At 40.6% G+C, this 144,179-nt stretch overlaps 2 protein-coding genes across 5 annotated transcripts in view; one reads left to right on the forward strand and one right to left on the reverse strand.

Annotated features, from left to right (window-relative positions):
• The window catches only part of LOC309407560 (BEN domain-containing protein 5), a gene marked incomplete at its 5' end in the record, with an annotated part of 952,618 nt that extends 941,942 nt beyond the window's left edge, over nt 1–10,676 (reverse strand). For both annotated transcript variants that reach the window (XM_082003109.1, XM_082003108.1), the window contains one exon: nt 10,630–10,676. In XM_082003109.1, coding sequence (XP_081859235.1) covers nt 10,630–10,676 — 47 coding nt within the window. The remainder of the gene's footprint in view (nt 1–10,629) is intronic.
• Nucleotides 10,677–49,118: 38,442 nt separating this feature from the next.
• ELAVL4 (ELAV like RNA binding protein 4) lies at nt 49,119–111,898 on the forward strand (the record flags this gene model as incomplete). Of its 3 annotated transcripts, none has more annotated exons than XM_082002862.1 (7): nt 49,119–49,235; nt 70,913–71,153; nt 93,953–94,056; nt 104,541–104,694; nt 105,085–105,310; nt 106,691–106,729; nt 111,096–111,898. In XM_082002862.1, the coding sequence occupies 7 exons, from the start codon at nt 49,119–49,121 to the stop codon at nt 111,442–111,444; spliced, it is 1,230 nt and encodes a 409-aa protein (XP_081858988.1). In that variant the 3' UTR covers nt 111,445–111,898. The 3 variants fall into 3 exon arrangements, with proteins under 3 accessions (XP_081858988.1, XP_081858989.1, XP_081858990.1); XM_082002863.1 differs by having other exon boundaries at nt 111,117–111,898; XM_082002864.1 differs by lacking the exons at nt 49,119–49,235; nt 106,691–106,729 and having other exon boundaries at nt 70,919–71,153; nt 111,117–111,898.
• Nucleotides 111,899–144,179: the final 32,281 nt, after the last annotated feature.

Raw genomic sequence — 144,179 nt, forward strand, 5'->3', positions numbered from 1 at the left:
TCAGCTTTTATACACCTGGTTTTGTATTATATATGGGGGAGGATGGAGAAAGTCAGAGGAAAGGAATAGAAAGGTTCATGGATATATGCTATGTATACATCCATATATACGTATGTATGCTAGGTACATATCCATGTTTCAACAGCTGCTCCAGGAGCATTGATTTAACAACAGCAGGATATCTAGCTTAAACTTTCAGGTACATTAATGAGACACATGTATCTACTATGTATTTTCAAAAACCTTTCTTTGACAAGGTTTTTAAATGCAGAATGATTACCTGCAAAATGCTTACTAAAAGATATTTCTGAACAACCTCAAGAAATAGCAGCAGCCAAAGGATATTGATTCAGTTAGTTCTAGTTGGTTCAGATCAAACTTACTTTCCCTGTATAATACTTCGGGTTTCATACAGAAGGTATGAAACAGATGGGCTTAATCCATACTTACACTGATAAAGCAACAGCAGATCTGTCCTACAGATTACATTGACCATTTCCCTCCTATGCAATAAAATCATGTTTTATTGCAAAAACTGTTTTCAGTATAAGAGCATTATGTCCTCTATGGCTTTTTTTATCTGCACGGTGTAGTCTAAAATATACAGGGTTTTTCTGATTTAAGAGCACAAGAAAGCCATATGATTAAGCAACAACCAGATCATGATATCCTAACCAGCAGTGAGCACTATGCCAATCAGGTGATCTTTATCCTACAAGACCATAATTAAAACTGTTTTAATGACAGCATAACAGAAAGAAGTCATGACAAAATAAACTTCTGAACTAAAAATAACTCAATTGTGGCACGGTAAATGCAACTAAAACATCTGACGTAGCAACCAATGCAATGACCCTGACCCATGACTATGTAGGATTCAATGACTACTAAAGTTGAAATCTCTGTAAGTTAACAACTTTGTGTGCCTCTCTTCTTTAGGATAGACCAATTCTGGGCTGGGAAACTAAAGCAGATTCAATAGGCAATAATTATTCCTGATATAACAGAGAAGTAGTTTTATTTCAGCTTTCTCAATAGGCCAAGGCTTTATTTTATTTTCATCTCCTAGGTTTCATACCCCTCAGTCCTGACTATCACTTTCAAAATGCTTGCCCACAAAAAGCACCTCCTAAAAGAACTAGGTATGAAGTACCACGTAAGTTTATCAAGAGTATTAGCAAGGTCAAGTGAGAAACATATAAGCAATGCTTTTTCTGTTTATGAAAATTACACCTTTCATGTCAAATTCCTAGCACTTTTAATGTCTTAATACGTTTGCTAATTGAACAAGAGCTTTCCAGACCTGTATTTAAAGAGATGTCTATGCCATATTTTGGAAGACATGAGTTTATCTGCTGTAATCGCAGCAAGGACAAAGGATGACAGCTATAGCTGTGATGCTGCACCTGAGCTAATAAGCTGTATCAGGGACATTATTCCAGGTTCAGCAGTGAGGTAATACAGCTATGCCTTCTAATTTGGATCAGGCTTTTATCTCATTCTCAAGTATTCTTCAAAAGCAATCAGCCTGCTTACACAGGCCAGCTGTGGTACTACACCAAACCTATCATTCAGAGATATTTTTTCAGTATCTAAAGTGTGACTACTGTAAATTTGTTGTAGATGCACCTGTCCAAAGAAAAAAATGTATTTGATCATCACTGAGTAAGTTCAGGACACTTGAATTCAGTTCCTGACTCAATCACTAACATCTTTATGCTGGTAATGAATCCTTATCCAGGGGAAACTAGGCCTTCTATGAGGGCTCCACAGAGCACAGAATCCTGTGGAGAAACACATCAGCAGCTTTGCATAGCACATCTTTCTCCTCAAGATCCTGTATTGCCCAAATGACTGGAAGAGAAGTAATTGCACACTGCTACAACTGCACGGGTTATCGTTATGAGTGTGGTAAGCGAAAACTGGGTGGTGTTCAGTTCACTGACAATTTCCAACCTGTGTATTAAGCACCATAATCCATGCATCCTTATTTGGGTTGAACTTCTATTTTTCCTTGGCTCTTGAATACATTTAATTTAAAGATAGGCTTTTACCCTTCCTCCCTATTTACTTTTTGTTTAGAGGTAAGCATGTCTTCTGTCAGTCAATTTAAGTCCACAGTAGTTTCAGACAAAGTTAATTTCTTCACATTGGAGTTAAAATCTTCTTGATTACTATATATTTTTAAAAAATTGGGGATTTTAGTACTACTTCTGGAATAATTTGTTCCCCAAAGTTGCTGAAATCAATTACACTATTGATTACTGCCACAATTGTAATTATTCACTGAAACAACAACTTTAACTTCTTTCTTCAGAATAGCATCTTTCCCCTACTTTCCAAAACAGTCCATTACAAAAAGTAGTATTTTAAGCCACCTAATTTTTTCCCCCCAAGCATTGCCCACTCACATTGCTGCAATTAGTCTTTAGTTAAGAAACAATCTAGTATTTCATATCAAATAATTGCAGTGTTTTGTTTTATTCACAAAGTACTGTATAGCAAAAGATTTAAATATTGTTTCAGAATTCCTGTTTTCTAACATTAAAATATTAGCAAAAAAATCTTGATCTATTAACTCCCTTGCATCAGCAACCTAACAACAGGAATTTAACTACAGAGAACACTACTAACTAATACACCATATTCAGCAGGTTTTTTACGAAGCAAATGTTGATACAAAATTTATAGGAATATGAAATGCATACAAAGTATTTCAAATATTCAGAACACAAGCCAAAATTCTACCTACAAGAAGGCTCTGAAATCAAATTGCTGATTATTTGTACTGCTTAGAAATAAAATAACTAGCAGATTTACTGGTCTTCTGTGAGGTTACAAAACATCTGTTATTCTGCAGTACTACAGACCTCAAGTATAGGTAGGTAGTGTAGAGGCAAGTTTATCTCACAATCCTATTTCACATGGACAGTTCCCCTCAAATAATGCCACTGCCTTTGGATTTGCATAGGTTATTTGCAGAATTTTTCATTAATCAGGTGCATCATAGTATCTCATCTGCATTATATATGCATGAAAACATGATAGTCATTTGATAGGTGTTATCCACCTCTAAAGTTTACTGTAATCACACAGTAACTTTGCTGCTTATTGCAAATGAAAACACATCAGTAGACCTGTAATGAATCCAGCTGGGCTTTCTTTGGAATGGATTCCTGCTGCTCTGCTCTGGTGATTCACAGGAGCTGCTGTTCCACTTGCTTTCATGGAGATTGAAATTCAACACATTTTTCAAGGTGGTTATGGAACAATATGTAAAAGCAAAATCTTGCCAGTTTTCACTTGTGATTGTGAGATCCACTGCTAAGTAAATAGCTTTATGAATTAGCAAGTAAATGAAATACAGTTAGATAGCTTATTTATTAAATAATAATAGCTTAAGACAACTACTTTCTCCTCCTGCCCCCTTCTCTATGCTCGATTTTTGCCACAGTGAATCTATAAAATCAGCCAGTTAACCACACAGAGAGAACAGGGATACATATGTATATTAGAAAACATATCTACCGGACTGTATAAGTTTTAGTCTCTAATCTTAATACATTACTTATCCTAAAACAGAACCAGTCATGAAAATACTATACAGGCATATATATCAAACTCAATGCCAAACATTTGCAGGACCAGAGCCCTAGATTTAATACTAAAGTCCACATCTCTGAATTTGCACAGCCTGTAACAAAATGACATTGAAGTCATTATTATTATTTTGGTGGAGCAGTTTTCCAAACCATTCCAACATACAAATAGTAAAATTACTTCAAAAAACATACCTAAAAATCTAAGGTTAAAAAATACAGCATTTCTTAAATGACAGGCTTGGCCTCTGTGGCAATGTCAAGAAAATGAGTTGTGGGGACAATGTGACAGGGAAGCTGGGATATGGGACACACAGATGTGTACCCACAACCAACACTCAATTACTTGTAAATTGGTTTACCTCTGTTATAGATTAATCGCAGACACAGCTTGAGCCTAGAAGAACTTATCTCAGGTACAATGCAATCTCTGCATCAAGGCTCTGCATGCCAACTACTTTTGGGGATTACTTAAGAAATCTAAGCTGGTTTCTATAGAATCACATAGTTCTGGAAAAGGGCAGCACAATCAAATCTCCAGAAAAGAGAGTGATGTAGCACAATGCATACACCTAGGTGGGACTGCTGGAGCCAGCCTGCATCCAGCAACACCACTGCTGAGCAGCAGGGCTGGATCTGGGTGACATTAGCAGTTAATATCTGTACCAAACTCCTCTCCACGTCCTGTAGCACCTCATTTACCCAGACAAATGGTATCAGGGTACCCTAGCTCTTCACTTAAAAAAAAAAAAAAAAAGTAAAGCTGACTATACAGGCATTTCACTCTACTAATTACTTTTGTCCCTAAACAGTTGTTGCTGGAGGATAGAGGAACAGGAGGAAGGAAAATGCCTGAGCATAGACAAGTTGTCCATTTCTCCTGTGAAAGGTAACAACTATTGTTATTAGGTGTCCCATTTGGAGAGTAGGCTTGTGCTGCAGCTCTGTTTCCCAGCCCTGTTACTGGCCCCATGTGGAGATCAAGCCAGTTACATTTAACACAGAAAGCTGACTTGAAAAACTATTTTAATGAGCATTGTATCTATAAAGCTCAACTTCAAAAAATAGAAATGCTATATAGGCCATATAAATCCATTCTGAGGTTGATCTGGTTTTTTGCATGAGACTTCTGCCTACTAAATACAGTGACAGCAATGCTAAAGAAACTTGCAGAAACTTCCGTTTTACAAATTCCAGTATAAAACCTATTAAAATTCTCAATATGTCTCATTTTACTTTTTACAAATTCAAAAACCTCCTCTCACAAGTGCTAATAATTAATAGGGTGCTTTGAACTTCACTGGAAGAAAAAAACATTGGGAGGCTTGAGGTAAGTAACTTTCAAAAGCTTTGATTATTTGTCAAAGAAAAGGAATGTTTGAAATATGGCTAGGAAATGGTAAACCATTAAGAAGTGGCAATTGGAATACCAAACACATTCCTGTTTCTTTCTTTTTTTGAAATTATATCTTTTGGCTGTATAAAGCCTTCATTAGTATTTCTCAGGTCTCCTTATATGGCAAATTATGTAATAGAAATATGATCAAAGCTGTAAGTACCAAAAATATATTAGCAGCTCTTCTTCAGTGAATTCTTCTAGTGGGGATTGTTTCCACTGGGTAACTGAAGAAGGTGGAAATTAGTTGAATGTCAGTCTACTGGCAACAGTATAATGATTATTACAATATTTTTCTGTAGCGACTATACTTAAATTCCATATATCACTTTTCAATTAATATTTCAACTTAAGCACTAAATACTGAAGTAGTTAATGGTCTTACAGAGTGCTTCAAATTTACGAACAAACCCTTCTCCAATATCCCCTGGACTTCGAACTGCTTAAGCTAAAATGTACCAATGCTATCAGTAAGTTCTGGCAAACGTGTTTGTTGAACAAAAAGCATTTTAGATTTGTTTACAAATACATCCTGCAGCATTTTATAAACAACTGTAAATAGCTCTTTGTGGTGTGTGAACATCTGCAAGTCTGGGCCTAGTACCCTTACAGTTTTCCACTGACTTTTGAAATCTCTTCATGTTGACAGGAGGGTATAGTGAGCAGATCCCTTTCAGCATGAAGGCAGCAATGTCTTTTCCCAAACACTGGAATTCAGCTATGTTCACAGGCTAGTAATGTATATTAGGAAATAAGCTATATTGTTTATATACACTTGAAAATTCAGAAACAATTTAAGAAAGGACAATTCAGTTGAAGAAATTAGATTTGCCTGGAAGACCAGAAGTACCGCTGATGTATGGTGTTATTTTAAAGACTAAGATTAAATAATATTGTTAAATTAGCTGATTTCTCCTGTTTTAAATTTCCTCATGATAAAGCCAGTGAATGAGAAGTTCCAGTTATCAAAAAGGCCTATATTTGAAGACAAATAAATTGGGTTGTCTTTCTTAGTTCAGCTTCTTATTTAATAATTAAGGCCACCCAAAACAAAGCAGTATATTCTTGATACTAGAATGTGTTCATACCATATGTGATTAAATATTTTAAAAGAATAACCATTCTTTTTTGAAAGAATAATCAAAAGCTATCTTTCAAAATACTCCAACTCAGCACTATCATATTTAAATCAATTAGAAAACACTGCAGAAACTACACAGCTATTCTATTGGGCCCTCCACATGCAGATCTCTGAAATAATGATCTCATTATTATCTCATTTTTAAAATGTTAATTACTATGCAAACTTTGAGTGGGGGTTCAGCATTCAGCAGTGGTTTGAAGCTCTCCTCCCTGAAGCCATGTCAGCCCAGCTATGAATGCTTTCAAAAATTCTAACCATTCTTAATATGAAACGTGACTGAACATGAGTCTGCAAGGTATCTATTATGACATGTAAATAAACATGAAAAACTATACATTCAGCTGGGAAATCTGTTTGTTTTGATAACAAAGATGTTTGGTCTAAAGACATATATTTATATCCTGTCCAGTACTGTAAGTAAATGCCGTTTTTCACTTTCACTATGATTTCAGTGACTATGACTCAATGAAATTATCCACAAAATGACTAGCAACTGTGGTATAACACATATTAGAAGTGTCAATCCAGGCTAATATTCAGCTGCCTCAGATAAAAAACTATTACAGAACTCGGAGATAACCTGCACCCTTTGATCATTCAGGTCTCTGGAAGCAAGTCTTCTGAAGGTAATACAGAAGCCTAGAAGAATAAGAGTAACCTGGGGAGAATGAGATAACTAGTGAAATTTTAGCTGGATACATGTCTGAAAAGTTAAATACTTTCATCTGGTTCATGGGTCAAAACATTAGCAAATACAGGCATTCTGTACACACTTTGACCTACTCCTAAACCTTCCTTAGAGAAGTTAATAAAGTCCTCTTTGCTACAGAATTGGAAAAATAACATTGATCTGTCTTTGAAGAAACTAACTAAACTTGCTATATCCTGTATCTTCCAAAGGTTTGAGACATCAAGGTCAGTTAAGCAGAAAAACTGGAAGACAAACCAAGAAGCTCCTGAAAGTAACTACCTAGTATTAACCACTTTCATTCTCCTGCAGACTTCATTTGTGAAGATTTAAGTTGCTTTTAATTTGGATTCCCACCCTGAGAGACGAACGCTTCAGCCTGGAAATCCAAACACGGAAGCATACACAGTTTATTGCAGAAAGCTGATTTGAGCAGTTCCAAGAAACCAGCTAGGACTAAGGAGCCAACTGCAATGGGAAGATGATTGATTAATCCAGGGTAAAACAAGTTGATTTGCAGCACTCTAACCAAACATCAGAACACAGAAACTATTTTAATGGATTAGACCAGATGTCTGCCTAGTCCAGAGAGGATAGCACCAGAATATGAACTCCATAGTAGACAGATGTGAGATAATCTACCTTCCATATTAAGTCTCAATCTCATTTGAAACACACAGATTGAATTAAACCATGATACAGAAAATAATGCTGAGTGCAACAGTATAATAAAAGCTGATGGTAGTCCCTCTTCTGAAGCACCTTGCGCAATTCTGTGTTTCTTAATCCCCCCCCAATTAAAAAAAGTTTAAAAATTTGCAAAAACTACTACATAAACAAAAATCTTCTATATGAAAAAAGAATGGAAATATGAAAAGATTTGTATATGCAGAAACAGTTAAGTATAATTACCAGTGTAAGAAAGATTAACAGATTTACTTTCCTGTAACAGAAGAATAAGGAGATAATAAAACTGAAGTGAAAAATTCTTACATTATAAAACGGTATGTTTTCCATAAAGTATAGTTAATATACAAAACCTCTTGACACAGTACATTTTCAAAGCTAAAAGTTTAGAGGGGTTGTAAGCATCTTAGATGTATATAATTCAGTATCAGATAATATTTAAGAAGAAACTTAATTTTTAGAATCACCTTTCTGTAAGTGCACATTATATTGTTTCTGACATCTTTCCCTGACACTGACTCTCGTCAAACATGGGTTACTTACTTAAACCACCAAAGAATGATCCATAACAGTAATCTGTGTTGCTGTAACGCATGGACAAGTTACGTTTAATTTCTCTGTAACTCAATTTTCTCATTTGAACATTACAAATAACAATCAATATTTCAAGATGGGAAGATACGGCTTAGTTATTACTTGTGTTTTCTGATCCAGGAATAAAAACATGATATTGTTGTAAAAACAAAACAGCAAGTATAATATAGTCATACTGACTAAATCAATTTATATGCTTTGAACAATGTTCAGTCCTTCTGTAATGGCTTTATTCTCCTTGCATCCATACATAAAAATTTAAATTTGTGCAAAATGCAGGTTCCAGAACTAGATTCCTATATCTCCTAAAGACTGGTCAGATCTGACATATCAAGAAGACATACCAAGCAGTCAGGATGCACCAAGAACAGGAACATTCCTCAATTGTGTTATGTGCACATCAACAGCGTCAGTGTCACCCGGCACTAAAAGGACAAACAGGTTCTTTTGGGGATCTGCCAAGGATCCCTAGAAGAACCTGTCTGTCCCCTCAGTGCCAGGTGAGTCAGAAACCAAAGTTTAGGGGGGAAAAGGCAAAAAAAATCCATAACCACCCCACTTCTTTTTTCAATGGCCTACTTTCCATGTCCTTTCTTAAAAATGGGCCAAGATCACAATTTTGCTTGCCAAGGCCCACTGATCTCTGAAAGTTTTTGGTCTTTTTCCTATCTTTGTGGTTCTTTGCATTTTTAATTCCTCATCCAGTTTCTCAAAAAAAGGACCCACAAATTAAGACTTGCAAAATGGCCAAATAGGCATTGCAAAACTTAAGAGGGCATGTATCAGGAAACGCAACAAAACATGATTTCAGCACAAGCTGAAACACAACATTTATGAGAAAACCACTGATTAGTTAGCTGCAATGGTTAGATGTGGAAAAAGTTCTGGACAAGGTTAAAAATAAAAAGCAAATACTGTAAGGCTGCAGATTTAAATAATATAGCAGAGGACACAATATAGGAGTAAGTTTATGAGCTAATCTGGAAGTAGTAGGAAAGTTACATTGTATGTTAAAGAAAATTACTAATAAGGGCACAGGCATAGATAGATAAAGTAGGTAGGAAAGCTGACAAACTCAAACAGCCACTGGAGATATGTTTCCTGTTTCGCAGCGCAGTCAGAGTTGATCAGCTGTGTTTAGTAGTGTTGCACAAAACAATCACTTGCCTCATGGACAAGTTTAATGTACAATAAACTTTCCAGTGTGCGTTTATAAACAGCGTGGCTGAACACAGGGAATTCAAGAACCTTACAGCCAATCCATTTAGATGTAGCCTTCGTAGTATTGTTTCCCAGAGCACACCAGCATTTCACATATTTACCACTTTTTTTCAACTTCAGTCGCACAAAAATGCAATATCAGTTCTATGGATAATGCATCTTCATTTGGAGCCACTTCTGAGGCTGAGAAGCACATCCACAGCAGCTAACACGGCAGGCTAGGAAAATGAACTTTTGGTCCATGTACCCAGCTAATTTATGCATGATGCTGTGGGATACTAAATATTCAGAAAAACTGTCCTTATCTGTGTTTCACCCTCCAAATGTTAATATCTCTAACCTTCATAACTTATTTTTGGGGCTTTTGTTTTCACATGAGTTGGAAAAGACCTTAACTGTGTTTTGTTACAATAGGAAATAACCCTGTACCTAGAGAATCCTTATCTTTCATGAGGAAACACAAAACTTTAGTTTCACCAACAAACTTATCTTCACATACACAGTTAGAGCCGTCGTTAACACATCCTGAATAGGAAGAATAACATTTGGCAGCTTCCTTCACGAGACCCTCAGAGAGTAACACAGGTGAGGTATAAGGTGCACCCCATGTTGCCACTCTGCACCCACCGGTTACTTTACACCTCCCGGGAAAGGTCAAGCAGCACCTGGAGGTGAACCCCCAAGCTATCAGCCTTGTGGTGCAGTTTGAATTCCAACCCCGTGTCTTCACATATTATTTTTTGCATCCTAAATAAAGCAGGTAGTGGTTACTTGTGTGAGGGGAACTCCTGTGCACCACCATTTTGCTCTGCTCTTCACCACCGCCACCTTTGCCCCCTGCGAGGGGAGGATGATGCACAGTGCAGGCTACCCCACCATCAGCTTCTTCCTCTGCACAACCGGGGCTCTCCCCCACCTTCTGGTGAGCAGGGCTCTCACCCTCTCACCTCTCCCCGCAACGGGGCGACCCCCCCCAGGCACGTCTGGAGCGCCTAGGGGCTCTTCCCCCTCTCCCTGCCTGACGGGGCATTCCCCACGACCACCTCCCCCCGCAAGGTGCTCCTCACCCCCCAAGAGAAGGTGCCTTGCCCTCCTCCACGGCTCCCTGGGCAAGGGCCTCTGCCCCGGCCCCTTCTCCACCTCGGTGCCCTCGGCCAGGAGGGGCTTCCCTCCCTTTCCCCCGAGAGAAGGGCCCCGTCTCCTGCGCTCCGCTGCGACGCAGGCCCCCTCTGCTGCCAGAAGCCCCTGGAGAAGGGGGACTCTCCCCCTCTCCCCCCGCCCAGGAGACTGCGGCTGGCACTGACCCGTCTCTGCCGTCCTGCTCCTCTCCGCCATATTTGTTGTCATCCCCCCACCCCCCCACGGAGCGAGACGCTGCCTGGGCGTCGCCATGGCAACACACGTCACCGCCGGGGGAGCCCCGCGCCCCCCCGCCCGCAGGCCGCCATGGCGTCGCGGGGAGAGGGGGCGGTGGGGGCGCCGCGCTGAGGGGCGGCGCCCGGGGAGTGCCTTCCCGGCGCCCCGGGGAGCCTGGCCGGTCCCGGGACGAGGCGGCGGAGCGCAGAGCGCCCGCTCCTGCCGCCGCCCAGGCCGGCGGCCGGCCGGTGCTCGCGGGTGGGGCGGCCGTGCGTGCGGGGAGCCGGCGCTGCGTGAGGGGCGGGAACGGCCGTGCGTGAGGACAGCGCAGCCGGCCGCCTCCCCCGCGGCGGCTCTCGGTGCCGGTGTTATGAGCACTGTAATGCCTGCTGAGGGACGGGCGGGCTTGTAACCTTCTCCCTGGTGACGGCCTCTGCCTCGGCAATTACTGTAACAGCGCCCCGGGAGGGTGGGGGAGCAGTAGCCGGGTACCTAAGCCCCCACCCGTGCCTCGCTCTCCGCCCGCGAGGAGTCGGGTCTGGCCCTGTGGTAGTCGCAGGGCCCCAAGGAGGACGCTCCTTATCGTGGTGCTGCCCAGATCAGGGAGGAGCTACAGCCTTGCAGCCCGGAGGGGAATGGGGGGCAGAGGGGCCTGACGGCCCGTTGGCGTTAGGGGTCTCTGTCACCCCGGTGGGGAGGGAGCGCATCCCTCCCGCTCTGCTTGCCAGCCTAATGCTCTGAGGTGAAGTGCAGGCATTACGAGGAGGCACCCTTTGGGCAGAGGTGGCAAATTCGTGTGTGTGCGACCACCCCACCCTGCCCCAAAACTGAGCAGGTGAGTGTGATCGTGTGGCAGTTATGTCAAATTTTTTTCTTTTTTTTTAATTCCTTGAGGCAGCCCAGTGGGGAGCTTCATTATGTGTGTGAGTGTTGCCCGTCTGTCTCCTTCTCCCAGACCTAGCAGGTGAGCCTGAGCATATGGCAAATATAGTGATGTTTCCTGGGGACAGGAGGGTTTCTATGTATGTGTGTTCGCAGGCCCACTGGGTGACACTCACCATGTGGCAAATACAGCAATGAAGTCTTTGGTGCAAAGGGGCTAATTACGTGTGTGTTTCCCAAAAGATCCAGCCGGTTGGTTCTGATCATGCATGTCTCTCTAATGCAAGACTGAGATGGAAGCTTCTTTGTACATCCTGAACAGAGAACTCCAGGCTCTCAGAAGTGAGGCTAGCCATGGGACAAGCACAGTGTTACAAGCGCAAGCATCAATCGCGTATACTTGCATACATGGGCAGACATGTGGATGAACGCATCCCAAGCTGGGTGGCTGTTAAAACTGTGAAACAGGGAGTATGCATCCAATGCTAAGCAGCGGAAAACTGGCAGGACTGTGTTTATGGCTATGTACTCACTTACATGTTTGCTTCCTTATAGCTAGAAAATTAATTTCTAGCGATCAATAACTAGTCAGTGAAACACTCCAAGCCTAAAAATCAAGGCAGGTGAAATTTTCTCTTTCTCCATCCCAAGTTCTTTACCTCTTTATCTTCTTATCTGCCTTTTCTGCTCCAGTTCAACTCCTCTTAAAACAACTCACATGGGTACCACCTGCCAGGTTCTACACACCTAGATTTTTCTGTAGGGTCAGTTACTTCCTTTCTCCCTGGCTTTTGCAGCCTTGTCCATTCTTCTTTCAGTTCATAGTTCTCTAGTTACCTTTGCAGCATCTGTTTTTGTGGTTTCTCTTCCTTTTGCTGTTTCCTTTCTTTTTCAGTGGCACTTACACCCCTACTTCATTCTTGTCTCTTCACTCTCAATATCTTTAGTATTATATAAGCTAATTTACTATTACTTTAGCCACATTCCTGTGCCAGTGACTTGATGAAATACCTGTCTAAAGTGGTGTATCAAGAGGGCTTAGTGATGGGGTTAGCAGATACACCCTTGCACAGAAGAATACTGGAGTGTGGATACTGCTCTTTGCTTAGTGAGGGCCATCTAGATCCAAGCTCTGGAAAATATTGTCTACACTTTTCCCTTTGTAGTCTTTATAGATGGTCACTAGCATACTACAAAGGCTGATTTGTCTCGCTGGTGATAGTGAACTATGGTTAAGTACACACACATCACCACACACCCCCACCCCACATCTCTCTCTTCTGCTCTTTCTCCAGATTAGCAGATCATCCAGGCCCGGTGCTCTTCCTTGTTTATTGCTGGGCAAATGATCCTGGGACATCCCTCTTCAGAATATGCTGCGTGCACTCTGATCTTTTTCTCCTGTCCATTCAGATCTCATGGCTGTTTGTTTGTATTAAATGTTCTTGCACATCCGTTGGGAAACATCAGCACCAATTCAGGCTTAACATAGACAAAAACATTCTTTCCTAGAATCTCTCCATGCATGTATGTTACAGCACCTCCTGCCTCTCTGCCTGTCACAAAAACCTAACCTGATTGTTTCTTTTCCTCTTTACTTGTCTAGCCTGTTATCAAGTCTGTCTTTGTCTATGAAAAGGCTACCATATCTCTATCAGTAGCTAGGACACTTTTTGCTCCCGGTCATCCTTTATCCTGCTACAACCCCTTTCTCTTAAGTCCCCTGATAGCCATGTCCCATCCCAGCCCTCCTTCAGATAATTTCTCATATTACTCACCTCTTCATTCCTTTATCTAAATTTTCCTTTTTTGTTGTTTTCTTTTTTTTTTAGGCCTTAGACAGTTCTGTCCACATCTGCAGCTCTAGTCTGGTTTCTTATCATGTCCCCACGTCCCCTTATTCCCTTCATTCTACTTGCTATTCCAGCTTTAGTGTCCCCTCATCCATATTTCATTCCTATCTATTAATACTCATATAGCATTTTTCATCTGTAAATTTCTAAGAATTAAGTGCCTGTGGAGAAACCTTCCATATCAGTTCTTCAGATGACCTCTTTATTCACATTTCTCTGAGAGATTCACTTCTATGGTGCCCACAACTACTAATAGAAAGGCCTTTTGCATCTAACTGCCATTCTCTTAGCTCAACTCGGATACCTGCAAGAAGGTTTACTGAAATCCAAGGCATCTGGGAGAAAGCACTTTTTCCAGTCAAATTAGCTCTTCTGAGTTAACCCACTTGAAAAACCTAGAAATGCCACACTCACTTTTTTAGTATGAGTTGAATGCTATGTTATAGTCACCTCACCAAGCTGAAATGGTGTTAAATATAGATGATATGCAGTCTTTCTAAAAACAGTAAGATAATTTGATGAGAGAACTGGAAAGTTCATATAGTAAATTCTTTTGAAAATAGAAAGATAACTGAATAGTGTAACTTGAAGAATAAGGGCTGAAAAATGAAGGAAATAGTATTCAGGAGAAGCAGTTTCTCATTTTTATTTATGCATTTTTGGAGCACCTGAAAATATGTTAGGGTGCTCGTTAGTACAAAGACAACTTTGGTCCCTGCCCTTCCAAAGCTAGTCTAATTTTGGACATCACAAAACAACAAAGAATAACACCACCGTTGCAACACACTGCTGCCCTGGTTATCTTCATAATCATATGTTTCAGACGTATTCCTTACGTCAATATACCCCCCTCTCCTTCAGCATCTTAGCTGAAGGAGAGCAAAAGCTGCTTCACTTTTGTGGCTCTTTACAGCTTATTCCCACCCTATCATCTTTTAATATGCTAAAGAGAAATCAGCGTCTTCCCCCCACACATTTCATTCAGTAATAACTCTCTACTTGTTACATTTTCAAACCAGCACCTTCGTGCTTTCCCTCGCTGCTGCTTCTCACTCCCACTCACCTAATTTTCCTCCTTCAAATCCCTCCCTAAAAATCTCCTATGCTGTGATGTCTACTGAAGGAATGATAATGAAGTCAGCTGTGTGCCAAGATCACTGTCTGTCATGGTGACTACTGTTGTCTTATTCTGATCTGTCTCTTGCAGCCACTGCCGGTGTTGGACTGAAAGTCACCTGAAGCAAGCCTCGTCTTTCCTCTGTGTCAGTTATGGCTTCTGGAGTGGACTCTTAAAATCCATTTTACAAACAAATAAAAACAAATTGAGTCAATGGAAATGCTGGACAAAACCAGGAAGATTAGGCAATAATTCCAGTAATGATTCATCAGCTTAGTTAAATTTACATAAAAATCAATGTGACTGACAACTCCCGTTACAAATATTGAAAGAAATTATTTTTCTAAATACAGATTTGTGCCGTTTTTCTATTTATTTATAATCTATATGGACTTGAGGAGTATGTTTTTTATCTAGGCTTGTATTTGAAACATTAGATGTTCCATTTTTTGTTTGTTTATCTTTTGTCTGCAGCCGGCAAGACTGTTGTGGTGGCTAAAGAACATGAGAAAGCATAATACCACAAGAGCAAAGACTGAAAGGAAAAAAGATTTCTGATCAGGTTTTTTTTTAATTACTATTATTCAAATATGTTGAAGTTAGAATGATTTGCATTACACATTCAATACTTTTGATTCAACTAGAGGTGGCTGCTGTCAATACATATGTGTCAAAACCCCAAATATCTTCCCAGATAATCAATAAAAATCCAATTTTACAATCCCACTATTTTCAGAATGTTTAAAAAATTGGCAAAACCCACCCTTTTTTATACATACAAAAAAGCCAGTAAGGTACATTATTGATTTTTCACAAATTATTTTTAAGTGGCTGTTAGGGCTAGATGAGAATGAGAAGATAAGAGTATTAACACGAGTTTTACATGTGTTTCACACACTATATATATGGTATGCTGTATGGTAGAGTTCTTCAAAGTGGGAATTTAAAAATCCAGGTGTAATTGTGTAGAAATCATATAATTATTTTTTTTTTATCTTTCTCTGTGTAGAATAAAGTAGTGCATGCATTCAAGTATATATTCTATCGGTACTCAACTTTGACTACTGTCAGAGACAAGGTTTCTGCTACAAACAGGCCATCGATGTTGGCCATGCAAGCAGAGTAGGTACAATCCAAATTAAAAATTAAAACAAAAAAAGAAAGGAAAAAAAGAAAAAAAAGTCTGGTCAGAGTTTTTAGACAGGATGTTATGGTCTAGTGGATTCAGACAGAAAATTAAATCTGACAAAGAAAAAAAGAGAGCCAAAATGAAAAACCAAAGCCTAGACTGAGGTGGCAGTATTGAAAAGAATTTTAAAACATGCATACATCGCGAGGAATGCTATAATCTCATTGTTGTAACCTTGATCCACTCTTTCTCCCAGCATTTATTGCTCTCATTAGTTATATAGTATCTAACAAGCAGACTGTAAAGTTCTTGTGTCAGGACAGTATCTTTAATGTATTCTGAACATGCCTAGTATAACTTCAGATGTTCTATACAAAAATAATATTACCTCTTGGGTTTTTCTGTATTATTTCTAAGCATAGGAAAAATTAAAATGCAGCAAGTCTGGAAAGGTCAAACTGTGTCTCCCCTCATTCTGTGCATGACTTCAGAAATGATCAAAAAGTTACGCTGAGATAACTGTTATGAAACCTGAGACACCGTGATCACAAAACTTGGATCTATTTGTGCCCGTGCAAGCGAAGCATCATCTCATTTCACCCCTAAAAATATTAATTTTATGTTTTATGGATATTTTGAACTGTTTGTTCCTAACAATTGTCCTCACAGATGTGCATCAATATTGTGTAATTACACAGAAAAACTGTCAGCCTGAAGGAACCCCATCTGTAAATTACAGCCATACTGAGTACGGAAGGTGAGCAATTTGTGAATCCGGGATTTTGAACGCTACCTTGCTTTTCCACTCTTCCACAAGCACTTTTGAGCTTGTAAAAGCAGGGGACGGCCAACATGTAGTGCCTTCTCAGTCACACTTTCCTCCTCTTTAACTACGCCTCCTCTAAGCAGGGCAGAACTTTGACAAAGACCCAGTTGCTAGTGTGTGCTTACACCCTGCGCGTGCCTAGGAAAGGAAAGGAAAGGAAGGTCAGTGCCAGCCACCTGGGTGCAGAATGGAAAACGAAATGTTATCCAAGGACAGGAGTAAATGCTTGCTATTACAAAACCGGTATTTAAAAATTATTTTCAGGAAATAAAGAACTTTTATTTCAAGTTCCCATCAGAAAGGTATGGGACACACACGTACATGATAAAAATGCACTTTATCTAGGAACAATGAAGGACTAAGTCAGTTCTCCTGGGATTTGAACATGTGGATCAAGACAGCTTAGGAATTTCAAACCTGAAGTCTAATGCTAAGCTAGAATTCTGCACATCCAGAGGCAGGTAGAACACACCGGAACCCTGCACTTCCCTGGAAGCCCTCAGTGGTGAAAGCACTTTCACGTAGTTTCTAATCGTGTAGCTGCAAATATGCTCTGCTACTTTGCAGATGTTTCCAAGGGGTATACATGATCCTGATACAGTTCTGGTGGCAGTGATTACTACCCCTATGCTTAGAAATTAAAATATATGCTTGTGTGATGCTTTCATATATTTACTGAAAATTATTTAATATCTAAGTATTAGTTTTTCATTAATATTTCTGTATTATTATGGGTAATTTCCAGACTCTGTCCTGTATTTATATATACAGACACATTCTATGCATTGCATTTTAATAATCTACAAACTCTACAGTTCTCCTCTATCTTTTAATCCTTTTTAGCATCTACTCTGTTAAAATTCTTTTAATGTAGCTAGGGAACATCTGTAAAGATGAGTGAGGTAGATTCAGAACTTAATGTGGGATGAACTGGATAATTGTTTGCTTGAAACTGATTATTGGGCCCCCAACTAAAATTTAATTCTCTAGAGGAAAGGAGAGTTCATAATGGATTTAGGAACCATGTTAAGTTCCATACTTTTAAAATAAATTCATTATTTGGTTTTAGTTACAATTTCTCAAGGTTCCAGCAGCACAGAAAAAGGAGCAGCAAATCTCTGGGAGACAATCACTACACGAAGCAGCTGGGAGAGAGGAGGTAAACTGAAATTGCAGGAATTTACTTCAGACTGCAATAAGCTTCTGCAAGCTAACACATGGCAACTAATACACGATAAAATCCCAGTGCAGAAAGGCCATTTTTAGTTTTCACATTTGTTAGCAGATCATGGTAAACAGTTGGCTCACCCTAATATGCACTTGTCTTCCCTAGGATTTCTTTCACATGCTAAGTGGCAAGGAACTATCTTTTTCTCCTATCATATACAAGGACTACAAGTGCTCAACAGGAATGAAATAGATCTAAACCATGTGGATTAACAATGATCTTTTTTATTCCTTTTAAAAGAATCCAAAGAATGAATTCAGAGGCTGCAGTTAAGTAGTGAGGGTAGTTAAGTTCATGTAAAGTTCAATGCAGTAGATGGCTTGAGACTGCCAACCATCAGGGTCCTAGTTCACCTTACGCCTTTGGTGAATGTTTTCGCATTGTACTTGTGCAGGAACGCTGCTGGCTTGCCAGTTATTCCACAAACCATGCAGTGCCACCAAACAAAGACCTTGTAGAGCAAAGTATTATCAATATTGGCCTTTAATAATCACAGAATCAGAATCACAGAATCACTAGGTTGGAAAGGACCTTCAAGATCATCAAGTCCAACCATTAATCCAGCGCCACCATGTCCCCTAAACCACGTCCTGAAGTGCCACATCCACACGTTTTTTGAACACTTCCAGAGATGGCGACTCCACCACCTCCCTGGGCAGCCTGTTCCAATGTCTGACCACTCTCTCAGTAAAGAAGTTTTTCCTAATATCCAATCTAAACCTCCCCTGGCGCAAGTTGAGGCCAATGATAATACGATAAGGAAAACTCAATCCCATAGCAGCAGTCCAAACAGCTTAGAAAAGGGCTAATAGCAAGTCAGAGCCATTATCTGTGCAATGCAGGGTATAGGGTAAAGCAAAATATGGGGCCTACCAAGGCCAACCACTTTCCCTCAAGAGTACAGGAAATAGCATTGTTTGGTGAATCTAGTCCTAAATACTATCTGCTACAGCAAAATAATGTGAACTCCAGTGAATAAAGGTCATTATGCCTCCAAGGACAACGTTGTAACTAATGATGGATAGCAAGATGATCAGGGATTACTGCCAAATTAGTGCCAAGAGTGAGTGGTCCTATAGAAGAAAAAAAATCCTTTAAATTAAGATCTTAAGGAAATTAACAGGTATGTATGTATTTGATCAGAAACTGCAGAAATCATTTAATGTAATTACTACCTAATCCATCTTTAAATCAAGGACAAATTAAAAATTAAGACATTAATATGAAATTAGAATGACTTGAAGTTTGGATGAAGGAAGTACACAGGAAAAAATGTAGTTACATACCATGTTTATCTTCTAAATTAAGATATTTGGTGAAGCACAGATGGGCTACTGTATTTCTTAATCCTCTGACCCATAAGGGTTGGCAGTGAGACAGTATTCCCATTAATACATCTCTCATTCCTTCTATTTTTTTACCTGGCATTGAAATACTACATTTGGGAACTCATTGACTCACTTAGGATGGCGGCTGCTATACCAGAGAAAGGAAGCTTTCCATATTTTCATATTTTGAGCACACACAAAAGTGGTGGCAACTTAGGAATCAGCTCTTAGAAACAGCACCTGGAATACAAAAGCTCTCGAAACCTTACCTGCCAGAAAGTAATGTTCCATTATACAGGAGAACTGAAGTTCAAGTATACTGAGGGCTGGTGTAAGGAGTGGGCAGAGCACTGTTGAGGACAGCTAACCTTGACCATTCCTGAAACTGTGCCAAAATTAGAATGCGTGGCAGAGTTGCTCACAAACCAGACACAATATCTGCAACTTGACACTGTCTATAAAGGGCATTCAATTCTACCTTTGCTTAAAATGCTGTACTGGAAACTGCAGGATTGGACACTACAACGGTAACGCCATCAGGCACCTTAAGTTATGCTTATAAGCATACATGATTTAGCACCACTTGAGAAGCCCATTGTAGAGGAAGGAACTGATTTGATTTCCTAAGTCTCAAGCTCACCCATCAGGACCTTCCTCCCAGACAGTAAGCAAGAACTTTTAAAGGGAGCAGCTGCAACCAGCCAGTGAACCACACAGCGACAGAAATGTTGGTAAAGTGTCCCAGTATAGCAGTGCACTCTTACAGAGATTTACACAACAGGCAGGATTTAAAACAAACACAAGAATAGATGCTATTTAATTAGGACCTTCACAGAAAAACATCTGGTATAATTGGTTAAGGGGAAGTCTTTACTCAGGCAATGTTTATTGGGATATAAACAATGTCCAATTGTAAAAGCTAATTAAACAGCAGGGCTAAGGTAACAGAGCGCTTTGCCTGCATGACTAGCATATAAGGTTTATAATCCATGCTCTTATGGGACAACAGCAGCAAGAACAAATAATTGTGTATCCAAAAAGTCAATTATGCCCTTCTTTTAGTAATAACATGCTCCAGAGGTCAGAGAATACTTTTTCTTTAGGTAATATAGCCAGTTTTCTATAGAGATTGAAGCTTGATTACTGTTCAGTGTTTGTTAGGAAATGGAAGGCAGCAAAACCAGCCTGATGGATATTCCACCCTACCCAGCGGTACATTATCAGCCCATCACCGCGAAGCTCTGGGCACCCTCATGGCCTTTGCTTTCAAAGAGCAAATTTGCTGATTTTGAGCCATCTGGCCTATAGCAGTTTCCAGGGAACTCGTATCATTGACCATATATTATTTCAAAGAAATTATTTAAAGAAAGTTCATTTACAAGTAATAGGGATATTTACATAGATATTTTGTTGAACTAATGGAATTTAAACGGCAGGTACACACATCCATGTAGCTACAAATTCAGTGACAAATCCATCTTGTAGAGCTTCTTCAGTCATTTTGGTTAGGTGGCAGCCCGGGTTTACCTATCCCCCCCCAGAATGCCTCCAGTTACTCATAGGAAAGCCTCAAGGTTCTGCAGCACCTCCAGCATTGTTTCTACTTGGCAGCACCATACCTGCCATTACAATCCGTTCAAATGCAGTCTCAGTAACAAAGAAAATTCTGCTTTTTTAACTTTCTTCTTGCTTATCTTCTTTGTAATGGTGGAGTGACATACCTCTGCAAATTGTAGGGAAAATACAAGGTTTAGGGGCCAGGCATGTACAACCTCTTCTGTGAAGAGAGACATTGCCCTTGAATGTCACTCTGTACACTGGCATAATCCATGGGGGTTGAGAAGCACCATTTTTCATGTAACATGAACAATTAATACTAAAGAATCTCCCAAGAAGCCCTCTCCCAAACCAATGATGTCCATGAGAGCTTAACTGTCTTTCATGTGAACACTACTAAGGCATCTTTGTGGTTTTTTTTTTAAATAGTTATCTTGATACAGTATAGGCTAAAGTGCATTTGCTGTACTTTCCAACCAGGGCCATCAAACAACCGCAATTCTGTGAGAAGGCTGCATACCGAGCAGTGGTACACAAATGCACTGAAATCTTAAGCTAGTTAACGGCGTTTTAAAGTGCACATAATTTTCTCACAAACCAAGTATCTGCAGCAATCCAAGTGGAAAAACTAACTTTAAAAACTTTTAATGTTTTTTAAATTCATAGCCTTTTAAATTCAATGTAACAGTATAACAGCAGGTTATACTACACTCAAAACCTGAAATGTTTTCACAATAATTTTTACTTTTAATAATTTAATTTACTGCATTTCAGATTTGAAAGTAGCAAGGACAATTTCAAATGAAAACTTCAAAACCAAGATACAACAAAAGACTTTTTCAGGATGAAAGAATACATGTAAGGAGGATCAAGACCCTACAGTGAGATCAGCTATTAGCTAATTAAATATGTGACTAAAATTCATCATTTTAAATAGCAGCCGTATTGATGGTGAGCAATCTGGTAAGCAAACAAATGATAGTGGATTTTTTTTTTCGTATCTTCAGAGAGAAACATTTATCTTAATAAGATTCACTATGCCATAATACACGTGGAATAAGTCAATGTCTACTAATTAAAAGACACTGTCAACCTGATTTTCTAAACAACTAATTATTAAAACATGTAGCATCTAATACAGCACTTCTTGCAAAGTATGTTCTGTTTAAAAAATACACCCCCATAGAAGTTACTTGTTTTTCTATTCCCTTGTGTTTGCTTTTTTAATTGGTTTTTCAACAAAGGAGGATCTGCTGAACTAAGGTTCTATTTCTGTATCAAGTTCCAGTAACGCACACCCCAGTACTTATGCAGAAGCCCAATGATTTGTAGGTCTAAAAGGCTATACAAGAAAACAATGACACTAATCCTAAGGGTTTGCTGTTGTTGCTTTTTCAAGGATGACAAGATTTTCTCTTTCTGTTTTGGGGGGGAATTGAGATAATATAAGTGTTACTTGAAACTGTAAAATTTTCAAAAAAGAAATGTGCTTTTCATATTGATGAGGAATCTTTAACCTTCCATTTTATAGATTACATTAGTTTCTCAGAATAAGCAGGCTTCTCTATTTCTTATTCTGATTCTGTATGTAGCTTTTTCAAGAGAAAGAAGTTGTTGTAGATCTGTCAGCAAGGCTCTGGGAGTAGGAGGATGTTTGGATTTCCGGCATATTGCAACACAGTTCTTGGCCACCAGCAAAGCTATGTGTGTGAATCTCATTTTATATCCGTTGTTTGCAATACCACGTATTTTAAGAGACATTTGAAATAGTCTTTGTACTCCTAACCCTAAATAAGTAATCATAAATCATTCCCTAAAAGAAACTGAGAAGGCAAAACACATACCTTTACATAACTCACATCATGAAAGACTGTGGATGAAATGTTACTGCCACAGAAATAAAATAAAATAAAATCTGTTGTATCTTTAACAATTTAAGTCTGTATTCAAAGCTCTTAGCTCAAATCAGCCTATTGTTTGCTACGTTTGTTTCTCCTTTCCAGATTCAGATTTAACAGTATTTTCTATGACATGCTTTTTGCATGAAAACATTTTTAGCCAGCTAATCTTATTAGTCAATCTTCTAATCTTTCTTAAAATGTACATTTCTGCAGTGAATCAATCTGATACAGTAAAGTATGAACTCTGTGGCTGCTAATTAGTTTTATACCTGGAAGTATATTGAGCTCATCTTCAATTTATATTTGCATTATTTTTTTCTCAGAAGACCACCCGAGTCACCATGCCCACCTTTTCCCCTTCTTTTCTATCCTCAACCAATACATAGAAAACATCATTTTTCCAGACAAGGCATATGCAACATTCTCCAGAATGCATCAGAACAGCTCCTTCATCAGCTTGAGGAATAACTGTACATGAGGTCCTTCCTGCCCCAGGCAGTATAAAACAAGCTTGAGATTTCCAAACATTTGCCTTCTCCAGCAAAGAGGTGATTTTAGCATGTGATAACTAACACATTATAAACATACCTTTTCCTTTCACTTACACCTTCTGTAGGCAAGTGCCCAGCTCCTCCCAAATCATAATGTGTTGTGGTTTAACCCCAGCCGGCAACTAAGCCCCACACAGCCCCTCACTCACTCCCCCATGGTGGGACAAGGGAGAGCATTGGAAGAGAAAAGTGAGAAAACTCATGGTTTGAGATAAAGACAGTTCAATAGGCAAAGCAAAAGCCACACACGCAAGCAAAGCAAAACAGGGAATTCATTCACCACTCCCCATGGGCAGGCAGGTGTTCAGCTGTCTCTGGTCCCAGCCATCAGGGAAGCAGGACTCCATCACATGTAGTGGTTTCTTGGGAAGACAGATGCCATAACTCCGAACGTCCCTCTACCCTCTCCTTCTTCATCCCAGCTTTATATACCAAGCATGATGTCATATGGTAGGGAATATCCCTTTGGCCAGTTTGGGTCAGCTGTCCTGGCTGTGTCCCCTCCCAGCTCCCCGTGCACCCCCAGCCTTCTTGCTGGCAGGCCAGCACGAGAAGCTGGACTGTCCTTGACTGCTCAGCAACAACTCAAAACATCAGCCCGCTATCAACAGTTTCTCATCCCAAATCCAAAACACAGCCTCACACTAGCTTCTGTGAAGAAAAATAATTCTATCCTGGCTGAAACCAGGACATAATGAAAGTTCAGTGGCAGACCAGAGGCTTTGACAATCTCTACCCAGGACAGTGGCTGGAAACCGATCCTCTCCATTGTAAACAATTCCAGAGTAAAAAAATAACTGAAAGTTGTGTTGACAATGACTTGGGAGGGCAAAATATTTTTTACTCTTCCATAACTGTCTGCATTCCACAGTGTTAACAGGAGTTAAAACTTGGTTTAGTCATTAAAGTAATCAGGTATGAATCAAAGAAACCTCAGGAGATGCTATTGTTGAGAAAGCAGGTATTATTTTCATACAAACAAGCATTTTTCTCATGCTAATGTCATCTTAATGGGTATATATCTTTAATAAACAAAACCATTATTTTGAATTGTATCAAGAAATTTCCATTCTTAATACTGCTCAAACAAAAAATACTAAAATGCTAAAAGCATTTTGGTTTTTTATACACACATCTAGCATGTTCATTGCCACAATGCAATATTGTAAATGCCAAAAAAGTGAAGCAGTGATCTATAATTTTAAAATGCCAGTGATTTCCAAGCTGTTGCTGATCTTGGAAAATTTCCCCAGTAGCATGTGGAGATCAATAACTGTTTACAGACTTTTTAGTCACAATTTATAGGGAGCGTGTAACTATGGACTATGTCAAATCTCTTAATTGTCAAGTGAAAGACTGATTTCACACTTAAATCTAGACAAAAGCCCATAATGCTAAAGAAAGGCAAAAAGGATTATCCAGGGAGCTACCGGCCAGTCAGCATCTGCTTGTTCTCTAGGACAACAATGGTGCAAGTCCACGGGACCTGTTTCTAAAGAAGAAAGGTAGGTGATTAGGAACAGAAGCCAGCATGGATTTACCAAGGTTTGCCATGCTTGACCAAGCCTAATTGTGGCAAATTGTGACGGAATGGCAAGATGTGCAGACAAAAGGAGAGCGGTAGATGTTGTCTACCCTGACTTCAGCAAGGCTTTCAGCACACTCTCCCACAGCACCCTTGTATCCAAGTTGGAACACTATAGTGTGGATGGGTAGACTGCTAGATGGGTGAAAATCCAGCTTGACAGGCACAATGGGCTAACGATTCATACTCCACCTGACAGGGGGTTACAGGTGACATTCCTTGGGAGTCTACTCTTAGATCTTCGCCATTGAATATCTTTATCAGTGGCCTGGAGGGGAACACAGAGCACAGCTTTGTCAGGCTTGAAGAAGGCATCAAACTCGGGGATGCCACCAGCACTGTCAAGATTGGAACTGTCATTTAGAGAGATGTACACAGGCTGGAGGAATGGAGTGACAGCAACCTCATGAAACTCAACAAAGACACATGAAAAGTCTTGCACCTGGGACAGACTAACCCCCTACAATGGTACTGATCAGACTGACTGGTTGAGGAGCAGCTCTGCTGAAAACAACATGGGGGTCCTGGTGACATTGTACACCAAAACGTGAGCCAGCAGTGCGCTCTGGCAGCAATGAAGGCTAACAGCACATTGTGCTGTATCAACAGGTACATAGACAGTAGATTGAGAGATGCAATTATTCCCTTTTTCTCTGTATTCTTTAGGCTATTTTAGTATCTGGAATATTATGTGCAGTTTTGGGTGCCCCTGTACAAGAAAGATGCTGATAAACTTGAGAAAGTTGAGCAGACAAGCACTGAGGTGTTTAGAGGGCTGGAGCACTTGTTCTTTGAGGGAAGCTGAGAGATGAGGGCTTGTTTAGTCTGGAGAAGAGACAGCTTCCAAAGCACTTTAAAACAACCTGCCCATACTTAAGAAGAGGCTACCAAAAAGATGGAACTAAGCTCATTACTGAGGTGCAACTGGATATAAGGAAAAAAAATAAGGATATTTAAGCACTGCAACAGGTTGTCCAGAGAGGCTGGGGAATCTCCATCGTTGCAGGTTTTCAAAACTTCACTGCACCAAGTCCTAAACAAATTGATGTGATTTCAGTGTTGACCCTGATCTGAGCAGGCGTTTGCACTAGAAAGCCTCCTAAGGTCCCTTCCAACTGCATGATTCTATGATTCCAAGTACATGTAAGAGTCTTTTCAAAGTTAAGAATTTGACATCCACCCTATCCTTAGGGTTGTCACTTTACATGGGTGGTTCCGGGCTGAGGTCAAAAGAAAGTAATTTAATATGTCCTCTCTTGCATCTGATCTTCTGAGATCCTTCTATCTCAGAAGCAGGTTTAAGATCAATATCCTGTGCATGTTGATCCGAAATTCCACTGCAATGTTAAAGTAGCCCATTACCAGAAAATACCTTTTACTCACTATTTTTCCTTCCTTGCCCATGTACCCATGTGAAAGTGGCTAAAGAATTTCATTGTACCATGGAACCTTCTTCCTCTTCTGAATCCAGATGGTTTTCTGATATTTTACAGAAAAGGTACTGAAAAATAATTTTACCTTTGATTACGTCTCTTTACAGCTTATTCATCAATGTTTTTAGTTACAGTAATCAATGCTTTTCTATGCTCATCCATTTCTTAGTCTTCTGTTTTGTCTAATTTTTCATCAGATGAATCTCTTCCTTGCATAACTTGAAATATGAGCTGTGGCTTCACACACATTGCTGTGTCCATAAGTCCACAGCTCCTGCACATTAACTGGGTAAGATACTGTGATGCAGGTTGGTAACAAAGCATGCTATATCCCAACACTCTAAAGAAATGTGAATTTTGAAATGTTCTCATGAAAACCAAAATTTAATTACATTACTCCATTTAATGAAGTCAGACATACTGGAACTAGCATCCTCTTACAACCTTAGGTTTCATCTCTTTACAGTTACACGCATACTGTAAGTTCCCTGGCTAGCAGGTAAGACATTGCAGGCAATCCTCAAAATGAACAATAATACTGCAGTATAGTCATTTGGTACAATGATTGCACATTCTAAATGTGACAGTATCTATCAAATAGTAGAAATGTATACTGGAAATGAACCACGTACTTTCTTCTGAATTCCTTTAGTACAAGTGTGTAAACACAGTAAATTGTGCAGTCCCATATCTGAGGTCTTATTTCCAATATTACGAAAGACTGCCTTAAAATATTTAAACCTTCTTTGCGTTGTATCATCATGAAGGAAAAACCCAACCTGTAAGGAAAACTTACAAACATACAAAATTGAAGTGGCCACTGGAATTTGCTAACTTTTGCGCAATTAAAGTGGCACATAAAATGGGATTTCTAAGATATGATAAATATACAAAATTACTAAGCATGAAAATAGCTAGAAGCTTGTTTTGGAGCAACTATACCATACATTGACGGCTTTGCCACAAACTAAAGCCAAAGACCAACTTCATTAAATCACATGAGAAGTCTCATACACTTCCTGAGGTCCAGTACCATTTATATCAATTGAGGAAGCAGTTTAAACCTATTCAAACAAGAAAAAAAATCTTAGAAGTCCAGAAAGGTAATAAACAAACAATGTGTCCTTGTTCTTTATCCTTGTTCTTTTTTCCACTCCTGGCTGTGCAAATGAGAAAAAGTAGAAAGTTGGGGTAGCAGTGGAAGACTCACCAAAATACATTTCAAAAAGAAGGAGAGATATTTAAATTGGTATAAAAAAATCCATAATGTCATACTGACTGTTGAAGGCAGAGTGAATAGGAAGTCATGTGGCTCTGAGGCCTGATCTTTTAAGCTGCTCCTAATTAAATGCAGCTTTGCTCCTACTGGATGCTAAGGGTTTTCCAGGTTACTGCCCATATTAAATGAAAATTAGATACTTATCTGTATGAATGTCGCAAAGTTGATTGAAAAAAGATAACGTGTGAAGTCCATGGCAAAAAAGAGTATTGCTGATTCATGCAAATGTGCTTAGACATTCCTGAACTCCGATGGCTCATCAGTACCTCATAGCATAGGTCATAATCCTTAGCAGATAAATGCTTAATCCAAGATAAATCGTAATAAATCCAAATGAGATTAGACCTTTACTGAAATATTCAATGAGTGGTGTAAAAACATGTTTCAGTGACTGTGATACATCAGTGGGAGTCACTGACTAAATTACGTACAGAACTTCAGAGAAGGTGCAATAACAGTTAACAGAAAAGCAGAAATTTACTGATAAATGCCACTCGGGGGGCTGGTGCTGAGTGTTCTTCACCAGCCTCACTTCTTAACAATATTCTTCTGATCTGCGAGGCTTCATGGTTTAAATCAGTGCTCTGTCAAAGTCACCTACTTCCTGAAGCAAATGTTTTATTTATCTCCTCCTCCCCACTCCTGCTATTCTGAATCTGAATAAAACCTGCAGGAGCCTTAAGGCTAAATCATTCAGCGGGATCCACCGGCATTTTCATCCTCTCTGTATTTGGTAGCTTATGATAGCTGGATGACTTGTTAAGTATTTATAGTAAAGCACACCTTTGCATAGTATTTTAAAAAATTAACTAAAGTTAATAGTACTATGATTGGCTAAATGCATTATGGTTGGAGCTGGACCAAATGATAAAATCTGTTTGCTGTTAAAATCTGAGATTGCTACAGAAGTCTAGAATCTTCACCTAGAAGAAATTTTGGCCATCTTTACTTGTGACACAAGTATAACCTCTTAACCTGACAACTGTAAACAAAAAGCTGCTGTCTTGAAGCAGAAGCATTTCAGCTACACTTTTAAAGGTTTTTTATTCTGGAATAATAACGCTGCAAGATATCCTAGTCTAAAAACCTGTGCTGCCTTACATTACACAATTTACAAAAAAATCACTACAAGAAATCAGTACTTAATAAATTGTAACATGAATTAAATGAAAATTCTGAATGAAGCTGCCCATGTTCCATGACTGTTACAGAGCATACTCAGAGCTGCGATCCTGGGACATTGGCTTCATGGGAGTTTTGACTGTGTGAAGAATTAAAGTTCCTATCTGATGTCCTCAAAGCCTTTGATGTGTTTATAGCTTTTATAGGTCAGTTGCAGAGATAAGCTTTGCAATGGCTTTCTACTCTTACCTTGAAAAAGCATTTATATTCTCCTTCCATTGCTTAAAATACATACATATTTACTGCTGACAACATTTGCTATTAATTCTAAAAACAGTGGTATGCATTAACAATATATTGATTCAGAATGCTGAATAGGCAATTTCATCATTGTGCTCTAATAGCACCGTGAAGCTATCAGATCTTGTCACCATCTGACTTGAGCTAGTCCTGCTGTTTCATCATAAAGTAACACATGCAAAATTCTGCACTAGGTGTTATGATTTTAACAGTGAACTAAGTAAACCACTTCTCATTAGCAAATCACGCCCCCGCCATCCAGTCCAGGTTTCTAAACCGCTGTGGATCCTAATGTTGGTTGCTCAGATTAGACAAAGAAACAGGGCGGATTTGTGGGAGGAGTAAAGTGAATTAGATGCTCAGGTAGAGACAGATGCACATAGACAAAGCACAGGTGCTTTTCTAATTCGTATGTAGAATGAGCTCTCGCGTCCTTTGAGTTGAGACTTCACATCATTTTCATTGCCTACCACATACGACTCATTTTTCTGAAGGAGAAACGTAAGTTCTTATTTTAGAAGGCATTTTTGTTGTTGGTTTTGTCATGTAACTAAGATATGAAGTAACATGAAAATGAACTAAATCTTTTACTTTATGTAGTACATGTCTAAATCATGCATTAGCAGCATTCAGTTGTAAGAAACATTCACATTTCTTCATATTTGAGCAGATCTACCTAGAATTCTCTTTTCAGAATAACAGTATCAGGCTTTACTCTTCTCAAGAGAACAGAATATGAAACAGAATATCTTCTGTTATATTTTTAAATGGCAGTTAGGTATAGCACCTGAATCTAAACTTGCATCATCAAGCAAATGCACATAATGATCATTAGTACATCAGTACAACAATGTAGACCTTTTGCTATGCCTGTGGAGAAATATTTGCACTGTAACCAGATCCAGTAGGAACTATAAAATGGTAGATGCAAGTCTTTGGAGTATTAAGTAGAATTTTTAATTTTTTTTTTCCCAGAGACTTAAGAAAAATCTAGGCAAATAACTGAAATACTGACTAGTGCAGACTCAGTATACTGCAAATAAAAAAGCTGTGTAAGAGATGTCATTTTCTTTAGGTATACGGGGTTTCAAAGTGAACCGCTTTTAGAAAAGCTGTTGTCTAATGGGTTGATACCTTATCATTTAATGGATTGATGCCCTTTTCTTGACCGTTGTTTGGAGACAGACTTCTCAATTTTTAAGAATATCAATACCTCTTCAAAAGAAAGTTGTAGAGGCTATAAGTCAGGAAGGATTTCCATAATTCTCTCAAATACACAGAAAGAAAAGATACAGCGCACCTACAAGTACAGCAACACGACTTCTACTTTGGTTCAGAAAGAAGTATTTTGATATCAGCACACTGTTTAGGGGTAGATGATTTTTAATGTAAGATAGACTGCATTGAGAAAGTCAAACTTGTTTCCAGGAAAAAAAAACCAACTTAAAAGTGTTGTTGTTTTATGCCTGCACAGAGTATATCACAGGTCCTTTGTGTATGTGATAGTGTGTCTCTAAAAGAATAGGATTTTGACCAAACTAATAGGCAGATGAAGCCAAACAAACAAATTGCTGCTATGCTAATTTCTGAAACAGATGGCTCTGATCCAGTATTTGCCAGCAAATTTAGTTCATTGTCAGTCTAACACAGAATCATGTATGTCTTTCTGTCATTCTGTATGTATAGCATATAGGGAGAAATCTGGCTCAGGCTACTCCACCCACAGCTAAATTCATAAACGAACTGAAAATCAAAGTGCATAAACAAGTACGAATTCTGCCATCCTTAGTGGACGCGGAGATTAGACCACTGTTTTGAAGTTTCAGGTACAGATCTTCAAAAGGCCTGAGATGTTAGGGCTATAGTCCTTCCTCACTTTGTGGTACAAATACCCTTGAAATTAATGCAAGTTGTATGCATGGCTTGCAGCACAAGAGTATACCAGGCAGAACAACCTATGAACTTTTAATTCACGTAAGACACAAAATATTTTATTTAAATGGATTAGATTTTGTTACCTTTAACCAAGCTCCCTGAAAAAAAAGTCAATGAAAATGTATATAGTTTTGCATCCAGCCTCTTGACCAGGGCATGCAGTTGAGACTGTGGGTCTAATTCAGCTTTCTGAGACAGTCTGTCTTTGCTGTTAATGCATCTTCAGCTAAATTTAGCCTAATGTTAAGAATGACCTACACAGCAAGGAAATAAACTGTTTGAAAAAATATAGGACAAAGCTTATGTTTAAGGGAAAGCTTCCCACAATGTTCTATTTGTGGCACACGATCATACATTTGTGTCACATCATCTTATCCTTTCCTTGAGCATTGATTGAAAAAGAGGCTTTTTAACCTCCTCAGAATTCCTCTTTGTACATCTTTATTGGCGAGGGTCACGGACCTGATCAAAAACTGGGGAAGCATCTCCAAGCAGGAGATCAGATCAAACCCCATCCTGCCTGCTGCACTTTATTTATTGTCCTTTCCAAATCTTGAGGCACCCACGGCCCTGGGAGGGAGCAGAGCTGTGTAGACCCGCTGGGTACGTTACCCTGGCTCTGGTGCTTGCCTTCATGCACCCATCCAGGGGGGTCACCCCTCCGTGGGTATCACCGACCCACATGGGTGCCCTCCCACCCACCCCTGCTGTCCCACGAACTTCCCCAGCTGCTGCTGACTTCGCAGCGCGCCCGTGTGAGATAAAAACCCCCTCCCTAATTAACTTATCCCTCTCCACCCGGGCGCTGCTACTACCAAGATGGCGGCCCCGCCTCACGCCGCTCTGTAGTGCCGCGCCCCGCCTGGCTGCGCGGGAGACCCCGTGGCTGCCGCCGCCACGTGCTTGCCGTCGCGCGCTGCCCAGCCGCGCGTGTCTTGTGCTTCGCCAGCGGCAGAAGATGCGCGTCCAAGGCGCGGTGAGGAAACACCACCCCCCACCCCACCCCCGGCCCCCGCTTGGGCCCTCAGCGTGCTACCGGGCGTGGGGGGGCGCACGGGAGCGAGGTCCCCGTTGCACCGGCAGCTGCGGAAAGGAGGGGGAGAACGGGGTTTTCCGGGATCGCGGCGGGGAGGGGGCACCGGTGCCTTTTGCCCCCCCTCTCCCCCCGGGTGTAGAGGCTCCGGGACGCGGAGGGAAGGGCGGCCGCGGGCGGCGGAGCCCCGTGCTCACCCCCCCTTCAGGCAGCTTCTCCCTCGGGGCGTCGAGTGGCGCCGTCCCGGGGCCGGGCGCGGCGGCGGGCCGGGTCTGCCGGGGTCCAGGCCGCACTTCGGGCCGGCCCGCGGGGGCGGTGCTGCCCGGTGGGGCTGGGGGGCGGCCGAGCCGCCTGCGCCGCACCTCCCCAGCTGCGATTCTTGCGTTCCTAAAGAAATGTGGCGTGTTTTTTGGTTTTTGTTTTTTTTTAAAGAAGAGGTAATCTATGCATGGTGTTTCCTAAGCCATCTTTTTTTTTTATTTCTGAAGGAAAAAAGCTATTCCCGGGACTCCTCTTGTGCTCCCAGGTCGGTAGCTTCCCCTCTGCCAGAGCGCGGGCCGGGCTTCCCGGCGCTGCCTGCAGGCAGCAGCCGCCGGGGCGCAGGCAGCAGCGCGGGGGCAGCGGTGCGGCGCTGCCTCAGTCGCCTGCGGCCTTCAGCGAGGGAGTGGGTTTAGAGGCTCGATTGCGTCGAACGTGCAAGAAAAGGTTCGACTCCGCGCAAATGGTTCCGCTTTTTTTCAATACGTGTATACGTGATAGCAGATTTAAGAATTTAAGGCTCAATCTAGTTTACTGTTGATGAGCACAATTAAGGTGTGTTTAATTAAATTTTTTACCCATGACAGTATAGTTTTAATTGCATAATACTTACTGTGGCAGTTAGCACTGGTTTTGTGCCGGTAGCATTTTTTCCTGCAGTTGACTGGTAATACTAAGTATTCCAAGCCTTTAAAAGGGTAAATTTGATGTACTTTTCTATTTGATTTGTACTTCCATATAATATAAAAAAATGGTATTGCTAAAGTAAGTGTTATCAGTGAACACGTGTGTTAGAAGAATATATTTCTTTACTTTCTTTGAGTGCTTTTTAAGCGGGATGGCATATCTTGAATAAGAGGTGTGGACTCATACTGGCTTTGGAGACTTGGAAGTAGGGCTGCCTACGGTGATAACCCGTCTTCTAAATTTCACCAAAGCAAGAGTGGGATAATTCACATTGCATTACTTGTTCAATTTGTTTATCGGTTCTTAAGCAGTTCTCCCACTGTCTTCCTTGGAAGGTCATTGTACACAATGGCACCCTCAGCACCATTTAAGGCTTCTATTGTGTTTTTGTATTGGTAGAAGGCCACATAATACTATTTACAGACACGTTGGAGGTTTAGTTTTGTGCCGACACTTGGCCTTTTCTTGTAAAAAGGGCCAGGGAGAGCAGTTGAGAATTTTTCTAATAAAATTAAAGCAGTTCCCATTTCTTTTTCTATTTAAAAGCTCCGGAACAATATTAGAAACCTTAAACAAGAATGCTGTTGTAGTGGTTGAAAAGCAGAACCCGCAATGTATTCAAAGCAAAAATGAAATTGATAGTCTAATTTTACTATCCACACTGAGTGACATACAAAATAGTAAGGTAGCCTAAATGATGAAAAGTAAATTAGATTTTTAAATTAGCTAATGTTTGAAGATGTTAGAGTATTACATTTATTTCGTTGTTAATATTCTGAGATGTTTTAGGAAAAAGTAAGGAAAGACATCATACCAAAATAATTTAAATTACATTTTTTTAAAAAATCAATTACAAAGTGAGGCTTCTTGCTATGCAGAAAAAGAAGCCTTTGAACTGCAATAAGCCTTTTAATTTACTCCACCTATTTAACAGAAAAATGTAGACCGAAGGAGAAGGTGTATGCCTAGTTTTGGTGGTAGAGAAGCCTGGGAATGGTCTGAGGAAGTGGAGGCTCCTGCACCATTCTAGTTCAGCATTCCTAGTAAGATACATGGCACAGGCATGTGTGGCTTTATCTTAATTTTAAAGGGGTTTTGAAATGCAGTTGACTTTTCTTAGCCATACAGGAAGGACTTCTAATATATTTTTTCTCTCAGTACAAAGAAAGAAATGCCTCAAATTTAGAAGTTTAAAATTAATTGCTTTTAAGATGTGTGCTGTGACATGAGTTGAGACAAGACTGCTTTAGAGATTCACACGGTTTTGTGGAGGGAAAAAAGGTGATACCCCACAGCCATAATCGTCTGAAAGCTACAGGCAGGACAGCAATCCAGTGGTGGCTGTGCAGCCTCTAACTTTAAAGATGGGCATGGGAAAAACATTGCTGCAGGCAGCAACTCTTCATGAATAGTTTAAGGGTTAGGTTGGGCTAATGTGTAGTGATATAGCAGAACAGAATTTCTTTAAAAGCCTGTCAATTTCTATTAAATGTAAGAGCATATTTTTAAAAGTAGAATTGTGGTTCCACATAGCTGCAGAAATAGTGTTCTGGAAGATGGTTGCTGCTAAGATTTTGCTAAGCAGAAATAGTTGACGTGTCTCAATGGGGCGTTGGGTTTCATGCCAAAACTGTCCTGGGGAGAGGCAGAAGTTGTTCGTTGCAAATCATTTTGCTGTTTGTGTTTGGGGGTTGTGGGTGGGAATTTCTTTTTTACCTATTTTTATTTTGCCTAGGTGTACCTGGGGTGGTTATAGCTGGGAGTCAGTAACTTTTTATTAATTTTCTAGAAATAGATGTGTAGCAAATAAGTCCTTAAATAACTCTAGGTTGTGTCAGCATTTTTCTTTGCTTGTTTCTATCAGCATTAACTAACTGTTACTGTTCAAATCAGCCCAGTAACAGTTTTGAAGAATGGCAAAAGTAATGAGAATGGATGTATTTTCATGGAAGGGTAGTATATAAGAGGAAAGACGTAAAACCTTAATATTGCCAGTTAGATTCCTATTATCTGCTTTTTGGCCTTAAGGGAAGTTCATACCTAACAGTGAAATCTGTATGAAATCGCATCATATTTTTATACTGGTCTGACTGCCTGGATAAAAGAAAAACTCACGGAATATAGCATCATTGATGTAGCAGTGTATCCAGATCCATTTGTAGTTAACTGTGGGTTTGTTCAGGGTGAATGGGGGAATGTATAATTATAATCCTGACCCTTTAAGATTAATACTGTCCTAGGCAGAAAAGAGACTCTCAAAACGACTGACAAAATACGCCTGTCATACAAAGTTAAATCTCTAGTATTTTCTTCACTTTTGCTCAGTCTGAAGAATTTGGGTGGAAAAATCCTGCATTCAAACAACAAAGGAGTGCAAACAAGATGTAGGATTAAAGAGCAAGCTGAAAAATCATGACTAAACTAGGTAACAGTGACAAAGTAATTGTGGTCACTTCCAATTAGCCTGTTTACTTCACAGTACCAATTCAGATTTTTCTAAGAAAGTATATACCCTGATGTTTTTCTTAATTAGCTCTCCTTGATTTTTCTTACATATCTTAATTAAAAGTTTGGTTGTAGTCGTTAATTATGATGTACTTGTTTAGCCTTTTGTTTAGTCTTTGTTCTGTTTATGAATGCTGCCTTCAAACAGCATTGCTCTTACTCAAACATCTTGCATGATAGTTTTCCTTGGGGGTTACAGAAATGATAATCAGCCTTATGCTTGCTCTGTTTCCAGGTGCCAGTAAGAGACTCTTTGGAAACGATAGCTCAACAAACAGACATTTCGTGTTCTTTTGTGACCTAGTCAAATTTGTCAAAGATTGAATTTTAAAGCATTAAATTCCCTATCAGTTGGACTTCCGAGTTCTGGTTTCAGTGATTATTTTTTTTTTTTTGGTGTGGAAAGAGGGTTATAGTGGAGGATCTAAATGTGTGATGTTGTACTTTGAGCCTTTTAAATGTTTTCAGTTTGGTTTTTCTCCCCAAACTGTTTGCAGCAAGTATAGCATGGAAGCACCGAAAATTCTTAACCTCTCGTGAAAAGAAATAACATGTCAAATATTACAGTATATTACTGAATTAAAAAAGCAATTGACTTGTGAACCAGGCTTGGTGAACAATTTTATTCCCAGTGTCTTTTCATTACTTATTCAGATAATTGATGCAATGTTTGAAGTCCCTGAAGTGTACAGAAGCATCTGCGATTTCATTGACATAGTAAACTATTTTTTTAAAAAAGTAAGGTAATTCTGTATCCTCACAACAGAGAAAATATGCAGCCTTTGTTTCCATAATGATTTAGAGTTAAGGCATGGGAGATTGGGTTTGGGATTTCCATAAATTAAGGATTTTTCCCCTACCTTGCAACAGTTGGGTTTTAGTACGGAAAACTAAGTGTAATTTCTATGTGGGTTTTATATTACTTCAGTAAAAATAAGTGTTTTGATGCTTTCCCCTAATTATAAAATAATAATAATAGATGGTATTATTTGTAAAACTGCTGATAACTTCTCCACTTTAAGAATACATTGAACAGATGCCTCCTATTGCCATCCACTTCAGTATGTTTACTGGTGCTTCATACAGCCTGGGTCATATTCTTGTTTTCCTGTTTCTAAGTGCTCCTTTAGCCTCTTCCTTCTGAATGCAGTCAGCTGCTCCCTGATTTGGTTTACATGCTCTTAGTGTCTCCCTTGGGTTCTCTCCATTCACCCGTCTTTCACAACAGTCTCTGCAAGCTTTGTTTAATCAGCTCATCCATTTGCATTATAAGGTTTTTTCCAGTGCAAGAAAAATTGTTTGCACCCCTCACTGCTTTCTGTCATTCCTTAGTTTGGAGCAAATCTGTCCCCACTTCCCAGTTTATCAAATTTGTCACTTGCTGTACTTCTAGATAAAGCTACACTTTTCTGTGGGTTTTCTGGCATGTGTGTCCATCTATGTTATCTGGCCCCTTGCCTGCCTTTATTAAAAAAGCTTATTTTTTCCTTCTTGATCGATTTCTTCCACTTGGCTCCTTTCATTTTCTTCACTGACTAGTAGTTTTGTCACTTCTGGGATTTCATGCACTATTTCCAACACAGCTGACTTTATTTGAACCATTGTCCTCCATACTTCCATGGGATGGATAGCTAAAGAGTCTTTGCATCATGTTGTTGTTCAAGTTTGTCTGCCCATCTTTCTTAGTTCTTTTTCAGTTCAGCTCACTGGCTTACTATAAAATAAGTATCTACATGCTGATGCTTTCTTATGGGTAATATGTAAGCAGTGGATTTCCTGACCTTCCTGGTAAGCATGTTTGCCGTATATCATTTTGTGTTTACTTTTTCTTATGAATGTGTAATTCCAAACTTCTTTTAGTATTTTTACACCCTATTTCGTGCATTTTGACATCCTTGCCAGTTTCTTCAGTTGCAGTAACCTGTGTGAAGCTACCTTTGGCTAAGCTGTTGCTTGTTGCTTATGTAGAAACCCAAATTCTCTTAAGTTATATAAAAGTGGTTATTGTTTAATAGAAGTACTTTTATTGGAGGAGCTCTGTAGGTCAAATGAGAAGGCCTGGCACCTGTGGGGCAATTAAAAATTGACAGTCTCTTGTGTGCATTGCCCACTAAAATTTCAAACCTCATCATCTTAGAAGGACTCTCCTACCAGATACAGGATCCTAAAGCCCAGCCTCTGCTGTAGACCTAGCTGTAGGTTAACGATTTACCTCACCTCCTTGTGCATGCCAATTTATGGTAGTAATAATACCCCAGCTAATCTGCATCAGCTTGTTAAGGGATATGATGAGTTACCCGGTGCTTGGCTGTGTGCAGTTTCCTGTGGGTTTGCATAAGGACTGCTATGCTGCTTAGGGGGATGTACAAACAGGGTTTGGTTGCTCCGGTTCAGGTTGTGCTGTAGAGCTGCATTAAGCAGACATGACTTCGCTGGAGAGGTTATTACTGTTTCTAGATCCTGAGATTAGCAAGCTTCATTTACAGAAGTTTTGATATAAAGTTGATGGGATACAAAGTTGGTCTGATATTCAGACATCATTCTGATATGTTTCCAGGTCTGTCACTTGCCAACAGTGGGTTTTTTCTTTTTAATCATTGTTCCACATTCAAGTAGCTGTATTTTTGAATAGCTTTTGTTTGGTTTTGTTCCTAGTTTTCTGAGAAAAGTCCTTATCCTATCCCGCTTGTCTGTTGGTCATGTATTCCCTGCTTAATAGCTTTCTAACCCACTGGCAAGTCTTGAATGGATGACAGGTGGAAGTTCCAAAGATGCTAAACTACTACAAGCTTTGCAAAATGAAACTTCTGAGAAGCCTTAATTTGAGCTCATCCCTTAGAAGGGAGTTGCACAGCAGCAAAACTGAATGCTGAAACCATAGAGAAGCATTGTTTCAATGGGACAAGGTTCCCGCTAGCAGCCTTGAAATGTGGGAGATTATTTCTCCCATGCTATGATGAGAAGAGATAAAGCACTTTGTATATGCTTATTGACATCCTAGGTAGCATTTCATAATCCAGGCAATTTACTTTTTGGTTGAATTGAGATGCCTGTTGTCTGTTGATGTTTGCAATACTAGCCTTTTCGTTTATGTACTCATTGCTGAATTTAACTGCTTTAAGGAAAACATCAGCTTTAATTATGTCTTGGAAGAGTCATTCAAATCCCTCAGCTTGTGAATTCTCTCTTGTTCAGTGCTCCATGCTATGGTTTGCGCTTGGCTCACTAGCGCTCTTCTGAGGCTCTCGCATAGACAGAGAGCTTACAGCAGCGCAAAGACTGCTCTCTGCATCTTTGCTTTGACATGGCAGCAGCCAGTTGAAACTGGTCAAGGAATCAAAGATGAAAAGAGATTGGTAGAGAAGGAAAAAATGGCATTTCCTGACATTAGGTAGCACACGGAGCAGATTGTTTTGGGTGGTTTGTTATGCAATTTTCCATCCTCAGGAGGAAGTGTGGTATTTGACCAGAAAAGCAGCTTCTAGAAGAATGGCGTGCCTAGAAAGTGAGGGCTAAACCTGAACTTGCAGGAAGATGTCTTGGACGTGACTGCATGTTTCACTCAGTGCTGGGATGTATCCTTACTGTCTAGTAGTCTCTCTGACCTGCATAAATCTGTGTAGGTTGCTCCTGCAGTAGTCGGATAAGGGATCTGAGAGTCCTGAAGAGGACTTATGTGTAGGTAGGAAGAACCTGCAGGAACGTTCACCAGGCACTGTATAGTAGGCTGTCTTAGCAGGTGTGTGATACAGAGGAAGGAGCAAGAAGATCAAAAGCAACAAATACTGTATATTTGCAGTGCAGTTCTGTGTCATGCTGGGCACTTTCCAGTCCATCAAGTAATTTACACTGGCTGCGAATAATGTCAGGAGGTTTTAATCTTTCACATGATTTGTGAAGCTGCTTCCTGGTAAGTCAGAGTGTTGTGATATCTTAACACTAGCAGGACAGCCAAATTTCCCACTTCACCAGTGGGACCTTAGGAGGAAGAGAAGTTGCCACTCCACATTTCTTGCAGCTGCCAATGTGACTGGAGGGATAAGAAGCTTGCTTCCAGCCCAGATATCTTCCTTTGGCAGCAGAAAGGAAAGAAACTGATGCCAGACTTCTCTCCTCTTGTCCTCTGCTGGTATGTGGGGGAAGATATTAAGGTCAGCCCCAGGCTCCATGTGCTTTGACAACATGGGTTGTTCCCTTTACACAGATGGTCTAGCTAATGAGAGTACATTGCTGAACAGAGTTCTGAATTGGGGTTATTAACACCAAGAACTACCCTTTATGGAACCACGTAGTTGAAAGAAATCATCTGTAATACTAAGATGCTGCATGTAGTACAGACATGCTTTTTGGATCTGTGTGCATGTCAGTGCATCTGACTGGTCTTACCCTACAAGTTCTGACAGTTTATAACTGTCAAAAATCCCAACCCTATACTCAAGAGACATCTATTATTGGAGATTATAGATGGAGGTATGCAGCCTATTGTCTGTTTTCCCATCCACTTTCTCAAGGGTAAAGTGGTCTCCTTACAAAGTGATAGGCTAGGTTTTTTCCCCCCCTCTATGCCACAGCCCTGAGTTTTGGTGGTGGAGGCTGCAGGTGGGACACATCAAGGCACTCAAGATGCAGGAGCACACCTGGCAGTAACATGGCCCCTGGTCTCACTCTTTCCTTGACCACCTGAATCTCATGCTACTCTCTGCAGATCATTCTACTGGAAACCTGTTTGAAATTTTGCCAGCTTATGTTGCTTATGTAGTGTTGAACAATGCGTTTGGGATCCTCTTGTGGTATGGGACTGTCATTGGCTGGTGTGCTTTTTTCTCTTTTCTGTTAACCCATCAGCTCTGGTGCTCAGCAGTCATGCTTTAACACAGTGGTTAGGCTGAGCTTGTGGACAGGATAGGAAAGTGCTGATGAGCAAAGTGGGTACACCAGAGCATCTGGCCTGTCCATCTTAATCTGAACCTTACAAGCAGTCTCTTGTGTAGAAATGGTGAAGTTTTTTCTGGCTTCTTAAATAGCTGAATAAAGTAAAGCCTTCATTAGACTTGATTGCAGTGTTTTTTTAAATTACTTCTATCAGGGTCTTGTGGAAGCATTTGGAGCAAGGTATTACTATGTACACTTCAACACATTGGATTTTTTCCAACATTCATTTTTAGCACTTGGTCTTATTTTTATTTGCATAGTTGATATGACTGTATCTGCAAGATAGTTTTTTTTCCTTTATTCATTACTTAAAAGTTTATGAAACATGTGCAATAGCATCTAGTTTTGACAGATTTTTTTTTAATACATTACTGTTATCGAGAAGGAAAGGTTGGCCCTGCTTTCCACCTGGAACAGCAAGTGATGAGGTTCAGGGAGTTTGTTATTTGAGGAAATTTTGCATCTGTCAGCAACATGTGCAGAGCTGCAGTCTTTATCATGGAAGTTTTAATTGTCTCTGGTGTCATAAGCACAGGCCATGTGTATGGAGGCTTGTGATGACGGAGGCTGGAGCCTTGAACTTATTAAGGCCTGGCTGATACCAGTGGAAACAGCAAAAGAAAATATTTGGTGTGTGTAAAGTAATCTGGGTTGCTGAGGAGTGTTCTGTGCTAGTAGGAGTTTCCTAAGCCTCAAAGTCTTCATGGCCTAGCATATGGCAGCTGAGAAGTTACCAAGGCAGCAATAGATAATGACAGGTCACCATGCACCAGCCTGCGGTAGTCTCCGAACCAGGAGAGGGTGGCTTCCTGGACAGATGATGGCACCTAAATAATTGGCCTCATTCTCAGTGTTGACCATCTTCCAGTTAGCAGTGAGGTCAGTGGGAGTAACTGGTTAATAGTTTAATTGTGTCTTAACGAATGCCATTAGCCTAAAAGGTCATGAGCTGAAATGTCCGCTACCAAACCACATCATTTTGTGGTGTGCACCTACACTATCTGATATTTTGACAGAAAGCAAAAGATCATCTGGGTGATAGAAACTGAAGGAAATAGTCTGGGGAAAGAGAAAATACAGACATGCTGTAGGGATTTTGCCAATTGTTGACAGCAGTTGAAATTCTGTTTGTAGAATGTTCATCACTTTCATCAGTGCTGATCTCTGGTTTTCCTTCACCCACAGAAGTAGGAACTCTACTGCAGTAGAATAAAAGCTAGTATCTTATTTGACACTATTTAAAAAAGTAAAAATGTTTTTTGCTTACTAGGTGTATGTGGGTTATCTGTACTTTCTTGAAACATTTTAAAGTTAATTTTTTACCTGAAATGTGTTCCTGTAGGCATTTGGGCTATGGAAAATGTTAAGAATAGAGGCCAGTTCCGTTTATTAGGTGAGTTTAAAGTTCCTTCGTTGTTCGATGTAAGAAGAACAATTAAGTTTTATCTGAGCAGAGCAGGATGTCCCTAGATGCTGGTTACAACGCATCCAGTGATACTATTAAAAGAAAGATCGTTTGTTGTTGCATTGGGGAATCCTTATAAAACATCAGGAAAACTGCCTGGAAGAATATAAATGTGTTCAAGCAACGGAGTGCAATACTCTTAAACTGCAGGGTGATGGCCTGTAGCTGGATAGGTTTTCTGAGTAGCTGTTTTGACGTGATTGTTGCTTTTCCCAACAGTCATGAATTGGATGTACCGGAACCCTTTTTTCTTGAGGCTTCTGTTGTTCGGAGTTACAGTCCAGAATCACAGCTGCTGTTAAAGAGAGAGCGTCTAGCCTAGAGTTCATTAAATAGACTTTGGGTCTTTTGATAAGATGCATATGTGGCTTACATGCTTCCAGATACATTGGATTTTTCCCACACACAGACTAATGTAGTCGTGCGAGACTTTGTGTAGCTCTTACAGGTGCGTTTAGTGTTGGCCTTGTGTCTCAGTCTGGAATCTGGTTCACTGGACTGTCTGAAGCTTGCCTTCCTTGAATTGCCACTTGTACTTAAGAATGGCTATGCTGAGTTACACCAAAGACTGCACTGTGGTGGTAAGAGCCCTGAGGGTGGCCAAAGTTCAGGTAAGCTTGCATCTAGGTGAGCATCAACTGGAGGCCATCTGCCTTGGTCACCTGATCAACCCATGGTGGGATTGGTCTGAGCAAGGATGGACTTCCTACCTGAGCTAGGCTCCCTTGGTTGTCACTGGAGATATGCTTAATGTATAGCCAGTGAAGTAAAAAGTATGATTTATCTTGCTCTAGAAGAGATTTCTAGAGCAGGACAGATGAATTGTGCCTTGGAAGTGACCACTGCTGCTGCCTGCCTATTACAAGGGGCTTTGGAGAGGCTAGCTCCCCTGCAGATGTGTAACTTAAGGTGAGGTAAAATTTATACATGCTGCCGCAGGACTGGTAGAGCTTATGCTGTCATGTACAGTTTTTGTCCACAGGAAGAAACAAAAGCAGCGTGGCTACTGCTTCACCTTCTCTTACCTGCCTATTGAGTTAAGTCAGTCTGGAGTAGTGAAAAAAAACCTTATTGCCTGTGGCTGTGGAAGAAGTAGTTCAGAGCAGAAGTAAACTGTCTCGGGTGCAACCTGCCAGCTTCTCCAGCTCAGCTGTACAGATCCCTTAAAACCCAAGCACCAAACATGTATTGCTTAGTAACTGTAACCAGAGTTATTTATGAGCAAGTTTTAGCCTTCATACAATCTTTATAGCTACTAACATTTTGAATGAGTTTCTTTTTTTAAAAAAAAAGTGGTAAAAATACCCATTGTTCTTCATCTGCCTTTAACGTTCATACTTCAAAGGAAATTAAAAATCGTATGCTAAGTTATGTCTGACATCTTGCAAAGAGGAGTTTAAAGAAAGCCATAAATTCACATGGAAATCTGAGAATTGGGTAGGAAGACCTTAGGGCTTCCTGACCAGAGTCATCCAGATCCCAAGACACTAGCTCCATGAACTATAGAGAGCAAGAAGAGGAGCCACTGATGATTTTTTTTAGTTGCCCTTCTTTAGCCCCTTCCTGCTTGTGTGCAAATATGAAGGGTTCAGAGTTAGCATTGGTCCTTTCCTCAGTACTGCATCTGCTCTGTTTTTTCTACCTTTTACCCTCTTTGTACTTTACCTTCTTTGTTCTATTTATGGTTATGAAATAGTCACTTCTGTAATCTAAATTGCACACTGAAGAGTTGTATGAGATGTTCATGAGGGAGCTGTTCATCCCCAAGCTTTGGGGTACTTTATTGGGGCCTTTATTTTAACCTTTATTTCTCAAGGAGTAGAATAAAATAGATGTACACAGGAGGGTTGTTGCAAGTCCTGAGACTTGCAAATACAAGTGTAAGCTTTGGAGCATGAGGCAAGCTTGGTTTGTTTAGTTATGACATTTTAAACTTTCTCTTCTCTTTTTAAGCACCCTGGGTTTGGGGATAGCGTGTGTGAAAGGGTTGTGAGTGTGAGATTATTTTTTTTAATATATATGACATTGTAATACTTATTTACATTCTGCCTAATATTCTTAAAATACTCTGTGTAAGTGCCAGCTGTTCTAACAAGAAGTAATTGGGACAATTAATAGCTCTTGACACTTTTTATTGTCTCTATTCTCTTCTGTATCTTCCCTGGTTCTGCATCCTTCCTGTGTAATTGCAAGTTGCAGGAGACATAACCCTTCTGCACGCTGCTCGTCGGTCTCCTTTGATTCCTGCTGTACCTCTTCTGATCCAGCCACCTCACACTCTTCCCCGGATCTTTTTCTGATCACTGTCTCAAAGCTTGGAAACATCAGCACATTAATCCCCCTTTCAGGTTTTTATCTTTGTTCTTGTTATTGATATTTTTTGGCCTGAGTGCAAGGCATATAGCAAACTGTATTACAGATTGGTTTAAAGCAAATCCATCAACTTTTCTAAAATTGGGCAATGCTGGTTGAAAGACCCTGTTCACATTTTTCACCAGGGTTTTTGTGCTCATACATAGGCACATTAAAAATGGCTGAACTCATGTAAATCTCCCTGGTAAGTCTAGACTTCTTCAGTGTCTAGGTCCTTTCATTATTTACAAGTAAATACATTTTAAAAATGCAGTCATAAATCTTTGAAAACGTTCTCATTGGTGCTCAGTTGAAACTTCGCTAACTGTATTATACAAAATTGACAGCAATGTAGAAATGTTTTAACTCTCTCTGCAGGTAGGGATGAATCCTGCTTGTAGTGATAGGAAAGCAAGCTGTAGAATTTAGCATGTCTGATGTTGAATACGAGTTTTAATATCTCTAAATTTAAAAGGAAGAAAACAAAATTAGGGGACTGAAAGCACTGAAATTTATATTCCTGAGCCAAAACTGAAAGAACTGGGAAGGAGGAAGAGAATTGCTGGTATCTTACTGCTGTATTAACATGTTTACCTTGCATATATGCTGCCTTTTGATTCTCAGTCTTTCAGCACTGACTGTGGGCTCTTTAAAATGTATTGAAAATGGGCCAGGCAAGATGTATGGTGTGACCAAGTGGATGCTGTGTTTTGCAAAGCATTAGTTAGGAGCCAGGAGAGGAGCATGGATCCAGGGTGCCAAGGACATCTCTGGCCTTTGGACACACTGCGAAGGTGCTGAATCATCTTCTTGTGTTGTAGCAGAGATGCTGGCCCATCTCCCGAGTTGGCCTGTACCCTGACACTCACAGGAAACCTTTGCTGAGGTTACTCACTGACATGCATGCCTGAATCTGTGTGGATGCCTGCCTTTCAGTTTTGAATTTGAGGATGTGTTTCCTATCACTTACGACTTCTCTCGCCATCAGAGCTATTTTGTTACCTGTGTGCCCTGGGGAGTTTTGTTCCAGTCTCCCAGCGTTGAAACGTAAGTGTCCACAGTGGGGTTTGCAAATACACGTCTCTGGAAAATTGGTGTGTGATACTTAGAGCAGCTATGCAGCATCCAAATTACACATCTCATCAGGCATGAGAAAGAAAGTGGGCAAGCAACATTAAATAGCATATTTGTGCAAAAGCAGCTGAAGTGTGATTTCTGTGGGAACTGTAGACTACTTGCCTAAGCTTCCTGTATCAAGGAGCTAGATCTTTAACTACTCTTGTCTGAAATTTTTCTTTCTGGGCATAAATCAAAAATGTGGTAGATTTTCCAGGTAGGTCTGTGGCATATTTAATCTTCCCAGCATCAGGAGGAATCTCAGCGCACCAGATCGTGCGTTGCATCAGCAGCAGAGCTTGTATAGCTTGTCAGCGGAGTCTACAGCAGGGGCAGAAGAGGAGGCAGGGACAGGTTCCTGTGTTCCCGAGAGGATCATCAAATAAAAGAAACTAATAAAAGCTCCAAACAAAGTCAGTCATATTTTTCACCTACTATACTCAAAATATATTTCACCTATGAATACTCAAAAATTGTATGGTATTTCAGCCTTTTTTTTCGTGGGTAGCATTTGATATCATGACTTGCTTATTTTGTAGTGAAACCTTAAAAATTTGACTCTCTTTCCTCGGATATATGAATTGACTAACCTTAAGTTGCCTGAAGAATGTTACAGTCTCGAGACTCCTGCTTGATTTCAATAGGGCAGTGGGAAGGGTGTTTTATTTTGCTGGTTGTTTTTAAACTATTCAGTAGCTAAATGAACTATTGTTATTTACATATACACTTGCTTGTAAGCTGCTCAAATAACACTGGAAAAAGCCTTACTGTGTAGGTAAATAACCTGTTTAGCCATTGTTTTTCCCTCTACCTCCTGCACACATGTACAGAGAAGGACAGTCTACTTAATTGGACTGATTTAATTTTTTGTTTCTGTTCTCCTTCCTGAAGCCTGACTTTGGGTCAGGTGCCATGAACAATTTGGCCCTAGCTCTTCCACCTGAGTTAGTGACTTTCAGCATCACTGAACTGCGTGTTTAGCTTTTCACACTTTCTTGTCATCTCACAGATAGCTTTAAAGTAGTTCATTTATTCTCTCTGTATACACTTGTAAGGGGTTTGCACCCCTTCGTGTTCCCTTTTTCTTCTGTTGCTCTTTTTCAGTTAGTCATGCAGTGAATTTGCCAGTGGTGTAGGTGGTGGAGGATATTTAAAATTATTAGGAGATCTGATGAAAAGGCTATGTGCAAGCTCAGTGTTGTTAAAGATAGTGTTGATGTGGTATCTTGGACTGGAGACTGTTTCCGCAGAGGTGCTTGAATTACTGCATAGGGCAAACCCTAGTGCTTGCATTGTGTAATGTCCTTTCCTGGCCCATTGTCTTCTATTAAATCATTTTGTAGTTCAAATCCATCTCTTACTCTTGAGCATGCATATCCTTTGTTCCTCATCCACCTCTACCCTCCCATCTGTCAAATAACAAAATACTCTTTGATCAGAATTAAATATTAACTTTATGATAGGAATGTCTTAGAAAAGAATTACACAGTTCTAGGCGTAAGTGTGTAGCCCTCTGGAAGAGTAGAAAATGAGGTGGTGGAAAGTGCCAGGTTGTGGTTTGCAGGCAGCAGCGTTTAAATGGTTTGCTATAATCATATTAGGAGAGAATTAAACAGAGTTTCTTTTTTTTTTTGTACTGCAGTGAAATAGGGCTGTTACTGATTATTTTCTCCTCCCTCTCGCTTTGATTAGCGTGAAAACTCAAGCAGCAAGAATCACAGGAGTTCTGCAGCAGGGCACAGAGAAACTGGTGTGAGAGGGTCTGAGCTGGAGTCTTGTGTCCTTGCACATGAGAGCTCTGGTGCTTCCCTAAGAGACTAAAAATGAGACCACTGCTGCTTTGTAAGAGGTCTGTTCCAGCCACATTGCTCTACAGCTTGGCAGATGGTGGCATGTGAATGGTTTCATATTGATTGGATGGATTTGCCTCAGGGTAAGAGGAGTGTGGGTCCTTAAAGATGCATTTCTAGATTTTTTTTTCTTATCTGAGGAAAAAAATGTGTATTTGTAAAATAATTATCTTGAAGTTACTTGAAGTTAAAGCATTGCAGTTACCTGGAAATAAAAAGTCCTTAAACAGATTATCACAAAGACCAAAAAGCCAAGAATACTTATTTACTAAATGATTACGTTTTTACATTAGAAGAAAGTGACACTTTTAATTAGTGTTCAAGGCATATGGTGAATGAGAAAATAAGCTTATTTCATGCAAACAGAAATCGATGCAAATAACCTTTCTCATATAAAAAGGGATGACTTGAAACTCAATACATATTCAAGAAGGTTAAGTCATTACTGCATCACTCTAATATTAGTTAAAGGCCAACAAAGAAAATCACTACTCTGCATATACTTACTCAGCAAGGATTGCTATAAACGAAAGAATTCGGCGATGGTACTTTGTAGGTGATAAATCTGAAGAAGCCCTTGTCCATGTGATGCATTTGTTCTTTAACCTCAGTAAAAAAATCTTTTGGGTTCTGCCTTAACACAGGTAGTTGCCAGAGATGCCTTAATTCTCCAGCGATTCATCCCAGCTGGTGAAGACGTTTTTTTTATGCTCTTTATTTGTTGTTCTTTCTCACACCTCTGTTTTGTGCTTCAGTCTTCTGAATGTTGTTGATAAATCCTTCATCATGAAATTACTTCAAAGGTGTTTGTACAGCACCTAACACAAAGATCCCAATCTCATTCAAGCCTCTGGGTGTTGCTGTAGAGCATTGAGTGAATTCATATTTTTTATAGTAATGGAAGTATTCCTTGAGGTATGTGACTTTAAATAAAGCACACTCAAAAAAAAAAAAAACTTAAATACCTTCCAGACATGTAGGAATAGGGACAGTTTGATAACTTGGGAGACTTGGGTGCTGTTGATCCTTTACGTGTATTTCAGTCTTGTGCTCTGATGTGTGCAACACTGACTTCTTAAATAAGTTTAAGCCAGAATACATTGCAGCAGTGTCTTACCAAGTCATCTTCAAATTCGCCTGGATGTATAGTACATATTTTATAACAGGCTCTACCCACATGTGAATTACATGCTGAATTGTGTTCCCATGAAAGAACACTCTTGTGCTGAACTTAATGCTAATTTTGTTTCTTCTGCAGTAGAGACCATCTATGGGTGTGCTTTCCCTCTTCGTTTTGTATTTTGTTCTCAGAACTGGGTGGGTTTTACCATTTCGTTCATTTTTGCTGAATGAAATGCTCCTGTATACATTAAGGTCCCTTTAAAAAAGTGAAGTGATTTTTAGAGTTTTTGTGTGTGGGCTTGCCTCTGGTGAGGAAAGGGCACAAAACAGTGCAATTTTTTTTTCCGCCTGCTTGATAAGTGTAGGGGGGTTTTATGCTGTGTCTCACAACCAGCAGCTATTCCAAGAAAAATCTTTAAGATGGTTACTTGAATCTGTGTACACTGCCCACCTGGTGGTTATGGAGTGAACTGTTACTTTAAAGAATAGTTTAAACAACAGCCATGTTTGGGGCAGGCTAATCTTGCAAAGAGAGCGGTACATATAACAGGAGTCTACAGTGTGATAAGGGGAAAATTCAGCTCACTGACTAGATGTTTTAATGTGCGAACTCTAGGGAAATAACATATTGACTATTCTGTTGTGCGCAAGAAAATTGAAGAACCCTTTGCAGACAGAGGGCTTGCAAAGGATTCTTTCTGTTTCTCTTAACCAAAATCTGTGGCAAGATGTTTGAAATCAGCAGGACGCTTAATGCTGCTTTGTTAAATAATGAGGTAATATTTTGTCACTTTTTCTGGGCAGCATCTGGGTTTTTTCTCCTTTTTCATATGTTTGTGAAGGATTCAGTTTAATCTTATGAAAGTAAGATTTTTTTAAAACATCATTCTTCAATTTATTTTTTCCTTTTGATGCTTTTGGAGAATTGGGTTGTCTTTTATTTGCGGTTTCAATCGGCTGCTGTTGCCTAGGACATTATGCCACGTAAGGCTTCTAAACTGCACAGAGTAGGTAGTTATTAACGCTGAATTGGCTTCTGGTATAGTCCATCTGGGCTCTGTATGAGAGAGCTTGCTGGCGGCTACTGATGCTAAGATACCCGCAACCTTTGGGATGTATGCGTGGTGGAGAGGGGCTCAGTGATATGAGATCACTTCTTTTAAGGGAAACTGTCATTAATGAGTCAAGAAACTGCTCATTTATGGTAAGGAGAGGGAGGGGGGGCTGGGAAACAACCCTGTGATTTCATTTTGATATTGGATTAGCTGTTTAAGACAAGTTTCTTTTTGTGGGGATGGAAGATTGCATTAAAAATATGCTTTGCTCAGGGGCTTGCTAGCTGATGCTGGACAGACTGTACTGAGAATCTGATGCTTTACAAATGTCACAACCGTGATGCGATGGTCAGTCCCTTACCCTGAAAGATAAATGGTATTACTGGAAACGTGAGAATAAGGTTGACTTTTTCAACAATAGGATTCTGCCTTTGTCTTTACAGAGGGAGGCCTCTGAGGACGTTTGAGCGTTTGTTTTAGTGTTCCTCGGAAAGACTGCGTGTGTAGGGTGCTTTTTGGGAAAGTGGTCAGTGTGCAGAATATCTGGATTTATAGATGGATAAGATAGTAAAATTTTTAGAGGAGCAGCATGCAAGTATTGTTTCAGAAAAATGGCTGAATCTCTTGATATGCATAACGAATTTATAGTAACAAAGTAGGGTGAAGTTGAAAAGACTTAAAAATAATTTCTGGATGCCTTCTTCGGTGTTATTAACCCCTGAAGAGACCTTAAGTAAAAATTTGCATTACAAATCTAACTTTAATATTCGATGTATATTTGCACAAGAATGTATGGTAAAATACTGGCTCTGTAGCATTTTGATGCCTGTGTGTTCAGTCTAATAGGTCACTTAAATATTTGAGTTAGGAAATCTTACCTTACGAGCTAGTTGAATCTTTACTAGTTTTTACCAAACTACGAATGTGCTCAGAAAGATGCTTAGTGAGAGAGATCCTCTGCAGCCTCTTACATTGTTCATATTTTAATTGAATTTGGTGCTCATTCCACAAATAGATTGTATGATGTCTTTTAAATGTGATTTTTCTCCTTGCTTGGTCTGTTTGTAGCTAGATTTTATAAGCTTACTGTATTTCATGTTTCACTGATGTGTTTAGCCTGTGTGTGTTTGAGTGTGTGTCTGGATTAAAGAAATTTAAAACGTACAGAATGTCGGTTCAGAGCTTAGCAGTTTGGAGGGCATATTTACACTTAAAAAACGCCCATAATTCTAGAAGTTTTATTTATCTAATTACATATTTTTGAAAATGGCTTTGGTGGTTTGTAGCTAGGTTTTCTTTCTCCAGGAAAAGAAGTGAGCTTATAAGTAAGCTAAGTGAGCTTGTAAGGTGGCCCATCCTAGTTTTCTGGTTTTAGCTCTTATGTTTAAAAACGCTTACACTGATACTGAATTTTAAAGAACATATTTGACTGTTGAAACGGATGCGTGAATGGTAAATTTAAATGATTCCTACATTTGTTAATAGACTAATGCTTGGTTGCTTTAGTTGAGATGAACATAAATTCAAGGTTAGTTGCAATTACAGGATGCCATGCCTTTTTACTTTGGCCAAAACATGCTTTAGGAAAATAACTCCAAGTGAGAGAAAGAAATGAATGCTTCCTAACTTGTGAGAATTTTTAATAAACTTGTTGTGGTCGGGTGAGAGTAAAATATTGCTGTTTGGAAGTAAAGTTTTGTTAGTTTATCAGTGGCAGCAAGCAGAGGATTAATGAGTGTGTTAAATTAAGCATGTTCCTCTCTAAGGCTGGGGGGAAAAAAATTATTTTAAATGCCCAAAGTCTGCCATCATTTTATTTCCTGTAGAGATGAAGAATAATGAAGTGATGTGGTAAAATGATTCTGAAATACTACTGTCGTTTGGGGGGAGTGCTCTGATAAATAGGTGTCCGCTGTCCCTTAGATAGCGTCAAGTGGCAGCAATATCAAATCCACATCTAAAAAATATGTATTTAAAAAAAAAACCTCACAGGAAGGAGAGAGGGGTTGGTTATTAAAATCAGTAGTACCTGAAAGTAAATGCGGCTTTAAATGCATGTCAAAGTGCTTTTGTTGTGCCTTTAAGCCTAGAGGCAGATCATTAAATATGCATTTCTCCGGAAAGCAACTGTCGAAAAAGATAAGGTAGTTAAAATACGCCGGACCTGGGAGCCGGGCGTGCAGGAGGTAAGAAGATGTAGGCACTGAAGCATGGCCGAGGTATGACATCGCTGCGGCCCTGGGCTCCTGCGCCGGTGGGGTGGGAAGAGGTAAAAAAAGGAGATGGAAAAAAAAGAAAAAAATACAGGGATGCATGTTGTTTCTTCAACCGGGCCTTAATTACTAGACACAAGCAGCAGTTCAGAAATCTGGTCTCTGTTGTTGTAGAGGTCACCAAATCATTAACATTGTCAATCTGGCAGCGGCTAATTTCAATAGCACCTGATGTCGCAACGCCTCCCCGCGCGGCGGCGGCCAATCAGCGCCCGCCCGCCGCTGACAGATGGTCCCATAAATGGATGTAAAGGGGAGACGCCGCCAGCCAGTTCCAGCAGGGCTCCGCGCCGCTCCGCCCGCCCGCCCGCCGCCGGGGCTGCCGCACGGCCGCCGCCGGACCCCATTTTTATTAAAAAAAAAAAAGAGGAAAAAATAATATTTATTATTATTATTAATTATTATCGCTGCACAAACGTCTAGCACTGTGCTGTGTGGATCTTTAAGAAATAATAATAAAAATAATTCCCTGAAACCTTAGCAAATCTGTAGAAGAGTTGAAGCCTTTCAAGACCCAATATTTGCCATTAAGAATGGTTATGGTAGGTATTAGTAGATTTAAAATCTGATTGTAGCGGGTTTATATAGAGGTAGATATAGAAGCTAACATACAGATTTTCCCCGGATCTGCATCATTCTCAGTCTTGTGTTTTCACATGAATTTAGTTTTCTGCTACCGATTTGTTTGTACATGATCTCTCCCTTCCCCCCCTTTCCCTTTCTCTCTCCCCCTCTCTCTCGCTCTCTCTCTTTCATATTTAATGTGTGCGTATCCTTTAATAAAGGATGTACTTTGTCATTTTAAGGTAATTGCGATTTCTCTCAGAATAAAGGAAAAAGCTCTTTTCTAATGCGAGGCTGGTATGTGGCTAACTGAAATGCAAAAGGAAGAAGAGGCTTTTTTTAAGTGGTGGAGGGGGGCGAGTTAATTTCCACATTGACATTTTGGAGATACAAATGCAGAGCAAAATCCTGGGGGGGGAGGTGTGTGGAAAAAAAAAGCCTCGAGATTGGTAATTTTCTTTTGGTGGACTGCGCAATAGGTATGGTAATTTTAAAAGAGGGTGATTTATATGAGCTTCAGTAAATGCTGCATATTGTATTTCAAAGAGTTTCCTGTCATGACCTCATAAAAAGAGGAGGAGGCTTGTATGTGTTGCAGTGCCTAGTATATGTCGATTTTGTTGCATCGTTGGGCAGCAGCGCTGTAAGAAGGAATGTCAGCTTTTACATAACGCTCTTTTTGCTTTTGACTCTGTGAGGGGCTGTAAGGGTCCATCTTTGTGATCACAGATGGAGTGGAATGGCTTGAAAATGGTAAGTGAACGGGGAGAGCCTGCTCGTGGGGTTTTGTCTCGCTTCTCGCGTGCCTCGCGCATTTCTTTTGTTTGGGGTGGCGGATTGTGAGTCATAAAATAAAATTAGAGCCTTGTTTGTTTTTTTGCGGGATATGTCTGCCTGTGTGTGTATATATCTATATATCTGTTCAACGTATCTAACTGTGATGGCACTTCACGGCGTTTGTATTGAACGTTGCATTTCAGTCGAGCGCGGATGGTCTCTGCTGACAGTCGCGGTGTCGTTGTACCGCGTGTGCCTGGCTGATCAGGCGGCCGGTGATGCCTTTTAATCTCCGTTTGTATTACACCAGCCTTAAATACAAACCTAATAATCGCCTCTAAAATCCAGGTATTGCGTTTCCTATGGAGCCGGTGCTGTAGAGGATGGATGGGTGGGTGGATGGAAGGGTGTGTTTTTTGTGTCGGGGTGGGGGCTGGGGGTTGGGGGGAGCCGCGTTGTTTTGTGCTTTTTTAAATGCCGGGAGAAGTCAAAGCCATTTATGTGAAAAATAGTATTTCTATTTTTAGACCATGTTCTCCTGGCAGAAGAGCCCCGACGTGCCCGTCTCGTCCCCTCTTTTGTGCGTTCCCTCCAGCCTGTGCAGGCTGGCGTGAGCAAGCGCCACGGCCGGGCACCTCGGGCTGCGCCGAGCGGGGCGACCCGGGGTGGGGGCTGGGACCGAACCCGCACAATACCCACCCCTCCCGGCAGCCCCACGGGATGCTGGGGGGTGTGGGGCTGTGGGTGCCTTCCCCCCCCCCCCTTTTCCCTTAATTTAACATTTTGCAGGCTTTTGCCGCGGATATTTATTGTAACCGGGGAAACAAAGCGACGGTCTTTTCCCATTCTTACAGGATTGTCTTTGTCTCGCTGCTTGTTTTGATGGGTGTAAAACAAATAAGATTAGACTGAGCAGCCGAACTGAAAGCGATAGCTGGGAGGAAAAGCCAATGAAAGGTTGCCGGGGAAACGAGCATAGGGGAAGCTGAGTGGGGGAGCAGGTGGCAATCATGTGGGAATACTGCAAACAGTGTAAAAAAAAAAAAAATCTAAAAAAAAAAACCAGAGGCTACCTCGATTATCTCTGCTGTTCTTTGTGGCAGTCACAACTTTAATTATTCTTTATAAATAGGTGTTAATTACATTTCTGGCTCAGGCTTACAGTGATTTCTAGAAATCTGGTTTTAAGCATCTGTTCTTTCTCCTCTGCAAAAAAGGGTTATCTTTCTTCTTTTTCCTTCCCCCTCCCTGCTGTGAAATTGTACGTGCAAAAAATTGCAAGGAATCCTGTGAGGCAGTATAAAAAAAAAATGTAAATTATATTGAATGAAGTTGACAGAGGTATAATAGTGAACTCCCACAGCTGATAGCTTCTGCAAATCATTTCTTAGAATTTTCCAGCAAATGTCCCTATGAGAACAGTAGGTAGAATGAATTTACCCTAAGCAGTGATTTTGTGTTAAGTGATATTGGTATTTTTACAAAATCAGATGGTTATATGGCAGAATAATCAGTTCAGGGGAGTTCACCATATCCTAGGGTTTATGTGCTGAGCAGAATTTACAAAAATAATAAGATTATTCTCCTCTTAGTCTCCAGCCCCACCTTTAGCTACAGTCTATTATTTATCTGCCGGAGCAATATCCACTTCCAATGCCAGGCTCCTTGTGGCAACTTTACTTTTTAAACCGCGTCTGAATATTTCGCTAATTGTGATGGTCTCTTATTGTAGTTGCAAACAATAATGGGAAATAGCAGAAGTGCATCTTTAAACAAGGCTAGTGGTGCTAGAAGTGTTAAAAGCATAGTAGACTAGTAAGTGATAGACGGTAGTATAAAAGATATAAAAATGTGGTTGCCCAGAAAATGCTCATCTATCACACATCAGGTGGCACAAGAGAAGCAAAGCAGGAATATAGAACACGCCTTTCTTTCTGTCTTCAAGATTTTCAGATATTTTTACTTTCTTCCATTCTCTAGTGCAGGGTTACTTTGAATGCAAATTCAAGCAGGAATGGTAGTGCTTAGTTTAAATACGAATAAAAAGAAATTAGATCCCCCTTTTAATTTGCTTTGTTTTAAGTATTGCTTCTGCTGCAATCCTTTCTGTGAAGAAGTAATTGAATGGCTCTCTGAAAACTGCACTGCTTTACAATGGGGGGGTAGTCTTGGGGGGGGGGTGCATGTGTAAAATTCTGTGTTTTGCAGGCTGTGCATGTGCAGAGAGATGTATTCTGACATGCATTGTAGTTGTACGTGAGAGTAAAATAATTTTTCTTCTGTCCAAGACAGAGATACTGTGTTCTAAATCTGTTAACTTAGTCACGACAATAAATAAGGGTGCCTTTTATTATACACAGCTGCATTGTTTGTTTTAAGAGTCATCAGCTGGTAGTTACGTTTTAATTTGCTGTTCAGTTTGGTGTTTCTAAAAAGATTTAAAAATAATATAATCCTTGTTTTATGGAGCACGTGTTCCTGCCCTGATCTTCCTCTTTTCTTTGTTTTAAGATTATATTAATGAATACAGCCTGCATGTATATAGTGACATTTTCTTCTTGCATATAAAAGATTGCATTGTAGATCCTCATATAGAAAAATAGTTATTAAGTTAGTGAAATTTAACTCGGACTGGATATGGATAATAAAGATTAAAATGTTAAAACCGCTTTCTATTCAGACAAAAAGGTGGAGAAAATGTAGTTGCCTTTAGACATGACAATTGGCAGGGGGGGAGCAACCACCACTGGCTTGGTGAACTAGCAGTCAGAAAGGATGAAATTTTACAATTGGACATTGATGCAAGGTGAATACCAGCCATCAGTTTAAAATCCTCTCCCCATGTAGTCTACTAACCAAGTTCCCATGTTCGATACAGGGATGCCTCTCCACTGACTGGCTTGGTTGCCTCGTTTGCTTTATTCCTCTTTAATTTTTACCTTTTTGAGTTCTCTCAAAGTGAGCCTGAGCTGTTGTGACAAAGGATGGTTACAGTGAGCTAGAAGGGGTATACTTAAAAATCCCATCTGAATGAGTTTGGAATAGTCTTCATCATCTTTATTTGGTCCTGTTAAATATTGTGACTTTATTGAAAGAAAATCCAGTTGCGTTAATCTTACACATATTTAATGTATTGGGTTTTTTAAATAGTATCTTCCAGGTTACAGTGGATTTTTTCCCCCAACCTTCCTACTTGGTATGCTGGGAGTGTACTAGTTAAATGCAGGTTATTTACTGTGTGTAATTGTCATACTGTTGGTACATAACCTAGAGCAACTCTACACCCCGAGGTTTTTCAAAAGAAATAAAGTATGTCTGTGTCCCATATTCTGGCAGGGAAATTTGTTGTTTTCTTTGGGAACTTGCACTTCAAAATCATTTCAGTGAACACCCCAGGCAAGAAATGGGCAGTGGCAGAGAATATTATAGTGAGAGGGAGAGATGCAGATAACTTGACAAATCCACTTGTCTGTTTTGGCAATCTGTGTCCACTAGACAACTCATTTACATGCCTGGACACATTAAAATGTACATTTGTTTGTCTGTGGGACAGCTGACTGGATACACTCTGATGCACTGGCAAATACTGCAATGCAGTATTTTTTTCAATGTCATTGGGGTTTTTGGGGAGAAGTGGGCGCAAACAGTCTTCTTGCAAGTGAGGCGATGTTAAAAAGCATGGTACCTCTGTAAAGGATAGGCTAGATTTTGCAAAATTTACTAATCTGGTGGAAAGTCACCCCTCCCCCATTGCACTCCTCTCCCTTTCTTGCTCTTTCTCTTTTTTTTTGTTGAGTAGGATGGAGGAAGAGATGGGTATGCATGTATTCTTATGTGTGTTCATGCATGTGTACCTTCCCTTCTCATTTGAATAGATGTTAAGGAAAATGCCGGGGTTTGTACGAGAAGGAAGGGGCATTCGGGTAATGTAACACTTTCCAGTTATTTCTGTAAACGTCCAGTTACCAGTGGTGTAGGACTTCCAAGTAACTTTAAAAGCAAGGCACACTTTTCATTTTTTAAATGATTTTGCAAAGAGGAGGGTAACAGTTCAACAAGTATAATACATTTAATACTAATAAAAATCAGTGTCTACCTGGGGACCTGTACCTTGCCTTAGCCTTTGCATTTGAGTAATGTTTAACGATTTGAGATAATGTAAAGTGACGATGTTGGAGAAACAGATATTTAAAGACTGCTTGCTCGCTTGCTTTTTCCCCTCAAATGATCAATCTTTACTTTCTGAAATACTGGAATATATTAGGTGCAGGGGGCTTTTGTAGGTCACTAGCTTTACAGCAAGAAGAAGAAAGGAGGGAGAAAAGGTCTCAATGTGTCAGAGGCAGTAATTGTCTAAAATTAGCCATCTAGAAAAGGCAGGAAAGGCTTGGAGGAAAGAGGGAGGCACAAATACGTGAAATGGCACTGTGCTAGTCGGGGAGATAATGAGTGATAAATTTGAACTGGTGCAGGGGTGTGATGCCCATTAATTTCTCAGAACCTTGACTTTGCAGGTTTGTTACTTTGTTGTTCACACCTTTAATTATAACCAGTTTTGAATGATAGCTTGGGGCACTGAAGATAAGACCTTTTGTTTGTTGTTTACTTATTTTAAGTATTTTGACAGTTCGCAGTAGCCTTGGAACATCAGTGTTAGAAACGAAATACTTTCACATGAGACTATAATAAGAATGCGGTTAATTCTTGCAACTACCTAATGTTTTCCTATTTGTAGCATTTACATTGCTTGCATAAATTCATTAAGGATTAGTTCCATAGAACCGGCGTTGGGTTTGTCTTTATTTTCTGTAATGATAATGCATGTTTCCCTAAGCGTTTTGGAGCTCCTGATGCATTATCACTTCTTTAGGGCCCAGAAAAGTAGGGAGGAAGCTAAGAATCTGTCTTACCTATTGTTCTACCATTGATTGTGTCTTACATGAGGACTTTCACCTCAATGAAAAAAATCTGTAAAAGTCAGGAAATGCTGTGAGCCGGTTAGGAATGCTTAATTAAATGGGACAAAATGGGAATATTAAGATAATTAATTAAAATAGCTAAACCTTTGTATGTCCTTTTGGGTTTAGTGGCACAGTAAAATACAAGCCTAGCTTTGACAATATTTGGAGTCACGATGTATATAAAATTCTGTAGTACGCCTGTGTTGCTAAGGCACACGCAGTTGCGTCAGCGATGTTGTTGTGATGGGAAATTTTATGTCCTTGAAATCTAAAAAAAAGATACTTTATTCTTTTAATACTGAATTATTTTTATTGCTATAAAAGCACTTACACACTATGGTTGATATTTTTCCCCAGTCTGGAGCCATGCGCCAGTATTTTTCATTATCGGGGTAGTAGCATGTTTGGCTTCTGAGCATCCTGAATTGTTGGAGGTAAAGGCGATATGATAATGTATGTTTGTTTCAAGACAGACACAAATGACTATGGGAGGTGGTTCTGTCATTTGCAGTGTTCAAGAAGGTTCCATGCGTAATGCGTCTCTGACCACGTAAGTGATTTTTTTTCGGTGTTGATAGAGGGCGGTGGTGCCACTGGAGCCTTTCCAGTAGCGTAAGTCCTTCAGATCCAGCCACTCCGCTGCGTACCTGGGTGTGTTTGCCGAGCCGTAGAAGTAAAACCAAACAGCTCCCTCTGGTTTTTGCTTCCTGAGGGACATTTGGTGAGAAGGTCCCATCTGACCCTCCGTATAGAGCCCAAAAGATTGCTGCTGGAGCAGGTAACTGCGCTGTGCTTGGGCCCTGTGTGTTGGCCTATAATTGCGTGCGTGCTCATTTGGAGTAGCTGGTTGTTTTTCTGAGCACTGGGAAGTATTAACTCCCAGGTTGAATGCTGTTGAAAAGCTTTTGTAGGGACATGGGCGATGAAGGAAGCTTTTTCCTTCTTATTTTTCCTCCCCTTATGAATCTTTCATTACTGCATACTGGAAAACTAGCAGAGACAGCAGTACTCACAATTTAGAATTTAAGGTAGATCTGACTCATCTTGTTATGTTTAATTGCCCAGCAAGGATGTGGAATTCCAGGAACCGACTCTGTCCCCTTATCTCCCCAGTCCAGATTAGTTTTTCAGAAGTCCACATTTCTCTACTGCTTTTAAAAGCAAAAGAGGTATTTGTGACTTTGAGAATTATTACTGCTAGACTAAACTTCCTCAGAAGGTTTTGCGTTGGGCAATTTTTGTTCAGTATGTGGACTAATTTAAACTCTTGATGTCTATTATGTGCTTAAGGTGTGGGGAAATCCACCTGTCTGTAGTAGTTTTGGTCTGAGAGCGTTGTAGTAAACCACATGGGCAAAATACTAACAAACATTTTTATGGAGCGGAATGCTAATCTGGGGAGGAGGCCATACCTTTTCTCAGTCCTTCTGAGATGACACATAGACTCCCATAGCTATCAGCAATTTGATGTTAGAGAATGTAAAACTTGCGACTCAACAGCATGGAACCTGTGTTTAAGTCACTACACTGTGCGTTCTGCATGTGGCATCAGAGATATTTGGGGATATGTAGAGATTTTATTTGATTGAAGGGTTTATAAATGTGACTGTTAATTGCTGTCCTTGTATTCATCTTCTCTTGCTGTCTGTCCTTGATCTTCAAACGATGGGCAGTGACTTTTTGCTTTACTATGAGCAGGAGCACTTGTGGGCAAAAGCTCATTCTGTTACTCCTGTAGAGCAGAACACAGTCATGACACCATAGAAGTAATAATGCCTGTAAACAAATGCTCCTTAAATAAAAATAGTTCTAATACCATTCCCTGTATATCTTTGTTCCAAATGAAGTTACTGGCAGTAGATGAGTAGGGGGAAGTTGATTTTTAGCAGAAAGCGTGAATGCTGGAAATTCTTCCTAATATGCCTGTGCCAGCTATACTGTGGCAATGTTGCTGTCGGTTCCCTTCCTGTGAGAGCAGCTGTTCAGGGAATTAATTTCTTTGCTTGATGCAGAGGGTCCTGAAAAATTAAATGTGCAACGGCGGTGGTGGCTGTAGCCATTTTTAGTGTGACCATTAATGTGAACTAACTCCATGATCCAGCACAGTAGCATGTTGTTCTTTAGACTAACTGGGCCAGGACAAAATTATCATTTTCTGTATTTTGTGTGCTCTGTGAGAGATTCCAGAGTGCACTTCAGAATCTGACATTGTGTTTGATAATTTATAGAGCATAGTTTATATTTAACTGTAGACACACTAATCCAGGAAAGAGTACTGTATTTTTAGAAGCCTTTTCTTATTGTCTGTGCTTGTCATTACCCAACTGCTGAAAGAAGTGTTCATAAATGTAGATGCTCATTGGGGTAGAAATTCTTGAGTTTAATTTCCGTCGTTAGTCTTCACTATATGCAAAAATGAGTGTTATTTGTGTGATGTTCTTCTGTGGTTATCAAGAAGCTTTGCAGCCGTATGTGGCCACTTGCAGGAGCCATGTTCTCCAGCATTTTGACACCAGGCTGGACCAGGACACCTAGGCTGAATGCCCCTGTGGTCAGGGGTGCTTAGGTGATGTATTAGGTTTAATAATGACACAATGTCACTTCTGTCATCTTATTCTTTTTTGAGGTGGAACACATGGAGTGGATCTAGCTTGCAGTTTGAAGTCTGCTTAGGACTACTGAGGTTTGTAAGGGAAAGCTAGTCAATAGAAAGGACAGTAACTTGGTTATTTTGACTTTTTAATACTCAAGTAACCTGTTCTTATGTGCTCAGGCTGTTAGGACACTTCTGCCTAGTAATCTCTGATAATGCTGCCACTTTTCTGGCGGCCTTGTGACATCTAAGCAAAATGTAACATGGGTTCTGAGTGGGGACAGCTGGGGTGGCCTGGGTCCCACCCTGTCCACAGGCCCCTGTATCTGAGCAGGGGCCGCGGTTGACAGCGCTTCTGTTGGGTGCGTTGGCAGAATTGTGTCTTAACCAGGAGTATGTTATCCATGAGGTCTGCTCTTTTTTTTTTTTTTTCCCCCCTAAGAGGAGCTTTGAAGAATTTTTACTTTTTTTGTTTTGGTTCGGTGTATGTTCATTTATTTGAATAAGAATTTGGTGAATTTGAATATGAATTCATGTGGAAATTTTAGGAGGCATCTGAGTAATTGGAATAAGGAGGGTGTTTGATTTGGCCTGTGGCATGTTTCCCTTTCTTAGTACAGAGATTAATAGAATTTATGTCCAGAATAAAACATTGGGATCTGTTAGCCTGACCTGTGACAGACACATGCGTATGTACTTGATATTTTGTCCTTCACTGATGAATAATCTATTATTAATCTAAGGTAATGGGTCTTTGAGCTTAGCATAGATACTTCTATGCATGAGATCGTTTGAATTAAGGATTGCTGAGATATTTATCCCAAACAGTACATTAAAACCTACTCTTGTTTAAGCTATTGTGTAGATACTTCTTTTGTGAAACCATCAGAGTAAACAGCTGCCTCTACATACAAGAAGGTAATTTCTGATCACTTCTCTGCCAGAAATTTCTCAAGTCTTCAATTTTTATTTGTTTATGACCTTTAAGATGGTGACATCCATATTGATTTGGAGTAATGCATTGTAACCTTCTCTACCATAGGTACATTACAGAAACAGGGATGGTTGTTTCATTAAAAGATTACTTCCATGAGCAGTATTAGTGTGGTATAGGGCTGCAGGCTTACGGATGAATTGTAAAAAAGCTGTAAACTTCTTTATTACTAATCCAGTTCAGTTCTAAGAGAAATAGGTTGTTGCTTTGCAGTAAGCCAACATTTCTAATGATGGAGACAGAAATTATGATGTTCAGCTAAGTCGTATTTTGGTGTCTATCTCTTAGACCTGCAAGCAGCAGTATCCATAGAGATGTTGGTGCCAGCAGTCAAGATGTACACATGTTGATTAGTGTTTCCTAATTGTGTTTACCAGTGTGTCTTCATTAAGGTCCTGTTGAGGACAGAGCCTTAAAATATCTTGGTTGTGGTCTGTATTTTGCTAAGCTGTCCATTCCTGCCTAACATAGCCTGTCTTTGCATGAAAAACATATAGGCAACATTTTCATAAGAAGAACTTACGGCTTAGCAGCTGAAATCCTATTGCAGTCAACATTGAATCTTAAATCACTTATGAGCTTCTGAAAATGGTAGCTTTTGTTTCTAGAACTACAGTAGAAATAACAGCGGTGGGGGGGTTGGATGTTCCTAGGCTTCATGGAGAGCCTGCTCTGTCCTTGCTTTGCTTTGCCTTCTGGTAAGTAGACGCTTTTAGGTTTCAGTATGGCTTGTAATACAGCTTTCGCTGTCTAAACTCTCGGGTTGCAAATGATCCTAGATTATTTTCTTAAAGGGAAAAACGTGAAATGGAATTGCGACAGGTCTACAGCAGCTGAAGACTTGCAGCTGTCTGATTCTTACATGAACATGTATGTACCCATGGGAATCTGTGCGTCAGTACAGTGCAACACACATTCCCAAGTCATTAATATAATTCAGTTATAGATTAGTAATATGTAACTCAGTAATATAGTCAGTGAACTTACAAGGAGCTAGTGATGAGTAAACAAAATTCTGAGCTAAAAATAAAATTGGGAAAGTAACCAAAATGTAAAAAGACTTTCTCATTGGCTTCATTTTAGTGTATTTTTAGGTTGTATGTCCTTTAGACTGAGGACCTGTCTTAGATGTTGGTCTCTACCATGCTCTCTTATTAATATTATTATCATTATTATTACCTAGTATCCAGGCTTTTGAGAAAGCCTCTTCAATCTTTCATGGTTTGCCTCATAATACTTTATTGTCAATGGTGTTTTGGTTTTTATCACCCTGCTAGCACAGATTTTAAGTATGATTTTTGTCACTGTCTCTTTTTCAAGAGGGACAAGGCAGTCACTGGGAGACCTGTTGCCTTTGTGGTATCGGCCTAATAATGCAGTCCATGGAGAAAGAGAATGTTTTCATCAAATTTTGGCTTGGAGTATCAATCAAAGATGTCATCTTATTGTTGAGATTTTTTTTTTCCCCTCGATCTCCTTTGACAATGCATATGAAGGCCAAAGAACACTTAAATCCAGATGAAAAGCTGAGAGGGAATAAGGAGCAATCCAGAATGATGAAATAAATTTTGAAATAAAGCCCTTGTAAAATTTTAGGTACAGAGTTGCCTGGTATGAATTTGGCAGAGGTACAGGGGTGATTGATGAGGAAATAGATGTTCCTTCTGAAGGCAGAGCCTGGCTGCATTGCCTTTGAGTTTCAGAACCATGTAGACCTTTTAGCGGAGGCAGCCAGTGATCCCCAGGGACATGGGTGGGCAAGAGCCGTTGTTGGCAGTGTCCTGGCACAGAAGTAGGATACCTCTCCGCCACCGGCCTTTGTGGTCTGTGGCGTGTGGGGCACAAGGGGTTGTTAAGGGGTTTTCACACGAACTAACTGTGTAATCCGTCTAATAGGCTGGTGACGCATCCCTTACCTCTCTGGGTGTCTTCTATGGTGGCTTTCTCCAAAGCTGTATTGCAGTGTGGTGGTTGTGCTGTGAAATCAAGGCTGTGTTCTCCCATATCTTCATATGTAAGTTATGTTTAATGGCAGAAACTATTTACAGGCAAGTTCTGGTGAAACCAGCCTAAAGAAAGGGCATGGCTGGCTTTCTAGAAGTCAGTTTGCCTTAGCAAAAAGGATGACGCTGATACAGGGGTAGTAGGAAACTTCTGTGACCATCACCCATTATATTAGCTTTCCCCACTTACTGCATTAGTGCTGTTGAGCACATTTGCTGTAGACTTTCATAAGATGTTTGGAAAACACTGAAGAACAGAGACAAACACCTCTGAGATTTCAAACAGGCATAGTTTCTCTGTAACCACCGCAAGAGGTGAAGAAGCTGGAAACAGCGCTTTGAAAATGAAGCCCAGTAGAAGTTCATAAAGCACCTCAAAACACTATGAGTTGAGGTAATACCTATGATAGAGCTATAACTATATTCTGCTTCTGAAAGAATATTTTTGTCCTTGCAAGTGTGCAGTGCAGCACTGCTGTCATGCTTCCCAGAGATCACTGTGCTTGGAATGCTTGTCCATGTATCTACTCCCCAGTCCTGTGTGTTTCATCTGGCCTTTGGGGAGTACCATATGTACACTAATTGTAGTTGTCCTCCTCTGATTTCTCATCCCCAGAGTACCTGTAGGAAGAGTAAGAGAGCATATGAAGTATGAGATGTGATGCCTTTTGTTCCTCTCGTGTTATTACTGGACATGTAGTTCTGAGAGTGGCTTCCTCAATTATTGATAACTGCGTAGTTACCGATGTTGAAATGGTTGTAACTTATTTTGGTGTCTTCATTTTTGCCATCCCATTCCCTTTTGTACTCGAAATCAAATACAAAACTGTAGAGCCCATACTTCCTGGGAACAGAAGACACATTTATCTGAAACATTTTAAAAAAAGGGCAATTTGGTGTATTGTATCGCTGTTTGGCTTTTTGAAAAAGTTTTTAGGAGTGGTGACCTGGTCACTGGGGGCCAGGTTTGAGGATATGGTGTTGTGTTACGGAGCTGTCACAGCTTACTGTGTGACTTCAGCCGTTTCCCTAGGTACTTTTCTCTGGTATGACTCCCTTCTGCAAAACTGGGAATAAAAATACCAGGTTTTGCCTTTCTGTTTTTTGTTGCTGTGTTGATACGGTGGCAATCCCTGCCCTTACTACCGATTTGAACAGCATCTAGCACAACTTGATGCTAGTATCAGTTATATCCTTCAGGCACTGCTGTGATAAGTAATACTGCCAATAAACTTTGCATTCATTTCACTGCAGACTGGGGACAGAATATTTTGTCTTAGCATATTCACGCAGAAGCTTATAATGGCCTAGATCAGGATAAATTTAGCTATTAAAGAAAATAATTTTCTCCTTTATTTGAACTGAAGCTTGCCTCTTAAAATGAATGCATTTGTTGTCTTCTCCATTTGTATCATTTGTGTACTCTGTACAATTATTGTGGCACCCATAAATGTGAACTTGCTGAATATGTTTAAATGCCATTTCAACCTGAGTGCAGTGCACTCTGAAACCAAGATTTTATAAGACTGTATCCCTGCTGTAAGAGCCAGAGACTGCTAGTTTTCTAAGCTGAGACCTTCAGCTATATCTATACTTAACATATTAAATATGACTTTTACTTACAGGAAAGTAAAGATGGAGCATGTAAAAGTGCATGTGAGTGGGGAGCATGTCAAAATAGGGAGGTTTAGATAATGATTTGTCCCTGGGATATTGGATTTGCCTCCAGGCAGATTTGCTCAACTTTCATTTTCCTCCTTTATTTCATGTTCATGATGTATTTATTAGGTAAATAATAGCGAGGTCTAGTTCTGCAGTACATAAGCTCTAATAAAAGTGTAGCTGACAGTGAAATCTGGCAGATGTGTTAGAGAAGAAAGTCTGTACTGGAGCTGCACACAGACCATCGCTTGCCTCTCCGAAGGTCACTTTAGAAAGAAGCCCACATAACATGTACATGAGGTTCCGGTGCACCTGCTTCTTGCTGTGGCTGGAGTTGTGGTTTTGAACCAATGAATACTTAAAATCACTACTACTTTTTTAACATTCCTGTGGGAAGATGACATGATCAGTCCTGCAAGATTTTACGATCCAGTGCCTCATTCTGCAAAAAATAAGATCTGCTTAATACCCCTGAAGTGAGTATCAGTGGCTGCATCCCAAAGTGGGGTGAGGGCATGCAGCTGCTGGTCCAGGGCTGAGGGACCTGGTCTTAGATGTGTTTGTGTGTGTTCCACTGCATACCCATGGACTGACGTTCTGGCTTTGGCATGGCTGTTCATGAACAGATCGGCAGACGGGAGAGCTATGGATGGATCAGTCAGGCAGCCTCTGTAAAATGGGCTTTTCTCACCTGCAGAAAAGTTCTTGTGGGACCGAGACTCTTGCCATGCTGACTTCCATTCAGAAGAGCAGATATGCTGGGAGTTAAAGCCTGTTTCTCATTATAGAAGGAAAACCTTTGTGGATCTACACTTATTTTCTCGGAGAGGTTTTGTTTGTTTTTCCTTTTGTCATCGTTGTTCAGGAGATGGCTATGGGACCTCTGCCATGGCACCATTTGTTTTCTCTTGTAAAAGCAAACAACTTGCAATGCTAATTAAAAAGCTTTTTTAGATAAAGTAAGAGCTTTGCATTATTTATCTAAATTCTTTTTTATGGGAGAATGTTCTGAGTTTGTTCATTAATGAACACTTAGAAATAATATAAAATTAGACCTCATGAAGAATTCATGAGGTGTAATTTACCATGATCATTTTTCATGGCATTTAGGTGCTGTGAACAGTTCATTATTCATAGATAACTTTTTTGACTTCCGAGTCCTCAAAATGAATGTCTGCATGAATTCTCCATAGTTTTTAGGATTTTTTTTTTTTTTTAGATTTTGATTTTGGGAAAAGATTGCTTGTACTATTTTTAAAAACACTTCTCTAGTGCCTCTAAATAACACTTCTTAATCTTATTTGTTACTTTTTTATACATACCAAATTAATTTGTTTATTGTGGATTATGGGCAGTGTAGTATATGTAATTCAGACAACAAGAATGGGTGCCAATTATTTGCTGAATACGAGCTCCTTTCAGCATACATATGTGACAGTCTTTCAGTTCAACATGCAGACCTTCTTTTAGACTGCTGAGAACAAATTTTATAAATATAGAGCATGTATATTTACATTTATCGAGCCATTGGCTATTGTTTATGCATGCAATACGGAGATAACACTGTCTTAATCAGTCTATGGGTAGTTTTCTAAATGATTCATCAACTATGCTTTGTGATGGTAGATGGATGTCACATTTACTGTAATAACTGAAGATTAATGTCAGTTACTCTAGCTTGTTTAAGCATTGTAATAGTTCTGTTTATACATACAGGTATTCCTCCCATTATTGTTGAAGCTAATATTTCAGCAGGAATAAACTGAAATTAATTGTAAAAAAAAAAAAAGACAAAAGTATTTCTCAAAATGTTATTTGTAATGTAGGAGTTGCTATAATGGGTATTTGTCGCTGATATTTTGTAGGAGGGGTTATACCAAGCCTTTTGGTAAGCATTGTTTTGCAAAACACTGGCAGAGCTTATGCTGTCTTCCTGAGCAGCGAAGCATTTCTTTCTGAAATCTGTCAGACTAAAATACCTCGTACTCTGTCGATACATCACCGTACTGAGAAAAGTAGTACACCAAGAAGTCCTGTTTTAAAGGAGCAGTCTGATTAAATACATGCAGAATTTGAAATACGGATTGCCTTCAATTTACAAAATTGCAGTCTTGAAATTGTCACAGGTCATATTTTTTCAGTGTTATAAAGATACAATATTCAAATTATTGGTGGCTAAATTACCAATGTCTATCAACAGTAACTGCAGCTTATTCTTCAGAGACACTTATTCTGTATATAGAACATGGTGTTGCAGTATTGGAAGTCTGGTGAGTTGTTGCCAAAAAAAAAAACCAAACACAGAACAAAATACCTCTTATTAGTAGCATGTGAATGTCATCACACATGACTTTTGCACTGTAATATTTCAAGACCAGTAGTAGCTGCCTAAACTGGGTCAGAGAAGATCTACAAAAGCATAGAGATGTTGCTAATTTTAGGTGGCGTGTATAGAGATGTAATACTAATCTTCAAGGGATAAGAATATGTTTTGTTTTTAAAAAATTAACGTTGGGATTAGGTCACTGCTGTATTTTCCACATTTATTTTGCCCATATCCAAATAAGCCCTTGATGAGTGAAAGACGTACTTACAGCCTCCTTTAATATTTTTTTATAATTGAATTGCAGCCCAATACTTTCTTGTGTTAAAGTTATTACCAGTAATTAAAACATAATGAAAGTTAACTGTGTGCCCAGGAAACTAGAGTATCTATTTCAAAAATGTTCATGTTGTGATACAGGTATTGAATTAAAAATCTAAATCTCAGTGTTGTGGGTAGAAAAAACAGCAAATGGCATGTTGAAGTGTATTCTTTAAATAATGTTACTCTTATGTAATGTGCTGACTGTGGGATCAACAACTACTTAATATTAAAAAGAGTCCGTGACAATAAATGTTCCAGTGCATGCACACTGAACTCGTAACAGTGGATTTGAGCTTCAGACATGTTGGGAAGAGGACAATGTTTGGGAAGGAGAGCTAGGACTTACCTTTTTGTTACCATGAATAATGTAAGTCTTTACTAATGTGAATCAGTATGTACATCTAAAATAAGTATTGTTCCTTTGTGCCCGTAAGAACTTCAAATGCAAGCTCTGGTACATAACTGCTTTATCACAGAAATTGCTCTGTAAATGGAGACTTAAAATTACGCAGTAAAAAAAATGCATGTGAAATGCTTTATCAGAAATATTTTAATAATTCTTCAGCATTTCTCTCTATCCACTATCTCTTTTTTATACAGCAAATCAATTTTCAGTAACCTACAACTTTGCAATAATTTGAAGGGCAAATAAGTGCCTTGATTTTACTTTCTACTATTGAAAAAATCAGGAAACCTAATTGGAGTTCAGTGACAGTAACTAGGAAGAAAACCTGGCACCTGGTGTGACATTAGTTTGTGCCAAGATATTTTGATGAAGTATTATGTGAGGAAATCTACTTGTTCAAGAACAGATTTTTACAGAGCAGCTTACTCTTAATGTTCTGAACCTGAGTTGAGTTCTGAATTGAAATCTGAGCAAGGATGCTCAAAATGTAACTAAAAAGAGTTTACAAAAGGCCTAAGTAGGACATGAGCCAGTTTGGAATTTTGTTTTCTTTCACAGATTTAAAAGATCCAGGGTTATTGTTTATCATAGGCAACTATAGATAGCTTTTGTGTCTGTTGCTAATAATAGATGATGTACCTTCCTCAGTGCATTGTGCTGAAGTCCTGCTTCTGCTGTAACTGAAACCAGCAGTGTGGTATCCCTGTCAGCTTTAGAAGGGCAGGATCGGTCCTGAAAACTGCAGTTTACCTTGTGGATTTTTTTTTTATGTTGGAAAGGATCCGGTCAGATGATCTAAATGCGCATGGAAAGTGGCTGTTAAGTGTCAGCTGCTTCATTCATCTACTCACTATGTCTTACTGCCAGAACTGAATTTTTTCCCCCTGATTTTAATCAAGCTGCTGCAGATAGAGCATCTATGAGCGCACTGTGCTCAGCTGAAGTGCGTTAGCCGTGGGGTCCATCACCCCGACCCTGCAGCGAAGCTTAGGGTTGGCGTCGGTGTTTGGTCACAGAGGTGCAGGGATCAAAGGATGATCTTCCAGCTGGGCTTCCGAGCTAAACAGATTGAAGAGCAGCTGAAGCATTTAGTGGTACGTGTGAGTAAATATGTGTATGAAATCGGATTGAAAAGGAAGTATGGCTAATCCTGGGTAAAAGGGAAAGTCGTGAAGGAGGAGCACATGGGGCTGGTAAAATTGGCAGGGGAGGTCTGGTTTGGACATGCCGAAGTCTTTGAAGAAGTTGCTGTCTTCATGGGGTTGATTTTTAAAATGCCTCTGCTTGGTGTTTTAAGGCCTTTTTGTGAAGCATAGTGTGGCAGGGCTTCTTTTTATTTAAAAATTGTTAAACCAAATAGCTATTCCTTGGCCTAACAATCAAAAATAATGATAATTCAAAACTTATTTCCAGTGACAAAAGAGAGAGCAGTTTCCTAAACGAGGCATTAAACAACACTGAGGCATTTTGACTAAAAAGTAAGTAGAACTGACCACAATGTAACCTATTTAGAGACTGAAGCACCCCGATGAAGTTGATTTTAGCACAGACACCCCTGTTTTAGTGTCCCCCATCCTCCTTGGATTACAGACCTAATTTGTCGCAACATATACCTCACTGGATTTAAAGTAAATTAAGTCTTGAGTAATTATAATAATTACAGGATCAAATGAACACAAGGTTCAGAGTGTGCAGTGTCTTATCTCTCAGTTCTCCCTGCATTTGTCCTGGTCCCAGGCAGTGGAGTCTCCTGCCCGGGGCAGCAGTTTGCATCAGTGACTCTGTCTTTGATCGAGGGAGCCTGAGCCCATCTGAGGGATGCTCTTTGATAGGAGGTACCGGTGGAGCTGCACCATCACAAACGTCATAGCAGACCGCAAAAGACACCATTTGCATTGCTTTAATTTATCCAGACTTGGGATGAAGATGACATCCTTCCCTTGTCAGCCCTGGCAACAGTGAAGACAGGCTGGAAGGATAGTGGAGTCAAATACCTGTATAGAAAAGGCTGGCAGTACCCAGGCTTTTCTGCTTCCTTTGCCTGAGCAGTTTTCAGTTGAAAACTTGTATTCTTCAGTCCTCAGCCTGCAGATAAACATGCAGCTTTACTCACGTGACCGGTGACACTGGTGACAATGGGGCTACTGTCCTGTATGCACTTTGCTAGGCTGGATTCTCGCTTGTCGCTTTTGGGAAAGGTCTACTTGGGTCTTTTCTGTGAAAATTGGAATTTTGCATTTCAAGGTAGAAGCACTTGTTAAAATTCCAGCCTGCACCTGATAAGCCTTTCTCTGATTAAACCTCTTTGATTCCAGTAAATATCTGAAGACCTTTATCTCTGAAGATTGCAAATCTAGGGCTTTATTATTTAAAGAGGTGTCAGTTCGTTAGTGAAAAATATAACTGGAGAATATAGGTCATCACTGGAACCAGTAAATGGTATGTCTTGGGATGCTGTGAGTTTATTAATTGAAGGCAATCCAAATGATGACACTTTGCAGATCGACTGTGCCTGGTTAATGTTGTTGTCATTGCACTGTGTGATACAGTTATTAAATAGGTAAAATATTTTACCTTTTTTATAGAGCCATACACTTACTTCATCTGATTTAATGGAACTATAATTTTAATTATGATTATTACCTTAAATTATAATTTATGTAGTTTAAATTTACATTTGTGAAAATGGCTGCGTGATGAAAGCAGAACTCAGCTTCGCATTAACAAAAAAAGGTTTTTTTAACTGCATCTTAGTATATGCTCACAGCCAAAGACGAGCATGACCTACTTTGCAACAATGAGAGGAATCAAGCCGGGTATTTTTGTTGAAGTATCTAAATGCGCCATGAATGCTACCTACTCATTCGTTTGTAAGTATCTTTAAAAATAGCTATTGTATCTATGAAACTTAAGGTTTTTTCCCCTTCTCATCTTATTTTGATGTAGATAATTAGCACCATGGAGCCTCAGGTGTCGAATGGCCCTACTTCCAATACAACCAATGGACCCTCCAGCAACAGTAGAAACTGCCCTTCCCCGATGCAGACGGGGGCTGCTACAGATGACAGTAAAACCAACCTCATAGTCAACTATTTACCCCAGAACATGACCCAGGAGGAGTTCAGGAGTCTCTTTGGGAGCATTGGTGAAATTGAATCCTGCAAGCTCGTGAGAGACAAAATTACAGGTAAGTGCTTTATATTGTTGACTCTTATATTCATCAGGGTCCATTTACACTTGGAGTCAGCAAAATCTTGGTGCTTATATTGCAAGTGCTTAGCTTGAGGAATACTGCATGGTAGACTTCTTCAGATGGTAAACCTTTAGTTGTCAATGATACAGACTGGATCTAGAACAACTGTAGGAGAAGCCCCTTGTCTTCCAGCCTCCATACAGATCTGAGAAAAAAAAACATGGCCAGTGTGCATGCATGTAACATGCTGTGCAGCTTCTTGGAGCCATGCTCAGATGATGGCATTACTTTCCTAATTATTCTGGGTTTTTTTTATTTAATGCTGATAAAGTTGTAGGAGGATAGTGTGAATGGCGTGAGCCAACTGGATGTTTTGAACTATTTCTTTTGAACCTCACCATACCTTCATCAAATTTTTGCCTGTTAACAACACTGTAAAGTCAAGATGGTTCTGCATGCCCATCACAGCTTATTTACCATGGCATTCTGGAACAGCAGTGGTCTGTAGTTGGGTGCCACTGCTCTGGATTTCATTTGGACATTTGTGGGTGTTGGTTAAAACTTAATTTTGCTCCCTGAAAACACTAATTTGCCATGATACTTTTTCACATGAAGCAGCATCTACTGGTAGGTGCCTTCAGAATGAGGAAAGCCTCCTATTGCAGATACTGCCTCAAAAAGGAGCGAGATGTTTGCACCATTGCTACAAGAGGTGTGGATGGGTGTAGATGCACCTAGCCTACTCTATTTTCTTGCTGCCACAGCCAGGAACTCACTGATGTGCAAGAAGACAGGGGCATGAACAATCAGCTTTTATAGCTTGCTTTATAGGTTAGTTTATAGGCTGCGTGTTTACTCGTACTGTAGGTGGGGAACAGCTGAAATGTCATTGCTGTTCAGTGTATCACCAGTGCTGTTATGTTTAGCACAGAGCAGCAGCCTTGGGAAGGAAAGGGTTCCAGAAAAGGAGCTGTCTCTTCTCTCGGATGCACTCCTGGCAGCTTGAGTGTGCGCTCTGTGGAAAGAGGCACCGTGTAAAGATGAGTAATTAAAATTCAAATCTTCATACCTACTTCCGTAACAGCCTGGCAGGTGTTGTACTACTGGCAGTATTAGGATGATCTGCTTAGTGCTTTTAAACATGCAATGCTTCTTTTTTATTTACTTCCTGACGTACAGCAAATGTTCAGGTTGAACACAAGGCACATAACAAATGGCAATGGCTGCAGGGCAGCTCGAGTCCTCAGAAGTGTAGTCCGGCAGAGCTTTCTTTAGCACGTTGACCATGATGTATCTATTTCAGTGTATCTTCTGATTGGGACACAGCTTCAGGGGTATTAAAGGAAGAAGATTGAAAAATTGAATTGACTTTTATTTATTCTTTACTTTTTTCTGCTTTAAGGAAAACAAATGACTTATAACCTCCCACTCCAGAAATTTCCATGCAAATTAACTGAAGTCCTCTTCTTTCATAAGCATAGCTGGCCCAGTATCCCACTGTGACGTACTACCCTTGATATCTACCAACAGACCACTTTAGCTCCAAATCGTTGTCTTTTTAGCCTGAAAATCTGATAAATTCAATTGCAGGTTACTTCAGTTACTTCAGACAGAAGTGAATACCTAACCCTCATCTGCAGGAGTCTAGTGTGCCTAGCTTGAACTTTGATCGTGGCAGGTCCTGTGTTTCATGATCTTTTCTGCTTCCCATATCCCTCAAATTCATGACGATGTCCCTGCAATATAATTTCAAGACTTTAGATGTTCAGTGTTGTTTTCATAGGGAATTGGCTGACTTTGGACAGAGCCATTATTTCATCAGCTAGGAACAGTATTCTTTTTGTTTCATTCTATCTCCAGGCTTTTGTCTCTGTATTTGAAGATGTGAGAAATTTGCTATATGATCTTCTGACATATTCTTGGGTAGTTTTTTGCCTATGCTTTTTCTTTCTGCACAAAGTGTGTAAATCTCTATGATGAGTAACATACTTTAAAGGGGGGAAAAAAAAATAATTACACAGATACTTCGAGGACATCACCCCTAAGTGATTGAGGACCCTACATAATTGTTTTAAGAAGTGATACAAAGTACAAAAGAACCAAACTTGCAAAAAGTCTTCCAAAGTCGCTGTGCCATTTTTGAAAACGGAATTTAATCTGCCAAAAATTTCAGGCCTGTTATCAAGACATTGTGCAACATTTACTAAATTTTAGGATGCATGTTCCTTCCTCACATTGAATTCAGAGTTAGTAAATCAAATTAAGTCCTCAGCCAGAAGCAGTCCATGTTTTTAAAGGTTTAGAGCATTCAGAGTAACAAAATGGAAATGCACTGAGCTCATATCCAGCTCATCTTTCCGAATTGTCATGTAAGTGTGTTCTTCATTAGGGTTCTTGGGAGGGAGCTATGCCAGTAGGCTGTTACAGGAGTGACTGGCTTTCCAGGGGTTCTCTGCTTTTCTTTTTTGACAGTGAAAGCTGTACAGCAGAAGAAACAGTAAATTCTTAAGCTATTCTTGCTGAACTGGTGAAGGCCTGAAACAATTTAGGTTTTGTCTACTTCTGGATTCTTCGTTATTTCTGTTCAAAATTTTGTGTGTTTAATAAACCTCAGCGAAGTGTGCGCTGTTGTAGTATGCCTCTAAACAAATGTTGGAGCTCTTCCTGTTTAAAATATGGGTTGTCTTAGCGGGAGACAAACTTAATATCTATTAAGGTAAATCAAGGAAAGCCAGAATAAAAAGTTTTCTGCAGAGAGAGATTGCTTCAAGAAAAAGAGAAGGTCACAAACCATAATCATTAAGTAGGTACCCTGGCAAAACCATATTAGAAAATTGGATGTATTTCTGAGGCTAAATAGGATTGAATTGGTTCATGTAAAAGACTCTATTTCCCCTGTCCTGTTAAGGAATTGCATAGATTTCATAAAATAATGTTTAGGCTCCCAAAATACTTTTTTCAGGGAGTTCACAGCTAGACAAAGTCTGTTGAACATACGGGATCCCTTTGAGAGAATTTATGATCTGAACTCTTCTTAATTTTAAAATGGATTAAACAGTGTATGTCAGGAATAATCATCTGCTCCAAGTCTTTTTGCAGTCTTGGAACAGTAGTAGGGTTTTTTAAGAAAATTGATTCGTGATGTTACCCCTCGCTTTGGAAAGACATGTTTAAACATGCATATTCCCTTACTAAAAAAATATGCTAATTTGGTAGTACACTGCATGGAGCTGAATAGGAATGACAGCTTCTAAGACAGCCTTTAATTTGGTATTCAAAACCAAAATCGTAAACTTCGGTTTTGTTTGGTAGCTTCTCAGAACAGGCAGGATATACAGTAGCATTTTTAAAAGATGCTAATGACTTGAAAGAGGAGATGGAAGTCAGGCATACATTTTAATTGTGGAGGGGGGGTTGCAATAGAAAAAATACTTTTTTCACTGCAGAGATTTTAAGGGAATGAGACAAGGCAAAACAGACTGAAGATAGTTGCCTTCATTTGGCAGGGGTGTTTAATAAAAGCAGAACTTGTGGTTGTAAAGTGTGCTTATTAAATTCTTCATTTACACTACCTAATTAATTCTAGCATTTTAAATTAACAGTGAAACTGGTCCCTGCTGTACCATTTCATAGCTACAGCATATTTTGTCCAACAACCCAGTTGTTCAGGTTTAATCAGCTGCTCTCAAAAAATGAGAAGGAACTTGAGTTAAAAAAACTAAATGGCATAAACGTTTTAGAGCAGTGTTAGGTGAAGGGAGGTGACTTCACAGAGGAAGACTACAGCCTCAGATGAATGTGAGGCTCGGTGCTTAAGAGTGATGCTAAGCTATATAGTGTTGCAGATGCTCTTTATTTCTTTCTTTGTCCAGAGGAAGCTGGTGATAAATATCTTCCTGACTTGGGGAAGGAGAGGGCTTGAATTAGTTAGAAAAACATGAGAGAAGTGCTGAACTTTTGTCCCATGTTTGAAAACAAAAGGTCCAGTCAGTATAGTGTCTGTCAGACGCTGTAATTGCTGCTGGCCGAGTGAATTGTCCTTGTTGACATAGTTTGTGGAGGGGAGAAGGGGATGTTTGTTATTAATTATTTTATTGATCTGGTGGCCTTAGCTGAGCTCTTAAGAATTATATTTTTGTTTGTCATCTACACAGGAATTTGCATCTCCAAATCTTCAAACAATTGGTGTCTAAAATCTTTGTATCGCAAATAATCTTTCATATCTTAAAACAATCCAGGTGCACTGTAAAGCAGAATATTTATTGATACAGATTTCTGTGCATCACTTATGACAGTTTGCATATTCCTGCTGTGTGGTACAACTTGATGTTCTTTGCATGCATAATCAAGAACGTCATTACTCCTCTGCCCAGAAAGCAACTCTGCTTTTAAATGGAAACTTGTTGAATTTTCAATTCCTTTACGATTACGCACAAAGTTTTACATCTTTTGTTTTAATTTCAGGTATTTAGATTAAAACTGCAGTTCAGAAATAATTGTGGCATTGTAACTGTAATATATCAATGATCCCAGTGAAAATGCGGGACAGACTAGCTATTGACTCAAAGCAGTAGCATCGTGTGTTCTCACATACTAGGAGAGAAAGAAATACTGACTGTTTTACCCGTAGTCCTCTCAGTTTTGGATTGTCCATTCCTTACTCTTTCAATGGTCAACCATATGATCCAAGAACCAAAACCTAACAAAATGGCAGTTAGAAATAATGCAGCATTGTAAGAGTACAGGAAACAATCTTCCACATGAGCAGTGTTCAGTGCTCATTTCTGCATGGAAACCAGTAATTTCCTAACCTGAGGATGATGCTCTGCTTGTGTTCTGAGCAAGCAACCATGAACCCCTTCTGATCCAGAAGTATGTCCACACTGTGTGAAGTTGGTATCATCTGCCCTCTGTAAAAATTATTTCTTTGTATCTCCCTGTATGACGAGCAGCTTACCAGCACATATGGAAAGGATGCTGCTGGAAAAAGCGAAGACCCAGATTTTATTTAACCAAGCACATTCAGTGAATGATGGCACTGAACTGGCTTTTCTGTCTGGAACATGCTGTTCAGAGATTGCATGCTTGGAGTTTCCTGAAATTTGGGACCTAATTAAGCAGCCTTAATTTCGACATCTGGAATCAGTAACTGTTTTGAAAGCAGTGGCTGGAGAAGGTCTGTATCCTTAGGAGCAGAAGCCATTAATTGCACACTGGGGCGGTGACCCTAGGAGGCAGCAGGGAAGGAAGCCAGGTATGCTTGTGTTCCCCAGTAGTATGGCTCTCCAGGAGGGAAGGTCTTGAATCTGATGGCAAGTGTGCAGTAGCAGAAGAATACTGCTTGAGCTCTCCTTAGCAAACCGACCTCTTTTTGTATTGGCCCCAGGTTTGCAGCGGGCAACAGCTGAGCTTTATGTATTTTAATAGGAAATCTTGATGCATGATAGGGTAGATGAGCAAGGGGTCGTGATGTCCATCTTGTGATTGAGAGGAGACTCTGAAAGCCCATCGTAATGGAAAAATACAAAGCAAAAACAGGATTAATGGTTAAATTTAATTATAGGAAAGAAGCCTTTACAGTTCATGACAGTAGGTAACCGTTGCATAGTTAAGTTTGCATGTGAAAGACTCAGCCTGGAAATCATGGAAAACCTAGTTAAATTGTGCCGCTCTGTCATGCGGGAAAATATTTAATTTTATTCAAAGGAAATCGTTCGCAGCTATTTATCATAGAATCATAAAATCTTTGGGTTAGAAGGGACCTTTTATGATTAGAAGCTGCAGATAGAGCGTGTATTCACTGAAAATCTCACATACAAAGACTACCAGCATTTTCTGTATCTTGTCCCTAGGAAACACTTTCGGTATGCCATTTTACAAAATTCCTATTGGAAGGAAAAATGACCCATATGCAGATAAATATAGCTTGCTGTGAAACCCAGCATTAAGGTACCTGATCCTAAATGACTGAAAGTGTAATCTGGGCATAAACCACTTCTACATTTGATGTCCAATTCACTGATTGTGCTTTGAAAGTGCCTTCCATTTTGAGGTATTACTGGTTCCAGCAGTTTTGCCCACTTAAAATACATTAAACAGATAGGATTATAGAATGTAGGGATTATGTTAGATAAGTGTTTACATACTTTCTAAACAGTTTAAATTGTATGCCTCATGGCATAAGCCCACCTAATAACAGGGTTTAGGAGAAAAATAACTTGTAGAGGTAGTTTATTCCCTTGTTCACTTGGAAGGGTTTTCAGTAGTTCTCCATAAAGCAGTAGTAACTAGTCACTGACCTCTGATCATTTATTTGGTATGGATCTTGTTAGACTAGACAGTGTTATCAGCAGTTGCTTTGCTCCAGTAGTAGATGAGAATTAACACAATCCTTCAGAACAGGAAATAAACCGTCAAACTTATGCACTGTGGTGTTCACCATTTACGAAGTGAATATAATTCTGGCATTTGGTTCGATTACATTTAAAGGCCATATTTTGTAGACTCCCTCAAATTTCATGTGTAGGGAATCTCTGTAAGAAGCAGTGCTGTTTTCTGCATTTTATTTCCTTGATAGCACAAGGCTTAATATTTCCTGAAATAGAAAAAATATGTATCAGAGTATTCTGCTAGACTTCTGTCTGGAAAAAAAAATACCAAATTAAGTGAATTATCTTAGCTTTTTAAGCAAGTGACTTGTAGATTGGCCTTACCGTATTTTAGTATGTACAGGAGATTTGTATGGGAGGTATTTCTTTGAGTTCATGTTCAGAATGCAGTGAGGAAAGAGTGGTCAGATAGTATAACTGCAGCTGAAAGTCAAGTAGAAGAAAAGCAGAAGTCTAAAAATAATATGTCTTGGAGCCGAAAAGAAAATTCTGTCTGAATCGGATGGAATACAGAGCATGCTTCAATTTTTTGTTATAATCTTTGTCTACTACCTTCAGTTGCATACAGAGAATAAAATATTAAGACATGAAAAACGGACTTGTTTCAGAGTCTTAGAAGCCTAAAATCTAGAATTAATTTTTAAAAGACTAAATGTGGCTCTGAATGTGATTAAAGACCCTTAAGTTGATCTTAATTTGGTGGCCTAGTTATTTTATTTTTATAGCGTCTTATTTCCTGAAGTATATTCTGCTCTTGAGCAGAGATAAAGCTATTTCAGTGTTGCATATCCTATTTTAGGGGCTGCAGATTCAAGACAATCCCCAAATATTGATTATCTAAATGAACATTTGCATTAAATACCTGAACTAAATTCAATTGTACTGTGGGGGAGGGAATACAAATAGTAGTGAATGTCTTAGTGCTGGATTTCTAAAATGTATTTGGTATGGTTTGATGTCTAGTCTAAATGCTGAGGAAAACTGTCAAATTTGCATCCGTCATTTTCTTTATCGCCTCTCCGCAGTTGTCTGGTGCACATTCTGCGCCAGTGAACAAAAGAATTTAGATTTCTTGATTATTGGAAAAAAGCAATTGAAATGAGTGGTGGGGCAAATAGGAAGAAAGCAAGTAGGTATGACCCTTGTGCTGTGGAAGAGCTTTCCAATTAACTTTATCAGTTCCAATCCTGAGCTTGTTCTGAAGTGTATTAAATGCCTTTAATGCATATTTAGTTTATTCTTCACAGTATTAACTGCTTGGTTTGAGTAAATAACATCACCTTCCCATCAAGTCTCATGAGGAAGGATTAGCAGATGTTTTTTTCTCAACAGCCCAAGCACACCTACACCTCTGAAATCATGACTTCCAGATGTAAGGTTGTTCATGAGGCTTTTCAGTGTGTCTGACTTCCTAGCCTGAGACTTTCTTTCTGTCCTTCATATCATCTGCATGAAGGTACTCCATCTACCAGGAAATGGCTCTGTTAATGGAATGCTCTGTTTGACAGTCCACCCTTACCCCAGTGTTTGCTCTTCTTTCCTCCTTCTGCCCTTCCTTCTAGAAGGGCAGACCCCATGCTTCAGCGCTCATGTGCAGCTGCTTCTGTCCCTAACCTTTTTCCTTTTAGCCCAAGGAGTACAAGGAGAAAGGGGAGGAAAGGAACAAGAGAGTTCCAGGAAAGTTCTGGGAGATTGGCAGCAGTGTCCATTAATGATGCACTGTCTTCCAGCTGAGGCAGGGTCTTTTGGGGCAGCAGCAGACAGCACACCAAGAGATATCTTTCTGGGCTCTGAGGCTGACTTTCCTGGCGTTCATCTGTTCCCTGCTACTCAAGACCGTCTGCCCTTCAGCTATACCAATGAGCAGTGCGGCCATGCTGTGGCTGTCGCTTCTGCCTGTCTCCCCAGTGCTAGACAGCTTGTCCAAGAACAAGTGACCTGTGCAAAACCAGTCTAAAAGGCTTTGAAAGTGGCCTGCCTCCTGCTTTCCCTTTTCACAAGGCTTTGCTTTTTACCAACACTGCATTAAGAGTTTCTTCTTGGCTTTAAGATGGTGTTTAATAAATTTGTGACAGGATTATTTGACCTGCTTGCAGCAGCTGTTTCTCAGACTCAGAGCCAGGAAGTTCCTGCCCTTTCTCTGTTGCAGAGCTGATGCATCATTTGACTTCCTAGCATGCCGGTGCTTTTTTCTACAGCCAGAAGAGCCCCGAAAGGTCATCTTCACCTTGACTTCTGGGAAGGGTCAACGTGAGACCTGATCATTATTGGGATCTGCTGCTCATGGGAGTGTACATCTTCAGCAGTCCCATCTTTTTCTTCTCCGTATTTTTTCTGCTAGCCCCTGTACTGATGAAACAAACTGCGTCTTCAGACTCCATCCACTCAGAACCTGTCCCTCAGATCTTCTCAGCTTTTGGGGTTATTTGAACTGACTTGAGTGAGGAGACTGCATACATGATCAAGCCAACCTGTTTTCCATCTGCTTTTCAAGTGAGAGACCCTCTGCAGAGGGAAAGGTTCCTTTGGGAATAACTGGTGTATGAAGGTCTTGCCAGGCATCTAATCCTTTCCTTTTCCTTTTGTTTTCAGAAAATTGCAGGGGTTCAATCCCAATGCTTTGAAACTTAGGGTGTCACCTTAATTTGGCTTATGGTTAGGAAGGGGTTAATGTTTAGTCATGTTAGGTCATTATACCCAAGAATGTATGGAGATGGGGATTCACCACCATTTTCTACACCTGCACATCCTTAATGCTGCTCACAATCTAATCTTTTCTCCTGCTTAAAGAATAGTTCCTCTTTCTGGTTGCACTGGGAGTCCAGCAGCCTTTGTATGCAGCTCAGTGGCAATTTTGTGCTTAGAGCCAGCACGGGTAACCATCTCAGTAATCTGCTGCCTACTGGAAGTTGTTCTGATGCTCAGTCTTTGCCAACAGACAAGTGTACATCTTTGGATTCCAGCAGCATCCTACTTCCATGTCCTATACTTCATTCCTGCAGTTGTCATTGTTAGGGTATCGCAGCATCTGACTTGTTACGCTATTTGTGGTACAGCTCGAGTCTTGTTCAGGCCCTTCTGCATCTCTGCCTGTCTGTTTAGACAGATTTTGCCCAGGTGCCATGTTTTCCATTTCTGTGATATCACAATCTTGTGGTCCCTTCTCATCCCAGTGAGATTTTGATTCTAAAAGGTACAGAGAAGAAGAAAGCATCATGTCACTGAAATCCAGGTCCATTTCTTTGACTCTGCTCACCAGCTCTGCTTTGGCTGACTCACTGCTGGGGTTTATTGGGCACAGCTTCTGTTCTCCTTGAGCAGGATCTGTCATTGACTTTGCAGATGTTCCTACTTGTACTTGCTAGGAATTTCAGCACAAGTTACTGACTTGCAGGTGCTGCTGGAGACAGGATATTGGACTAGGCAGACCTCTGCTCTGCCCCAGTACTGCTGTTCTTATGACTCTCACAGCATCTGTTTAATCAGTGGAATATATCAGCTTGAGGGGGAAAAAACCTGACTGTTTATTTTTATTCACAAGAGCCTAGACTGGTGGGTTGGGTTTTTTTTAGCTAGGTGGTTTTTAAGGAGTGTTGCAAAAGCAGATGGACAAAAAGCTGCATCATACTCACCTGCAAGCAAACAAATGGCAGCATCCCCAGTAGGATTAATTGTTGCTGTACTAGAGGGGCTGCTGTTTCTGCAGTAGAAGGTCTAATGTGCCTGCTGCCCTATATGGATAAACATCTGTAGTCATGTGCATTTTAGAGCACCTTAAATTAGATATCAACAGGCTTCCACTTGCTATAGCATTCTAGGGCCCACAAAGTGAGGCTGCCTTCCTCTTCCTTAGGATGCTGTTGGTTAGATACAGAGGCTGTTTTGACTTTCCCTGTTCTGAGGGTGGTAGGTAGGACAGGAGAAAATGGGACAAGTAACAAGGAAGAGGTATTCTCCAGCAGTTCCTTTATGCTGTATCTGTGTCACTTCTATTTACCAGTGTATTTTTTTCTCCCATTTCTCTACTTTTTCTTTAAATATATTCCTGCTCTGGAAGTCACTGTGCCTTAAACCCCCAAAAAACCCAACCCCAAACAGGAACAGCTTGGGAGCTTGAGTGATAGCGCTTTCTCTCTTATGCTGTCTACTACATTGGAAGAGCTGCCTTGTTACCTTGATTTTGTTTATTGGTAGGATTGTGGTACTTATTTGTTCCAGATTAGGTACATTTAGGTACTTTGCCAAATGGGAAACAAAAGGAAAAATATGTGTATCTTCCCTCTCTTCTGTTTACCACCTACATGTTTATTATTGTGAAAAACCTTTTTACACTAGCATGTATCATAAAACCTGCACTGTTCTCAGTGGTGGTCAGCCAGCAAGAATGGCTTCTAGTCATGACAACCACATGTGGTACATCCAGTGCCATGCGTGTGGATAGTGTCATAGGAGAAGGTGCTGGCTGATACAGATGAAATCTGCCACCTTTAAAAGGAAAAGGTTTGCTTTTTAGTCTAGAGAAAATTCATAGAGGAGCATATTCATGATAATACTCTTTTTCAAAAAAATTATAAAGAAATTTAAGTGATAGAACTAAGTAGTATGTGCACACAAAGTCATACTACTTTCTCCTTGAAGTGGTTTTCCTTTTCATTACTTCTGTTACCTGCAAGTACCTGAAAGGAATATTACAAACATTTGAAACACCCTTAAATTCGTGCTCTTGTTTAGAAGTTAAGTTCTGTCTTAAAAGCCAAAGAAAATTTAAGTAGACCTGCTGCAGTCTGATGGATGGAGAATTTTTTCCAGGTAGCATGTTTTGGAATATGATAAAGTGGCTTTACTTTTCTCAGCATTTTTCCAGATGCTGTATAAAGTAATCTACATATATCTAACTATTACAGATTAACCTTCTTAGCTGTCAAGTTGCAGCTTTTATTTACGTTTTTGCTGATCACATTAAAAATGCTGCAGACACAGGTTGTGTTGTTAATATTGGATTTTGTATTCTGGTCTAATAAATTACTTCCCTCTGTGCATTGGAAAAACTGGTTAGTAGAGCTCAAAGTTTAATTAGTAGGCTGTTTATGAGACAGAATAGGTATTCTGAGTCACTGTTCAGAATTACTGTGAGGTGTCTAAGTGTTGTGCTGGCTTTTCTTTTTTGTTGTTTGTCAGGGCTGGAGGTACGAAACCCTAAATGTTGCAGAATTAAATAATTTAGACAAAATTACCAGAACTTTTTGAATTTGCAGTCAGCCAGGTTTCAGATATCGCTGCTGCAGTGTATTGTTATGTCCTACTTAATATTCTCATTTTGCAAAACACACTCTTGTTTTTCTCCAGCTTTATGTGCCTCTGCCACTTCCATTAGACTGGAAGTGTTACTGCCACTATTTCCACATAAAATGCTCCCAGGTTTGAGGATGCACTGGATTTTTGTATCTTAGCTGTGCCTTTTCTGATTACTCTGCTTGCATAGTTCCTCTCGGTGGGAGAGCATGTTCTTGTTAAAAACACAAATCTCTCCTGTTTAAGCCACAAGTGACTTTTCGCTCTGCTCATGCAGTTCTCTGACCCATCACAAAAGTGGGAACTGTGGCCAGTGCACAGGCTCCATCGTGGTTCTGTCCTTCTGCCTTTCTCCTCTCCATCACTTACCACTCACTACCACCGTCTGGGATCACTGTGATCAGAACTTACTGCCTCTTCTGCTGAAGCCTGACCAGTGAAAAATCACTCTGTTTCTTTTGGTTTGCTTTCTGTTTCTGCTTCATTGTTCAGTATTAATTTTTTTTTACTTGCTTTCTACTTTCATCTAAATTTCAGAAATGGCAGTGTTTGGGATGGGATGCAGGAAAGGAAGATATGTCTGCTGTAGTGAAGTGTGTACCTCTTCCATGATGTACTGGCTTGCACGGGGAGAGCCTTTTTCTTCGGTTTCAGACTATGTAATTTTTTTTACCCTCTTAATTTCACCTTCTCTTACAAGTAACAGCGTTAAGTAGCACATTTTATTTCATCTCCAGCCATAGTCCTTATACATCTGAAGTACCTATAGGCTTTTTGCATCTCCTTTTAGTCATGATTTAACCAAAGGGTAGCATATTTTAATGTTTTAGCACTGGACTCTTCTACTCTTGCATCCGAAGTCATTTTCAAGCCTTAAGTCCTTGATTTAAGAACCTGGAGGTTGCTGAAATTTGTCTTGTTTGTTGCTTTCCTTATCTCCAGTACATAAACTTCTTATAGCTGAGTGCAGTCTTTACCATTCTTTATGTACCAATGGTCCAGTGATGCTGTATCCCTTCTCCATGATCTTACATCACCTGTTTGGGATGTGAAAGGCATCCCACCACATATTGTATACTTTATGTAATGCAGTGACTTCTTTAATTCCTCTTGCAGATTTCTTTCCACACTGCTGCTTACCATTTTTTACGTGCTGGTATGTCTTTTTCTGGCTCTATTTGTTTTCACTTTTTTCGTAGTGAATATTGTTTTAACTTAGCCTGTTTGTTTCTAATGTCTGCATTCTTGTGTTTAATTCGTCTCTTCAGCATTGAATTTACTGTTGGGGATAGACAAGTCATGGCTGTTTCTTGTCCATTCATGCCTGTCCCCAGAACACTGGATTTTTATAGTACAGACCCTGTTCTGTTCTGGGACAAAGCGGGGAGGAGTGCAGCCTTGCTCTTCTGAGAACAGCTGCTAATTCAGAGGCTGTGTGCTCCTTGAAGGAAGGGGGGGCGGGGAGATGAAAAGAAGGGAAGCAGGAGATGTCAGCTTGGTAGGGGGAAATACAAATATTTGTTCAGAGATGGGAAATGGGTTGTCTCTTTTCAGAAGCTACTGCTCCTGACATTGTACTTAATCAGTTGCTTGCAGTAGTGTGCACACACCCATGCTTAAAATCCAGTTTTACATTTAAAGAAACTTGATAGAGGCAGGAAAAGAAAAAAAGAGAGAGGAGGATAATGTATTCTGCAGTGTGAAATGTGTGTTGTATTTACAAGATACCTCCAGCCCAGCACAACTCAGTGGTCCAGTAATAAGGTTACTGTCTTAGGCTGGGGGAGATGCAGTTTGTTTCCTGTTCACATGACTGTGTTACTCTGTCCAAGTTCACCCCAGAAATCTCGATGCCTTCAGTTTCTCTTCTCCAAAATGGGAATAAAAGTGCCTTCCTCAGTGGTGTTTGTGAGGAAAGGTGTGTTACAGAGATAAAATGCTGCCATGCTGCAGTAATGGGAACTGCAGAAGGCTCCAGCCAAGTCAGCAGCATCTGTCTCAAACTGCCACTTAAGCTTTGCATGCAGATTAGTCCATGTCCTCAAGTACAGTAATTACACAGCTGACTTTGTTAAAACTCTGTGCAGAATGCAGGTAAGAGCAAAGTCTTGTTTCAGGTGAGATGCAGAACACCTGAAATGCTAGAAGCCTTTTAAGAGACTGTAAGGCATGATTTGCAAGAGTAGGCATGTTTTGCTGGTATGGTCAAGTTATAAAATGGAGTAATTGCATGTTTTTGAAAGTCCTCTTGGAATTTCTGGAGGAGTAGGGTTTTCAGAAGGATCTCGTGGTACTGGGCAGCAGCAGGCTTTGCCAAAGCATGCTCCATCTTGGTCTGTTTTCTGGGTTGAATGAGAATCATTACTGTGTTTAACTTTGAGGGATAGCAGCTACTGTCAGTTGGTATTTAATTTACATGAGAACTGCTACTGCTTCAGCATCTCTGAAAATCAAGACGTTAAACTACACAGTCTTGCATTAAGGGATTTGTCAAAACTACAGAGGAGGACAAAACTTGTGTAATGTCGTCTGGCGCTGCCTGGTGAAGTCAAGCTTTCTAACTCTGCAAGGTGCTGGTTGAATGACTGCTTTCTGTTGTGGGGAGCTTGCAGTTGGATTTTGGGGCGTCTTGCTTTGTTTTTTGAGGTCACTGTGTTCAGGTCCTGGTGGTTCTTTTCCAAACAGGCATGGGAGGTCCAGGGGTCACAGTTACCTGACTAGTACTAATCATTTGATCATTTTAGCTGTGTTTACAGGATTTGTTTCACATTTTAGGCAACACTTTTTTTATTCTCCTTTTATTTTTCTAGGCCTGTTGTCATGGTATCTGGCACTTCCCATTCAGATATTAGAATTGAGTGAGTGGTGTCTGTATATCTGGTTCATTTTCCCTCTCGTCTCCTCTCCCTGAGGGAGAGTTTTACGTGGGATGTAGCATGCTGTTTGCAAGGGCTTCCTTTGGGGGATTTTTTTAATCACGTAGCAGTATCTCTGTTGGAAACAGCCTGGTATGAAGAAGCCCCTTCCTTTTGGACTGGGGGATATTAAATCTTGTGTGCGTGGTGCTCCCATAGGAGCTCATAGTGCAACTTGTGGCTCCCCCTGAGCCCCCCAAAAAGCCCTGTCTCCTGTGCAAATGAGCTCTTACCAGAGTCTCTCCAGCATTGCCAGGACTAAGGCAGTGATAGGAATTTTCTCTCTGCAGATTCCCTGTGGGGAGGGCCCAGCCCTTGCTCTCTGGGGATCAGGGCCCTGGTGCCTTAGGGGAAGAGTTTGCTGAGGGATCTTGTCCCATCTGAGCAGGTCTGTGTCAGTGTGTATGCCTTTACAGGTGCTCTAGCTAGAGCTGGGCTTTAGCCTGTGGAATGCAGAGGGATTCTCCCTGAGGTCTGGGGTTAGATTTGCTTATTTATTTGTTAAGAAACTACAGACCTAGTTTTTGGAAGAGTATCCCAGTGCAAGCTTGGAACCTGGCTTTTCCTTTCACTGGAGGGCCTTGAAGAAGGATCTTCTACTGATGCTCAAATTTTGCTGATGGCTGTTTTTAACCAAGGATAAGTTGTATGCCTTAATTATGGGTGCATTGTAGCATCACAGTATATCTGGGGCTCTAGTCTGGATTGCATGTAAATACAGCTTACTTCTCCTGATCTAGAAGGGGGATCTCCTCAAAAGAACTAACAAGGGCACCCGGAATACAGCAATTTGATGGAAGGTTCACAGACAAAACTTGTACTTAGTTTTTGCCTTTTGCAGGAAGGTGACTAAGTGATGTACTACTTCCCTTTCTTGTGCTTTGAGAAAGACTACACGTTTTTCCCAAAATGCTTGCAAAAGCAGTAGTTTTATTGTTGGAGAAGGGTGCTTTCTTGCTATTATGGACAATATGTTTTAAATAAATCCTAGTCTGTACAAATATAAGGGCTCTGTTTTCTAAATAAGCTGTAGACTAAATGGATGCTGTGATGAAGAACTGCACGAAGCACAGAACAAGTTACCTTTCATAGTTGGATTACAGTGAGTTGTGACAGCCTTAGCTTAATTGTTTGGTCCTAGGAGCACCGTTGCAGAAGCTGCTGCTTTCCTCCTGGTTGGTTTCTCTGCAGCGTGCATCGCTGGGCTGACAGCAGGTGCTTCTCCTTGATAAAGGGATGGAGGATGAATGAGACTGATGTTACTGGTATAAAAGAGTATCAGACAAGGAGCAGGGTTTGAACTGGTCTCGTTTTCCCTTGATCTGAATCTTCTCTCCATAGCTTCCCTCCTTTTCTAAGTAAACAGCTCTGTTGGTAACTGTCATAGAAACAAAAAAAAACCCGAAGCAGGCAATTCACTTGACCCTCTTTGTATGTTTTCAATGTATCTTCTCAAGGGTATTTATGTAACCTGCAAAAGCCCCTACTTCATACAGCTTTTCATACAAGTTGCAGTCATTCTCTGCCCTTTCAGGAGTGTGTTTAAAACACTTTTGAAATGGTTTGCAGGCTCACAGGGTTGTGCACTGTCTGAAATGGGACTACCAGCTGGAGCAGCGCTTACCTCGAATGTCAATCCGTCTCTCTTATTTAGGAGACGGAAAGCATGTGTTTCTTTGTGCCCATATCTTTTGCTTGCTGCTTTCCTTGCCAGCCATCTGTAGGTGGTGTTTATTAGGAACATCTCCAGTTTGAGAGTCATTGGGGAAGGTTGAAGAGCATGTGCAGGTCTGCTTGGAAGAGTTCCAAGTGGACCGTGAGAGTTGAGATTAACTGCTTCGGTAGAGAGAAGTTCACCCTGGCACCAGTTTCTTCCCTAAACGTTTGCTGGGGTTTGAGCTGGGAGGCTTGGAGAATTTGTGGCGAGCAATACTTTATCTTTTGGTCCCAAACCCGGAGTGACTGAAGGCTGTTGCTGTCTGACAGCTTCTGCCTGGCTAATACAAGATGAGCTGTCAGACATGGCCTGCTTCTCTGACACAATCCCTTCCTTCAGAAATCCATCAGTGCTCAGTGGTGTTCATGTTACAGCTGTCAGGCAGGCATCTTTAGCTTTAACATTTGGGCGGGGGACAACAAAACCGTGATTTAAGGCAGTTTGCGTTGTTGCTGTCCCATTCTGTGCTTGTTTCCATGAGTAACTGTTTATAGTGGGAACCATAGTCCTTTAATGTGACATTGCATTCCAGAGAAATTTATTTTCAAGGAAAAAGGGTATTTTTAAAACTTTAACTCTGGTCACAGGTGAGCAATTCAAAGTTGTACTCTTCTATATATTGCTTTTAGAGTAGTTTCCAGCAATAGGAAGGCTTCAAACTTGTCTGAGAAACTAGTTTACTTTGACTTCCCATGTAGGAATGATTGCAGTAGGAGCTGCGTGCAGAACAACCAGCAGGAACAGTGTATTTTTGTAGAGCTTCAGAGTAGAAGAAGCTGTTCAGCACTTAACAAATCCCACCAAAATCTTCCCCAGATTAATTTCTGCTTAAGCTAAAGATAGCTTTCAGAAGAACAACCCTGAACTTCCAGAATTTCCAGTGGTAGAAGAGCTGATAAAATGGTTGGTAGGTAGTTAAAATTTGTTGCTTTCAATGCTAAAAACAGAATTAATTCCTTCCCCAGGAAAACAGCATTTGCTTTGTTGTTTCTAGTCTGGTTTCTCTTGTTTCAATCACCAAGCAGTGGGACTTGGGATATATAACTCCATGTTTTGTCTTCTGGACAGACATTAATAAAAAAAATAAATCAATCTGTACTTCAGGTGAGTACTAATGTAGTACAGTTAAGGTTCAACTTAACCTGTTTTGATCAGGTAGACAGATTGACCCCCATCTTTCAACTGAAAGAGTTTTTCAGTCCCATAGCCTGTTCTCATGGCACCATCGCTCAAGGCATCGGTATCTTCCTTGAAGCACGTATGCCAGGACTGGGTACAGCGCTTCAGCAGCAAAGCACACAGCCAGATCAGAAGCAGTGATTTTTCTTTGCCTCTTCAAGTGGGTGGCTTTTCTAGCAAGAAAAATAGTTTTAACCCTTTTGGCAGTGTTGCAAGCTTGAAATGTGGTTGATTATATGTCACCCTATACCAGAGTCCTTCATTTCCCATTTGAAGAGTATGCCATGGTTCTTTGTTGGGGTGTAATCTTGGGTTTGTGCTATCTAAATGTATGTATTTATAGTTTACTGAGGAGCTTAAATTGCTTTGCACCTTCACTCTGTCCTCTTTGTTCTTGTCCTCTCATCTCGTCTTTCTGCAGTCAATGACCTTCAAGAGCAAGGAGTTTAGTTTTTTTCCACTCATTGATGGAAATAAACAGTTTAGGGCCAAGATCTGTTTCCTGAGAGAGACCTGTAGAAAAATCACTGGAAAGACATTTCCCTATTCACAAGTCCCAGTTAGAGCTATGTTGACTGATTATTTTTTTCAATCCATTTAATGTGTACCATGTTAATTTTGTTTTAGTCAATTAATAAGCAGTACCTAATAAAATGCTTTATAGAAGACCAAGTATATCAATGCTATTAAATTGACATTCTTAAAATTTAAGTCAAACTTGTAATCTCATCAAGAAGGATGTCAGCTTAGTTTGACAGAATCTATTTTCCAGAGACCTAATTTGATTAACATTGATTTTATTACCCCTCTCTAATTCTTTATTATTAGAGTCCAGTATCGAGTATTCTTTAATTTTTCCTTCCTCCGCATTAGACTGATGGACCTTGTAATTACTTGGGTCATCCAGTTCTCCCTTTTTGAATTTCAGTGCAAAATTCTTTCCTCTAGACTCCTGGAATTTGCTCAGTGCTGTAAGAATTACTGAAAATGGCAAAAGACCCATTTGCCCCTTTTTTGGAGTCTAGTCTGCACAAGTAATCCAGATCATTTAGTTTAAACAGGTATAACTCTAGCAGCTCCTGTTTAACATCCACCTGGGTTGTAACTTCACATAGCTTTTTCAGGTGTACATAAATCATCTGTTTTCTCCATACTATTACTGTCTGCTGATGAGTCAGCATGAGTGTGTTAAGCAATCTTCTTCCTGTAGTAAAAAAAAAAACTTTTGTTATTCCGACCTTTACTAGCCAGAGATTTCATCTGTTTTTGTTTCCTATTTCTCTGTTCTAACTTACATTGATTTCTATCTTGTTTTCCCTTTATCTCTTAATTTAAATATGGAATTGGCCTAAGCAGACTAGCTTAAAAGGAAGTAAAGGCAGGTACAGGTCTTTGGCACTGGCTTTTTCATAGGTGCAGGCTTTTGGGTGTATGGGTAAATGTTACAAACAGGGTATACTGATTTTTTTTTTTCCATATTTTTTTTCATGGTCTGTTTTAATCTTGGTGATTTTCAGCTCAGAGAGCCTTCTAAAATATGAAAGACATACATTAGCAGCTTGGGCTTGGCTTTGCATGTGGTTTTTTTAAGACTATTAAGTCCTTGATCTCTCTTAATGATATCACGCACTTTTAGACCTATTCTTTACCAGATCATAGGAGGTCCACTATGCATTTTCTGCAAGCTAGAGAAAACATTCAGGAAGAGCAATGGCAATAGTGATATAACAAGGTGGTGGTTTAGGATTATCTAGAAATCTCTTGCCTGCCCTACTGAATTGCAGTGTGTGGTGAGCTATTGGATTCCAAATCACAGAAAATATTTACTATTTATGGTGCTGTTCCTGGGAAGTGTAGCATGGGGATGAACTTCAGTGTCTGTGTGGGATCCCACTGAGAGGTCCAGGTGCTTGCTTTGTGCTGCCAGATTGTGTCCGAAGAAATGTTACCCTTTTTGAGTACATGCAATAAGAGTACCTAATGAGGAAAAAAAAACCTGGAAGTTCGTGCTGCTTCACTGTATTCTGGAACAAATCCTTCTCTTCTTTCTCTACCAGTAACAATTTTCAGTTCTTTCATATCTAGAGTCTGTGTTTTGTCTGATATAAGGTATATTTCTCTTGAGAGTAATTTGAAAAATAGTATTTTTAGCTGGATATATATTTTTTTGTTTCTTAGCTGTAAATGTTTAGCACACTAAAACTTTATGATGTCTGCCAGCTTTAAAGCTGTAAAGCTTTTCACAAATTATTTTCTCTGGGTTTATTTTCTTTTCGGGGTTTTTTTTTTTTTTATATATTGGGTAGAGTGGGATCTGTTTTCATTAAATGATGGTGTTTAGGGGAGGTGCTTGAAAACACAAAATAGATATCTGAAGTGGCAAGCTCTTAGCTAAAAGACTTTCCCCCCTCAGCTTCACTGGTACTAAGTGAAGCGTATGGCAGAAAGCAGCAACAGGAATTTGCTGATTGAAACAACTGCAGCAAGATTGCAGTGGGCTGCAAAGGGTGTGGGGTTTGAGATTTTTTTTTTAAAGACTAAAAAAGTAGACTCACCCTTTTTTGTGAGGATATGATACAGCCAATATGGCAATTAATGTACTTGATCTGAAATCGTAGCCAAGAGCTTAGTAGTTACAGGCCTTAAATTCTATTACAAGTTTTATATCTTAGATGATGTTCAGGTGTATATACTAACAAGAGGAAATTGTGTTTCTGTGTACCTATTGCAATAAAATTTTTCTTAGAACAATGTAATCGTTTTCTTTAAGCCAGGTTCCACATGCATGCAGATGGCTTTTTTCACATTGGGACTCCTTATCCTTCACCTTCAAGAAAAAAATTGTATATGTTTTGAATCAGGTGATGATATCTAAACCTGAATATACTGGAGAAGTCCAAGGAAAGGAGTGAATGGTCTATGAAATCTTTGTATCATTCTTTTCTTGTATTACCGTTATTTCCTTTCCCTTCAGCTTGTGCTGTCTGTGAGTTTATCCATGGTTCCTTCCTTGCAGAAGTATTGATGCAAGTAGGAATGTTCATACCAGATTGTAAAGAAAAAAAAAGTGTATTTTAGAGGTTGGTCAGTCTATGCACCTTGAAGAGCGTCTGGATGCCGAAGCCCATGTTCAGACAGACTGACATAAGTCCCAGTGCCTTGCATCAGCTACTCGTGTTCTCTGTGTACCTCCAAAAGTCACTAGATGGCCGATAGGAAAAGTAGGCACACGAGCTCAGGCTGTCCAAGCCCAGATCCTTGCATCTCCCTTCATCCATAAACAAGGCTAGTTTCCTAGAGAATGGATTTCTTCTGCCTAGGACTGTTGAAGATTAAATGTGTTAAGGATTTGATGTGTTCAGAGGCATAGGGATTGGGGCAGTATAAAACACCTTAGGTAGACAAGGAGAGGAAGGCATGGCATGAAAAGTATCTTTACAGTATTACTGCTCCAGGCTCTGTGTTCAGCCAGACTTCAGCTCGTTCTTGGTTAATGTCGTATAACTTGAGTTAAGAACATTTTTGTTGAGAATAATTCAGCTCTCCAGGAAGACCGAGTATGGTTTTTATACTTTTTTTTTTCCTGAAGTTAAATAGATTGGATGGAATTGCTCCCTGGATATATTAAAACAGCCATTTTTTTATCCTTACGCCTGCATGTGGGCACTTTAGGCATGAACTGCGGAGTTTCCCTGGATTTTTAAGGTCTTCCATTGCATAGCTAGCAGCTTTTAGTGCTTTGATCTGATTTCATAAGACAGAAGAGCTCCTGATATCTGTGTTACTGCAAATGCCGTATTTTTGGTGGCATCTGACTTTGAGAAACACACAGATGCTTTTTTGTAGTCCAGGAGACAAAGAAACAAAGCTTTGTGCCTGGGAGGCAGGATCCATGCCTCCAGGGTACATCAAGGCACTCGGTGTGCAGCTGCTCTCCCACCCTCCGCTTTCTCCTGGGGAGCAGGAGCTGGGTCCCTGTTTGCCGCTCCTGCGGACAGGAATCTTGCACAAGTGCTGTCCCCCTCCTTGGGAGGAATTTTTGCGTGTTCCCTTGCTCACTGCCTGCGAGCAGGAGCACTGAGATCCCCTGCACATCAGCACCCAGAGGCAGGTCGTCTTTTGGCTTGCTGTTCTCCAGATATGCTGAAGGCTGTATGAGAAGGAGCACGGCTGAAATCCAGGACTGTTCGCCTGCCTGCTTGGGCTTGCTTATTCTTGAAACTTGATTATCTGTGTTTGATTTTAAGTGTATGTGCCTTAAAAAAAAAAAAAACAAACAAAAAAACACACAACTTAAGAATTTCTTTGTTTTGCAAATGTGCAAAATAACTTCAGTAGGAAGCTGGAGAAGGAAGGGATCTGGAAGTGGCTGTCTGTCACGTTGCATTAATAGAATTGATGCTGCAAAATTGGTACTTGGGAATTGGAGAAAGCTGCCTCTTGGGTGCTGGTTCTCACAACCCACTGCAGACCCACAGCTCTGCGCCTGTGCTGTGTGAGTCGGTGCGTCTAGTGCTCACAGCACGGCCTCTCCAGCTCCATAACTTCTCCCAGCTATCAACCCAGTCCCCTCTTCTGCCACTGCAAACGCAGATCTCGCTAGTAAAACAGAAGCTGTTGAAATTATTTTGGCTGCTAAAGTGGGCTCCTGCCATCCTGTGCGCAGCAGCAGTTGTGCTGTTTTGGTTTTGCCGTCATCTCTAATCCATGGAGGAAAGTTTTAATGTGGTCTCTTACCCTCCTGCAATTTGATCTGTCCGTTCTCTTCCTATTTACTGGTTGCTCACTGAGCAGTAGGAGATACAAAGGTGGTTGTCCTTCTCAGTCAGCTGCTTCCAGATTAGTGTTAAAACACGTTTCCTAATTTTTGTTTTAAACACTTGTTTATAAACAGAGCAAAATGATGTCCATGTGTTTTACCTTTTTTTTTGAGGTGGCCTCGTTACTGCTCTGGCAGGTCAGCCAGTTACATTTATCAGGAGCTTGGCACAAAACTATTACACAATTCTGCCACTGTCAAGCCTTGTACACACTATTCAGTAAACTCAGGGCGGGGCGGGGGGGGGATGCTTCTTTTTGTTTTTAAAGTAGGACCTTCAGCAGAGCAAGTTTAAAAATCTTACATTAGCTTCTGCCATGTTAAGAAGATAATGAAATGGTGAAGAACGGTATAAAGACCATAGGGGAAAGCAGGGGTGAAACGAACGGTGTAAGAAAATTATGATCCCACTCCCAGCAGTTGTTCCTGTGCTTTAAAAAAAAAATTTACTGAGTCCTTTTCCTCTTCTTGTGTTTCAACAGGGCAGAGTTTAGGGTATGGATTCGTTAACTACATTGATCCAAAGGATGCAGAGAAAGCCATTAACACTTTAAACGGACTCAGACTCCAGACCAAAACCATAAAGGTAAGACAATATAAAACACTTTTTGCTCAGTTCAGGAAGTGGAGAGAGTAGTTGAAATGGTTTCTGGCAAATTCATCAGTTCTAATCTCCATTGTAAGGGGCACTTGTCTAACCAGCTCCTCCTTGGAACAACGGGAGGATGTGCAGGAGATGAAATCTCTTCTCTGGAACTGCTGCTGCTGTTACAGGGGAAAGGAACAGGAAGCTCCTTAAAGCATTGCAGTGAGGCTTAAACATAGAATAAAACAGCTGTACCGTTACCCATAAACAGAGGTGAAGTACTTGACGGTGTATTCATAAGTTACCCATTTTCTTGTGTTTTAATGGGAAATACCTTGACATGGAGCTCTTTTAGTGACACTAAAGTCATTATTATATGCTGAAGTTATGTTTCTCAAGTTAGAATATGTCATTCTCAAAAAAAAAAAAATTTCTTTTTTCTCAATTTCCCCATCTTCACTTTGATTTATTCTTTTAAAAGCTGGAGGGATTAGAGATTGCACTGAAATCTCTCATGTCATTGTTGTAATAGACCATTACTTATTCCACAACCTTCTTCAGTGGTCTCACAAGAAAAGCACGTTTCTACACTGTCACGTTTTTTTGCTGCATGGCCAATAAAGCTTTTTTGAAACAGCGTATGGAATATTTCCACATCCAGAATTCTGACAAATAATACAACTTAAGGAGTGTGAATCAGAAAATTGAAGGGGAACAAACAGCAGATCTGATTCAAATTATCTGAAACTGCTTTGGTCATATTTAAATGCTGGCTTTTGATTTGTACCATTTCCTTAATTTTTCTTCTGTACTTAATTTGTATTTCAAAGCCAAAAATGTTAAAGAATATAAAAATAGAATTCTTTCTTTTGAAATTATTGGTACAAATAATGTCAGTGATTTCGTATCTTGCAAAAAAGATACCATATGATCAATAGTTGTACTTAACCTTTCTCACTAATGGCTTTGGTTTGGACAAAGTGGTATTCCCCAAAGCAAAAATACTTGATGGATGCCTGTGCATCTCTAAGGATTGTTTCAAGCAAGTTTTTCCCTGGTCTGTCTGATTAGCGAAGAGCAGAAGTCCTGCACTGAGGCTTATGAAAGTGGTGGAGTGGCTGTATGGATTACATAGAGAATGCTACTTCAAACCTCCCTTAGACCAGCCAGGTTCCATCTCATAAATTGGTATGTGGGCCATGTATCGAAATGTTCACGGCGTGGTTTTGTAGTGTTAAACAGAAAACCTTACAGGAATATGTAAGGCAAAGCAGCAAAATCTACCGCCTTATCTACTGCTGCAGGTGGAAATATGTGCTCAGACTCAGCAGTTTCTGCTTACAGTGAAAAGTTGAGCAGTAAGTTGCTCTCCAAATTGCTTTTAAAGGCACATCATCAGGAAAAATGTATTTTAAAAGTACTAACCTATCTTCTAAATACTTTATTAAAAACTTGGTAGAACTTGAAAAATCTGTATCCATTTTTAATGCAGCACTTTCGTATTTTTAATATTATCCAGGGTTAGCAAAGGTGCTACACTTCTTGTACCTATGTTGCTGTGCCTCTTTTTTTGATTTTTGTGAGCCAGAGCCAACGCTATTGTATTTGTAATATTCCAAGATCACAGGAAACACGCAAGCTACAAAAAGGCTTCCAGAAACTCCATCCCACCCCAACTATTATTTTACATTTCTCTCACATGCAAAATTAAATCATTATGCCTTCCTTTTTATCATGTATAGTAAGATTTTTGTTGTCCAGGAACTTCTTATGCTAAAACATCTCTGCAGAATGTTTTTCCTTCAATTTTTTTCAATTCAGTGTGAATTTTATGAATACCAGTGGCTTACTAGGTTTGGGATTTTCATGCTTATTAATAGCTCGTAGATTTTATAGATTACATGACATTTTGTTGGGCTCCTGAAAGCTGTTAAAATTTAATAATAAGCAAAGAGATTGACCTAACCTATGTGCACAGGAGCTGCATAATTTCTTCAGTGATTGGGAAGTTGTGTAGGCTTTTTTAAATAAAATTGTTTTCAAGTAAGTCTCTATGCAGTTGCCTAAAACCAAGCCAAGCAAGCCTTCTATTCAAATAGCTAAGTTTTGGACACATGGACATCTAATCAGCGGTTTCCAACCCAATTTTTAATTGCAGAATCGCATGCAATTGCCTCGCCTTCACACCCCACCCCACCCACTCCCCCCTTGTTTTTTTGTATTTTTAGATATGTTTTGCTTTTAGGAGTTTGAATAAACTTCTGCTTCCCTAGTACTGCGTGGTGGAGGAGGAGGTTTCCCAGTGTTCCTGCTAGTTGAGTGGTAACTCGTGTGTGTTTTTGCCGCTCCGACAGCACCGGTGTTGCCAGCTGTGTCCCCCGTTTCTGAACGGCTGCAAAGCCGTGAGAAATCGTACTCCGCGCTGCTGAAGCCTCTTAGCTTGCCTGTTGCCCCCATATGCCCCGTCCCAGCATCTCACTGTGATTCATTGTGAGGTTGAAGTATTTTAATTCATGGAATTGCTATATTTAATTAATAGAGCAGATTACTTGAGTCTAGCTAGATGCCCTTTACAGTTATTAAAAATGCACTTTGGTGCATTAAAAAAGCCTGTCTCAGAAGAACATACAGAAAGGGATTTGGTGGCATATAGTTTTGTAGGCTAAAAAAATATTTAATTAAATATTAGAATAACATTGAGTTGGGAAAGTACTGAGTTTTACTTTATTCTGTTTTCTTGATGATTGTGGTTGGGTTTTACGCCCCAGAATGAAATCTGTAATGTCCTGTTGATAGATGGGCTGAACCTTGGCCTCTGCGCGTGCACTCTGGGTACCTGCAGCCCCGCTGGTAGCGTTTCTCTGGCTGCCTTTTGTTTGGAAGCTGTTTTGATGGAAAGCTGAAATGAATAATCTGTGAAAGCCCTTTTACTGGGGCAAATTACTTCTGCTTGCCAAGGTCACCTTGGTCCTGCTGACTGTGTCCATCTCCCTGCTCACAGTCGGGCTCTGCTGCTCCTTGCAGCTAGGCTGAACATGAGCTGGCTCTGGGGGGTCACATTTGCACTCATTTTTTGACCCTGTAAGGCTTAGTTCCCTGTTTCAGAAAAAAATACATATTTTCTGCATGTGTCTCCAGATCCTGTCCTTTTCACTTCTGTAACATTTTCGTGGCAGCTTGATGTTCTCTCTCTCCTGATGCCTTGCAAAACAGCCATGCAGTCACAGGAGGAACTGGTTTTATGGCAGGATCAGCAAAACAGCTAGGCACAGTCTGCTCTCAGATGTGCGGACTAAAATAACTGAAGAAATGTTCTTTTTATTATTTCATTGTTACAATAAATAATCCCTTTTCACTGTAGCAGCTAAAATATTTATGTGCATTTTATTTAAGTCAATGATGCCCTTTCATGTCAAAGTCGAGAGGTGACTATTTACAGGATATCTGTTTGGGGAAAGCATTGAAGGAAGTGTTATGTGTTTGGTAATAGGTTATAGCCGTTATGTTCCTGCTCAGCTGATCACAGTGCATATTTTATTTACGCCATTTTGTAGCATCATCATCATCGTCTTGTGAGGGAGAAGAGCTTCACTTCAGTTTTGCAGCTAAAGCTTGACATAATTCTACAAAGCAGCTTAGAATGAGGGAAGATACAGCGTGTGTTTGAAATAAATATATATTCCAGAAATTGAATCTATTTTTAGAAATTAAATTTGCCCATCCATAAAAGCATATGAAAGGTCACTGCTGCTGTTGAAGATTGCCTGGCAATTCAGTTGCATCAGATATCAGAAAGAAAATAAGATGTGTGATGCATGGGGTACAGACTGTTTAAACTGTGCTGCTTTGCCCTGAAAAAAAGGACAGCGTCTGAAAGGACGCGAAGGAAGCGTTTTGCGATCTGCGTGGGGATTCAGATGACCTGGCTTTGTGTTGGGGGATGCTGGAACAAGGGCAGAACAGGGTTTTGAAAGGAAGTTTGAAATGTGAAAAGAGCCAATGACCCCTGAAGTGCAACCCCGTGTCCCCCTCACCTGCCTTTTCTCTGTTGCCTGAGAAGTAGGTTGGTTTGTTTCGTCCCTCGCAGGAGCAGGTAGCATGCTGTGAACTGCTGGAGTGAGGGGAGAAGGAGCCCTTCATGCCTTAGTTTTTAAATGCATCAGTTGATAAAAAACCGAACAGGATCATTCCTCTGTGGTCAGAGGCTTTCTCTATTTTAATTTTCAGTTAAATAACATGTCAGAATGGTAGTAGCTGTATTCCATTTCCTGTTGTTCAAAGTGTTTATTTCTGCTTTACTCTCCTGTTTTGATCGACAGGACTGGATGGTCCTAGTTTAAAATACAGTGAATAGGGCTGTGGGAGAAAGTACTCCTGTGTTTTCTGGAAATAAAGTAGTAACGTTATTGCTCAAAGATCTTGCTATTTACCTTGGTTTCTCTGGTATTTTTTGAAAATGCCAGCTATTTTTTAAAAATTCAGGCTCTAAATCTGTCTATGTTAATTCTTGTAGTTGTCCACAAGCCTAAAAACTATCCTGTCACTGTAGGGTAACCAAATAACAGCAGCCTCAGACTTCTCCGTCCTACAAAGTCACTAGTCAAAAAGATTGCCTTCCCGTCGCGCTGAGCGGTGAAGGAGGCACGGGAAGCACGGGGCAGGGGAGAAGGAAGGCTGTGGCAGCCAGCGATGGGGAAGAGAGCAGCATCCTCTGCACCCTGTCCCAAACAGCTTGGGAGGTATTGGGTGGGGGGAGTTAAGCCCAACAATCTGAGTTGCAGCCAGAAAGCACGGGCTTGCTGTTAGTAGCAGAGCTCTGGTGCTGGGTGCCCTGGGCGCAGAACTCTACCGAAAACCCTGCGTTTTCCACCAGCGTTCTCCCACAGCCTCCCCGGGGGCTACCTGCCACCGAGCTGGCCGGGCATCCCCTGCGGCTGCTGCTCCCGATGAAGAAATGGGATGTTGTGCAAGGCTGGGTGGTAAGGGGAGCGTGTACGGAGAGATCTGGGGATACTCTGATTTGTGAGGGAGCTGGGGAAAATAAAATACAGGGGGGAAAGGCACAAAGAGGGCTTAGGTGTTCTGTGAGGGAGAGGAGATGGAGGGTCTAGCGGTGGCGGAAGATACTGGGAGGGGCCGAGGATGCTGGAGTGGCAGAGGCGTTAGCGTTTTTGTTTCCCCTGTGTGCAGTAGCAGTGGGACCCCCTGTGTACAGGGACACAGCGTGGGACGCACCCCGTGTGCGCTGCCGGCGCCTACCTGCGTTTCCCCCCGAGCTCTGGCAAAGCTTTGTAGAGGGTAGAGACGTAAAAGAGCACGCGCTTCCTTGGTTTATCTTAAAGTTCAGGTTGCAGGCGTTTGCAAGATTTGGGATGTAGTTGTTCTATAGTTTCTTTTAAAATAAGGTAATTGCTTGTTCTGATTTGTGGTAGCTCAGACTTAGTCATAAGAGGGGTCATCTGCTGTGACTGCTGCACCCCGGGACAAAGCCTCGGACAGGAAACTTTCAAGACGCCACAGACCTGGGAAGCCTCAACTAAGCTTACTTTGGTTTTGCTCTTTAGGAGCTTCTGTCTGTGTAACCTTTTGGACTTTGTAATGCTTGTGAACAAATTTTCTTCCACCCTTTGTGCCTGTAGTGATGCGGCAGCTCAAAGGACCTTTCGGTGCTGCGTTTGAAGGTTCAGATTTGGCTCTGCTGCTTTCAGCAGGGACCAGCATCTTTATCTGTTAGTTTTGTGCATCTTGTCTTAATTGAGATTTCTCTTTAACTGCTTCTGTTTTGCCAGTGCATCCTTTTGTTCCACAGAGCCGGAGCAATTATTTCTTAGCCCTGGTCTTGATGTAGCCGGAGTGCTTCGAGGTTATCTATGGATGTCTTGCCTGAAGTGGTGGGGTAGACGTTGTCTCTTCCCTGCAATCGTAATTAATCCTGGTAAAAAGGCATTGAATTGCTCAACAATAAAGTGCATTGTCATTCCCCTCCATCTCCCAGCCAAGGCCTTGGAGAGGAGAAAGGACAAAGCAGTGCAAGTGGCGGATGTGAAAATAGTCCAGATTCTGGTCTTCAGCCTCTGGACCAGAGGGTTTTTGTGTGTGATTGCTCTGACAACACGTAGCTTTCACAGGAGGGTTCTTCAATCTGCATTTTTGCACAAAATTAGCGCATGGGAGAGGGAAGTGGCTGGAAGTGGCTTTTGGGGAAATGTCTTTTCTGGCTATAGCCCGTCCTCTGGTGTTAAGCAGACTTTATTTCTACTTTTGTATGTTCAAGTGTTAAAGCACTTCCAGTGTGTACCAGTGTAATGAGCAACGGAAGTAAGAGTTGTCCCCATTGTACATGTCTGGACCTTGGGCAGAAAAAAGCAAAGTGACTTACCCCAAAAGTCATGCGGCAAGTCCTACATCTCAGAGTGTGTCACACAGACACAGTGAAGTCTTTCAGAATTCAGGTCACCAAGAAGTTTAATATTTGAATGTTAACACAAACTTTTTTGAAAGCTGCCCAGGGAGTCACTTAACACAGACTGCACCTTACCTGCTTGTGGCTGGAGAGATGTCCCAGGGATTGCAGGGACCATCAGTGGGTGGTTTGGTGGCCTGTAGATGCCTGTGCTGCCATGCAGCACTCTGATTAAAGGCTCCTGACTGGTCCCATGTTCCCCAGGTGAGTAACACTAGATGCAGAGCAAGACGTACATCTCCTTGGAGAAGTTTTGTTTGTGAAAGATGCAAGCTGCTAGGTTAGTCGTCAGCGGGTGTTTTGAGTGGGGCAGGGTGGCTCTGCTGGCAGAGCACATCGTTTCAGGGACGGATGATGCCCTTCCTCTTCAGAGCAGATGGCAGTTGAGAGGTTATTCTGACTTGCTGCACAAGACAATTTTGTGAGGAATCTTCTAGAAACGGACTTAATGTTTGAGAAGTCTGGGATTAGCGTATGAGCTGAAGGCATCTCTCAGGACGAGCAGCAGTGAAGTGGTTAAGTGTCAGTGTTTAAATGGTTGCTGGTACGTGTCCAGCGCCTCGCCTCTAAGACAAATGGGATACGTTCGTGCCTCTGGGTGCCTTTGCTGTGGGCTCTGACTTGGAAAGACCAAACCGCTTCAATTTACATTCTGAAGAGTCTTGAGATGAGAGAATTTTCAAAAAGTTTTCTACATGGGAAAATGGGTTGGAAATCAATAGAGAAGGTAAATACTTTAACTTGGAGATATTTTCTGTGCTGTTGAACAAAAATGTGCATTACCATGGAAGATATGAAGTGCTGGACCCTATGACTCTGCAATAGTGTTTGGAGACAGTCAGGCAGACTCTGGAGAGATGGCTGTTTAAATACCAAAGAGAAGCCCTTACACAGGCTAATGTTCAATGTCAGATAAGAAATATCTTAGCAAATGTTTTTCACAGTTAGTGTGTGTATATATATATATATATTTATAGAAACTAACATCGGAGGCCAGCAAGCTATAAAATGAATTGTGCAATGTTTTATTATCTTCCTTGTGAATTTGACCAAAGAACTCCTAAATGATCTAATGCAGTGAAAGATAACACCAATGTTTGACCTCCAACCGTCAGACATGTGGACAAACACTTTAATGCTGGGAAATGCTGGGGTCAATCAGTAGCTTGGCATACTCCAGCTCATTTAATTGGAATTTCTTGTGGTGGCTAGGATTTCCATATTCTTTTCTTTTTCAACACACTATTTCATTATAAGGTGCTAACACCACCATGAGCAAAAAAAAAAATCATTCCTAAGTGTGACTGTGAAGAATTAATGCATCATCCTCACCCAATGCTTTGCAGTGTTTGGTGATAAAATGGGAGCTGGTTTTGGCTCCCATTTTAACTTGCACAGCACAAGGAGCTTCTGGTCTGGTGTAGGGTCAGGGTGGGTGTTTTCTTCCTTTGATAGCTAATACATGGGAAGACATCCCATCCTCAGTACTAACTGAATAATAGCTTGCAAGCAGAATGGCTCAGTCTAACAGATCGATTTGTCATTGGCTGACCTGAGAGGGAAGATGAGAAAGATTCAAAAGCAGATAAATAATTGACATGACTAGCCTTGAGTACATTCAGCTTGCAACCTTTTCTCCTTGATATTAAAAGACGGCTGAGTTGCTTTTGGCAGCTTCTTTCCCTGGCCCAGGCTGCCTTGCAACCTGAACGTTTCATTGCAGGAGGAAAGAAAAATTAGACCTGAGCGGCGATAGGAGTTTACGTGTACTGTGAGTAGATGGATTTGTGAGAGCGTGCAGTCTCTCCCTCCACTGCATGTCTGCATGGCCCATGAGAGCAGAGCATTTTCTGTATGTAGAATTATATATATATAATGTCAGGCACTCGATGCTCTAGGAAGCAGTATTGTTTTGCCTATCTCCATACTTTTCATCTTCCCTGTAATGTGGCATTTGGTTAATGAATGTGCCAGAGTGAGAAAACCCAAAGGAAACCCCTGGCTGTTTTCCCAGGAACTTTATTAATTTTGCAGCTCTCAGTTTTGAGGAATAGGTAAAGTCCCTGCCCCCACTCCAGAGAGGCTCTTAAGTGTTTTTTAAACTGCTATTCCTAAAGTAGGTTAAACTGTAGGTGCCTGAACCCTTACCTTACCTTGAGAGGGTACTGTATCTGCAGAGCATGGAGAGAGAGCGAGTCTTTTCTGGAAGCCCCAGCATGGGATATAAATGAGAAGCCGCAGGCATGAGACCACCGAACCAAGGACGGTCAAAACCAGTGATTTTTGGCATGGTATCTATAGTTGAAAGCACAGTGAGTTATTCCTGCTTTCCCCAAGCACCCGGCTTGATCTTAGTTACATAAAAGCCAAGCGGTGCTGTGAGTGTTCTGGTCCTGGAGCACTGCAGAGGTGTTTGGGACCAGCGATTAAATGACTTAAATGCTGCACCCCATCAGGAGCTCCTGGGCTGTGAGGTCCTAAATCGCTGAGGCACAAAATCGTTTCCACCCAGTATCCTTCTCCGTTTCAGCACTGATCTCGGCACCAGAAGGTTTCTCCGGTCGTTACGCCTGCGTGTGCCTTTGTGCTGTGCTGAGCTTGCCTCAGTGGATGCAAATGTTTTATCTAACCTCTTCTTCACATTTCTTTCCCTACATTTTTCCACCTCCTCTCTCTAGCCTTCTCTGTAAATGTTAGATTTAAAAGGTTATGTACAAACATGTAAGTTATAAAAAAAAAAAGTTGCCAAAAACCTTAGAATCTGGAATCTTTAGAGTTTGTCTGCTATTATGCAGAGAAGATTGTGGAAGCAAATGTTAGTCATTCACATCATTTTCTGTGAGTCAACAGCTATTTTTAGGTGTGGAGCACATAAAGACAACTCTTTGACACATAAAACACATGAAGACATCCATTTGACATCACTTGTGTTTGGGCTACGGCTGGGGCGGAGGGAAAGACAGTTGCTGAATGCGTTGTGTTTGTGATGGGGGCACCCCAGTTTCCTGCAAGACACATTTTAAGACATAATGCAGGAATATACTGATCTGTTTGTATTTAAATAAATCAAGATGAAGTGCAAACTATTCAGGTTTAGATCCAATGCTATTTCAGATGTACTTATTGCAAAGTAATTCCTCATGATCCGTGCTGAATACTTGCCATTAGGCTTTACCCAGGAAGTATTTTTATTATGTTAAATGTGTGTATTCTAAATGTATATATTAATATTAATAAATAAATAATTCTTAATAAATAAAAAGCAGAAGGCTTTTTATGCACATACTACAATTACAAATCTGATTCATGAGTAGAAGAGCAGTTAAGACAGACTTGATTTAATAATTTTCCAGCAGCATATGTGCCTCAGATTTTCTTCTTTGCTTGGTCAGAATATTTTATGGTCTGGTTCTGGGCTTACAGTGCAAGGGAACTTCTCGTGATAAATTGCAGCTACACCATGAGTGTCAGTGTACAGTTCCCAGAGCAGATGTTCATTTAGTCTAATTTCACCAGTACTTTTACTGTTCATCCAGAACAGATCTTGCCAGCTCAGGATGGGGACACAAAAGAGAGCTAGTACAAAAGATCATTCTGCAAATAACCTGATCTGGTTCAGACACTTGGGGCGGGGGGAGCGGGGAAGAAAAATGTACTGAAACTTCAGAGTGCAACGTATGTGCTAAGGTTATTACATGTTGGATATGGTAAGCAAGTCATACACCCACAACCCATAGGGGTAAACTTAACAAAGCTGTGCGTAGGAAGTTGCACATTAACCTACCTCTGAACAGTAGTTATTTTATGCCTCCACTTGAAGAACCCTTGCGTTTGTTTTTAAGGTTTCTCTAGATCTTCCTTTGTTCTTCCATCCTTTCCTGGCTTTGTTGGCCTCGTGAAACAGGTAGCACCTGAACCGGAGGGTTATTGCTTGTGAAAGAACAGAAAATAATCTCTCCCTGTAGAATGCAAAGGGTGGCTCTAGCTTGCTAATAACACCTCTCCTTTTCTTCAATCCTAGGTGTCGTATGCCCGTCCAAGTTCAGCATCAATCAGAGATGCGAACTTGTATGTCAGCGGCCTTCCGAAAACGATGACCCAGAAAGAATTAGAGCAGTTATTCTCACAATACGGGCGCATCATCACCTCACGGATTCTGGTTGATCAAGTTACAGGTTAAAAGAAAACTTTTGAAATATGCATGTTTTTCTGGAAACGGCAAAATTGTAAATGCTTGCTGGCAGTTGGGTTTTGAGACAATACGACTTCTGGTGTGAAATGCAGTATCTGGTTCCTTGTAAGTGTAACTGTTCGGAGGCATAACTGCTGCCTCTTTAATGAGGGATCGCAAAATGCAGAATGTTTTTTACTTAAAATCATTATATTAAATATGGTAGGGCTGGTTTTGGAGAACACAGCTGGGGAAGGGTGTTTTTCTTTATAGGACTTCCATTAATTTGCAAGCTGTGTATTCTGCAAAGTCAAAACTAACATTCAGTTTGTTCATTACATAGATGAGGCTGTTTCTACAAATATTCATCTGTTCACATGTTTTTACTTCCCAGGGGTTTCTCGAGGTGTGGGATTTATCCGTTTTGATAAGAGAATAGAGGCAGAAGAAGCCATAAAGGGACTAAATGGCCAGAAGCCTAGTGGTGCTACAGAACCAATTACTGTGAAGTTTGCCAATAACCCCAGCCAGAAAACAAGCCAGGCACTCCTTTCACAGCTGTATCAGTCTCCCAACAGACGCTACCCTGGACCACTTCACCACCAGGCTCAGAGATTCAGGTAATTACCTGGAAAAGAACTGAAGTTCCACCAGCGATGACAATGTGGGGCAGGTGCTGTGCAGGAAAATACACTTTAGTTGCTTAGGCTGACCTGATTTTCTTTGTAAAATTAAATATTCTTTCCTGGAGAATGAGGAGGAAAATCTGCTGACAGCACTAGTCATGTTATATTTACTAAAACAGCTGAAGTACTGTACAATCAGATCTCATGAAGACTTATGGAGAAAGGGAGGACAGAATAGAGTTACACTGATAATCAAATGTGCAGTGACTATCCTGTTATCTTTTTTTTCTGTAATGCTTTTATTTTCTACTATAGAATTTCAGTTCTGATGCAGCTTAGACTTTGATGTTAATGACAGTGGATTGGTAGCAGGAAAAAAGCTGAGTCTGTTCCAGTCAGCAGCAGTATCATTAAATTTATTAGCCTGAGATATCTGCTCTTAGTATAAAGAGACCTTGTATTTGTCTTTAGTGTGATTCCTCAGATACTTTGGGGGATATTTTATGCTTTGCCTTCTGAATATACTGTTTCTACCTGATACGTAAGCCAGAGTCAGCAATACATGATATTCTTATTACTTTTACATTTGATGATAATTTTCAGGCAACCTAGTATTCAAATAAAGTCTGCCTTTGAGAAAACTTGGACATATGGGCATAAGTGAGTTGCAGACTGGCTTTAGAGAATTATTCAGAAGTAGTTTTAGTTTTTCAGTGATGAAAAGTGCTAACGAATTAAAGATCATTAAAAAAAAGTCAGTCATCAGATACATTAAATTTATACTTGTTTTTGTGTCTTTGGCACATAGCTGTGTCCATGGAGGTAATCGCTGAATCATGCCATGGATAGAAGGACTTCATTGTGCTCCCATGGAAAGCAGATTATATTCTGCAGAATTTGGTCGCCATTTAGATGGACATATCATGGAGGATTGATACTAAATATATGTAATACACTGGGGAGAATGTATTATGTTACAGTAGTTAGAACCAAGAATTTTTCCAGTTCTGGCAGTTTTGTTTTATTTCCAAGTTAACTGTAAATAAAAGGTGAACAGTTGAATTATTTGCAAAAATTTCATACTAATATTGTCTAAAAAAGACAAATCGGAAGTGGATTTTTTTAAAACCAAACTCTGGAAGTTAAGGTTTTCTCTAAGACTGTAGACAAGTTAAAAATTACTTTAAATGCTGTGGTGGAAATTTAGACACAACCTCAGACTTAAAGCAGGCCGGGAGTTGTTAGGCTCCTTAGATGTGTGGGAAACTTGTTGCATGTTTCTTCTTTGAAAATGGAACGCTATTAATAATAGTTCCATTGAGCGATCTTGCCATCTGTGAGACATTAACCCAAAGACCCTCCTTCTCTTTTCAGGCTGGACAATTTGCTTAATATGGCCTATGGCGTAAAGAGGTAATTAGAATTCCACAGATTGCCAGATGTCCGTGTTGGCACAGATTGGTGCTACAATTTATTTTTTTTAATTCACTAACTTTATTTTTTTTAATTCCTTCTTTTCTTCCACCAGCATGTCAAATTCTTTTTAAGTTTGGACTTCAGTTGGTTTTGTTAATTTAAAGGCCACACATGCAAATTCTGTGGGGTTTTTTTAAACCTTATTTTATTTACAGGTGGGTTTCTCAAATGGTTTAGGTGCAACAGCTTACAAGCATTCAAACTGCAGTTGTCCTGCTAAATGGCACTTTTTCCATAATTGGAACTACTAACTTAAGTTTATCTCCAATCTGATAACAGAAAACTTAATAGTCAAAAAAGAATTAGGCTGCTGTTGTCTAAATCTCACAGTTAATATCTTCTTTCTACTACATGTGGCTTCAAGTTTGACTTGAAAATACAGCTGTGTGCACCTTAATCATCTGTAAGTTTCTTTTGTTACAGGTTTAATACTTTGAAGTTTTCTTGGTGCTTGAGATTTGGGTTTTTTTTGTTTAAAATAGCTCTGTGTGTCCATGTGTATGTGCACGCATGTGTGAAAAGCTCAGCTGATTTGTAAGCATTTGTGCTGTTTCATGAGTGTTCAATGTTTGGTCTGATAGCTGAAATCAGCTGATGTGTTTTTAGTGTTTCTTCTAATGGCACATATCAACACGAGTGAACCTTACAGCAAAATAAAGGTGTAGTCTTATTCCTGACGTTTCCATAAGATCTCCAGCCATCCCCCACAATTAAGATGAGAAAATACTACTTAATCTTCTGAAATGGTCTACTCATCACACCTGAAAATTATTTGAGCTTTTTTAAAGCTTACCCTGTAAAATGGTATGGTAAGTATATCTTTACACTAGCTAGTAGTGGACAGTAACATGGGTTTTAACTACTGTCACAGTAGCTGTCGTACAAATCACAAATCTTAAGACTACTTAAACAGTAATAGTCAAAACGGAGGCAGTGTATTGTCCCAGAAGTACCACTACTGGTGTTGGTTAGTACATTTGTTACATTTGCAATATCCTTGGTGGTGGTGGTGATGCGATGAGTCAGAACTTACCACCTGATTTTATCAGACACTGCTTCTCCTGCGTTCTCCCCTCTCATTTGTTTCTTGATACATTGCCAAAAACACGGCAAAACGCTCAGCCTCAGTATCTCTCAGGTACAAGTAAAAGGATCTGTTTGTTCCGCGTGTTTTCCCTGGGTTTGCTGCTGCTTTCCCTGGAATTGGACTGGTACGTGGTGCAGGACAAACAGAGCTTAGTCTGGACAGGTGAGAGTTTGAATTCTGATTTCCTGCAGTTTACAGAGGGAAAGAGAGAGTTACCTGTCTGTTCAGGTTATGCATCCGCTTTCTTAATATTCAGTCTGCAATGTTAGTCCCAAATCACAACAGTTTTAAGTCGTTTTGTAGTAATCTTAAATTAGTTGTTGTCTCCTCCCAGCAATTCTTGAACACTTGCACTGGCAAACCCTGTATTTACAGACATAGTTACACAAAGAAATACTGTATCAGTACTTACGAAACTGCCTCCGAAACCTCCGTAAGTGCAGTGTTCTGGGCTGCGGGGTCGGTTCATTCTTTCCCCATGTTAATTACGTGGTACTGATGGAAAACGAGATCGGCTGGTGTGGGGGGAAAAAAGCTTTTATTGACACTAATTTCAGATCACTTGCTAGCTACTGATGCAGTGGGTTATCTTGTATTTGTGTTAATACACTTGGACTAGTTTCTCGGATTTACAGCAGCTGCTGTGCTCATGGTACATAAGTAGTTGAAAGCTGTGTAGCTCCTAAAGGTTTCCAGGCAGAAGCTACTCCCATGAACTGTATGAAACTTTAACCCTTTACCTCAGTGCAGCATTCCTTAAAAATTCAAAACTTTATAACATAAAGTTATAACATAATATAAACATAACAGCTTTGCGTTGTGCAGGTTTTACAGTAATGTCACTTACAGGGTAGTGTACACACTAGTGCTATACTTCATGTTAAATTTAAACATTGCAGAAAAGGAGCATTTGCTGGCTTATGGTGTGTTACCAGGACAGTTGGCTCTTGTCAGGAATGGACTTGAAGTCCCATCTTCTAAATTTCAGAAGAAGCTGAAGCCGTTGGCTTGTACAAGCTCTCGGTCCCAGCCGCCCTATTTACAATTCCACGTGCGGTGGAAGGAGCAGTATAAATTGGCCTTGTCCAGCTGTCTTTGTTTTCAGCAGCTGGGGAAATACTGTGGGTTAAAGCCATGCTGAACCATTATGATAATGTTACTAGTTTCAGTATGCGAGGGAGACACTAAAGGATCTTGAGAGTAGGATTTGTAAAAGTGAAGTTCCGTAGGAAAATTGTCGTATTAAAAATAAACTATGTCGGCAAACCTGCGTGTGTGTCTGAGGACCCAGTGCTGTGAGCACTTGTGAACCGCTCATGTACAGCGTAGCTACACCCCAGTGATGTTCCTCAGCTTAAGATTTATATTCCAACTGGCTTTTCTTTTTTCCTTGAATATATGTATAAAGTGCTATCAGGAGTCAATATAATGGTGAGGAGCCATCAAGTGTGTAGTTTTTTATGGTTATTTAATATATGCTGCATAATATTGTGCAGATTGCTAAATGTGTATGGAAAAATGATGTGTAAAAGGACGTGTTTTGGAGAGCACAACAGCTCACGTAGCAATGGTGAATCCCCCCCTCCATTCCCTCAGTCATCACTCAGAATATCTTGAGGAATTACCACTCAGTTCTGGTATTAAAACTCATCATATTGAAGGTACATGCGAAACTGTATTTTTATTAAGACGTTTCCTCTGTGCAGTTGTTATTTTTAAGCAGATCCCAAAGTGTAGCTTCAGAAAGCATGTCGTCTTGTTCTTTTTTCAAACTGATGAAAGGAAAATTACGTTGATCCTGAGGGCTGATACTGCTTTAACATCTTCAGCGATAACCTGAGTCACAGGCTGCGATGCACCCTCCTTGCATTAGCGGGTGACGCTCAGCTGGCGAGGGAGCAGGGGCAGTCACTGTGCTGTTGGCCTCGGCTGCCACTGGGGAAACCCTGACAAACGGGAGGAACGTGGTAATATTTGGGAAAGGCAAATGGGTTTAGCCTCTGACTGCTATCCTTGGCTGCCTACAAGGGGCAGCAGAAAGAAGATAAAGCTGAGCTCTTCTCAGAGGTCAGCTGTGAAAGGATGAGTCCACAGTAGCAGGTTGCAGCAGGGGAAGTTCCACTGAGTGTAAGGGAAAACCACTCACAGTGGGGATGGTGAAGCCCTGGAGCCGGGGGAGTTCCCATCCTGGGAGAGTTCAGGACTTTCCTCTGCCAGGCCATGAGCAGCAGGTCTAACCTGAGAAGCTAGCCTTGCTTTGAGTGGGGGGTTGATCAGATGACCTCCATAGAGCCTGTCCAGCCTGTATTATTCAGTGGTGGTTCTGTGTTCCTAAACATGCCACCTGGTTTTAGCTTCCCAAGCCAGGTGTTCAAGCTAAAAAAAACAGGTCCCAAAAGACAATGGCGGGGGGAGTTAGGATGCTACGTTAGATTTCTAGGAGCTTGTCTCTCTCCGTTGACTGTCCAGGTAACCAAAGAGTCTGTCATGGATGTGAAGTCTCGCAGTATGAAGGTATTAGCTGACATGCTCATTAATTGTATTTATGCAGTGTTTTACTTACTCTACAATTGCTGCATAAATCATCTTTAATATGTGGCCAGCTTTAGGACTTCTTTATTAACTGGATTTTTTCCCAGTGTATGTCAATTAAGGGCTATGTTAGGAAGAGAATTAAAATCTACCTCTTACAGGCATCTTTCTAAATTTAATAGTATTTTTAGCTAAAGAGGCTACTGTTATAGCTGAATCCTGACTATGGCATTTCATAGTAATCTTTGAAATAAGTCTTGAAGTTTGGGCTTTTTTCACTGCAAACTAGTAAGAGGTTAAAGCATTAGACCTCCATTACCCTGAAACTGTATTATTTTAGTGATGGGAATAAGTGGCAAATTCCTACAGGCCTTTTTTAAACGAGCCTATGTTTAAAGCAGCACGTGCAGGCCCTTTTTGACTTAGACTGTCCTTAAGCATTTCTTTTATTGGATCTCTGTATGCATCTAAGTAGGACTTTACCCTTGAAGGGAGATGCATTTATGCTCTGATTTAGTCTGTTTATTTAGTACCGCTCCCCTCTACTTAAGTAGGAGTCAGAGACCAAGGGTGGCTATGTGGTCATCTTCCAGGGATAGGATCAAGAACCTTCATTAACACTGGCTTTTTTATTTTAAAGTCTTGGTTCCATGTAACTTGTGCCAAGAGATATATTTAGAATAGACCCCTCTTTTTACTTGGTAGGTTTTCTCCGATCACAATTGATGGTATGACGAGCCTTGTCGGAATGAATATCCCTGGTCACACTGGGACTGGATGGTGCATCTTCGTCTACAACTTGTCTCCCGACTCGGATGAGAGCGTGCTGTGGCAGTTGTTTGGTCCCTTTGGAGCAGTCAATAATGTCAAGGTGATCCGTGATTTCAACACCAACAAGTGCAAGGGATTTGGCTTTGTCACCATGACCAACTACGACGAAGCTGCCATGGCGATTGCCAGCCTTAATGGATACCGTTTAGGAGACAGAGTATTGCAAGTTTCCTTTAAAACCAATAAAACCCACAAATCCTGAATTTCATATCCTTACTTACTAAAATATATATATATAAATATATATACGAACAAAACAAAACAAAAAAAAAAACTCTTCAAGGCTTATATTCAACCATGGACTTTATAAGCCAGTGTTGCCTAAGTATTAAAACATTGGATATCCTGTGAGGAACAGGAAAGGATTTTATAATGCTTAGAAAAAAACAAAAACCTTTGATGCATTGAATGTTCTTTCATAGCTGTCGTTGTTGAATATAATATACATAGATAACAATGTGCAGGGATTTTTACCCGGCCAGCTAGTTTTACTACCTTCCTTGAAGGTGGGTCTTTTTAAGATGACCATTCACTCATTTGAAAAAATAATAAAACAAAAACAATTTTTACAAACTAATGGGATTAAAAGCGAGAAAAAAAGATTTTTGTTTTCTTCTCTTTTTTTTCAAAACATTGATTGAATCAGATTGGTAAACCCCCCCACAAATTAAAGAGGAACAATAAAAATTGCAAAAAGAAGAACATAATTTTGCAACTTTTTTTATTTTTCCTTTTTTCTTTTGTATCATGTGAACTAAACAGTCTTCTGTTAGGGAATGGGGTAGAGGGGGATACCTGATGACATAACAATTTAAATAACATTAACAATGTTGCCAAAGAGGTGGTCTCTTTGCTGAAAATGGGTTTCAAGAAAAATCTATTTTTATAAAATATAAAGAATTTTTACAAGAGAATCTGGATTTGAGAAAAAATATTTTGACTGGCTAATTTAGGGGAAATTGACAACTTTGTCATGTTCATACTGCACTGGTAACTTTTTAGAGATCAAGATGTGTGTTTTAAACTGGATTAGTAGATTGTTTTTTGAAGGATGGGCTACAAACAGATGATCTTCGTATCTTTTCATAGCATGTAATAAAAATATTAAATACAGTACGGGAGAGTGTTCTTCCCAGGCACGCAGTTACCCACAGTCAAAACCCAAAAGCAAGGAGATGAGTTGCAAGACAGTTTTTCTTTAAGTCATCAGTATGGGATATCAGCAGAACAAAAGTTAAAAAAAAATTAATTTTTTGATCAAAAACTTCCTTGGTTTGAGCAGTAGGTGCTACAAAATTATTTACATATCTTAGTATCATAGTTAAATGTAACGTGTTTAGAAAAAAAACATTTGCTTTAAATTTGTTAAGAATTTTCAAATTCACTTTATAGCCCAAGCTAATATAATTGGGCTGTGTTGGCACATTTGGAACACTGTTTATGTTGCTTGAAACACTTATTTATTTAATTGCCGATGTGATGCATATGGCCAAAATCAAATATAGCTAGTTTGGCTAGTCTACTTATTTGTTTACTTAAACTATGGGAAGAAGCATATTATTGTGTCATTTTGTTGTGTGTGTATGTGTATATATAATATAAATATATATATATATAAAGTTATTTTTTCTTTTGGTTAATTTATTATAAGTTGTAACACTTTGCTAGTTTTGTTTGTATATGTCTTAAAATGTTTTCTTATGATACTTAAGTGACAGAGGTATCAAGGTAACTTGTGTAGAAATATTGTTTGATATATTGTCATGTTTGTTGTGAATATTTTTTCTTACTGCACAGTAGAAAAGAAAACAACTGGGTCTTTATTTTAATGTAATTCAGATTGGGGAAAACAGAGCTAAGGGAACAAAATGACTGAGGGGGTGCTCTCCCATGTCCAGTGCACTGATCATTTTAGTATGTTTGTGCTTTGTACGGTTATATATTTAAAACAAAAAAGGGTCATGCTCTTCCCTGAGTACTAGAAACAGTTACTCGCTATGCATAATCTAGTTGATAGTTAAATTTGCTATTGCTTTTCTTGTCTTGTTATATAAAATCTTTTCAATACAAGTTTAGTCTTAATGGTAATAAAACGTTATGGTTATTTATAACTTGTGCTTATTTTGTGCATTTTTTCCATGCTATACCCACTAACTGCATGTAGACTAAGTATTGTTTTTTCACACTGAAGAGGCAAACTTTTGTAGTAGACAAATAACTAAAGCAAAGGCTGCATCATAATTTTATCAGTTTTTTACTTTAACAATGTTAGATTTTAGTTTAAAGGAACACTCATTCAATGTTCAGGGAAACCTTTATACATCATCTGCTATGAATGAGCGCAGTTTGCTGGGAAAGTTTTGATGCATTTGCTAAGCATTAGTGGGGAAGGCATGTCAGAATCTTTTCTCTACGATGTGTTTTACTATCTGAATAATAATAATAATTTAAAAAAAACTTTCTTAGGACCAGGCAGTTGTATACTTTAGTTATAATGAATGACTTCATGTTAACCTTGCTAGTTTAGATCATTTCTGAGGGAAAGTATTGTAAATGTTTTTTTCATAACCTTGTTGTGTTTGAATTATTTGTACTTTAATTGTCCAGACAATAAATGAAAGTGTGTAGAATGGCTATGGACTTTCCACCTTTTTAACCGTGTTCAGATGTTTTAGTAATCCCAGCTGCGCCTCAAATGAGGTAGACGTTGGAGTCTGATTTCACAAGCAAGGTCTTCAAGAGAGAAATGTACTAGTCAAACCAGACTGAGCAAATTTATTATTTGTTTTTTCCTTCTGAAGGTTAGAAAGAATTGGCCATTTAATTTGAGATGTTGAACACCAAATACCTAACTGTAACTTACTTGAATGTGGGAGATGATACTGAAGGGTTTCTACTATATACAGTATTTTTTACACAGTGGAAATATGAACTCGGTCAATATCAACACTTAAAGTAGCAAGCAAATTTTGGCATTAATACAGCTTTTAAGCCATCATTTAGGTTTTTCTATGAATACGCTATGAATGTCATGCAATATGGAACAGTGTGCATATCTGCCGTACAACAGTATATATGGTCACATTCCAAATTTGATGGTTTTTACCATGTGTTATAACTAGAGTTGATACTTCTTTCAGTTGCCTTGTTTGAATCCCATTAATACAAATACTCACTTCTTGTTTATGTTCTGTAACATTCACTAATTGAGAATTATGTACCTTGTGAAACTGCAGCGTTGAATTTCGTAACTGAGATCAGGAAAACTATGCCAGAGGGCTGGATGGGCTCTGGTTCTTCAGCTCCTTCACCTATTAATAAACTCGTGTTTTTGTGAGATTAAGTTATGTTGGTTATAATAATTAATTTCAGGCCACAGAATGAGTTTGTTCTTAAATTTACAGCTTGCTTAATTCATCAGTATATCAACTTGACCACTCCATAGTAAAATGCAGAAGTTACTAATTTGCTCTGTTTAAAGACTTGGGTCTGAACAACATCATCCTTACATCTGTATAATATATGTATATACACACACTTTCAAGGATATACATATGTGCATATACTTTACAACATAGTGTAACATGCATCAGGCCATTTTTAAAAACCCACACTTTCCATTTAAAGAACCATAGTAAATAGTGTTTGTTGTAACACTAGCTGAATTACAGCATTCGTTAGGTTTACTACCTAATTTTTTTCTGTCCTTTCTGTGTACTGTACACTGTCAGAAAAGTAGTGAGATGAAAATCACCATACACTCTAGATGCTCTTAAGACAGAAATGTGACTGGACATAATCGCATTTTATTGTTGACTGCAGAGAGGCCAGTTTTGATCCAGATTATTTCCCCATTTCCACTTAAAGGCTGGCTACTGCTCTTCCCTGTCTCATTCATGTGATGTACCTATTGCCCCATCGGCCAGCTTATGCGAGCTGTGTGAAAGCTCACGTATGCATGTAACAAGAGAAAGGACTTTGCCAGTTTTGAGGATCTGGTTTGTAAAGTTCTGTCCCCACCTTGAGAGCGTCACAATTGCACCCTGGGTGAGAGTGGTCCCAGGCCCTCGCTTTGCTATGCTGATCCTATGTGAGCATTTTTAGCAAGACTTGCTGAAACAATTTCTGCCCAGCTGGGATCCGAACCAAATTTCACTAACACTCATTCAAAGTAATCAAGTTTTATATTTCTTTCCTGAAAGGGTAATCACTCTTTCTGCAATTAGCAAGCCTGCTGCATAAATGGAAAATCACCTGAGGGAGGGTGTTTCAAGTACATTCACTTTATATTCCACTTCAGCCTACCTTGGGCACAGTAATGGGCTTTGAATGAACGGAGAGGGGAGCGTCTGTGTTGAACGTGATGGCTGGTGTATTTAAGGTAGCAGTGAGCTACTCTCAGATCTGTACTGAGGGAAGTTGGCTTTACCTAGTGACACTGAATTGTAGCAGCCAGGTGCAGACAAATACTCCAGTGCTGTTAATGGTTGGTGTTGGGATGGTTGGGGTGGGGGCCTGGGTGCACCACACCTAGCAGAGGCTGCTGCCTGGCTACCGGAGTCAGCCTTGGGGTGATTAATGGGGAGAGGCACCTCCGGAAGATGCCCTGGGGAGCCCCTTTCTCCAGCACCAGTAGCAGGAGCCAGGCAGTCTCACAGGACCGCAGATAGATGAGCCAAGGCCAGGTCAGCATGTGGTAACAGAAAAGATTTTCTCCCTGCCCTGGAGAAAATCTTGCAGACTGAGCTCACTTCACAGAAGTAATTCATTGTACATACAGAACAAAATGAAAGGAGATCAAATCCAGCATAACTTCACAGAAGCTCTGACATCTCAGACTAATCTGGTATCTCACTTCTAAAAATAACTGCTTAAACCTGGAAGACATGATGGAGCCAATCCAGCTGAGCTTCAGTGACTCGTAAGGGGGCAAATCACTTGGGGGGCAAACAGGAACTTTTGCAGGAAAAGAAAACCAGCAACAACCACACACAAATACCCGTACCCGGTGGGTGCTACTCCTGGGCATTGCTGCAGTGCAGCCCCCCGGCCCCATGCCAAGGAAAAAGTGGCTTTCATCCCAGGTGCAGCAGGGTGGTACCTTCAGCAACCAGGAGAGCAGGTATGCTGGTGCGACAGGCACTTCTGAGGCCTTTCCCAGAAACAAACCTGTGCACTCGAGAAATTCAGATGGGCTCCAGTGCAGTAAGGTACCAGCATGATCAGGAGCATGGAAACTTACTCTATGAAAAGGGTCACTGAGCTGAAATTCTTTCTATTCCCATAAATGCAGAATCGGTGCTTCAAAAAGCCAGTTTCCTGTGATTCTACCAGAGCTGAGCACTGGAAAGGGCTGCAGGAAGGAAAGTGACCAAAAGGATGGGTCATACAAAGGCAAACTGACTCGCCCACAGTTGAAGACAAGAAACCAGACTGGTTCATTCTGACTACCAGATCAGCAATTTTCTGAAATACTCACTCAGTAGAAATAACTGGGAAGATGAGGACATGGATACACACATACACAAACAGCTGCTTTTCAGACAAAGTTTGATGTTTTGCCTACTACACCCATAAGGTATCACTGATATTTTTAAACAAACACCAGCCCAGCATATTTTAAAGGACTGACTTAAAATAGTTCATCTTGAATTTCATTTAGATTTTAAATGTTATGGGGCTGCAAATTATTTCTTGTGCAGTAGCAAAACATAAAATCCTAAAACCTCTATCTATTCATTCCACAATAAACCTCCAGTCTTGTATCAGTGGGTTTTGGAGCTGCCAGCAATCATGCCCCACCTACTGCTGCTTACTCGCAGGCAAATACAGCCCCAGGCTCCTCATGGTTCCCCCAGATACAAAGCAAAGCAATGTGGTAAGTAAGCGGAGCATTGGCATGCCAGCAAGTCCAGAAGCTCCCAACACTGCACGTTGCTTTGGGGTGGATGTGAGGCCTTTGTCACCAAGTGTCTTGTCCCCAAACACTTCAGCCACCAGCCTCGAGGTCCCTCATGCTACCATGCACCCCCACACAGGTGGCAGTCCCCACACCCGGCCCCGCTTTTTCTAGTGTGACGTCCTGGCCATAGCAGCTACAGCAGGAGGTCCCAGCCAGCCCCGGGTGCCGTGGGGTGATCCTGCCCGCCCAGCCTTGCTCCAGCATCTGGAGGACAAGAGGGATGGGTTTTATTTAGATCCTTGTTAATACGCCCAGCGGCGCAGGGGAAGCACGCTGGGGACCCTCCCTCCAGGCCGCTGGCTTACCTGGCCCGTCAGTGCACAGCACCCCACAGCATCAATCCTTTAATTAAAATAAGGAACCAAATTTCCTAAATTTCATTTCTGATTAACCAGTCCCTGTCACACAGCGGCCCAAGTAGCCATCACTCGGGCAGGAGGAGCAGGCAAATAACCGTCTCTGGCCTTATTTTATCCATCCTGACCTGGTGCTCAGCACAACAACCATTAAGACCCTGGGTTCCCCCTGCTTCCAAGGACGCCAGTGTGGACCCGTCCTAGACGAAGCCCCATTTATGCCACACGAGGCTGCCGGAGCAGGCAGTGACGTGGGGCTGGCGAGTCTGGAAGTGTGTGACTTCGCTGAAATTCTCCGCTCAGCCTCGCGTTTTCTCTTTCTCCTCCAAGACCCAGACGCGCGGCCTGGGGTGGCTGCGTGGCCGAGGCATGGGTGCAAGCCACCAGTGACAGCTTTCATAGGCACGAGGCACTATCAAATTATAGGAGGAAACAAAAATAAAAATCCCCTAAACTTTGCAAATGAACATAATCAATGCCATTGAAAGAGCAATCATGTAAAAATAAACCCCTGCTAAAAAAACCCGCCAAAGGAGAAGGGGCTTAATTCGGAGGCCTTGTTTGTGCTGTGTCACTGAGTGCGGCTGAACCACCCCAGCAACCTTTTTCATGGCAACATCTGGGGAACCTGACACTGAGGCCCAAAATACTTACTTTTATTTGAGTGACTTTTAAACACACAAGATCATTAGCTCTTCAGTCTGCACTTCAGGCCTGACTAGAGCTGCCACGATCCATTTCCTTTAAAGCGGCACTTACACTTTTCGTCCCTCACATTTGGTGAAATTGCACAGGTCCCGACAAAATGATATGCAAGAATTAGCTTTTTACGAACAATACAATTCTGATTTTAAATAAGCAGATCAGACACTTAATGAATTTTCTAGGATAAGGAATCTGTTGCAAATATACAGCAGTACACCCACACATCACCATCTGCTGTGGAGAATTAAATGTACAACTCACAAATGAAATCCTGCAAAGTTGGTGCAAAAAGGTCCTCGCTTGAATTTAAACAAGGCTGTGGAAACCTGCAAACACATTGCAAAAGATCATGAAAACAATAACAAATTTGTCCATCTGTGAGTCAGTTCTGTCAGGGTTGGGGTTTTGTCCTGTTTTTTATATTGGTGTATTTGCGATAACTGTTGCAGCTCACAATGCAAATTGTGTAAAGTGTTTGAGCTCTTCTCCTGGCCAGAACAAAGTCCCTCATGGAGGTGCTCCCAACAGGCTCCGTCATGTTACGCCAGGTCTTCTATGTTTAGGGGGAAAAAAATTTAAAAATAAACCACAAGAAATTCCTTTTTTTTAAATATTCGATTTAGCCACGATTTTGGAAAAAAAAAAAAAAGGCAAATCTGGCAATTGTTGTGGATGTTTTATTATTAGAATTATTAATAAACACTGTTCTACTGAAGTGAGGAAAAATAAATATCAACAACTACTGCTGCCATGTAAAAACTCTAACAAACACAAATATCTCAAATATCTGTATCCCTTTGACTACCTTGAAGCCAAGCATTCATTTTCAAATTTTGCCGCCTCATTTTCTTCTAACATAGTGACTTGAAATGTGCTTTTAATTTTACACCTAGTAGAACCACATGATACTAAGTCACATCTCCTGATCTCCTGTACTGAGGAGATGGCTATGAATCTTCATAGCTGAGAAAGGCAGGGAAGTCTCTTGACCTAACACATGACAGGACAACGCGTGGTTGTGTATGAGAAGGCTGGAGCAGGCTGAAAGCCAGGCTCGTTGTACAGTTGCAGCCCCTGCCTTTTCCCTGCTTAGCATTAACCCCCAGGACAGCCGAGCGCTTGCCGGCAGCACAAGCTGTAAGTGAGCCCAGGACCTGCTCCTCACACTCTCACCAGCTGTATGCCTCAAAAAAGTTGTCTTTTGCAGCATTAGGATGACTGAAGCCATGCCAGTGATCCCTGAAATACAGATGCCCTTCTCTTTTTTTTTTTTTTTTTTTAAATATGGTGCCAGGAGAACATGCTGACATTTTCTCTGGTTACTACTTCATTTTCTCAATAAAAGAGCTGTAACCATGCTGTCTCAAAGCACACATGTATGATGATACCAAGCCCATCAGCATTTGGAATTCTACCTGCGCAGCCCCAAACCACGAGCGTATGTAGGAAATACAAGATACAGCATTCCTCTGCCACAGCCAAAAATTGCTCTGGGGTGGTGTTCTTACGGATTTTAGCAGGGATTGGGGCGGTGGGGAGGAATGAAAAGATTTCCTAAACCTTTTCTGAGGTGCATGTGCTTTTTTAACATGTACTTATCCCCTTACACACCTGGGATGTACTCTCAGTACACACACCCCGAGTATAATTTATGCCAAGGGGCCTGTTACATGTTGAAGTCAGATAAAATGTAACTGTAATTAAGAAATGCAGCATCAGAGGTACAACGTGCATGTAAATTTGCAGAAAGGATTCTATCGACGAGTGCCGCTAAAGACTATTTAAAACCACAACCTAATCAGAAAACTATGCATATATATATTTATATCAATATCACAGAACCTTTATGACATCCTCAGCACTGCTAACACTCTGACTCGAAGCCGACTTAACACAGCTGCCTTTGGGCACACTTGCATGCATAAAAAATCAAGTGACTTGATTAATCATTTAAAGTTGCTGAATCATGGGCTTGCAGCCGTGCCTGCGTAGTCTTGGCTATTGATGGGAAACCGTCAGTGTGCGATTTAGATTAATTTCTATCAGCTGGTCCACAGACCTGTATGGCCCTTCTCTTTGCCAGCATTTTTATGAGAAATTGAATCTCTGTCCTGAAAAATGAGCCTTGTCAAAGGGGTGGAAGCGTGTGTGTGAGAAGGGTGTCCAAAGGTAAGTGTCAAAAGGGAAGCAGATCTTAGAAGAAGAGGTAGGAAAGCTGTGAGATGGAAAATCCTGAATCCACTTGGAAGCCACCTCCAACAATCACAGCCAGAGGCCCCAGGCTGCCTGGCCACACCAAGCAGCAGCTGAAGGTGGATACCAGCTTGAGCAAACCGTGTCTGAAATTCAGCAGCATCTCCAAGGAAAGAGCAGGAAGAAATGAGGAACATGTGATAGGGGTGGGGATGGAAAGCAAACGCAGACAGTCTATCTAACAGCAAATTGCATTTTCAAAGTCACTGTAGCACCAGTGCAGCCATACCAGGAAAATAGGAGCACTTGTGGGTCTCCTGGGCATGAACTACCTTGCCATGAGCCTTCGAAAGTCAGAGAGGCTGGAAAAAAAATGCTTTTCCTTAACACATGAAGAGCAATTTGTCCAGAAAAAAAGATAAATTTCTAGGGGATGTTTTATTTGACACTCACTGTGGAGGCTCTCAGCATGGCTCATCCCGCCCAGTGTCCTGCAAGCTTCACCTCTTCTCAGGAGGGCTGGAGGCTTTGGGAGAAGGAGCTTCCTTCTTGTGTCAGCCTGTGCCTGGAGAAAAGAAAAAACTCAGAAACGATTCACTGTGCCCTGCAGGGACCCTCTGCAGCAGCCCTGCCATCTGACCCTGTGCGCCAGATGGGAATGGTGCTTTTTGTCATTCAGTTCAAGCCCTCCCATCCAAAAATGTTATCCTTTGCTTGGATCCTTAGGTGCGATAAAGAGCCACTGCTCCTCTGAAGGACACTGACCCAGCTGCTTTCTGCTAGGAAATCAAGAAACATTTGGTTAAAGAAACAAAGAACAAAAAAATCAGATGAAGCTCTGGTGAAGAGCCGGTAGCTGCTGCCTTCATCACTGCCTTTCTCCTGCCTGCCCACACTGCCTGGCAGACCAAGGATGCGGTGGGGAGGAAAGGCCAGAGGAGACCAGTTCAGGCAGGAGAAGGGTCCCTGGGAGAGACTGTTCCTCAGCTGCTGGTGCCTTCTTGCCCGGCAGACCATAATAGAGAGAACCATGATGACACATTTGCCAAATTCTTCCTGCCAGGCAGCTGGTCAAAGCTTTTGCTTTGCCTTTTCAGAGCGTGAGCAAAGTGTCCTTGAATGTGTCTAGAACAAAAGGAAAAGGAGGGCAAGGAGCCTTTGTGCCAAACCTCTCATGTTTCCTCCATGGTGTGACTCTGCTGCACTTGTGAATGATCATATTAACACATATTAGAGGAGTTCATGTGCCAGTAATGGAAGAGATTGTCAAACCACAGTATCTTATCTATTAAAATAGTCAGAGTAATAATATGTCAGCTAAATTAAAAAGAAGAGAAGATGCTGAACAGGTTGTTCACTGCCTAAAACGAGTATATCTTTGGCTACACACATATACATTTAAATATGAACTGACTGTCTGTGTGTATTTTCAATATTAAAAGATAAAGTATTGTTCTATGCCATGTTATAAACTAAGTTTGTGCAATGGAACAGATTTTTACAGCTAAGTTAAAACCTCTTGAGAATAAGGGGTTTATAATGGAAATGCTGACAGACTCTTAACTATAGCACTGGGATCTCTCTTGCTATTATGACCAGATAAACCAACAAGGTAATTCAATGTAGTGTTCCAGCTCCGAGACACTAACACACTCCTTCTGGTCCCAGGTGCTGAGGGAAAGTTAAATATAAAACTTAATGAAACTGCAGTGACTGACTACAGGGCTGGATGGTTGCCCCTGCACCAGGGAAAGGTGAATTTCTCTCCCGGGAAGGTGTCTGAAAGGCAGGTAGTGACCGGCTGGTTCAAGTGTAAGCAGTGGCTGGAGCTTTCTGAAGTTTTCCTCAGCTGAAGTCAAATGGCTGGCTAACGTCAAAAAGCCGTAAGAATCAAACCCAGCCGCTGCACACCTATCAGACCGAGAAATGAATAGAAATGTAGCACACTTCCAACGCACCCATCACGCCTCCACACGACAGATGCTGAGGGCATGAGCGGTGCTCACAGGGGCTGGGGGGCACAGACCTGCCATCCCTCCCTGCAAAATTGCCCTAGAAGTCTTCAGATTAGCAGCTCGAGTGCTGGGGAACCCAACTCCACTCAGAAAGCGATAGCTAGAGGGAAGCTCAGGTGTGGAAGTATGTTCAGTCCTTGCTCTGTTTCCAGAGCGTTTCCCATGGCCTCAGAGGCGGGAGGCAGTGGCAGGGTTGTGCTAAGCCAGCCTAGCAGTTCTCCAGCTTGTGTCCAAATAGATGACAAAGCTGCCAACAGCAGAAGTGCAGTTCATGCCATGCTTTAAGACCCAGAAAACTTTGCTGCTCCTTTTTGTGCCATATATAAAATAACTGAGACTACTAGGAGGTGCACGTGCTGCCCCTACCTCCACATAAAATCCTGAGCAAACTTCCTGAGCTTGGTGGGCTGGTAGCACTGCCTACTGTCAAGACTGTCTGACATTTCCAATTACAAGACTCCACTTTCAGCTGCTTATAACTGTCATATTTTGACCAGTAACTTGTCATTTTCCATCCTGGGCATCTGCCTCAGGCTGAATTTTTTTTGAAAGCTTCAGCCAAAACAATATAGCTATTCCCAAGGGCAAGGCCAGGGAACAATGTGCTGTTTTGTAATGGTAAAACAGAAAAAGAACTGACATCCTCTTTAAGATGCACCACAGCCCCTCATGGTTTGGATAGAGGAGTAGAAATTTAGTCGACTTGTGACCTTTGTATTAAGGGTGTAGGATTTAAGGAAATCTTAGGAAATTTAAGGAAATAAGGATTTTATTACCGCCGTGAAAATCTATGCAAATGTGACCAAGTGAAAGCATTTGAAAAAAATCCAAACCAACTTCCTCAGCAAAGACCGCTTTCAGGGGGAATCCTAAAAACTCTGAGGACCCTGTCCTGCTTGGGCTTGTCTTGCCCTTCAGCTTGTCCAAAACAGAGCAGCCCCATCGCACCCAACCCCCAGCATGGAGCAGCTAAATCCCTTTGCAGCACTCACCACAGCGCAGGCTCACGCACTTGCCACCACTCCCCACACCACATACGTGTCAATGCCTGGTTAAAGGATCAAAGCAAGAGACTGCCTGCGGTCACAGCTCCTCATTGCTATGAGTTGCAAAGATCACCTGTTCTGGCTTTCAGACCACAAGGGGAACAAATCCAACCATGTTGGCACAGGAGAAAGGAGACTTGCGCCAGGATCCTGGAGGAGCTGCAGCCGTAAGGAGAGGGAGGGACATTTAGATGGTTCTGATGGGCTGGGCAAAGACAGTGGGACTGAGCAAGAGTGCAGGTGTGGCAAGCCTGGTGTTGAGCAGCAAAGGGGACTGAGCCTCAGGAAATGAACCCAAACAGGGAGGACTGTGACTAGCCAGGCATCTTTGCCTGAATATGGTGAGAAAAGGCAGAACTGGAACAAGGATGAGTTGGAGGGCAACAGACAAAGTGATTTGCACCCACCAGAGCTGCTGGCTTTCCAAGACTGGGAATGGCATCCAGGATCCTGAGTGTCACCACCAGGAAGCTGTCAGAAAGAGCTGTGAGATCCCTCCGTGCCCAGTCGGAAATAGCAGGTTTTACAGCTCCTAGCTCAGCATGGCTCGTCCCGGGTTCACAGCAGGAGTTGCAGCTGGAAGTGCTCTGCACGCTGGAAATCAGATGCCAAAATGAACAGCATACATTTAGCAACTCCATGCAAAACATCTGGGTTAAGCGACCTTCCCAGGCTCACAGAGCAGGCTTTTGGCAGAACCCAGAACTCCAGGGCACCATTCAGATGGCTGAACCAGGACAGCGTCCCGAGCCCAGCGGCATTCATCACAGCCCTCTCAACTTCCACAGCAAATGGAGCAGGGACCTGCAGAAAACGATGTTCCTTACTAACCTGTCCTCCTAATTCATCCTGAGCGCCAGCCTCTGCTGTACCAAGTGTGGCAGAAAGAACGTGTGACACCAAAACTGCAGCATGATTTGCATGCGCAAATGGTGCAGGCAGCTTCTGTTCAGGGATTCCCTAAATTTTGAGTACAAGAATTCACAATCCTTCATTATGTCCATTGAATACAGCAATCCAAGAGAGAGAAAATGGAGGGTGTTTTCCTTCTCGAAAGTCGTCTTTGAATGGTGCATCCTGTCTTTACAGAAAGCTGATGTTTGCTACTGTAATACATTTATTTTGAAACTCAGTTCATCTGCTGTAAGAAATTACTCAGACCATTAATTTTGGAAGCCAATGCTGAGAGATCATGAATGTTAAGAATTCTAATTATGTTGGGTCTGGGAAACTTAATGAATAAAAGAGACTTTTCATAAGCATCTCAAGCCATAATATTTTAATGCTATTGGCATTAATTAAAATATCTGGCATTTTTAAAGGAGCCCCCTCCTATTCCCTTTAAATTTTTTACTTCTACCATTAGAACAGAAGCATCATTTTGCTAGAGCCACAAAAAAATAATGTTCGTTGTGGCCGATCATCTCATTTATAATCGAGTCATGGCAAGAACAACCTTTTGCTGAAATTTTGTTTATGCTTCAGAAATTTCCCCCTAATAACTTCTTCCCCACCGCCCCTTCCCAAGCACTAGCAGGCCTGGATTTGTCTTCCGTGCAGGGCTGGAAAGATAAAAGTCCAGATGATTTGCCACTGTACAAGGGACTGAACTCTCAGTGTCTGATTAATGATACCATCCATCTCAGAAAGTAGTGATTCCCTCCTTTAGAGCTTAGGGGAGAAAATAGACTAACCTTTGAATTCATACTTCGTCATCTTCCGCTGACATTTGTGGCTTTCTGCCGGACACCAGACAGCTCTCGGGCAGTCCCACGGCTCAGCGGCTGCAGCAGTGCTGCCTTTCTTCCCACACCAACCAGCACAGCAAATACTCCTTTCCATGTAGGAAAGGGGGCACCTGCTCTTCTGCAGGCTGCTTTGTAGGCAAGGTGGGTTCACACAGATTCAGTGCCACATCCTGTACACCTTGACAAAAGCGGTGGCTTTTCGAGGGGTCATCACTGCAGGGGCAGGCAGATCATGGCTGTCTAGGTCTCTGCTGCTTATGCTGTGACCAGTCACAGCAATGCTGAATGCAAAGGCTAGAGACAGTTTTGGCACAGCTCGAGGTCTTGTGGACTCATTCCCTGACTTGAGAGTTCAAATGAGCTCAGAAAGATAAAAGGCTCTTTTTGTCTCTGATCTTAAGCTCACAGGTTTTTATTTGGATTTTTTTTTTAATATCTAAATATACAGTCACTTGCTAGTTATTAATAGTGGGACCTCACCTTATTTGATGCTGTTCTCACTTCTTAGAGTGTCTAATTAAAGGAAGGACACAGGAACTGCCATGTGCTGCTCAGCCAGTTGGCTTGATTGAGAAAATGGAGCCAGTGGGTTTTCCAGCTGCCCGAAGTGCCACAGACTGCCTTGGAACCAGCGCTGTGCCATTGCCTGGTCAAGGCAGGGTCAGGTGCAATGAAACATCAGGCACAGTGAAGAAGCTGCCATGCCTTCAGAGGTGCTTAAACAGGTATTTTCTCTTAAAAAGGCCAAAATTGTAGCCACCTGAAAAGCCAAAACAACATTTTGCAGTGGATCGGGGAAGCAGAGTTTTCACAAGAACAGCAAAAAACAAAAAGAGGAGGTTGCTTTTTATTTCCACCAAATTGGGCACAGTTTCCTATGTCTCAGAGGTGCTTGGCACAAAACAAAGCTGCTCCTGTTGGGATGCTGCACACCGGTGCATTGCAGAAAAGAGGCAGGTCACTGCTTCCTGGCAGTATTTTCTCATCCACAGCAAATATGCCTATTCAGCAGGCTGCCAAGCTTGCTTGTGCTTATTTCTGTGCTGGGTACAGCCAGGTGTCACACAGGTGAGGTTGCACATAGACATACAGGAGGCCCAGAGGGCTTTTATCTATTTCCTCCATGTGGCTGAGAGAGCACTCAAAGGCACCTGCTGATTTTGTATGTTCGGTGCCACGGAGAAGAAAATCGATGTGGGAACTACAGATGGCTTCAGTGTTACAGGGTAATCCAGGCTGTTTTCTGATGGAAACAGAACTGATTTACTCTTAATTGCTTAACTTTACTGACCATTATACTTTGTTTCATTATCCAAAGGCAAACATTGAAGAAGCATTTTGTGAACATGCCCGATTCTTTCAGGTGGAAAGAGGTGAGAACCGTTTGTGTATCGTTTCAGACATTTGTTTTAGTGACTTCACATGGTTTCAGGAAGCTTCACTTCTCTCTGATATTGAGCTGTCTTTAGCAGGTCTCTTTTTTTTTTTTTATGCCTTGGGATCCAGTATCATTCCCTTGTTTATTCTGCACTCAGTGCTATCAGCCATCCTCAAGTGTTTGTCTCATCGCCTTCAAGACTGCACCCCTACCCAGGAAAACAGCGAGGGACAAACTTTCTGCTCTCTGCAGGTTTTTCTCCCAATAAGCCAGAAAATAATGTTTGTTTGGCTCATATCCTTAGCTAGCTATGGACTCCCCACCGAGACCCCCTGCCCTGTCAATCGCTGACTAATCGTGCCTGCAGCAGAAGTAATCCGAACTGGGGAGTTATTCAGCAGCAGCAGAAGGATCCATTAAAACAGATTATGCTCTCTGCTCTGTTTCGGTACTTATCCTATGGGATTGGCCTGCCCAGGTGCACCCAGCGCACTGCACAGTCACCCGGGAGTGTCCCCTCGGCAGGTCTGCAAGGCTCCGGTGTACAGCCGAGGGCCAGGCAAAATTCAGGCCAGCGAGGTCTGTGCAGTGAGGGACCCGGCTGCGAGGTGATGCTTACAGGCAGGCTCATCCAGGAAGCTCCTGCGATTTTTTTTTTAGCTTTCTTATCCTTGGCACACAGGCAGCAAAGCAGCTCTGTATTTGATTTGACTGAGCCTTCCTCTGAGACTTCAAGGGGAGCAAACCCCTATAGTATTCAGGCCCTAGAGAAAGAAAAAAAATGCATGGTAGTGATGTCTTGGAGTTAATTCAGCCTCGAAACTCAGTGGCTGCCTGGCATCAGGAAAGACCCCAGCCTGGGGCAAGGAGCAGGATCTCTGCAGGCCATTGGAACGAGCCTTTCGTATTTACATACCTTCCCCTTAGAGCAGCTTGATTACAAGGACTTCACCTCTGTCCTGGGCCTGAAGGAAGACCTTTCCCCTTCGAAGACCCCATCTCAGGCTCAGCACCTCGCTTCCAACATTGACTTTCTGGATGTACCATGCCTCTGTCTCTCCACCAGCTACGCCAGGTGTGGACACTGTGGCAAGGCCTGCTGCTCCAGCTGCTCTTGCTCTGATCCTGCGACTGCCGTTTCACCCCTGGAGATGCCCATCTCTTTCCAAGGGAAGCTACCTGTGCTATTCTGTTAAGTGCCTCAGTGTGCCCAAGTGTGTCTCTCAGAGTCATTTTTCTTGGGCACGGGAAGCCGGTCTGACTGCAAGGATCATAACCCTCCTTCCAACCTGCTGTACGAAATAATAATATAAACAGCCCTTGTTACATCTATAAGCTTAACGCGGCCACCTCCAGCTGAGCTATGGCTGCTGCTAATAAATGCACAAGCTGCTCTGTGGTGTGTCAGAGAGAAACTGTAGCTGACACAAGCTGGAGAATGAGGGACACTGATAAAATGGAGTTACCTTGGATGGACAATGAATCAGCCACCCCTTCTGCTCTGGAAAGCACAGTGCACGGCTAATGCCACACAGCTAGACCTTGCTAGGCTTCCTCTTGCCACTTTGTTTAATTGTGTGACTTTAAAGCTACCGCCTAAGCCAGTGGGACAGGCATATGCAGAATGTAACTATTTACCTTGCAGGTTTTTAAACCTACCAAATTCAAATAGGTTATGTAAAGCAGCAAAATCTACACAATTTAAATTGGCCTGACTTCTGAAAGCTGCAGGTTCAAGGACCTGAAAGAAAGCCCACAGCTAGACTGAGTATCCAAGGGAGGTCCTTTTGGCATACAAAGATCAAGGACTAACTGAAATTCAAACATACCTTTACATCTAGTTTTTATCTAATTTCAGTTTCACGCAAAATAATGTTGCCCTAGAAAAAAAATTTCCCCATATGTCAGCCGCAGCTCTACAACGGCCATTTAGTGGAGCAGTAAAGCAAAGCGCCAGGTACTTGACAGCTCTCTTTGTGTCACTCGCAACATGCCTTCTAATTCTAGAGAGCTACTGCCATGTAATCCAACAGCGTTTCTTTGCTTTCCTGAAGCAGTTACATGACTTAAGAGTTTGGTCATCTTTTCTGCTAATAGGAATTGTATATAGGAACAGGACACAAGCAGAAAGCACTGCACATTAAAATCTAGCTAGCTCAGGACACCCGTAATATCATCTACGCAGCTCTGCAAAATGAATTTTTATTATTTTCCCAGCTTAACATGGTAGCATTAATATTTCATTACTAGGTTTCACTATGATTTTGGTCCTGTTACTGTCTCAACCAATTTATTGCTTGAGAAGGTTATTTTTAATCTTCAGCAGTAACTGAGAATATACCCTCAGAAAACCTTTCCCAATGTGGAATTTCTTTGCCGTTTCATTATAATTGAGGTGATGCTGTACCCAGCAGCTCTTTATGAGAATAAAATATATACATCAATTTTAAAAGGGGAGGCTTATCTTTTAGTTTCTAGCTCAAAAGTCTGTGTTCTCCACTAGTCTTAATTTTTAATTATAGAATTTCAGACATTAAGAATGGAGAGAATGACTTAAAAAGATGTGATCCCATACAGAAAGACTGGGTTTAGTGCTGAGCACTCAGTCCAGCTGGCCTCTGGGTTACTACAGCACTGGTGCTCCAGGAATTTCCCTTTGAAAAATAAAGGTGTTTATTTGGGCTCTGTTTCAAATACGGTTGAGGGTATAAAGGCACAGGCAGCTTTAGGCCAGATTTGTTCCTCTCTAGGCTTGTGATTTAGGGCCCTGTGTCTTGTGTCTCAGAGCCAGTCCTGGCAGCCAGAGAATGAGAATGGGACAAAGACTGCACAGAGAGTCTGGTCTTAATGCCATCTCCCACCAGCCTCACTCAGGCACCAGAACAGGGTTTAGCACACAGGATGTTCACTATGAGAGGAAAAAAAAAAACCTCTCAAAAAAAGGTCTCTCAAAATCTGCTTCACAGCTACAAAACGTTTCTCAATGTCAAACGTAAGTAACTAGTGTTAATTATTCATCCCCTTACCAGTGTGAAAAACATCCTTACTCCCCAGTTCCATTTCCCAGCCAGGTATAGGCAGTGATATTGCATCTCCCCTTAATTCGAGCCTGAAGGATGCAGGACAGGATGTGCCATTTTGGTCCCTTATTCTACCCTGTGGAGTCTGCTCTCTTTGCTTTGCGGACAACTTTCTTGTCCTAAGTGCAGGGTTATTTTCCCAACCCTGGGATGTATATGGCGATATATAAAATGGGAGAGGGGTGCAGACAATTCTCTACTGACCACTGACATGAAGCATAGCTGCCCTTTCCCTACCTAGGAAACCCAGGCTGTTCCCAAAGGTACAGAGAGGTGCACAGGGCTGCCGACCCAGACAATTTCCCTGTTTGTCCCCTTGGATATAAAGTCAAAATGCTCCCCTGTGTGTTGTCAGGTCTCCAGAGGGACTATTCTCTCCTGAGCTGCCCAAACTCTTCCTTGAATTCTCCCTGGAGCAATACTGTTGTGCCCCATCCTTCACATGTGCCAAAACACCCATGCAGGAGTTCCCCTGGGCTGCCTCCAAAACCTACCCTCAGCAGCCCGGTCAAAGGAGAAACAGGGGTTGATATACTGCCTGTAGGTGTGCGGCCTGACATGGCATTAACATTTGTAGACGATTTTTCATGATACAAACTCAACGGTGGCTTGTTGCAACAACGTCACAGTGGTCTCTCTGTATACTGCCTTCTCCTCCTCCTCTTCCAACCTGTGTGTGAGCCCAAAGGATGGTCTTGTTTCTCCCCCCTTATCAGTTTATCTAGAAAATACCTGCTCTTCCCCTCTGCCATGTTGTTACAGCTACAGTCACGGCAGCACCCTAACCCAAAGACAGCTGAAAGGATCACTGGGGCACAGATCACCAAGCAAGCCCAAAGTTCCAGCGCAGTGTATTTAATGATGGTCACACATGTCGCAGCACTCCATCAGACCTCAGTACACTTCAGGTACATGCATTTTGAGGATTTTTACTGTTCAAGTGCTTCTTCTAAAACCCCTTCTCTGGTAATCATAGCTCTTCTAATGTGGGGACTTAAAACCAATTCAAAGCAGAACCAAAGGACAGAAATTTTTCACTCTGACATTTCATGTTTCGCAAACATCTCCCAGCCTGCTGGTGAGAGGCCCCAAACAGAATAGATACAAATCAGTGCATCAGTGTTTATAAAAGTATGTTTTGGGGAGAAACCAGGAGGTGGGCTCATACTTATACCTTTAACAGACTCCAGAAATGATGCTAATCCAAATCGAATGGTCCAACTTTGACACTTACAGCATCAAACAACTCGTAAAAGCCTTCCTAGATTCTAAATATTGGGTATATTCTTCACAGGGAAGATGAGCAGCAGAGCAGATTTTCCAGTGAAAATGTTTTCTCCTGTAATCTTTCCTGATCTGAGAATTGCAACGAGGGCATGGAAATTACAAGCTGCTATAAAAATTACAGAGACTAAAACTACCATTTTATCCTGCATTAGAACAATTTTAACATTGTTAGAGGAATACATCTCTGCAATTTTAAAATTATTTGAGTCATGACAGAAAGACTCACAACTGCAATATTTATCTTTCAGATTCATCTTAGGATGTTCCTGAAGACTTGTGAGATGTCACATTACATAGCACTTTGTGGGGACCAGAGAAAGTCACTTTGACAAGTAACACATGTAAATTGGAGCCACTGATTATGGAGGATTTAATTTTATCTATTCTGTATTCATGGTACAATAAATAAAAAAGACTTCAGTGGTCATTGTAGGACTGCAACAACTTCTACAGAAATGCAATTTATAGTTGCATATTTTTAACAGTGAGCTTTGGCATACATTTGATTAAATTCTGCTTTCCAGTGCACTTAATGAGAATTCTAATTCTCTAGAGATTTCTATATGCATGCTAGGTAAAGAGGAGTCTATCAAGTCATAGCTGTAGCTGTTAGTACAAGGAGCTGGGTCCTTTGAAGAGAAATAAAATTCATAAGCATGCATGCATATATTTTAATATTGCCAAGATACATATTGGCAGAGTAATAAATAGTAAGAAGATTTATTACCCACTCTATTTCCCAATATATACAAATGCAAGTGATACTTGTGAGGTATAACACCTTTCAGGAATGTGTTTGAACTGAGTGGCTCGAGCAAACCTTATTTATTTGGGGTTCTCAGAGCATTTGAGGTTGATTTAGTCTTTGCATTTCAACAAGTGATCACATTGCTTTCCCTGCCTGCCTGATAGGGAAGCGAAGGACTTCCTCTAAGGGACCCAAAGTCATCTCCTGACTGGAGGCCAACCACTTCTCTAGCTAAACAGGGTAAAAAAAGCAAAACAACAACTTCTTACCTTCTCCTTTTTGGTATCTTTCTGTTTCAGCTCTCAGATTATGATCATTTTTATAACGACTATCTCCCTACCACAATCATCATCTTACAGCAGCTTGGAAAATAACTTTTAACCTTCCTGGTAGGAATTTTGGGGGTGTTCAGCCAGGATGGCTCCTTCCTATATACATCTGTAGCCATAGACTTACCTCAGGTAAAAGGAGCCTCATTCAATTCTAAAAGAGATAGTTTAGTTCTGGCAAGTGTTTTATCCTTGGCTGCAGAGCTGGGAGAAGGACAAAACCTGTCACCACATAACCTGTTAGGGGAAACTCCTTGGAGCTGGTAAAACACAGCTCTAATATTGTCAAAGGTGGAGCATTTGGTGAATGAGGGTATTTCCACACTGCGACTGAATGCACAAATCAGTTCATGGAGGCAGTCCTGAGCTACCTTGCTTTTATGCTGAACACAATGGCAAATTTGCCTTGTTCCAGTCAGCCTTATTCTAGCCTGGGTATTGAAAAGTATGAGTGAAATCGTGGATATGTTCGTCTCAGTGGCAAAACCCCATTCCGATGAATGGGACCAGGATTTATTCCCTGCAGCTATAGGTGTATCTGCCAGCTCTGTAAAAATTATGCCGATTGTTCATCTCCAAACTGGGTCTGGTTCCTGGGAGCTACAGAGTGTATTAGTTACCGGGGTTTTAAGGCAACTTTTGGCGTGAAAATATCAGCAAGAATATCTAGTCATATAACAGTTTTAATCTGCAGATTTCAAGTTAACTAAGGAGTTCAGTAAGTTTGCACCCACCTTTCTGATGCGCACCCAGAGGCATGCAGGCAAAAGATTTGCTATTCAAGATAGCAGAAAGGCACACTGGTAAAACTAGGAGTAGAGTGCAGAGTTTTGAAGCTGTACCCCAAACTTCAGTCATCAGGTCACAGTATTATTCTTCAGGTGAGTCTACTTTTCTTGCTGTCATTACCATTAGTCCTGGAATTAAACTAGAATCAGTCTCCCCTAAATATAAATGAACGTAATAAATCTTAGTTTCTGTCATTTCAGCTGTCACTATCTGAAGCAGTGGGGTTTTTTTAATACTGACCAATGCTCAATTTCTAATTCTTACACTGGAATTAAAAACAAAACACATTGAAAAAAACAAACCCAAAGCACATGAAAAGAACAGATTAAATATAGCTTGTGCTTATGCTGATTTTCAGAAATAGGTTAATAAACACTGCTTAGATGAAAGGAGCCTCAAGCGTTAAAGAAAGAAATCAGAAGGTCTCACTTAAGTGATTTTTTGGCAGGAATCAAATTAACGAATATAATATGGATTGCTGACAAGGTGCTTGATCATTCTCTGCAGTAGGGATTTTTTTAGTGTATATATTGTATTTATTTTTATATATAGATACATGAGTTTGTGTGTGAGTTGATTCCATTAATACTTCATTTGATAATGATAAATGGCAGTTTTATTTAAAAGGAAAATATTAAGAAGTCCCGATTTGCAAGAGCAAGTTAGAATATATGACATTATCGTGTCCTACTGCATTTTCTTCTCCTTTAAAAAACATAAGCCTTCGATGAAGGACTTCGCTAGTACAAAAAAATGCAAACGTTTTATTTAGTCCATAGACACTTTTCCTCTAATTCAATCAGCAAATAACACGAAGTATTTTTTGTGAGAGGGTGACAGATAAAATAAAAAGGGAGACATGAAAGAGACTTAACGAGATCATGGAACTCTTTCTTAAGCTGTACAACGTTTTAATTTCTGGTTTTAATTCAAGCAGCCTCCATCTGGGGGTTGATTCTGTCAGTCTGTATCTATGTCTGTCTGCCTTTATCCATCTCTCTAGGCAGTCATTGCTGTGGCTTCAGAGCACCACTGAAGGAAACAGGAGCTCTGCATGCAGCGTAGCTGCAGAATCCAGCCCCTGTTTGACAATGATTGGGTCTGACACTGACAAGCACTTACACCCCATTCTCTGGCTCTTTTTGTTTGGCCTTAGATACACGTGTTGTCTGGCAAAAGTTAAAAATAAAACATTTAGGGCTACGCTGCGGTCAGTTTTTATGTGCCTCCGCAGTGTGAGGGGGAGGAAGGGGAGGGTGGAGGCAGCCTCGTCTCAGTATTCTGCACCACTCGCATCAAGGTCAGCCAGAACTGCTGCGAGAGCGAAGTCAGTGCCACCCAGAGCACGTGGCTTGCTAGAAAAAGATGTTTTCCTCTTAGAAGTAATCACCTGAAAGTCCGGAGGGTCTAAGAGATGCTCACGCATTGCCCCCACTGATTCAGGCAGCAGATTTAGCTGGCCACACCCTGATGTAACCAGCTCCTGAGCCTCAGGGCTCTTTGAAAATTTTCTGTCAAAACTTTAATGGGAAGTATCTGATTTCCTTGAAAATGTCAGCATGTTTTTATTTCATTCTACTAGACAAATTAAACACAGAAAACAGAAAAGATATTAGCAGAAACCCAGAAACCCTAATGGCTGGGGGAGGAGACAGTATTCATGTTGTCAATGGGAAGCCGATATTTTCATCTTTTTTGGACATTTTGGATTAAAATAATTATGGTCTGACTAGGCAAAAGAATACCTGGAGAAATCCACCTCTTATTTATGAGCAGCTCCATTTCTGATCTTTATGCACTGAAGTTCACTGCTTCCCCCCCCATTTCTCAGTGCCAAACGGGTGGGAACAAGCAAAACATTGCCCCCGCCCACAGTTTCCTAAGGCTGGAGAATCTCCTTGCCACCCCTGTCTGCCAAAGCTGCAGAAGTGTCACAACCCTGCTCTGGATCAGTGGGATCCCCTCACCTGAGGGGACTTCAGGGTTAAAAGCTGAAATGGATTTATATGAATGTGTGACCGGAATGGATGAGAACAGGATGATGGCACAGAGTCCACTGGTCGCGGAGCCCAATCTGCTGCTACAGCATGCAGACATGCTGCTGAATCCCGCAGACATGTACCCATCTCCATCACAGAATTAGTTACAGGTGTTTTCCCCACTGCTGCTGTGGAAGACTTTTCCAGAAACTCATGTCTTTCATTAGAAATCCTCTTCTAAACTACAGGGTAACTTGCTGATGACTAGTTTACAGTTATTTGTTTGTGTAACAAATGTGAAAGTTTTAAAAGACTCATATCGTGTTTACAGCTGATTCTTGTCAGCCTTTAGTATGCTAAGGCACAATCCCTGTTCCCCCATCAAACTACTCGCCTTTCTCTGCTCCTGCTAGGTTGAATTTCTTTCTTTCAAACACAGGTGCCTCCAACTGGTCACTGCATTCCTGAAAAAGCCTTACTATAGCCTTCTAAAAGGGCATTAATTTTTTCCTATCTCAACTGGAAATGTTTCTTTTTATATAGTGCCAAATATATGCCCAATTCTTCTGCATCAGTCCAACCAACAAGCTTTACCTTGTGTTAGAAATTGTCATTAGTTCCCAGCTACCTGACCTTGCTGCTTGAACTCTTGAATGTAATCCCATTTATATGTCCCCAGTCCCTGAGGATATTCTGTTTCTCTGTATGCTGTGAGCCTCCTTGCTATTGACAATCCCTCTCACCCTCAGCCATCAGCACATTTCACTAGCAGGTTCTTATTCTTTTCGTGCCTAGTTGATTAATGAAAATATTAAGTGATATTGGTCCCCAGACTATGCCTTCAGAAACTCCACTTTTAGCTCCCTCTAACCTGGTATTTCCTCTTTCAGCATCATCTGTTATTATCTCCTTTAGCCAGTTTCTACTTACTTTACAATTCTGGGTCTAATCTTCATCTTTTCCAGTGAAACTATTGTCCATGTAGCTCTGTGTCAGATGCTTCTCTCATAGTGTATATACATCACATCTATTGCCATATTATTTGTCTAAAAAGATCAGGATAATCTAAAGAAAGATTATCAAGTTAATCTCGTAAATCTGCTTTCACTAAACCTATTCTGTGTGTTATCCTACTTTTTCCATTTGCTATGCTCTCTATTACTCTTCTCTCCAAAAGCACTCTAATGCCTTGCATACTACTGATGTCATGCTAATATGCCTACATTTAACTAGATCAGTTTTTTCCTATCTTAAATATAGGATTCGTGTCTGAAATTTCTCATACCACTCGTACTTTAACATAGTCCCAAATATCCTTCAAGTAGAAATGCAGTTTCAGATGCCAATTCCTTCACACTACTGTGATGCAGATTCCCTGAAACAGCGCTCCTTGAATTTTATTTCTACCTCAGAAGGCATCATTTCCATCCTTCCAAATTCACTCCCATAAAGCCAGTTTTCTCCCATCCAAGTTCAGAGCCATCGTCCAGATTGAACACTGAGGCACAAAATCATCTCACTTTTGGAAAGCATCTATGCCAACCTTAAACCTGTCCTCCCTCAAGCCAACATTACTGTTATTTTCCTAGCTGTCATCTAATTTTGATGGCTAAAAAACCCTACTGTTTGTTTTAACTTCTTTTGCAAGTTCTAAGTTGGCTTCAGTTCTCATTTTACCTCGTGGTTTTGGATCTTAAGCTTCCTGTTGATCACTCTGTTTCCATTCCTGGAAGACTTTACCACTTGGAAATTTCAGAATTTCCTCTCAGTAAAAATACCTGCAATGAAACAATATCAGAAGAACATTTATTCTAGAGCATTGGCAAAATTTGCTATTATCCATTATACAGTATAACACAATTTCTTTATATTTATTGACTTGAATAGTGTCTTATATTTGAAAAGCATTGCTTCAAAGATTCAGTGCAGCAGATCTACTGAAGCCTAACGTACATGTCTGATTGGAAAGCAAACTTCTAATCCTGTAAAGCAGTTGATATCATGGGTTCTGTATGGCCCACCCGCTATGCATACTCATTGGACTAAAATGTAACCATGCAAAGTGTAGCTGCAGCTGGAAATGTCCCTCAGACAAAACAAAGCTCCTGGATCCAGATTTAATCTTTCTCTGACTGTATATCGAGTTTGCAAGTCAAAAGAGTTTTTCTCTAATCGTCACCTTTGAAAGCTCACTTGCAGATCTGCAGTCAAACTCTGCCTTTATTTCCTCCTCCCTAATCACCAGCACCAGACTGCATAATTAGCAAGTGAATGACAATTCAGGACCCACTGCAAAGCCCAAAGTGTGAGTTCATTTGATGATCAGGCCTTTTATTTGAAACTGCAGAAGGGATATGGCAATCCATCCACTTCTCCATAGTAATTTTGACTTTGCAGGTCTCAGCTGAAAAGTATATTGTGGGATCTAATGGGGTTTTTGTTGACAGAGGGAAAAACAACTCTAGAATATACACTTATCAAACATTCAAGTTAAGCCACAAGGCTCCACATTTGCATAGCCCTTTCTCTGAATGTGGTCTTCCCTAGAAAGGTGTAGAGTTCTGGAGCTTCACAGGTTTTTGGAGTGGAAATGTCTATGCAATGCACAACACCCTGTTGTTCCTGCCATACAGTTTTGTGTCCAAAGCCATCCCATGAATTCCCATCTTACTTATAGGAAAACAAAAGCTAGACTAAAAAATTTCAAGTGGTCTCAATCACAGTAGAGATCTTGTTTCATAGAAAAACAGGTCTATTTCTAATATATCTGTTCATAGTATCAATCCAGCCTATTCCAAATATTGGGTATAGTAGATATGCTCTGGGATTTGCCACTTGTTCTTCTAGACTATATATGAAAAAAACACCCTATTGCATCTGTACTAGAAGGTAAAGCAATTGTCTTAAACCTATGCTTAAATGCAAATCTACCACTGAATTCTATCGTATGTTAAACTCACAATTAAATGCTGTGACAAAGCAGGGTCTAAACTTCCAAAATGCTATGTAAAAGGTAAGATGATACCTACACAGCAAAACTGGCATGGCTGTTACGGTCGGTGGTGTTACAGACTCTGCTGAACACCTGTCAAGGTTATCTCCCCCAGCAGATTCTATATGAGTACTGGTGTCAGAATAAAGTCACATTTGGGTATAACTAAATTATTCTGGTGTAGCATATTCATATTCATATTCATATTCTATACTGGAATACTTATGCAATTCAATTTCTTACACATAGATGAAGCCTGATTGTAACTTTTAGCACCTTATGGAAGATAAGCATCATACCCAGGTTTCATATATAGGAATTGAAACATACAGGATCAATGATTTATCTAATGACAGGATCGAGATATAGCTGCCAAGTCAAAATTGAATTCACCATTTCAGCCTCATGCACACGGTCAGCTCACTTCAATATGATATATTTCTCTAACTTTTAAAACTAACCGAAGTCCTACCCTGCTTGGTAATTCAGATTATAGTTTCTCTGTGCAATAGGAATTAATTAACTTATTAAACATAGCTCTAATCTTAATGTTAAATATCTTTCTATTAGTACACAGCTATATCCCAGGTTTGGTACCACTGAAAGGGCTATTCTTGTCTTAACATCTAGAAAAGATTATTAATGTCCTGTATCCATGGTCCTGTGGCATTGATTTACAGCCCCAGTTAACAGAAATGTGTACTAAGGTAAGTGACTTATTTCTATCCCTTTCATTATTGAATTGTCCTCTAGGTGAAGAAACGTGGCTCTCCTACACTGAGAATTATCTTGTTTCCATTAACAAGATGGCAAAATATAATACAGTATCTCATGCTTTGAGATTTCCGTTTTGTTCCTTGGCACAAAAAGAATCTTTATTCAGACAACCACAAGGCCACATGTAATAAATGGATAATATTTTTAAAATACAAAGTAATGCTTGGATAAGGTGACTTTTAGCAGTAACTTTTTTCTATCATGAATTTTGCTTTGATTCTTGTCTTCTGTTTCATTTAGAATTCCCAGCCCTTCATTATTAAATTATAGCCTACAAACTATTAAAATTTACCAATTAGAACTGACAGATATTTTTTCAAAGTGAAGAGTTAAGTGTTGATTTATTACAAAAAAGATTCACATTCCTACCCTTCACATGTAGCCAGCATCTGCCCAGCTTACTCAGAGTAGCTGCTGAATTTACCAGCCCATGCTCCCCCATGACTGTGAATACTGTGAGGTGTCAGTGTAATGCACTTGTCAAAAAGACAAATGCAACTTTAGGATGTATCCAAGAAGGTATTTCAAAATGCAAAGAACTTACACCGCTGCACAAGGAACTCATTTCACCTCCTCTGAAATAGTCTGAGTAATTCTGCTCCTCAGATTCCAGAACAAAAAACTCAAACAGGTGCAAAGAAAGACAACTGCAACAGGAGGGCTGAGGGGTGAAAGCAAGACAAAGAGGGGAAATTGCTGTAGTCAATGGACAGTTTAGCATGGGAAACATCTTAGAAAAAAATTCTGTGCTACAGGTGATTGCTGGCACTAAAGCAAAAAGTATAAATAGGAGAAATTTAGGCTAGAGATTAGGTTTCCAATCATAAGAGCAAAGATGTTCTAGAACGGTCTTCCAGTAAGAGTAGTGGGGGGAAAAAAAAAACACACCACACAATAACAGAAAAATCCAATTGCCTGTAAGATGGAGCTTAATATAAATGTACAGAATTATATGATTTGAGCACCAGTAACAACAGGGGATTGGATTTCCTGCTCGTTTCCATTGTGAATTAACAATGCAACCATCAGACTTTTACTTGAACTATATCATCAGTAACAATATGTAATTTTACATGGTTTGTGTACTGCTAGAGCTGAGGGCCTCTTCCAAACTCCCCAAAGTAAATGCAATGAGGACAAAAGCAGCTAACAAGCTAGCAAGTTTTAAAATGAGGTTGAAGTGGAATGTGTTTAAAGAGGAATGAGGTGGAAAGTGACTGAACCACAGCTCAGTCCAGGTCCAAGCTACAGCAGGTCCAATCTGGGAAAGCAAAGGTTGTCAACCACAGCAAAGCAAAATTTCAAGATGGCTCCTAATTTAAAGAGAGCAAAGAAAACCATCTTCACACATAATCAAGGAGGAAGACAGCCTTCCAGAGTAACTATCATAGAACTGGGCTAAGAGGGAAGTCCCTGGTCACAAAATAACCGTCTGCAGGTGGAGCCCGCTAGTGAAGTCGGATACCGGAGAGGGAGAAAGTGAGATAAAGGAATTGTGAAATAAGGTTTGCTTTTACAAATGACTATAGGTTTTGCAGTCTGAGGGAGGATGGAAGCAAGAAGTTTAACATCTAGATCGTTACTTGTAACTCTGTGTTATGGCTGTGTATCTTGGGTAACAGTACTGTCACCTAAACACAAGTGTGGCTTTGTAGAAAAAACATGTGATAACTCTGAAAAGGAACGGGCACCTGTACTTATCTTTTAAATTTACAGCCGAATTTTTTGAAATCCTGAGAGTGGCCCATAAAGACCCTTCTAGTTCTAGCCTTATTTCTATGACAAGATTGTTTCAATATGTTCTCAAACCTAGTAGAAAGCAATTAAAGATATTTCAATACAATTTAACACCTGGTTGCATTCATCTACATTCCCACTTATAGCTTACATATTACATTAAATTATAATTTATTAATCCTTTTTAAAATACAATTTCTAAGCAAAAAGTGACCCAAATCAATTTTCTTTTCATGTGACACAGAAGGCTACAACTACCTATATACTATGGTAAAAACAGAGGTGGAAAAGGCACTGCTTCTCTCATTGTGTAGATATGGAAAATGAGAAGGTTTGTCACTGAGATCATGTTGTACTTCAGCCATTGTAGTTGTGATAGCAGGATAATTAGGAGAATTGTATTGGTGCAACAACCTCATGGTAGTGATCAGCATCAGTTGTCACTGTCAACCATGCCAAAAAGTCAAAAGTGCATTAGAAAGCAGATACTCTGACTCCTTATTCCTGTGATCAAGCTTCATCTCCATCCTGGTACCAAATTAAAGGAGTCAGTCAGTTTTTAGGTCTTTCACATATCCATAGGATTTCATTTTCCCTAGAAAATTATTCCTGTTGTCAAGCACTGTGTTTATTGTAAATGGAAAAGCCATTTTCTAGAGGAAGGTTGCTCCTGCAGCCATTTCCATGCAGGAGATAAAAGCTTCCTCTTGTTTCAGACTGGTGTTACAGTCCACCATGATGCCCAACAACTACAGTCAGAGCAACCTTCTAGGTCAGCCAAATCTTACCAAAACTGTCAGCTATAAACTTGTTGTTAATGAATTATTTTGAGAAAAGCCATTAGGACAGAAGAAAATACATATATAAAAACTACTTCATATGCCAGGCATGAATTTTGTAACTAAAGGTGACAATCCTCATACTCCACAAAATGTGCACAGAAGTAATAAATCCAGTATTAAATAATAAGTTCACTATGCCTTTGGCTATACAATGGTTTCGGCTGGCTTTCTTTTCCACATTATAACCAGTCACTGATACATATTCTTTAGATCCATAATGATGGCAGGGAGTTAAATTTAGGAAATATAAGGAGTAGTTCTGCATGACACGTTTTTTGACCAGAAGAACGCCATAAGGGAACTTGTATTTCATTGTGACAATGTTTTCCTATCATTTCATTCAAATTATCATTCATGTACAGTATTTATTTTTAATTTGAAATTAAAATACTGAATAATTAAGTACCATAGAGAATACTAATGTGTGGAACAAAGTGGGACAAATAGACTCTGTCTACAAGATTTCTATGATCCTTTCTCCATTAATATAAGCATGAGTTCTACTGGGTATTTACATATTAGATTTGGCAAGCAATAATACAATGAGAAGTAATTTCTGCATTAATATTTTTTCTTTCAAATAAGACAAGTTCCTGAACTTGTCAAACATAAATGCAAAATTATGAAAAACAATCTTAAGCAAAAACTCTTGTTATTAAAATGCATGGCAACTAATTATTGATCTGATGCTATTCTGCATAAAGAAGGCATGCTTGACTGAACAGAAATATTTTTAAATCATTAATATACATGTGTTTATTTTACTGAGTCTAAATTGGAAGTGGTAGATTATTCTTATTGTCTAACGAATTAGGAAGTGTGACAATACTGCTGTACAGTGCTGATGTATGATATCTTTCTCCTTATACTTATTAATTTCTGTCAAATTAAAACTAAAACACTACTGGAAACCTTGAACAGCCATAATATGAAAATCAAATGTGAATTGCTATTAGAAAAGCCATAGTACCTTAGATTGCTCCAGGCAAACACACAGAGATACAATACTAAACACTGTCTTTGTATAAGAAAGGAAAGGAAAAAATCTCTTATGGGACGTGCTGCCAGTTGAAGCTGAAGCCCTGTCAAAACTGCAGTTCTTCTGTGGGAACATGGTGAAATCAAAAATCTTTGTGCAGCTGGGGTTTCTCTTCCCTTCAGTTTTCCACTTAAAACAAAAACCTAAGTGAAATTCCGTTCACTGCAGATTTGCCAATGCATCATTTCACTCTAAGGATAGATTAATAATTTCTGAACTTATTTCAGCTGAATTTCATGGCCAAGATATCCTGTAATTTTACACCTCCCCACAATGACCTTTATACTGTCCTTATTTTACAAAATATCACTGGTAACATTTTTTCCATTCCAACAAGCTTCAGGATACATATATCTTGATATTACTTTGGAATTACTATGGTGTGGAGTGCTCTGTAAATAATCAATGACATGTAGCTCATTCACTGTAAAATCCTGAAGAGCATAGTACTGAAGACTGTTCATTTTTTGTACAAGCCAAAGTTAACCTTTATGGAAGGTACAAGCTCATTCTGATGAACCCCTAAGTCAGCCATCCTAACCTAACTCTGGATAATCACAAATACATATGGTAACAACAGCGACCTACCTGCTGTACAATGTGACTTCCCCACAGAAAGTGCTGTGACAGAACTCACCTCTATAGACTGAAAAACACAAAAGTTCTTTGATAATGTCTCTAAAAGCAGGCTCTGACACCCCTGCTCATAGCATCCTTTTCACGTTTCCTTTCAGTTATTCAGAGAGGCAAAGTAGCAAATGCTGCTCTCACAGCTGAAAATTTTTATAAGTTTATATCCTGCTGCCAGAACACACAATGCACCCAAACGATATGTGACGCACCCAGAGGCATCAAGTGGTTAAACAAATTCCCCAGTCTTCTCTTCCAGCGAATATTAACACACTGATACATTGCAGGCACATAGATAGCCTATCTGAAAGTGCATTATTACATTACTGAGAAAAGATTTCAACATTCAGACTCCTGTGCACCACTGATTTCAGGAAAAACCAGTTACCACCTACAAGGTTTTGCTGTATAGCACTGCTGGAGAAAATTAGGAAAGTTAGGGCCGTTAGTTCTTCTAGAAGGTAAAACATATTCTTAGTTATGCTGGTGATCCAGGGGCCAGCTAGGTGAAGTAACGTCTACTGTCTGCACGGGCACTCGACTTCCAAGCCTTCCCTTTGCCAGAATACGGCGCTGCTCTGGAGAACGTGAGCAATGAGTACCCTAGAGAAAACATACAGTTATGTTATTCATGAACTCTTGTTTTAGCAACTCTTTTGACAAGGTATTTATAACCCTAGACCTGTTCCTCTTTGCAAATCAGGTGTTCTACCATATGCTGTATCCCATTCTCTGGTCCTTTGTGCTCTGTAAGCATTTGGTGTGCGATATTATGCCACTGTGATCCACTGCTCCTCACCAAGTTTTCTATTGCCATAGGCTCTCCTGGCAGGGGCAAATCGCTCTTGAATTGCACTTGCTGTTCTTCTGCTGAGGTGTTTTATTGCTTTTGTAGATATTGATTGGCTTTTGGACTTGTTGGAACCAAACATCTCTTTCTATGAAATCGTCCAGGAGAGGAATTTCTGCAGGAATGAAAAACTCCAAAACTCTTCTCTGACAAACTTCCCCTAAGCCATGTTTTCAGAAGCGCAGGAATGATTCATATAGAACATGCTACCAATAAAGACTGGAGCGAGCAATAATTCCTCACTATAACACCCTATGAAGAGGTATATTCAGAGGTCTAAACCAATATCTTTACAGCCTGGAGCCTCTAGGCTGTCTCTGGGACCAGTATCTCCCATTTGTTCTCTGATAGTAAAGCTCTATTAGAGTACAGGAGAGACAGGCAGTACAGTGATTTTGTTATTTTGGTGAAGTCACTTTGCCATGTGAAGTCAGATTTCCCTGAAAACTGCTCAC

Source organism: Phaethon aethereus (genome assembly GCF_964289735.1).
Source record: "Phaethon aethereus genome assembly, chromosome: 8".
NCBI lineage: Eukaryota > Metazoa > Chordata > Aves > Phaethontiformes > Phaethontidae > Phaethon > Phaethon aethereus.